This window comes from Crinia signifera, chromosome 2 (genome assembly GCF_055691185.1).
Source record: "Crinia signifera chromosome 2, ASM5569118v1, whole genome shotgun sequence".
NCBI lineage: Eukaryota > Metazoa > Chordata > Amphibia > Anura > Myobatrachidae > Crinia > Crinia signifera.
In genome coordinates, this window is record NC_139218.1 from 402,774,634 (window position 1) to 402,896,529 (window position 121,896).

Consider the following 121,896-nt stretch of genomic DNA (forward strand, 5'->3'; position numbering starts at 1 on the left):
GCAGGGTGGTGATGGTAGGGGAAGGTAGGTGCAGGGTGGTGAAGGTAGGTGCCGGGTGGTGATGGTAGGGGAAGGTAGGTGGTAGATTATATTACACACAGCTGATCTGCTAGACAACAAGTTTGAACAGTGAGTCAGCAATAGTAAATTTAATGACAAATCTCTTTATTACATATTTTATAGCTGTTCCGGATATTGTGACTTACTGTATTTCAGTTGTGTTTCATTTGTACAGATATTAAACCTTTACCTCAGGATAACTTTTTATACTTGCCTTAACTTCATTCACCCCACGGTGCCCAATTTGTATCTGCTCTAGCCCATTCCCTTGCACCATAGTCCATGTTGTCCACCTTTTCCTTTAACCCGTTACCATACCCTATAGTCTACTATTGTAAAGCGCAACGGAATCTGCTGCGCTATATAAGAAACTGTAAATAAATAAATAATAAATACAGTCCACCCTTTTCTCCAGCCCGTTCCTTTACCCCAGAGTCCACACAGTCCACCTTCTCCTCCAGCCTGTTCCCTTACCCCATAGTCCATCCAGTCTACCTACTCCTCCAGCCTTTTCCCATACCCCATAGTTCATACAGTCCACCTGCTCCTCCAGCTCGTTCCCATACCCCATAGTCCATGTGGTCCATCTTCTCCACCAGCCTGTTCCCTTACCCCATAGTCCATATGGTCTACCTTCTGCTCCAGCCCATTCCCATACCATATAGTCCATCTACTCCACCAGTTTTTTTCCTTTACCCCATAGTCCATATAGCAGGGCTGGGCAATTGCGGCCCTCCAGATGTTGATGAACTACACATCCCAGCATGCCTTGCATCAGTTTCAGCATGGTCACATAGCAAAACTAATGCAAAGCATCCTGGGATGTGTAGTTCATCAACATCTGGAGGGCCGCAATTGCCCAGCCCTGCCATATAGTCTACCTACTCCAGCCCGTTCCCTTACCCCATAGTCCATATGGTCTACCTATTACTCCAGCCCTTTCCCTTACTCCATAGTCCATACTGTCCACCTTCTCCTCGAGACCATTTTCATACCCCATAGTCCATATCGTCACCTCATCTTCCAGACCATTCCTTTACCCCATGGTCCAGGCAGTCCATTATCTGCTTCAGCCCATTCCCTTACCCCACAGTCCATATGGTCTACTGTACTTACTCCTTCAGTGCATTCCCTTACCCCATAGTCTATACGGTCCACCTTCTCCACCAGCCTGTTTCCTTACTCCATAGTCCATATGGTATACCTACTCCTCCAGCCCATTTCCTTACCCCATATTCTATGTGGTCCACCTTCTCCTCCAGCCTGTTCCCTTACCCCATAGTCCATATGGTCCACCTCCTCCATTCCTTTACCATACCATATAGTCCATACAGCCCACCTTCTCCATCAGCTTGTTCCCTTACCCCATAGTCCATATGGTCTACCTAATCCTCCAGCCAGTTCCCCTACCCCATAGTCCATATGGTCTACCTACTTCTCCAGCCCTTTCCCTTACTCCATAGTCCATACAGTCCACCTTCTCCTCGATACCATTCCCATACCCCATAGTCCATATGGTCCACTTCCTCTTCCAGCCCATTCCTTTACCCCATGGTCCATGCAGTCCACTATATGCTTCAGCCCATTCCCTTACCCCCCAGTCCATATGGTCTACCTATTTCTTCAGTGCATTCCCTTACCCCATAGTCCATACAGTCTACCTTCTCTTTTTTAAATTCATTAATCTTTATTTTAATTTCCATTTCATACAAAAGACAATTACTTTTTACAGACATAACACACTTAAGACAATACAATACAATACAATTACAATTTCAGGTCACCGTTTTATATAATGTTCACTTTTGTACTTAAAATCAGTTCTAATTTGACTATGTGGTATCGTGTCCGTTTCGGACCAGTGCAATCGACCCGAGTCCATTCCATCACTTGCAAAATGATATATATTTAAAATTTATAATGATATTATTAATATATCTACAAATTTCATCCACTAATACACGTCTTATGTCATAGTTCAAACTTCCTATTTTTATTATATGTATTTTTTTTTTTTGTGAAAAGGAGGCACAAATTTTTTTTTTTTTTTTTTTTTTTTCCCCTCCCCCCCTCCCCTTTTTTGAATTCAATCCAATTATTAAGGTGTCTTATTTAGTGTTACATAGTGTGTTTATATCTTAGAGTGTGTATATATTTATAATAATTTTGTTATACTTTATTCGTTCTTTGTGACATTTTTAATTGTCCATATCAACTAATTGTGTTTATGTATATTAGTGCTCTATGTTCCTCACCATAACCATTTCAATACTCCTCCCGCCCTCTCCTTTTGGAATTCAATGCAATTATTAAGGTGTCTTATTTAGTGTTACATAATGTGTTTATATCTTAATATTAATTTTGTTATACTTTATTCGCTCTTTGTGACGTTTTAATTGTCCATAACAACTAATTGTGTTTATGTGTATTAGTGCTCTGTGTTCCTCATCATAACCATTTCAATACTTAAGACCTATCACATATCATTTTCCATTGTTTTTATATATCCGCCCGACTGCACTGTTCCTGGCCTAGATCTTCTTCAGTTTCACTTGTTCTATACATACTGGAGTCACTCCACCTATCCCATTTACTATGGAATTTAGGCATTGCGTTTCTTGTGTAGAACATGTGTTTCTCATGTTTAATCACATCTTTCACTAAAGCTCTCCATTTCGCTATTTCTGGTTGCGCTGTTGATAGCCATGTGCGTGCTATCATTACTTTTGCTAAGGTAATCAGGCTTATAATATATGAATATAGCTGTGGTAAATTACCTTCCTCCATCCCTAATCCAAATAGACATATCCTGGGGCCCAGCCGGGCAATATTGGGCACTGTGGCCCTAACGTCGCTCCATACCTCCTCCCAGAATAACTGAATCTTAGAGCATCCCCATATCAAATGCCAGAAGTCTGCCCCTTCTTCTGCACACTTAGGGCATCTTGTATTATCCCTTAAGCCTGCTCTATATAGCATCATCGGAGTACGATATACTCTATGCAGAGTGAAGAAGTGTACCTGTTGGTATCTGACACATGATGTAGCATTTCTTAATAGCCCCATTACTCTTTTCCAATTTTCTGCTGTTAAAGGTCCTATATCATCTTCCCATTTAGTTTTTAATTGGTCTAATAATTGAGGATTTTGATTTGCGTTAATATTCGCATATAATTGTGCTACCTGCCCTTTCTTACTCATTTTACCCAACAGCATTTTAACAGGTGATGTGGAGATTTCTAGAGTTTGCCCTCCAAATTGCCTCTCTATGGCATGCCTCAATTGCAGATATCTGAAAAAGTAGCTGTTTGATATCTTAAATTCATTCTGCAATTGATTGAATGATTTAAATTGGCCGTTATTATATAGGTGTCCTAACTCTATTACGCCTTTTTTCTGCCAGATATTATTCGTAGATAGCTTGTTTAGTTCTATATATAATTTATTAAACCATATGGGGGATTCTACCTCTAGTCCTGTCCACTCATACAGTGTATGCACATATCGCCATACCAATGCCAATTGCCGGAATGTTGGGGCGATTCCTCTTAGAGAATGCCCTGACAGTAAAAAGTGTATTGGAGATTTCCATATTCCCAGCTGTTCCCCTACAAGAGCTCTTATTGTTGGTTCTAGTTCGTTAGTCACCCAGGCTTTCATAGCCGCCATTTGTGACGCTACATAATAATTCCTCAGGTTCGGAAGGGCTAGTCCTCCTTTTTCCTTGGATTTATATAAGGTTTTAATTGCCACTCGGGCCTGCTTATCCTTCCAGATAAAAGATGATAATATTCTTTCTATTGCTGTAAATATCGACTTAGGGATATATACAGGCGAATTCTGCCATACATATAAGTATTTTGGTTGCATAATCATTTTAAACATGTTTATGCGTCCGGTTACAGTTATTGGCAGTTTCCTCCATGTATGTATCCTTTCCTTAAAACCAGCTGTAATTGGGTCGACATTCAATTCTATATATTCCTGGACATCTGGAGTTATCCATATTCCCAGGTATTTGAATTTAAGTGTCCACCTCAATGGATATAGATCTCGATGTTCTTCTGGTATTCTACCTGATACTGGAAGTATGCTTGACTTTTCCCAGTTGATTCGTAGTCCTGAGACTGCGCCAAAGCTGTTCACCAAGCCAAGCATAGCCTGTATATTATTTTCTGGCTCTTGTAAAAATACCAGCATGTCGTCAGCATATAGTGCTATGACATCTACAATTTCTCCAATCCTTATTCCCTTTATTTGTGGGTCTAGACGGATTCTGCAAGCTAATGGCTCTATTGCCATAGCAAATAATGCTGGTGACAGAGGGCATCCCTGTCGGGTTCCTCTTTTTAATTCAAAGGTATCTGACACATATCCGTTTATGGATACCATAGCGGACGGGGAGGTATATAACATTTGGACCCATTTAATAAACCGTGATCCGAACCCCAGCTTTCGGAGCACTGCCCACAGGTAGCTCCAATTAACAGTGTCGAAGGCCTTGGCGGCATCCAAAGATACCACCAAGGCCCCCGACTCCGCACTCTGGTCTCTCTGTAGGTGGCAAAACAGACGTCTTAGGTTTTGAGTGGTGGTTCTTCCTGGTATGAAACCAGATTGGTCTGGGTGAATTATAGACTCCATAACCCTATTTAACCTTGTGGCAACAACCTTAGCCAGAATTTTAACGTCTGTATTCAACAGTGAAATGGGTCTGTATGAGTCTGGGGAGAGTGGATCCTTTTCCTTCTTTAATATTAGAATAATTACTGCCTCCAGCATTGTGGGTGGAAGGGAACCCCATTCGAGTAGCGTATTAAATAGCTCCGTTAGATATGGAATGAAGAAATCTCCATACTTCTTATATACTTCTGTGGGTATCCCGTCCCTCCCAGGTGCTTTATTAGCTGGTAGGGAAGAGATAGCCTCTGCTATTTCTTCTTTAGTATATGGGGCTTCCAGCGTATTTGCTTCTTCAGCCGTTAGAGATGGCATGGGAATTTGCTGCAAGTATTCATGTAATTCTTTTTCAGTACATCTCTCCCCAGACCCATACAGCTCTGCATAATACACACGGAAGACCTCTGTTATATCTCTCCCGGAATAGCACATTTCACCTGCTGAATTTTTTATATTTGATATCAAATTACAGCTATTTTCATCCTTGGCTATAAATGCCAACTGGCTACCCCCTATCTCTGCCTGAAAGTATTGGCGATGTCTGCTGAACTGTGTTCTCCGTTTAGATTTGTCATATAGGTATTCTACCCATTCCTCTTTTGCATCTATCATGTTCATCTTATTTCTTAATGAGCCGGAGTTGATGTATTCCTCCTCTAGTTGGCGAAGCTTATTTTCTAATTCATTTTCCTTACTTCTACTCTCTTTTTTAGCTTCTGATATCTTTTTTATGAAGGCTCCTCTTATTACAGCTTTCATAGCATCGTGTCTTATTGCCGGGTTTTGATATGCGCTGTTGTCTGCTACATAGTTTTCCCAGTTTACTTTCATTTCTGCGTTCGTATCCACCACCTCCAGCCAAAATGGGTTTAATTTCCATCCTGTTTTCCCCCTATCCTGGTTTAGGTCGATTTTTAAATATATTGGTGAGTGATCTGAGATCCCTTTAGACAGGTATTCTACTTTAATTACTGCAGGGGATACAGTCTACCTTCTCCACCAGCCTGTTTCCTTACTCCATAGTCCATATGGTATACCTACTCCTACAGCCCATTCCCATACCCCATATTCTATGTGGTCCACCTTCTCCTCCAGCCTGTTCCCTTACCGCATAGTCCATAAAGGTCCACCTTCTCCTCCAGCCCATTCCCATACCATATAGTCCATACAGTCCACCTTCTCCATCAGCTTGTTCCCTTACCCCATAGTCCATATGGTCTACCTAACCCTCCAGCCCGTTCCCTTACCCCATAGCCCATATGGTCTACCTACTCCTCCAGCCCTTTCACTTACCCCATAGTCCATACAGTTCACCTTCTCCTCGAGACCATTCCCTTACTCAACAGTCCATATGGTCTACCTATTTCTTCAGTGCATTCCCTTACCTCACAGTCCATACAGTCCACCCTCTCCACCAGCCTGTTTCCTTACTCCATAGTCCATATGGTCTACCTACTCCTCCAGCCCTTTCCCTTACTCCATAGTCCATACAGTCCACCTTCTCCTCGATACCATTCCCATACCCCATATGGTCCACCTCCTCTTCCAGCCCATTCCTTTACCCCATGGTCCATGCAGTCCACTATATGCTTCAGCCCATTCCCTTACCCCCCAGTCCAAATGGTCTACCTACTCCTTCAGTGCATTCCCTTACCCCATAGTCCATACAGTCTACCTTCTCCACCAGCCTGTTTCCTTACTCCATAGTCCATATGGTATACCTACTCCTCCAGCCCATTCCCATACCCCATATTCTATGTCGTCCACCTTCTCCTCCAGCCTGTTCCCTTACCCCATAGTCCATAAAGGTCCACCTTCTCCTCCAGCCCATTCCCATACCATATAGTCCATACAGTCCACCTTCTCCACCAGTTTGTTCCCTTACCCCATAGTCCATATGGTCTACCTAATCCTCCAGCCCGTTCCCTTACCCCATAGCCCATATGGTCTACCTATTCCTCCAGCCCTTTCACTTACCCCATAGTCCATACAGTTCACCTTCTCCTCGAGACCATTCCCTTACTCAACAGTCCATATGGTCTACCTACTCCTTCAGTGCATTCCCTTACCTCATAGTCCATACAGTCCACCCTCTCCACCAGCCTGTTTTCTTACTCCATAGTCCATATGGTATACCTACTCCTCCAGCCCATTGCCTTACCCCATATTCTATGTGGTCCACCTTCTCCTCCAGCCTGTTCCCTTACCCCATAGTCCACATGGTCCACCTTCTCCTCCATTCCATTACCATACCATATAGTCCATACAGCCCACCTTCTCCACCAGCTTGTTCCCTTACCCCATAGTCCATATGGTCTACCTAATCCTCGAGCCCATTCCCTTACCCCATAGCCCATATGGTCTACCTACTCCTCCAGCCCTTTCCCTTACCCCATAGTCCATACAGTTCACCTTCTCCTCGAGACCATTCCCTTACCCAACAGTCCATATGGTCTACCTACTCCTTCAGTGCATTCCCTTACCTCATAGTCCATACAGTCCACCCTCTCTACCAGCCTGTTTCCTTACTCCATAGTCCATATGGTCTACCTACTCCTCCAGCCCATTCCCTTACCCCATATTCTATGTGGTCCAGCTTCTCCTCCAACCTGTTCCCTTACCCCTTAGTCCATGTGGTCCACCTTCTCTAGCCCAATATCTTACCCTACAGTCCATAACATTTGCATGCTCCTCTAGCCCATTCCTTCCCACTATAGTCCATATGGTCCACTTTCACCTCAAGCCTGCTCCGTTACCCCATAGTCCAAACTCCACTCCACCATCAAGTACAATCCTGCCACCTATTAAATACACCCTGTTGCTTATAATAATGAGTTGGACAAAGTTACATGGAGTAAATGCCCCTACACCAGTAGTTCCCATCCCTGGTCCTCAAGTACCTCAAACAGTTCACGTTTTCCAGGTCACCCAGCAGGTGCACTCATTGTTCTGACACATTTAATTAGATCCACAGGTGGAGCTAATTATTTCACTTGTTACTCTGTGTGGAGACCTGAAAGATGTGCAGTGTTGGGGGTACTTGAAGACCGTGGGCCAAATGTAATAGGGTGAGAGTTTGAGAAAGTGAGAGATTTTTCCCATGTTTTTTAAAGCAGCAATCAATTACTCTGCAAAACCAGGTTGATTTTGCCATGTAATTGATTGCTGCTTTAAAAAACATGGGAGAACTCTCCCAAAATCTCTCACTTTCTCAAACTCTCACCCTATTACATTTGGCCCCAGGATGGGGAACCACTGCCCTGCACCCATATATAACTCTGATCTCTCCAGTCCTACTAATACCTCGGACTATAACTCAGCGCACAGCGTTGTAAACGACGTTAGTTGGATCTCCACCTTCCACACCCTGCTGAATGTGGTTATTATTTGTAGGATGGCACCCAGGTACCCAGCATGTAATGGGGTAAAATCAGCCATACAATTATTCTCTGGTGACTGTTTATGTAATGTGATTGGACAATGCGCCTCGCTGTGTCAGTGGATGTATTACACAAATAACAAATTGCATCAACTCTGACTCAGTATTTGTTCCGCACAGTAATCAATTCACAACTAATAACATTGTTACTCCATATCGTCCGTGAAATGTTGATTCACTAATCCGTACAGTTATTACTCATCTGTAGCTTGTCATATATTGCATTTAATGTCAGTTTCAGAAAGAAACTGTTCCAATTAAATTCAGGAGCAGCTGCTGATAATGAGAGCCTAATTAATTCTCTAATGAATTAATCATACATGGGGAATGCATTGCATCACAACATGGATGCACAGGTATTCCACCGACGTACGTTTCGCTGAAGTTTCTTCTGGGAGTGTCGTGTTTCCTCCTGATCTAGTTGTCCTACACTTCTGCACAGGAGATCTTGCTGCCTGTCGCACACTGTGGGACAGGCAGCCCTGCCTGCACTCTTGGGTTCCCTTTTCTGCTTTTGAGTCTACCAGGGTTGTTCTGTAAAGTCACCTGGCACGTTACCACTACCAATTGCCATTTCTTCAGGTCTTAAGTAACGGTCCAATTCATCATTGGAATCCCAATGGTCATCAAACTCCAAAGACTAAGGGGGTATTCCATCTGTCGATATTTTTAACAGTGGAAATATCGATAGTTCGGTATTCAATCCCGGCTGGGACTCACCTGCTACAGACTCGCCGCCCTATGTAGATGAGTCTGTATTGACGGAAACGGAAGTGGATTATCGAAAATGGCGCCATCTTCCCCAATTCACGAACTTTGTCAGAACGTTCCCCCTTAGAGTGTTCAGAGACTGAATGCGGGAATTGATGAGATGGCATTAGTTCTCGCTCTCTCCTATTGGAGGGAGTTCTGGATCCAATCAGATGTCTCCTCCTTTTCCCTTCTGTTCGCAGTGCAGTCTAGACTTAGTGCTGCGATGGCCGTGGGATGAAGAAGGCAGCTGATGACGTGAGAGGACTTCCATCCCAATGCTCCCAAACAGCCGCAGGGTGTCAATCACCCTGCGTACGGATACTGAAGGCTAGACTTCGCTATATCCTTCTGTACAGATGTACTGTGAGCATGCGCTGTTATCCAATAATTGATCGAGCTGCGTATTCACAGGTGAATGTGCAGGTCTGAATCAGTGCTGAGTGTTTGATGTCCCTTCCCGCCATGGGAAACATTTAAACCTCTCTATGGTAACACTGACCTTTCCGTATTGTATAGTACATATGTAGCTATGTCCAGCTATGCCACATGGCGCACAGCCATATAGTATAATACATATGTAACCATGTCCAGCTATGGCATGCCACATGGTGCACACCCCTGTAGTTTAGTACGTACATACAGATGGGTCTTGTCCCATCCTTGCTGGCGGGTCCCATGGCGTCTGCGCTGGCGACCCGCCAGCAGCCACGCCAGCGAGGAGACTGAGACGCGCGTGCGTCTCACGCGCACGCGCGTCTCAGTCTCCGTCGCTAGCGCGACGGAAACCCTGTCCGTCTCCGCCTCAGGGAGACGGACAGGGTTAGGGGGGGTGCGGGCAGTCGGCGGGGACCCCGGGTTACCGCTGGCAAGCCGGTGGGGACCCGGGGAAACGTATGGAAGCGCCGTCGGAAGGGGACGCGCGCGCCTCTCGTGCGCGCGCGTCCCCTTCTCACGATCGCCATGGCGCTGGCGGGGGATGGCGGCTGGCGACGCCAGCGCCATCCCCTGCCAAGATGGGAAAAGACCCATCTGTATGTAGCTATGTCCCGCTATGGCATGCCACATGGCGCACACTCATAAAGTACATATGTAGCCATGTCCAGCTATGATATGCCACATGGCGCACACCCATATAGTATAATACATATGTAGCTATGTCCAGCTATGGCATGCCACATGGTGCACACCCTTATAGTATAGTACAGGGGTCCTCAAACTATTTTGCTCTGGGACCTCATCAGATAATATAAATAATGGCAGGACCCCAGCAAGTTACTGCAAAAGTTCATCATATCACATGTGTAGTCAGCAGACAGCACATACATGGCAGCATTCTGGAGGTACAAAGTGATGGGAGTAGTCTGATATACCATAACCCATCACATCTCATGTGTAGTCAGCAGACAGCACATACATGGCAGCATTGTGGAGGCACAGAGTGATGAGAGGAGTCTGATATACCATAACCCATCAGATCACATGTGTAGTCAGCAGACAGCACATACATGGCAGCACTGTGGAGGCACAGAGTGATGGGAGGAGTCTGATATACCATAGCCCATCACATCACACATGCAGTCAGCAGACAGCACATACATGGCAGCACTGTGGAGGCACAGAGTGATGGGAGGAGTCTGATATACCATAACCCATCACATCACACGTGTAGTCAGCAGACAGCACATACATGGCAGCATTGTGGAGGCACAGAGTGATGGGAGGAGTCTAATATACCATAACCCATCACATCACATGTGTAGTCAGCAGACAGCACATACATGGCAGCATTGTGGAGGCACAGAGTGATGGGAGGAGTCTAATATACCATAACCCATCACATCACACGTGTAGTCAGCAGAGGCACAGCATTGTCAGCATTGTGGAGGCACAGACTGATGGGAGGAGTCTGATATACCATAACACATCACACGTGTAGTCAGCAGAGGCACAGCATTGTCAGCATTGTCAGAGGCACAGCATTGTCAGCATTGTGGAGGCACAGACTGATGGGAGGAGTCTAACATAACAAACAATTCAATAGATTTTTCAGACTCCTTGAATCTCTGACTGAGATTAGAAAAGTCATCAGCCTTATGGTCAGCAACTTGGAGTCGCTGTCCCATGCCGAGAAGGTCGGGACCCACTTTGGGGTCAGGACCCACAGTTTGAGAACCGATGGTATAGTACATATGTAATTATGTCCAGCTATGGTATGCCACATGACGCACACCCGTATAGTATAGTACATATGTAGCTATGTCCAGCTATGGCATGGCACACACCTGTATAGTATAGTACATACTGTATGTAACCATGTCCAGCTATGGCATGCCACATGGCGCACACCCGTATAGTATAGTACTTACTGTATGTAGCCACATCCAGCTATGGCATGCCACATGGCGCTAACCCGTGTAGTATAGTACATATGTAGCCACGTCCAGCTATAGCATGCAACATGGCGCACACCTGTATAGTATAGTACATATGTAGCCATGTCCAGCTATGGCGTGCCACATGGCCCACACCCGTATAGTACATGTGTAGCCACGTCCAGCTTTGGCGTGCCACATGGCACACACCTGTATAGTATATTACATATGTAGCCACATCCAGCTATGGCATGCCACATGGTGCACACCCGTATAATATAATACATATGTAGCCATGTCCACCTATAGCATGCCACATGGCGCTTATCCGTATAGTATAGTATAGTACATATGTAGCTCTGTCCACCTATAGCATGTCACATGGCGCACATCCATATAGTACATATTGTATGTAGCTATGTCCAGCTATGGCATGCCACATGGTGCTCAACACATATAGTATAGTACATATGTAGCTCTATCCAGCTATGGTGTGCCACACAGCCCATACCTGTATAGTATAGTACATATGTAGCCATATCAAGCTATGGCATTCCACATGGCGTCACCCTGTATAGTATAGTACATATGTAGCCACGTCCAGCTATGGCGTGCCACATGGTGCACACCCAAATAGTACATATGTAGCAATGTCCAGCTATGGCGTGCCACATGGCACACACCCGTATAGTATAGTACAGATGTAGCCACACTATGGCATGCCACATGGCGCAAACCCGTGTAGTATAGTACATATGTAGCCATGTCCAGCTAAGGCATGCCACATGGCCCACACCCGTATAGTACAGTACATATGTAGCCATGTCCAGCTATGGCGTGCCACATGGCGCACACCCGTATACTATAGTACATATGTGGCCATGTACAGCTATGGCATGCCACATAGCCCACACCCGTATAGTATAGTACATATGTAGCCATATCCAGCTATGGCATGCCACATGGCCCACACCCGTATTGGTTAATACATATGTAGCTATGTCCAGCTATGGCATGCCACATAGCCCACACCCATATAGTATAATACATATGTAGTTCTGTCCACCTATAGCATACCACATGGCGCACATCCATATAGTACATACTGTATGTAGCTATGTCCAGCTATGACATGCCACATGGCGCACACCCGTATTGTATAGTACATATATAGCCACATCCAGCTATGGCATGCCACATGGCGCACACCTGTATAGTATAGTACATATGTAGCCATGTCCAGCTATGGCGTGCTACATAGCCCACACCCGTAGAGCATAGTACATATGTAGCAACGTCCAGCTATGGTGTGCCACATGGCAGGCACTCGTATAGTATAGTACATATGTAGCCACGTCCAGCTATGGCATGCCAAATGGCGCAAACTGTATAGTATAGTACATATGTAGCCACGTCCAGCTATGGCATGCCACATGGTGCACACCCATATAGTATAACACATATGTAGCCATGTCCAGCTATGGCATGGTACATAGCCCACACCCGTAGAGTATAGTACATATGTAGCCACGTCCAGCTATGGCGTGTCATATGGCGCACACCAGTATAGTATAGTACATATGTAGACATGTCCAGCTATGGCATGCCACATGGCACACACCCATATAGTATAACACATATGTAGCCATGCCCAGCTATGGCATGGTACATAGCCCACACCTGTAGAGTATAGTACATATGTAGCCACGTCCAGCTATGGCATGTCACATGGCGCACACCAGTATAGTATAATACATATGTAGCCATGTCCAGCTATGCCATGTCACATGGTGCACCCGTATGGTATAATACATATGTAGCCACATCCAGCTATGGCATGCCACATGGCGCACACGCGTATAATATAATACATATGTAACCACGTCCAGCTATGGCATGCCACATGGCGCACACCGGTATAGTAAAATACATATGTAGTCACGTCCAGGTATGGCATGCCACATGGCGCTCACCTGTATAGTATAATACATATGTAGCCACATCCAGCTATGGCATGCCACATGGCGCAATCTGTATATTATAATATATATGTAGCCAAGTCCAGCTATGGCATGCCACATGGTGTTTCCCTGATAGATAGGAATTCACAGGATTAACTCTTTTATAACTGGAATTGTCCTGGGTCATAATATAGTAACTGAGTGCGCCGGGTACATTATAGCTACAGAATCCACCAAATACACTGTATAACCACTGTGACCTACAGATCCGGTAACACGGCACTACCAGTACCGGAGAACTGCGCTAATACCCCCACCCCTGATGAAGTCTAGTATTCCTATACCGGTCACATACGCACACTTACATGCATTGTATGACTATAAGCACCTGTCTGGTCACTATTACCGGGTACAGAGGAGCAGCAGCATTCCACATTTCTATAAAAACACTCAGGACTTTTCTACAGCAAATCCTGCATGACATGCTGTGGTGTGTACTGTATGACTTATTGTGTACTGTATGACATATAGTGTACTGTATGACTTATTGGGCGGTATTCAATGTGAATACCGGCGACGTACAGCGAATCCTGTTTAGGATTCGCTGCACATTCGCCACTGGTCGCCGCGTTCCGGAGCCTCGCCGGCTCCGGTATTGAACGAGTCAGGGGCTCGCTGCCCCTGACCGGCGAATATGAGCTCCTGCGGCGAACGCCGCAGGGAGCCTGAGAACGGTGGCAGGCAGGGAGATGGAAGTCTCCCTGCCTGCCCCAGAACGTTTGTGGGTGGGAGGTGGGCTCCCCGGGTGCCAGGCAGCACAGGCTGCCCCCCGGGGGTGCCAGCAGGGGACCGGGTATATTCACTACACCCGATCATGCATATGTAATGATCGGGTGAAGTGAATATATGAATATGTAATGAGCGGCTCGGCTCCGGCCCCCTGCTGGCTGGTCTGTGTAAAAAAAAAAAAAAAAAATTTCAATTAAATATATATTCATTTGCTTACAACACATGAATAAAAATAGCATGCCCCTCCTCAGAATAAAATTCCTGATTTTTTGACACCAAATGTAAAAAACAAAACACTTTATTTTAAAAGTTCACATTCCACTTCTCCATAAAAAGATAGCGATTGCTACTCGGTGAATCATGGCGAAAAAAACCTTGAAATGTATTCGCCATCTGCTCATTGAATAGGGTGATTCACCGGTTTAGTTAGAAATTCGCCTTACAGCACAAAATCGCCATAAAAACATGGCGAATCAGCCTCATTGAATACCGCCCATAGTGTACTGTAAGACAGACCTGGTACTTACAAACCCCACCACCACCACTATACCCCATCCTGAGGAGCACAGACCTGGTATATACACAGCCCCCGCCACCTCTATACCCCATCCTGAGGAGCACAGACCTGGTATATACACAGCCCCCACCACCACTATACCCCATCCTGAGGAGCACAGACCTGGTACATACACAGCCCCCCACCACCACTATACCCCATCCTGAGGAGCACGGACCTGGTACATACACAGCCCCCGCCACCTCTATACCCCATCCTGAGGAGCACAGACCTGGTATATATACAGCCCCCACCACCACTATACCCCATCCTGAGGAGCACAGACCTGGTACATACACAGCCCCCCACCACCACTATACCCCATCCTGAGGAGCACAGACCTGGTACATACACAGCCCCCCATCACCACTATACCCCATCCTGAGGAGCACAGACCTGGTACATACACAGCCCCCCACCACCACTATACCCCATCCTGAGGAGCACAGACCTGGTATATACACAGCCCCCGCCACCTCTATACCCCATCCTGAGGAGCACAGACCTGGTATATACACAGCCCCCACCACCACTATACCCCATCCTGAGAAACACAGACCTGGTACATACACAGCCCCCCACCACCACTATACCCCATCCTGAGGAGCACAGACCTGGTACACACACGGCCCCCAACCACCACTATACCCCATCCTGAGGAGCACAGACCTGGAACATACACAACCCCCCATCACCACTATACCCCATCCTGAGGAGCACAGACCTGGTACATACACAGCCCCCCACCACCACTATACCCCATCCTGAGGAGCACAGACCTGGTACATACACAACCCCCCATCACCACTATACCCCATCCTGAGGAGCACAGACCTGGTATATACACAGCCCCCACCACCACAATACCCCATCCTGAGGAGCACAGACCTGGTACATACACAGCCCCCATCACTACTATACCCCATCCTGAGAAGCACAGACCTGGTATATACACAGCTCCCATCACCACTATATCCCACCCTGAGGAGCACAGACCTAGTACATACACAGCCCCCCATCACCACCGTACCCCATCCTGAGGATCACAGACCTGGTATATACACAGCCCCCCATCACCACTATACCCCATCCTGAAGAGCACAGACCTGGTATATACACAGCTCCCATCACCACTATATCCCACCTTGAGGAGCACAGACCTGGTACATACACAGCCCCCCATCACCACCATACCCCATCCTGAGGATCACAGACCTGGTGCATACACAGCCCCCCATCACCAATATACCCCATCCTGAGGAGCACAGACCTGGTACATACACAAACCCCCATCACCACTATACCCCATCCTGAGGAGCAAAGCCCTGGTACATACACAAGCACCCATCACTACTATACCCCATCCTGAGGAGCACAGACCTGGTATATACACGTACTCCATCACGAGGAGCACAGACCTGTTATATACACCGCCCCCATTCACCAAAATACCCCACCCTGAGGAGCACGGACCTGTTACATACACAGCCCCCCATCACCACTATACCCATCCTGAGGATCACAGACTTGGTACATACACAGCGCCCCCCACCACCACTATACCCCATCCTGAGGGAGGATCACAGATCTGGTACATACACAGCCCCCCATCACCAAAATACCCCATACTGAGGAGCATAGACCTGGTATATACACAGCCCCCATCACCACTATACCCCATCCTGAGGAGCACAGACCTTGTATATACACAGCCCCCATCACCACTATACCCCATCCTGAGGATCACAGACCTGGTACATACACAGCCCCCCACCACCTCTATACCCCATCCTGAGGAGCACAGACCTGGTACATACACATCCCCCCATCACCACCTTCTATACCCCATCATGAGGAGCACAGACCTGGTACATACACAACCGCCCATCACCACTATACCCTATCCTGAGGAGCACGGACCTGGTATATACACAGCCCCATCACCACTATACCCCATCCTGAGGAGCACAGACCTGGTACATACAAAGCCCCCGATCACCAGTATACCCCATCCTGAGGAGCACAGACCTGGTATATACACAGCCCCCCACCACCTCTATACCCCATCCTGAGGAGAACGGACCTGGTATACTGTATACACAGCCCCCCATAAACCACTATACACCATCCTGAGGAGCACAAACCTAGTACATACACAGCCCCCCATCACCACAATACCCCATCCTGAGGAGCACGGACCTGGTACATAGACAGCCCCCCATCACCACTATACCCCATCCTGAGGAGCACAGACCTGGTACATACACAACCCCCCATCACCACCTCTATACCCCATCCTGAGGAGCACAGACCTGGTACATACACAGCCCCCATCACCACTATACCCCATCCTGTGGAGCACAGACCTGGTACATACACAGCCCCCCCATCATCACTATACCCTATCCTGAGGGGCATGGACCTGGTATACACAGCCCCCCTTCACCACTATACCCCATCCTGAGAAACACGGACCTGGTACATACACAGCCCCCCATCACCACCATACCCCATCCTGAGGAGCACAGACCTGGTATATACACAGCCCCTCACCACCTCTATGCCCCATCATGAGGAGCACAGACCTGGTACATACACAGCCCACATCACTACTATACCCCATCCTGAGGAGCACAGACCTGGTACATACACAGCCCCCCACCACCACTATACCCCATCCTGAGAAACACAGATCTGGTACATACACAGCCCCCCTTCACCACTATACCCCATCCTGAGGAGCACAGACCTGGTACATACACAGCTGCCCACCACCTCTATACCCCATCCTGAGGAGCACATACCTGGTACATACACAGCCCCCATCACAACTATACCCCATCCTGAGGAGCACGGACCTGGTATATACACAGCCCCCCATCACCACCATACCCCATACTGAGGAGCACAGACCTGGTACATACACAGCCCCCCATCACCACTATACCCCATCCTGAGGAGCACAGACCTGGTACATACACAGCCCCCCATCACCACTATACCCCATCCTGAGGAGCACAGACCTGGTACATACACAGCCCCCCCCATCACCACCATACCCCATCCTGAGGAGCACAGACCTGGTACATACACAGCCCCCCATCACCACTATACCCCATCCTGAGGAGCACAGACCTGGTACATACACAGCCCCCCCCATCACCACTATACCCCATCCTGAGGAGCACAGACCTGGTACATACACAGCCCCCATCACCACTATACCCCATGCTGAGGAGCACAGACCTGGTATATAGACAGCCCCCCATCACCACTATACCCCATCCTGAGGAGCATGGACCTGGTATACTATATACACAGACCCCCATCACCACTACACCCCATCCTGAGGAGCACAGACCTGGTACATAAAAAGCCCCCCATCACCACCATACCCCATCCTGAGGAGCACAGACTTGGTACATACACAGCCCCCCATCACCACTATACCCCATCCTGAGGAGCACAGACCTCGTATATACACAGCCCCCCATCACCAACATACCGCATCCTGAGGAGCACAGACCTGGTACATACACAGCCCCCATTACCACCTCTATACCCCATCCTGAGGAGCAAGGACCTGTTATATACACAGCCCCCCATCAGCACTATACCCCATCCTGAGGAGCACAGCCCTGGTACATACACAGCCCCCCATCACTACTATACCTCATCCTGAGGAGCACAGACCTGGTACATACACAGCCCCCCACCACCTCTATACCCCATCCTGAGGAGCACGGACCTGGTATACTGTATACAGCCCCCCATCACCACTATACCCCATCCTGAGGAGCACAGACCTGGTATATACACAGCCCCCCATCACCAACATACACCATCCTGAGGAGCACAGACCTGGTATATACACAGCCCCCACCACCACAATACCCCATCCTGAGGAGCACAGACCTGGTACATACACAGCCCCCATCACTACTATACCCCATCCTGAGAAGCACAGACCTGGTATATACACAGCCCCCATCACCACTATACCCCATCCTGAGGAGCACAGACCTCGTACATACACAGCCCCCCACCACCTCTATACCCTATCCTGAGGACCACAGACCTGGTACATACACCGGTACCCATCACCACTATACCCTCATCCCGAGGAGTACAGACCTGGAACATACACAGCACCCGATCACCACCGTACCCCATTCTGAGGAGCACGGACCTGGTACATACACAGCCCCCCATCACCACTATACCCCATCCTGAGGAGCACAGACCTGGTACATGCACAGCCCCCCATCACCACTATACCCCAGCCTGAGGAGCACAGACCTGGTATATACACGGCCCCCCATCACCATTATACCCCATCCTGAGGAGCACAGACCTGGTATATACACAGCCCCATCACCACCATACCCCATCCTGAGGATCACGGACCTGGTATATACACAGCCCCCATCACAACTAAACCCCATCCTGAGGAGCACAGACCTGGTACATACACAGCCCACCCATCACCACTATACCCCATCCTGAGGAGAACAGACCTGGTACATACACAGCCCCCCATCACCACTATACCCCATCCCGAGGAGCACAGACCTGGTATAGACACAACCCCCCATCACTACTATACCCCATCCTGAGAAGCACAGACCTGGAACGTGCATAGCCCCCCATCACCACCATACCCCATCCTGAGGAGCACATACCTGGTACATACACAGCCCCCCATCACCACCATACCCCATCCTGAGGAGAACAGACCTGGTACATACTGTACACAGCCCCCCACCACCACCATACCCCATCCTGAGGAGCACAGACCTGGTATATACACAACCCCCCACCACCTCTATACCCCATCCTCAGGAGCACAGACCTGGAACGTACATAGCCCCCCATCACCACCGTACCCCATCCTGAGGAGCACAGACCTGGTATATACACAGTCCCCCATCACCACCGTACCCCATCCTGAGGAGCACAGACCTGGTACATACACAGCCCCCATCACCACTATAACCCATCCTGAGGAGCACGGACCTGGTACATAGACAGCCCCCCATCACCACTATACCCCATCCTGAGGAGCACAGACCTGGTATATACACAACCCCCCACCACCTCTATACTTCATCCAGAGGAGCACAGATCTGGTACATACACAGCCCCCCCATCACCACTATACCCTATCCTGAGGGGCATGGACCTGGTATACACAGCCCCCCATCACCACTATACCGCATCCTGAGGAACACGGACCTGGAACATACACAGCCCCCCATCACCACCATACCCCATCCTGAGGAGCACAGACCTGGTATATACACAGCCCCCCATCACCACTATACCCCATCATGAGGAGCACAGACCTGGTACATACACAGCCCACATCACTACTATACCCCATCCTGAGGAGCACAGATCTGGTACATACAAAGCCCCCCTTCACCACTATACCCCATCCTGAGGAGCACAGATCTGGTACATACACAACCCCCCACCACCTCTATACCCCATCCTGAGGAGCACAGACCTGGTACATACACAGCCCCCCATCACCACTATACCACATCCTGAGGAGCACAGACCTGGTACATACACAGCCCCCATCACAACTATACCTCATCCTGAGGAGCCTGGACCTGGTATATACACAGCCCCCCATCACCACCATACCCCATCCTGAGGAGCACAGACCTGGTACATACACAGCCCCCCATCACCACTATACCCCATCCTGAGGAGCACAGACCTGGTACATACACATCCCCCATCACCACTATACCCCATCCTGAGGAGCACAAACCTGGTACATACACAGCCCCCCATCACCACTATACCCCATCCTGAGGAGCACAGACCTGGTACATACACAGCCCCCATCACCCCTAAACCCTATCCTGAGGGACACGGACCTGGTATACACAGCCCCCCATCACCACTATACCCCATCCTGAGGAGCACAGACCTGGTACATACACATCCCCCATCACCACCATACCCCATCCTGAGGAACACAGACCTGGTATATACACAGCCCCTATCACCACTATACCCCATCCTGAGGAGAACCGACCTGGTACATACACAGCCCCCCACCACTTCTATACCCCATCCTGAGGTGCACAGACCTGGTACATACACAGCCCCCCATCACCACCATACCCCATCCTGAGGAGCACCGACCTGGTACATACACAGCCCCTATCACCACTATACCCCATCCTGAGAAGCACAGACCTGGTACATACACAGCCCCCATCACTACTATACCCTATCCTGAGAAGCACAGATCTGGTATATACACAGCTCCCATCACCACTATATCCCACCCTGAGGAGCACAGACCTGGTACATACACAACCCCCCACCACCTCTATACCCCATCCTGAGGAGCACAGACCTGGTACATACACAGCCCCCCATCACCACTATACCACATCCTGAGGAGCACAGACCTGGTACATACACAGCCCCCATCACAACTATACCTCATCCTGAGGAGCCTGGACCTGGTATATACACAGCCCCCCATCACCACCATACCCCATCCTGAGGAGCACAGACCTGGTACATACATAGCCCCCCATCACCACTATACCCCATCCTGAGGAGCACAGACCTGGTACATACACAGCCCCCATCACCCCTAAACCCTATCCTGAGGGACACGGACCTGGTATACACAGCCCCCCATCACCACTATACCCCATCCTGAGGAGCACAGACCTGGTACATACACATCCCCCATCACCACCATACCCCATCCTGAGGAACACAGACCTGGTATATACACAGCCCCTATCACCACTATACCCCATCCTGAGGAGAACCGACCTGGTACATACACAGCCCCCCACCACTTCTATACCCCATCCTGAGGTGCACAGACCTGGTACATACACAGCCCCCCATCACCACCATACCCCATCCTGAGGAGCACAGACCTGGTACATACACAGCCCCTATCACCACTATACCCCATCCTGAGAAGCACAGACCTGGTACATACACAGCCCCCATCACTACTATACCCTATCCTGAGAAGCACAGATCTGGTATATACACAGCTCCCATCACCACTATATCCCACCCTGAGGAGCACAGAACTGGTACATACACAGCCCCCCATCACCACCATACCCCATCCTGAGGAGAACAGACCTAGTACATACACAGCCCCCCATCACCACCATACCCCATCCTGAGGAGCACAGACCTGGTACATACACAGCCCCCATCGCTACTATATCCCATCCTGAGAAGCACAGACCTGGTATATACACAGCTTCCATCACCACTATATCCCACCCTGAGGAGCACAGACCTGGTACATACACAGCCCCCCACCACCTCTATACCCCATCCTGAGGAGCACAGACCTGGTATATACACAACCCCCCATCACCACTATACCCCATCCTGAGGAGCACAGACCTGGTACATACACAGCCCCCCACCACCTCTATACCCCATCCTCAGGAGCACAAACCTGGAACGTACACAACCCCCCATCACCACTATACCCCATCCTGAGGAGCACAGACCTGGTACATACACAGCCCCCCACCACCTCTATACCCCATCCTCAGGAGCACAGACCTGGAACGTACATAGCCCCCCATCACCACCGTACCCCATCCTGAGGAGCACAGACCTGGTATATACACAGTCCCCCATCACCACCGTACCCCATCCTGAGGAGCACAGACCTGGTACATACACAGCCCCCATCACCACTATAACCCATCCTGAGGAGCACGGACCTGGTACATAGACAGCCCCCCATCACCACTATACCCCATCCTGAAGAGCACAGACCTGCTACATACACAGCCCCCCATCACTACGATACCCCATCCGGAGGAGCACAGACCTGGTAAATACACAACCCCCCACCACCTCTATACTTCATCCTGAGGAGCACAGATCTGGTACATACACAGCCCCCCCATCACCACTATACCCTATCCTGAGGGGCATGGACCTGGTATACACAGCCCCCCATCACCACTATACCGCATCCTGAGGAACACGGACCTGGTACATACACAGCCCCCCATCACCACCATATCCCATCCTGAGGAGCACAGATCTGGTACATACACAGCCCCCCCATCACCACTATACCCTATCCTGAGGGGCATGGACCTGGTATACACAGCCCCCCATCACCACTATACCGCATCCTGAGGAACACGGACCTGGTACATACACAGCCCCCCATCACCACCATACCCCATCCTGAGGAGCACAGACCTGGTACATACACAGCCCATCACCACTATACCCCATCATGAGGAGCACAGACCTGGTACATACACAGCCCACATCACTACTATACCCCATCCTGAGGAGCACAGATCTGGTACATACAAAGCCCCCCTTCACCACTATACCCCATCCTGAGGAGCACAGACCTGGTACATACACAACCCCCCACCACCTCTATACCCCATCCTGAGGAGCACAGACCTGGTACATACACAGCCCCCCATCACCACTATACCACATCCTGAGGAGCACAGACCTGGTACATACACAGCCCCCATCACAACTATACCCCATCCTAAGGAGCACTGACCTGGTATATACACAGCCCCCCATCACCACCATACCCCATCCTGAGGAGCACAGACCTGGTACATACACAGCCCCCCATCACCACTATACCCCATCCTGAGGAGCACAGACCTGGTACATACACATCCCCCATCACCACTATACCCCATCCTGAGGAGCACAAACCTGGTACATACACAGCCCCCCATCACCACTATACCCCATCCTGAGGAGCACAGACCTGGTACATACACAGCCCCCATCACCCCTAAACCCTATCCTGAGGGACACGGACCTGGTATACACAGCCCCCCATCACCACTATACCCCATCCTGAGGAGCACAGACCTGGTACATACACATCCCCCATCACCACCATACCCCATCCTGAGGAACACAGACCTGGTATATACACAGCCCCCCATCACCACTATACCCCATCCTGAGGAGCACCGACCTGGTACATACACAGCCCCCCACCACTTCTATACCCCATCCTGAGGAGCACAGACCTGGTACATACACAGCACCCCATCACCACCATACCCCATCCTGAGGAGCACAGACCTGGTACATACACAACCCCTATCACCACTATACCCCATCCTGAGAAGCACAGACCTGGTACATACACAGCCCCCATCACTACTATACCCTATCCTAAGAAGCACAGATCTGGTATATACACAGCTCCCATCACCACTATATCCCACCCTGAGGAGCACAGAACTGGTACATACACAACCCCCCATCACCACCATACCCCATCCTGAGGAGAACAGACCTAGTACATACACAGCCCCCCATCACCACCATACCCCATCCTGAGGAGCACAGACCTGGTACATACACAGCCCCCATCGCTACTATATCCCATCCTGAGAAGCACAGACCTGGTATATACACAGCTCCCATCACCACTATATCCCACCCTGAGGAGCACAGACCTGGTACATACACAGCCCCCCATCACCACCTTACCCCATCCTGAGGATCACAGACCTTGTATATACACAGCCTCCCATCACCACTATACCCCATCCTGAGAAGCACAAACCTGGAACATACACAGCCCCCCATCACCACCGTACCCTATCCTGAGGATCACAGACCTGGTGCATACACAGCCCTCCATCACCATTATACCCCATCCTGAGGAGCAAAGACCTGGTATATACATATCCCCCATCACCACTATACCCCATCCTGAGGAGCACAGACCTGGTACATACACAGCCCCCATCACCACTATACCCCATCCTGAGGAGCACAGACCTGGTACATACACAGCCCCCATCACCACTGTACCCCATCCTGAGGAGCACAGACCTGGTACATACACAGCCCCCATCACCACTATACCCCATCCTGAGGAGCACAGACCTGGTACATACACAGCCCCCCATCACCACTATACCCATCCTGAGGAGCACAGACCTGGTACATACACAACCCCCCGTCACCACTATACCCCATCCTGAGGAGCACAGACCTGGTATATACACAGCCCCCCATCACAACTATACCCCATCCTGAGGTGCACAGACCTGGTACATACACAGCCCCCCATCACCACTATACCCCATCCTGAGGATCACGGACCTGGTACATACATAGCCCCCCATCACCACTGTACCCCATCCTGAGGTGCACAGACCTGGTACATACACAGCCTCCCACCACCTCTATACCCCATCCTGAGGAGCACAGACCTGGTACATACACAGCCCCCCATCACCACTATACCCCATCCTGAGGAGCACAGACCTGGTATATACACAGCCCCCCATCACCACTATACCCCATCCTGAGGAGCACAGACCTGGTACATACACAGCCACCCATCACCACTATACCCCATCCTGAAGAGCACAGACCTGGTACATACACAGCACCCATCATCACTATACCCCATCCTGAGGAGCACAGACCTGGTATATACACAGCCCCCCATCACCACTGTACCCCATCCTGAGGTGCACAGACCTGGTATATACACAGCCCCCCATCACCACTATACCCCATCCTGAGGAGCACAGACCTGGTACATACACAGCCCCCCATCACCACTATACCCCATCCTGAGGAGCACAGACCTCGTACATACACAGCCCCCCATCACCTCTGTACCCCATCCTGAGGAGCACGGACCTGGTATATACACAGCCCCCCATCCCCACTATACCCCATCCTGTGGTGCACAGACCTGGTATATACACAGCCCCCCATCACCATTATACCCCATCCTGAGGAGCACAGACCTGGTACATACACAGCCTCCCATCACCACTATACCCCATCCTGAGGAGCACAGACCTCGTACATACACAGCCCCCCACCACCTCTATACCCCATCCTGAGGAGCACGGATCTGGTACATACACAGCCCCCATCACCACCATACCCCATCCTGAGGAGCACAGACCTGGTACATACACAGCCCCCCATCACCACTATACCCCATCCTGAAGAGCACAGACCTGGTACATACACAGCCCCCCATCATCACTATACCCCATCCTGAGGAGCACGGACCTGGTACATACACAGCCCCCCACCACCTCTATACCCCATCCTGAGGAGCACAGACCTGGTACATACACAGCCCCCTACCACCTCTATACCCCATCCTGAGGAGGACGGATCTAGTACATACACAGCCCCCTTCACCACCATACCCCATCCTGAGGAGCACAGACCTGGTACATACACAGCCCCCCATCACAACAATACCCCATCCTGAGTAGCACAGACCAGGTAGATATACATCACCCATCACCACTATACCCCATCCTGAGGAGCACAGACCTGGTACATACACAGCCCCACACCACCTCTATACCCCATCCTGAGGAGCACAGACCTGGTACATACACAGCCCCCCACCACCTCTATACCCCATCCTGAGGAGCACGGACCTGGTACATACAAAGCCCCCATCACCACTATACCCCATCCTGAGGAGCACAGACCTGGTACATACACAGCCCCCCATCACCACTATACCCCACCCTGAGGATCACAGACCTGGTATATACACAGCGCCCCATCACCACTGTACCCCATCCTGAGGCGCACAGACCTGTTATATACACAGCCCCCCATCACCACTATACCCCATCTTGAGGAGCACAGACCTGGTACATACACAGCCCCCCATCACCACCGTACCCCATCACGAGGAGCACAGACCTGGTATATACACAACCCCCCACCACCTCTATACCCCATCCTGAGGAGCACGGACCTGGTATATACACAACCCCCCATCACCACTATACCCCATCCTGAAGAGCACAGACCTGGTATATACACAGCACCCCATCACCACTATACCCCATCCTGAGGAGCACAGACCTCGTATATACACAGCCCCCATCACCACTATACCCCATCCTGAGGAGCACAGACCTCGTATATACACAGTCCCCCATCACCACTATACCCCATCCTGAGGAGCACAGACCTCATATATACACAGCCCCCCATCACCACTATACCCCATCCTTAGGAGCACAGACCTGGTACATACACAGCCCCCCATCACCACTATACCCCATCCTGAGGAGCACAGACCTGGTACATACACAACCCCCCACCACCACTATACCCCATCCTGAAGAGCACAAACCTGGTACATACACAGCCCCCCATCACCACTATACCCCATCCTGAGGATCACAGACCTGGTATATACACAGCCCACATCACCTCTATACCCCATCCTGAGGAGAACAGACCTGGTACATACACAACCCCCAACCACCACTATACCCCATCCTGAAGAGCACAAACCTGGTACATACACAACCCCCCATCAACACTATACCCCATCCTGAAGAGCACAAACCTGATAAATAAACAGCCACCCATCACCACTATACCCCATCCTGAGGAGCACAGACCTTGTATATACACAGCCCCCATCACCACTATACCCCATCCTGAGGAGCACAGACCTGGTACATACACAGTCCCCCATCACCACTATACCCCATCCTGAGGAGCACAGACCTCGTACATACACAGCCCCCTATCACCACCTTACCCCATCACGAGGAGCACAGACCTGGTATATACACATCCCCCCACCACCTCTATACCCCATCCTGAGGAGCACGGACCTTGTATATACACAGCCCCCCATCACCACTATACCCCATCCTGAGGAGCACAGACATGGTACATACACAGCCCCCCACCACCTCTATACCCCATCCTGAGGAGCACAGACCTGGTACATACACAGCCCCCATCACCACTATACCCCATCCTGAGGAGCACAGACCTCGTACATACACAGCCCCCACCACCTCTATACCCCATCCTGAGGAACACAGACCTCGTACATACACAGCCCCCCATCACCACTATACCCCATCCTGAGGAGCACAGACCTGGTATATACACAGCCCCCCACCACCTCTATACCCCATCCTGAGGAGCACGGACCTTGTATATACACAGCCCCCCATCACCACTATACCCCATCCTGAGGAGCACAGACATGGTATATACACAGCCCCCATCACCACTATACCCCATCCTGAGGAGCACAGACCTCGTACATACACAGCCCCCCATCACCTATGTACCCCATCCTGAGGAGCACAGACCTGGTACATACACAACCCCCCACCACCACTATACCCCATCCTGAGGAGCACAGACCTGGTATATACACAGCCCCCCATCACCACTATACCCCATCCTGAGGAGCACAGACATAGTATATACACAGCCCCACACCACCACTATACCCCATCCTGAGGAGCACAGACCTGGTATAGACACAGCCCCCCGTCACCACTATACCCCATCCTGAGGAGCACAGACCTGGTATAGACACAGCCCCCCGTCACCACTATACCCCATCCTGAGGAGCACAGACCTGGTACATACACAGCCCCCCGTCACCACTATACCCCATCCTGAGGAGCACAGACCTGGTATAGACACAGCCCCCCGTCACCACTATACCCCATCCTGAGGAGCACGGATCTGGTACATACACAACCACCCATCACCACAGTACCCCATCACGAGGAGCACAGACCTTTTACATATAGTACACACCTACAGTATATACAGTATATTGGACTGACACTCAGAGACCATCAGGTATGAGACCGCATGATACAGGATGGGACTAATACCCATGGGAAATAACACTCACCCATTGATGTGTATATGTCTCCTGCCCAATGTGTCTGGACTCCTTGTGGTCTAGTTAGTCCCTTTGATTGCCCAGGTCTGCGGCTACCTTACAGGACTGGGCTCCCATTGGTCAGTGGCATTGTAGCTCCTGTGTAGACTGTCTCGTGGTAGGTGCGCCCCCAATTAATGACCTCTCAGCAGTTGTCAGAAGGTCTCATGTCCTGCAGGTGAGGATGTATCTCCAAGGTGTCACTCACTGGATGTTCCTCTGTGAGTTCCTCTCAGTAGACAGAGGGATGTCTCTACTACACGCTGCATCAAAGCTGTGTTTGTTAAATTAGCTGTCTCTCTGGGGTGTATATAAGCAGTCTCTTTCTCTGGGGTGTCTAATAAGCAGTCTCTGGGGTGTATTATTAGCTGTCTCTCTGGGGTGTCTAATAAGCAGACTCTGGGGTGTATTATTAGCTGTTTCTCTGGGGTGTATAATAAGCAGTCTCTCTGGGGTGTCTAATAAGCAGACTCTGGGGTGTATTATTAGCTGTCTCTCTGGGGTGTATAATAAGCAGTCTCTCTGGGGTGTCTAATAAGCAGACTCTGGGGTGTATTATTAGCTGTCTCTCTGGGGTGTCTAATCAGCTGTCTCTCTGGGGTGTCTAATAAGCAGACTTTGGGGTGTATTATTAGCTGTCTCTCTGGGGTGTCTAATAAGCTGTCTCTCTGGGATGAATAATAAGCAGTATCTGTATAGTGGGTACACAGTAGGAGGCTGTGTCTCTGACAGACTGTCTCACAGGGAAGATGTTCCTCTCACAGGCTGTCTCGCTGGGAAGATGTTCCTCTCACAGGCTGTCTCACAGGGAAGATGTTCCTCTCACAGGCTGTCTCACTGGGAAGAGGTTTATTTCACAGGCTCTCTCACTGCTAAGAGATTTATCTCACAGGCTGTCTCACTAGGAAGATGTTCTTCTCACAGGCTGTCTCACTGGGAAGAGGTTTATTTCACAGGCTGTCTCACTGGGAAGATGTTCCTCTCACAGGCTGTCTCACTGGGAAGAGGTTTATTTCACAGGCTGTCTCACTGGGAAGAGGTTCATTTCACAGGCTCTCTCACTGCTAAGAGATTTATCTCACAGGCTGTCTCACTAGGAAGATGTTGACCTGCAGGCTATCTCGCTGGGAAGATGTGCACCTGACAGACTGTCTCGCTAGGAAGATGTTGAACTGCAGGCTATCTCGCTAGGAAGATGTGCACCTGCAGGCTGTCTCACTGGGAAGATGTGCGCCTGACAGACTGTCTCACTGGGAAGATGTGCTCCTGACAGACTGTCTCGCTGGGAAGATGTTCCCCTCACAGGCTGTCTCGCTGGGAAGATGTGCACCTGACAGACTGTCTCACTGGGAAGATGTGCACCTGACAGACTGTCTCACTGGGAAGATGTGCTCCTGACAGACTGTCTCACTGGGAAGATGTTGACCTGCAGGCTGTCTCACTGGGAAGATGTGCTCCTGACAGACTGTCTCACAGGGAAGATGTTCCTCTCACAGGCTGTCTCGCTGGGAAGATGTTCCTCTCACAGGCTGTCTCACAGGGAAGATGTTCCTCTCACAGGCTGTCTCACTGGGAAGAGGTTTATTTCACAGGCTGTCTCACTGGGAAGAGGTTCATTTCACAGGCTCTCTCACTGCTAAGAGATTTATCTCACAGGCTGTCTCACTAGGAAGATGTTGACCTGCAGGCTATCTCGCTGGGAAGATGTGCACCTGACAGACTGTCTCGCTAGGAAGATGTTGAACTGCAGGCTATCTCGCTAGGAAGATGTGCACCTGCAGGCTGTCTCACTGGGAAGATGTGCGCCTGACAGACTGTCTCACTGGGAAGATGTGCTCCTGACAGACTGTCTCGCTGGGAAGATGTTCCCCTCACAGGCTGTCTCGCTGGGAAGATGTGCACCTGACAGACTGTCTCACTGGGAAGATGTGCACCTGACAGACTGTCTCACTGGGAAGATGTGCTCCTGACAGACTGTCTCACTGGGAAGATCTTGACCTGCAGGCTGTCTCACTGGGAAGATGTGCTCCTGACAGACTGTCTCACAGGGAAGATGTTCCTCTCACAGGCTGTCTCGCTGGGAAGATGTTCCTCTCACAGGCTGTCTCACAGGGAAGATGTTCCTCTCACAGGCTGTCTCACTGGGAAGAGGTTTATTTCACAGGCTGTCTCACTGGGAAGAGGTTCATTTCACAGGCTCTCTCACTGCTAAGAGATTTATCTCACAGGCTGTCTCACTAGGAAGATGTTCTTCTCACAGGCTGTCTCGCTGGGAAGATGTTGACCTGCAGGCTATCTCGCTGGGAAGATGTGCACCTGACAGACTGTCTCGCTAGGAAGATGTGCACCTGCAGGCTGTCTCACTGGGAAGATGTGCGCCTGACAGACTGTCTCACTGGGAAGATGTGCGCCTGACAGACTGTCTCGCTGGGAAGATGTTCCCCTCACAGGCTGTCTCGCTGGGAAGATGTGCACCTGACAGACTGTCTCACAGGGAAGATGTGCACCTGACAGACTGTCTCACAGGGAAGATGTGCTCCTGACAGACTGTCTCGCTGGGAAGATGTTCCCCTCACAGGCTGTCTCGCTGGGAAGATGTGCACCTGACAGACTGTCTCACTGGGAAGATGTGCACCTGACAGACTGTCTCACTGGGAAGATGTGCTCCTGACAGACTGTCTCACTGGGAAGATGTTGACCTGCAGGCTGTCTCACTGGGAAGATGTGCTCCTGACAGACTGTCTCACTGGGAAGATGTGCTCCTGCAGGCTGTCTCACTGGGAAGAGGTTTATTTCACAGGCTGTCTCACTGGGAAGAGGTTCATTTCACAGGCTCTCTCACTGCTAAGAGATTTATCTCACAGGCTGTCTCACTAGGAAGATGTTCTTCTCACAGGCTGTCTCGCTGGGAAGATGTTGACCTGCAGGCTATCTCGCTGGGAAGATGTGCACCTGACAGACTGTCTCGCTAGGAAGATGTTGAACTGCAGGCTATCTCGCTAGGAAGATGTGCACCTGCAGGCTGTCTCACTGGGAAGATGTGCACCTGACAGACTGTCTCACTGGGAAGATGTGCTCCTGACAGACTGTCTCGCTGGGAAGATGTTCCCCTCACAGGCTGTCTCGCTGGGAAGATGTGCACCTGACAGACTGTCTCACTGGGAAGATGTGCTCCTGACAGACTGTCTCACTGGGAAGATGTTCCCCTCACAGGCTGTCTCACTGGGAAGATGTTGACCTGCAGGCTGTCTCGCTGGGAAGATGTTGACCTGCAGGCTGTCTCACTGGGAAGATGTGCTCCTGACAGACTGTCTCACTGGGAAGATGTTGACCTGCAGGCTGTCTCGCAGGGCCAGCGTACAGGAGTCTGTTGGACCGGTCGCTCTTGTAGCAGTGGGAGGGGCCCCATAGTATATAATCTATAGTTATATGCCGTGTTAATCCTGTCACAGAGACCTCTCCTCCCTGTTACCTGTCTCGCATACATTATCTGTCCCCCACCCCAAACCTCTCTCTTATCCTGCTTAATATGTCTCTGTGGGTGTCTCTCGTATTCATTGTAATTATCTCTCTGTGCGACAAGTTCTGCCAGTATTACACAACTATAAACGGCAGTGTGAGGGACGGGTCACAGAGACTATAGGTGGCACCAGCAGCACAGAGTATGTCAGGAGGAGACAGGCCCGCAGCAGCACAGAGTATTTCAGGAAGAGCCATGCCCGCAGCCGCACAAAGTATATCAGGAGATGAGTGAAGTGAATGAGGGGAATGGGGGCAGCAGGAGGCCACAGACTGAGTTATATAGTGGGAGGAGCAGGGTCCCCAGCAGCACAGAGTATATCAGGAGATGAGGGATGTGTCAGTGAGGACAGGGCTGCATGTGACAGGGGGCAGTGACATGATGTGAGGAGGGGAATGGGGGCAGCAGGACGCCACAGACTGAGAATTATATAGTGGGAGGAGCAGGGTCCCCAGCAGCACAGAGTATATCAGGAGATGGGTGATGTGTCAGTGAGGACAGGGCTGCATGTGACGGGCAGTGACATGATGTGAGGAGGGGAATGGAGGCAGCAGGAAGCCACAGACTGAGAGTTATATAGTGGGAGCAGCAGGGTCCCCAGCAGCACAGAGTATATCAGGAGATGAGTGATGTGTCAGTGAGGACAGGGCTTCATGTGACAGGGACAGTGACATGATGTGATGAGGGGAATGGAGGCAGCAGGAAGCCACAGACTGAGAGTTATATAGTGGGAGGAGCAGGGTCCCCAGCAGCACAGAGTATATCAGGAGATGGGTGATGTGTCAGTGAGGACAGGGCTGCATGTGACAGGGGCAGTGACATGATGTGAGGAGGGGAATGGAGGCAGCAGGAAGCCACAGACTGAGAGTTATATAGTAGGAGGAGCAGGTCCCCAGCAGCACAGAGTATATCAGGAGATGAGGGATGTGTCAGTGAGGACAGGGCTGCATGTGACAGGGGCAGTGACATGATGTGAGGAGGGGAATAGAGGCAGCAGGAAGCCACAGACTGAGAGTTATATAGTGGGAGGAGCAGGGTCCCCAGCAGCACAGAGTATATCAGGAGATAAGGGATGTGTCAGTGAGGACAGGGCTGCATGTGACAGGGACAGTGACATGATGTGAGGAGGGGAATGGAGGCAGCAGGACGCCACAGACTGAGAATTATATAGTGGGAGGAGCAGGGTCCCCAGCAGCACAGAGTATATCAGGAGATGAGTGATGTGTCAGTGAGGACAGGGCTGCATGTGACAGGGGCAGTGACATGATGTGAGGAGGGGAATGGAGGCAGCAGGAAGCCACAGACTGAGAGTTATATAGTGGGAGAAGCAGGATCCTCAGCAGCACAGAGTATATCAGGAGATGAGTGATGTGTCAGTGAGGACAGGGCTGCATGTAACAGGGGCAGTGACATGATGTGAGGAGGGGAATGGAGGCAGCAGGAAGCCACAGACTGAGAGTTATATAGTGGGAGGAGCAGGGTCCCCAGCAGCACAGAGTATATCAGGATATGAGTGATGTGTCAGTGAGGACAGGGCTGCATGTGACAGGGGCAGTGACATGATGTGAGGAGTGGAATGGAGGCAGGAGGAAGCCACAGACTGACAGTTATATAGTGGGAGAAGCAGGATCCTCAGCAGCACAGAGTATATCAGGAGATGAGTGATGTGTCAGTGAGGACAGGGCTGCATGTGACAGGGGCAGTGACATGATGTGAGGAGTAGAATGGAGGCAGCAGGAAGCCACAGACTGAGAGTTATATAGTGGGAGGAGCAGGGTCCCCAGCAGCACAGAGTATATCAGGATATGAGTGATGTGTCAGTGAGGACAGGGCTGCATGTGACAGGGGCAGTGACATGATGTGAGGAGGGGAATGGGGGCAGCAGGAAGCCACAGACTGAGAGTTATGTAGTGGGAGAAGCAGGATCCTCAGCAGCACAGAGTATATCAGGAGATGAGTGATGTGTCAGTGAGGACAGGGCTGCATGTGACAGGGGCAGTGACATGATGTGAGGAGGGGAATGGGGCAGCAGGAAGCCACAGACTGAGAGTTATATAGTGGGAGGAGCAGGGTCCCCAGCAGCACAGAGTATATCAGGAGATGAGTGATGTATCAGTGAGGACAGGGCTGCATGTGACAGGGGCAGTGACATGATGTGAGGAGGGGAATGGAGGCAGGAGGAAGCCACAGACTGAGAGTTATATAGTGGGAGGAGCAGGTTCCCCAGCAGCACAGAGTATATCAGGAGATGAGGGATGTGTCAGTGAGGACAGGGCTGCATGTGACAGGGGCAGTAACATGATGTGAGGAGGGGAATGGGGGCAGCAGGAAGCTACAGACTGAGAGTTATATAGTGGGAGGAGCAGGGTCCCCAGCAGCACAGAGTATATCAGGAGATGAGTGATGTGTCAGTGAGGACAGGGCTGCATGTGACAGGGGCAGTGACATGATGTGAGGAGGGGAATGGGGGCAGCAGGAAGCCACAGACTGAGAGTTATATAGTGGGAGGAGCAGGGTCCCCAGCAGCACAGAGTATATCAGGAGACGAGTGATGTGTCAGTGAGGACAGGGCGGCATCTACTGGTTCACCCTGATAGATTCCTACAGCACCAGCTTTGGCCTCATCATCATCACTCTCTTCATGTGCCTGGGTATAGCCTTCTTCTATGGTGAGTACATGGACGGACTGGTCCCAGTGTTATCTACAGCAGCCTTCTATGTACAGTGCAGATGGCATCCATTCCCTGAGTGATGAGGGTAGAACCAGGTGGAGATATACTGACAGGAGGGGAATGGGGGCCGCAGGGAGCCGCAGACTGACAGTTATATAGTGGGAGGAGCAGGTTCCCCAGCAGCACAGAGTATATCAGGAGAGGAGGGATGTGTCAGTGAGGACAGGGCTGCATGTGACAGGGGCAGTGACATGATGTGAGGAGGGGAATGGAGGCAGCAGGAAGCCACAGGCTGAGAGTTATATAGTGGGAGAAGCAGGATCCTCAGCAGCACAGAGTATATCAGGAGATGAGTGATGTGTCAGTGAGGACAGGGCTGCATGTGACAGGGGCATTGACATGTGAGGAGGGGAATGGAGGCAGCAGGAAGCCACAGACTGAGAGTTATATAGTGGGAGGAGCAGGGTCTCCAGCAGCACAGAGTATATCAGGAGATGAGTGATGTGTCAGTGAGGACAGGGCTGCATGTGACAGGGGCAGTGACATGATGTGAGGAGGGGAATGGGGGCAGCAGGAAGCCACAGACTAAGAGTTATATAGTGGGAGGAGCAGGGTCTCCAGCAGCACAGAGTATATCAGGAGATGAGGGATGTGTCAGTGAGGACAGGGCTGCATGTGACAGGGACAGTGACTTGATGTGAGGAGGGGAATGGAGGGAGCAGGAAGACACAGACTGAGAGTTATATAGTGGGAGGAGCAGGGTCCCCAGCAGCACAGAGTATATCAGGAGATGAGTGATGTGTCAGTGAGGACAGGGCTGTATGTGACAGGGGCAGTGACATGATGTGAGGAGGGGAATGGAGGCAGCAGGAAGCCATAGACTGATAGTTATATAGTGGGAGGAGCAGGGTCCCCAGCAGCACAGAGTATAGCAGGAGATGAGTGATATGTCAGTGAGGACAGGGCTGTATGTGACAGGGGCAGTGACATGATGTGAGGAGGGGAATGGAGGCAGCAGGAAGCCACAGACTGAGTTATATAGTGGGAGGAGCAGGATCCCCAGCAGCACAGAGTATATCAGGAGATGAGTGATGTGTCAGTGAGGACAGGGCTGCATGTCGTGTCTGTGTGGGCGCCGGCACCCGCTGGATGCCCTGATATGCTGCTGCCTGCCGCTGCCCACTGACTGAGCACTGGAGGCGAGTCAGCCACAGCGCGGGTGCGGCCATGGCAGAGATGACAATTCCCCCCACTGATTCAATTGACTGTACACAGAGCCAGCTATTGGCTACTGTGTACAGGATGGGCGGGCGGATGGGCGTGCTAGGGCGGCCTAGGATGTGTCGGAGCCAAGGGAAGCAGCAATGTCTGCCGGTCTCTCTTCCTCTCTCCTGCTTCAGCTTCTCCTTTATGCGTGGGACGTCATCACGTCACACGCTAGGGAAACACACTAGAAAGGAGCCCGGGGGGGGGGGGGGGGGGGGGGGGGCACAAACTTTTTGGCAGGGGAGAGCAAAATTTATAGATACGCCACTACTAGCAGCCCTAAGCTCAGCTCCTGCCCTGTAACCCTCCACTCCTTCTGCCCTGAGTGAGGCTGACTGTGACCCTCCAGTGACTTCTGTAGCTGCCCCTGGCCTGGCTCCTGAAACCTCCCCTCCAACCTGCCATCTTCTTCTGCTGACTGCCTTCCTGCCCTCCTGGACCTGGCCTGGCTGCTTCATCATTCACAGGGTGAGTCTGTCACGTTACAGTGGAACACAAAGCACGCACATACACACACACTGTAATATGGGGAAAACACATGCCAGAATCAGAATCAGCTTTATTGGTCAGGTATACAGTACTTGCATATACTAGGGATTTGTTTACAGTTTGCTGTGCAGCAGCCGGGTGGGTAACAAGTAAACAGCGTACAGTATAAACAATATAACCAGGTGGGGAACATGTACAGTCCTACAGGAAGTTATTCTGAGAGGACACCGTGTTAGATGAGATAGATATTCAGTGAGGTGTTCATGAGTTCACGTGTCAGCAGGTGAACCGCTTGAGGGAAGAAACTTTTTAGGCTTCTGGTGGACCTGGTGGGAACAGCCCTGTAGCGTCTGCCTGATGGCAGCAGGTTAAACAAGCCATGGCCAGGATGTAGTTGGTCCTTGGCTACCTTCGTTGCCCGCTTTTTTGCTCTGGACTGGTACAGGTCCTGGACATAGGGAAGGTCCGTCCTGATCATATTCTCTGCAGTCCTGTCCACCTTTTGGAGTCTGCATTTGTCTCTCTCGCTGGCGGAGCTGTACCAGACCAGTATTGAGGAGCACAGTAGACTCCACAATTGCGGAGTAGAAGAGGAGCAGAAGCTTCTGTGGGATGTTGAACTTCCTCGGCTGCCTAAGGAAGAATAGCCTCTGCTGTGCTTTTCAACAATAGTATCAGTGTTGGGCCCCCATTTAAGGTCCCAGGAGATTGTGGTTCCTAGGAACTTAAAGTAGTCCACTAGCGACACCACACTGTCAGCAATTGTTAGCAGAGGAACACCAACAGCCTTCTTCCTAAAGTCCACCACCATCTCAACTGTTTTGAGTGGGTTGAGCTCTAGATGGTCACTGCTGCACCACCGGGCCAATCGGTCCACTTCTTGTCTGTAGGCCGATTCGTCCCCGTCCTTGATAAGGCCAATGACGGTAGTGTCATCTGCAAATTTGATTAACTTTACTGATTGCGCCTCTGAGGTGCAGTCGTTGGTGTACAGGGAGAAGAGCAGGGGTGCAGGAAGGGAGGGTTAAGGGGCAGGGAGGTTAGGTTGTAGGGAAGGTTAGGTGGCGGGGAGACTTAGGTGCGGGGACGTTAAAGGCTGCGGGGACGTAGGGTTGGGCTGCGGGTAGGGGAGGGTTAGGCGGCAGGGAGGGATGGGCTGTGGGGAGGTTAGGTGGCGTGGAGGAGAGGGTTAAGCTGCATGGAGTTTAGGCTGTGGGGAGGTAAGGTGGCTGGAGGGAGGGTTAGACTGAGGTGGTGGGCAAGGTTAGGCTGCAGGGAGGGCGGGGTTAGGTAGATAGGAGGTTAAGAAGCAGGGAGGGTTAAGCTGTGGGAACAGAGGGTTGAGGAGCAGGGAGGTTTGGTGGCGGGGAGGGTTAGGCAGTGGAGAGGGAGCATTAGGCAGCGGGCAGGTTAGGCTTAGGCAGTGGGCAGGTTAGGCTGCATGGAGAAAGGCTGTGGGGAAGAAGGGGTAAGGCTGTAGGGAGGGAGGGGTTAGGCAGCAGGGAGGTTAGGTGGCAGGAGGGTTAAGCTGCGGGGACCTAAGGTTGGCCTGCGAGTAGTGTTAGGCTGCATGCAGGTTAGGCTGTGGGGAGGAAGGGGTTGGGAGGTGGGGAGGAAGGGTTGGACTGTGTGGAGGCATATAGTCACCAGCCGGTGACACAGTGGGGAGCTCTCACCAACCACTCCTGTGGTTCTGATGGAAAGATAGCGATTCCCTCAAGCAGACCTCAGTGTAGACGGTCCTCCTGATAAAGGACCCAATGGTCTGAAATGCATTGAGCAGCTGTACCCGTGGCTGGAGAACAGAATCGCTTTTTATCTGGGAGGACCATCCACACTGAGGTCTGCTTGAGGGAATCGCTATCTTTCCATCAGAACCAAAAGAGTGGTTGGTGAGAGCTCCCCACCTTGTCGCCGGCTGGTGACTATATGCCTGTTTTTATTCTACCTTTGTGAGTGTAACGTGTGAATAAATGATTCCCCCCATCCACAAAGGTGTTGCACTATTACTTCTCTTTTTCTAGAAACAAAGGAAAGTGGGAGGTGTATGGACTGTGTATGGACTGTGTATGGACTGTGTTCCAATTTGGATGCAGAATATCTCGCTATCATAATAAGACTTTATTATGCCTGTGTAAGTTTTACTTATACATTCCAACTTTAGCGCCCAGGACACTGACTTTCTTTTTTCTGTCTACAAGATCAGAAGTTTTTTTGGTGCAACTTCCTGTCAGTGTTCAAGCTGCTTTAGTGTGTCTTGCGCAAGTGTACAATTGTGTTTCCAATTTATTGGACTGTGTGGAGGTTAGGCTGCAGGGAGGTTAGGCGGTGGGATAGAGGGTTAAGCTGTGGGGAGGTTAGGCTTTGGCGGTGGTCAGGGTTAGGCTGCAGGAAGGTTAGGTGGCGGGAGGGTTAAGCTGCGGGGAGGATAGGTGGCGGGAGGGAGGGTTAAGCTGCAAGGAGGTTAGGCTTAGGCGGTGGGCAGGGTTAGGCTGCATGGAGGTTAGGCAGTGGGGAGGAAGGGGTTGGGAGGTGGGGAGGAAGGGGTTGGCTGTATGGAGGTTAGGCTGCTGGGAGATTAGGCGGTGGGATGGAGGGTTAATCTGCGGGGAGGTTAGGCATAGGCGGGGGTTAGGCTGTATGGAGGTTAGGTGTCAGGAGGGAGGGTTAGGCTGCATAGAACACAGACAGATATGCCATCGCACCCATCCTAAGCTACGCGCAGAACACAGACACCGTATTGTGTCTGTCACGATCCGATCACATGATGGATCGAATAAAGCATGCCTCCTGTTATTATTATTTCTGGTATTGTTTGTAAAATCATGTCTGCTATTATGTGTGAGATCAGGGCTTGTCTTGTATTGTGCATGTAAACTTAATGTGAGCTAAAAGGGGGGGCTGCCTGCAGAATGTAAGCAGGGTGAACATTCCCTCAGAGTGACCATATGTATAGTTCTCTGAAGTTAGGATCAGAGACCCCTCATAAATCAGATTGGGGGTTAGATCAGCATGGTCCAAAGCAGGCCAAAGGTGCTCCGCCCCCTCCACTAAAGATCTATCAGACTTGGCTGTTGCATTCCACGGGTAAGGAATTTGTACAAATCACTTCAAAGCAGTGGACCAATCCTTCATGTAAGAGGATCAATTATTTAGGGACATTCATTAGTGTCCATCAGGGAAATGGTCAAAAACGGTGGGGGGAGGAATCTGCAGGTATAACTAAAGACGTCTCCCTACAGCTGATGTTACTTCTTAGGGGATCAGCAAGCTGCTGGAAGCTACCCGGATGCTTCATGTGAAATCCCCTCACTACAGAATCAGTACTTGCGTATAAGATACAGTTCTGTCATTCTTTAATTCCCTTTTATTTCTGAGTTGTATTTCTTCTGTGTGCACTTTTAAAATCTTTGTTAATCATCTTTGTAACCATTTTTATCACTAAAGCTCTGAAGTATTTTCTTGGAACAAATCAAAATAATTCCAGTTCTGAATTTGTGTTCTGAGGACTTAAACCAGAAGAGAGCAGTTAATATTAACTTTTTTATATTGTATTGTGTGGTCAGGTGCAGGCAAGGTGTACCTTGCGCAACTTCAAAGCGCTAAGTCAGGCTTTGCTGGTGACAGCGTCCTCATAGAGGGGACTCGTGTGTCCAAAGTGAACCCCAGTCACGGCTGGAGCTGCTCAGATTGACGTATCTGAAGGAGCGATTTCTTGGGTCCGTGACATTTGGTGGCAAGCGGTGGGATTGAGAATTAATTTTCTTTTTAAGAACTTAAGTGAGTGTGGGTAGAATTTTGTGAGAAATACCCACATCACCAGAATCAGAACTCAGAGCTTTACTATAGTTTTAGGAGTCACACAGTGAGTGCAATCTGTTCCCTCCCTTTTCGTTTTTTCTTTCCTATCTTTTTATTTGACAAGTGTGAGACTCCAGATGGCTGATTACCAGCAGATGAGGAGAGATGACCTGGCGGTCGTGTGTTTTCAGAGGAATATCCCTTGGTCTGGCCAGAGTAGAAAACGTTTGATTCAGGCACTAGTGGATGCTGATCGGACTCTAGCTGCTGGAGGAAACCAGTCCATGGACAATCCTACCCCAGGTTCTCAGTCAGCACCAGACATTACAACTGATGCCCTGCCAGGGTCAGATACTTCTGCTGGACCCAGAAAGTCTACACTGCAGAGCGACCTTCTAGCTGCTATCAGGCAAATGAAGGATGTGAACCCAGCACATTGCAGCTGATGCAGCACTACCAAGAAATTGTTGACAGAGAAGCTGCAGAGCGCAAGGCCGAACGTGAGTACCAGCTGGAGCTGGTGAGGCTCGGAGGGCTGATCGCTGTTGGTAAACCAGTGGAGGATGATACAGGGCATCATGATGGCGAACCTTTACGTGAGACTTTATCTGCCGTGGCTACTGAGTTAGCAGGAGATGGGCTTCGTACTGAACTTTTACTGTCTGCGGAAGTAAATAATGTGTTGGATCACGATGTGGACTCTGTTATCAGTCATGGGGAGCCTAACAAGGGACAGAGGTCCCAAATGACCGCTGACGCGAATTTCACCGGACCGCGTCATGCACAGTTCCCTGTCTTGGAAGCAGACAGAGGAAGCCAAGTGAGTGTCAGCTTGGTTGTGAGTAATGAGCTGGCCCTGGACACTACAACCGATGCTCAGAGAGGTGACATCTCTGCTAGCACCAGGGAGACTGTAGGATGTGTGGCAGTCAGGGAAACTGCAGAGTACAAATCCCCTACAGCAGAAGAGCCCAGTGAGTATTCTGACCCATATGGTGATGATTATCCGTTTAGGCTTATGAGCCCAGAAGAACTCACTACAGAATGTCAGCTGCAAGGTATCTCCTGCCCCAACAATTCCCGCAGGGAGATGATCAAGCGGCTCACCCATGCACGAGACGATGAGAGCAATGTTTTCAGCATGTATCGCGCTGAGTTTCTCAGCTGGGGTCCGGGTACGAGTCCTGGCCTACTGCTGCGAGAACTGACGGACTGTTTAGAAATAGCGCAGCAATATGCCTATGATTGTAAAAAGCTTGATTCCCCATGGTGGAAAAAGCAGAGCCGCTGGGTAGATGCTGAATGGCAGCACCTGGAACAGCTTCTATCACCGGCTCTGGAACCAACGACCCAGCCTACCGGGGTTTCCCTCATGGACATGGTACCCCGGCCTGCTACAATCGGTGTGGAACCTGTTCCAGAGACATCACATCACAATACCCAGTTTAAACTGCTGGGAGTAGCCACAAATGTGAGCAGCATGCTCCCACCAGTGGCCCCAGATTTGTTGCCAGAAGGGATTGACTGTGAAACGGAAATGATCTTTGAGGAGCCCATGTCTGTTGGGAGGGTGGGAGAACAACCTGTTTTGGCAACTGGCCGCAGGTGTTTTAATTATGACAAAGAGGGGCACATCAGTACACATTGCCCCGAGAAGGAGGAATCATCACTTGTTCCTGTGACAGGTCACGCAGGGAATTCAGTGCCCGCTGTTCTGGGTGCGGAAGGACCCCAGGAACAGCCCCCAGATAACCTGCAATCGGATACGGTAGGAACTCAAGTAGCAGTCGGTCTACTAGACTCTGGTGCTGACGTGACTCTTGAGCATTTAGCCCTAGGGCAGGGCTGGACAATTGCGGCCCTCCAGATGTTGATAAACTACACATCCCAGCATGCCTTGCATCAGTTTCAGCATGGCCACATAGCAAAACTAATGCAAAGCATCCTGGGATGTGTAGTTCATCAACATCTGGAGGGCCGCAATTGCCCAGCCTTGCCCTAGGGAGTCCCGAGAACTTTATTCCTGAGACTGTGGCTGAGAGATGTGGGGGTGGGGTAAACTCTTCAGATTCACAGGGATTAGGGGTATCTGGACTGGGGAGGTGGAAAAAGCCCCAGGGATGTCAGAATCATGGACAATGTACATGATACAGTTTTGTGGGACACTGAGTTGGGGAGGAGGCATGCTGCATTTCAGATTGATAATGATGTCATTAATACTGCAATGCTATTCCCTAATCCTGTTTTTCCCCAGGTGATCCCTGCTGACCAACCCAGCAGCAATACAAATGCATGTGGTTGCAATTTCACAGGGCAGAAGTGGGTCACAATGTCTGTAACAAGGTAGAGTCATGTGATGTATCATTGCCAGATATGGTTTTAAATGTGCCATTAGCAGTGGCGGATTTAAGGGGGGGCGAATGGGGCGGTCGCCCCCCCTAGGCCAGTGGAATCACTATGCTGATAGCTGAGGATCCCCTTTTTCCAGCGATACCAGAATTCCCAGTCATATTTCTCAGGTTCTCTCTCACATAGAGTTTTTCTGAGAGTATATTCCAAAAGCTGGGACTCTCCCCTTTCTGCCGACACTAGCGGCTTGTCTCTATCATGCCCAGAACCAGATATATCAGCCTTCCAGCAGCCAGTCCCTGCTCCAGCTCCATACGTCTGGTGTACAGTGTTATATTTTTGTCAATGGATTGCTCTGGCTCCTGATCTTTGATCCCCAAGTCCCCAGCACCTCCTGAAAGATGGGACTCTAGGTTTTTATACTATTGAAGGCTAAGAAATCTATTTCCAGATAATGGCGATATCTGCAGTCAAACAAGCTGCGTATAAAACACCCCCTACCTCTCTGGAAGTCATTTACAAGGGACCCTTCATACAGCTCAGTGCCCCCTTCCACACGTTAGTGTTCACCCTCCCACCACCTGTGCAGTAAAGGAGTAATTAGCAGAAGTTACTGCTCCAGGTCCTACATGTTGAATGGGAGATAGAGCATCCCCTGCCACCCGTGGGACATCAAAGCTGCTGCTGATAGCACCCCACCCCTAGGAGGGGAGAATGGGTAAGGGCCCCAGTGCATTGCTTTACCCAAGGGCCCACACTGCTTATAAGACGGCCCTGGGCGAGGGGTATACTCCTCACTGCCGCATCTGCACCCGCCCCTACTAAGTAATGATTGTAGTGATGATGGGGAGGTGATGACGCCGCCTCTCACCCAGTAGCTAATGTAGCTGGGCTTTCTCTCCCCATCCTGCTGTCCTATTGGCTGGTGGGCTGTAAATTAGGTGGTTTGCCACCCTGACTGCTCACAGTGTGGGCTGTGTCTGCAGCACTGCCCGGTGGGCACACGGTGGGTGTGTGCCTGGTTTCAGGATGAAGTCACCTGATGAGCGGAGCAGCCACAGCCTGGAGCTCCCTTGTGTGTGCACTGTCCGGCTGCTGGTGTGTGCGGCTGCACTTACAGTGTGTTTGTATGTGTGATATACTATGTTTGTATTTCGGGTGAGCTGTGTGTGATGTGAAATGTACATGTGTGTTTGTGGTGTGCTATCTATATGTGTGCAATGCAATTTTTTTTTTATTATTATTATTTGGGGGGGGGGGGGGTTATTTGCAGTCTTACAGTTTATTTGCAGTCTTACAATGGGAGGAGTCAGGAATGGGAAGGGGAGGAGTCAGGACTGGAGGGGGAGGGTTAAGTTTTAACAGTAAACTGCCCTCCCCCCCTAGAAGAGAAGTCTAGATCCGCCACTGGCCATTAGCATGGGCTGTAGGGAATGCTTAGGCAACCCCTATCTTAGAAGTCCAGACAAGGAGGGCTGCAGCCCAGAACAGCTGTGAGTTAATCTCTGCCTGTGTGGAAGGGGACTCACTAGCAAAAGATCCCCCTCCACCCCCCTCCCCTCCTGTAGAAGTCACCAGCTCAGACACTGTCCTGGGGGAGGGCAGGCCATTATTACCTGCCTGGTATCCCCACACTGATCAGCTGGTCAGAAGCGAGGCAGTCCAGGCAGAACAGCAGACAGATCCCAGTTTGGACTCTTTCAGAGAGCGAGGCGAGGAGGTCACTCTGGGAAATAGCTCAGACAGGATTTTTTGTGGAAAATGGGCTGTTATATCGTGAGCCCAATACCTCAGAGGTCCATGAGGATGAGGAACCTGGCAGACAGCTGATCCAGCTGGTGTTCCCTCAGGGAGAATCTAAATGTGAGAAGGTTGATAGCACTGTGCCTGATGTGATCAATGAACTGTTGTCCACAGGCTCAGATCTAGGTATAGACGATGTAAAGGTATTGTTGTGTGTCAATGTGGGAAAAGTTGTAAGTGGCATAAGGAATGGCCAAGTGGGTCCCGTAGGCATAGCGGACATGCCAGTTAAGCTGGAGGAAAGGTCTGGATTGGTAGCTGCTGTGTAAGGCGGAGGGTGGGCAGGACCCAGTGGAAGACAAGGAATGGTTAAACTCAGCTCCTTTAACCTCTGAACGACTGGGCTATGATGTGTCCAAGACAGGGGACAATGACCTGCTGGTATTCCCCCTGGCAGAAACATGCCCCCCTTCACAATTCACACACACAGACACAGAGAGCCAATCTCCTCACACAAGCATAGCGATGAGGTGTGAGGTGTCAGTCAGCGCAGGACAAGAGGTTCTGGGAGGACATGTGTAAATCTGTATGCAGTGCTGGGAGAATGCCCCACACCTGTGGTATAGTTACACATGCAGAGTTACGAGTCCCAGGGGGCGAGGGTTACAATGTTAGGCCCATGGCTGAAATGATGTCCATCATAGTTATAGGTTACCTTATGTTGTCTCAAGGAACATTACAATCCCTGCTAGCATTGGCCCGAAGTCACCTTATGGCTGCTGAAGCTAAGCAGAGGTTCTGGAATGTCTACACCACAGGGGGATGGCCGTTTGGGGTGTGGCAGAAGGGGCTGGTACTGATCTCAGTGAGTCAAGCCAAACTGCCAGCTGCAGGGGAGAATCCGTGCCCAGGAGTCCGACGCACAGCTGGGGTGGGCTGTGTCAATGCCAGCCAGGGGACACAGCTTCCACTATATCAGTGTGCTCACAGACTACAGTGGCAGGGACGCCTATGTACCTATAGTTTGCCATCTCCTGGGGGAGGGACAGGAACCAGGCCCTTTGCCCACCCTAGCCACGGCTATGGCATCAGGTGGTGCCATGACAGAGGCCAGGTATAGGTAAGTGTTCGCAGAGATTCAGCAGAATCAGTGGCCCTGCACCCATACCAAACCTGCTTCACAGGGAGGACGGGGAAAATGCACCTAGGTACCCACCGGGGAGGTACAGGTCACGTAACACCCCTGAGACGGCCAGCATGCAGTGGCACACGGGGGGTAGTACAGGTAACCAGGTGGGAGGTGGGTGAGATACAGAGCCTAGAGGTGGTACATGAGTTCTGGAGTTCGTGGGTCACACCTGTAGTGCTTATCCTAACATGGGAACTGTGGCAGTCTGTCTCAGTAGGGAGACCACTGCTACCCATCCAGGCGATGTAGTGAATAGCGCACTGATGAGACGGTGATGTTAGTCACCACCCTTGTGCGCCATTTTAAAGGGGGAGGTGTCACGATCCGATCACATGATGGATCGAATAAAGCATGCCTCCTGTTATTATTATGTGTGAGATTAATGTATTTCTGGTATTATTTGTAAAATCATGTCTTCTACTATTATTATGTGTAAGATCAGGGCTTGTCTTGTATTGTGCATGTAAACTTAATGTGAGCTAAAAGGGGGGGCTGCCTGCAGAATGTAAGCAGGGTGAACATTCCCTAAGAGTGACCATCTGTATAGTTCTCTGAAGTTAGGCTCAGAGACCCCTCATAAATCAGATTGGGGGTTAGATCAGCATGGTCCAAAGCAGGCCAAAGGTGCTCCGCCCCCTCCACTAAAGATCTCTTATCCGACTTGGCGCTGCATTCCACGGGTAAGGAATTTGTACAAATCACTTCAAAGCAGTGGACCAATCCTTCATGTAAGAGGATCAATTATTTATTTAGGGACATTCACTAGTGTCCAGCAGGGAAATGGTCAAAAACGGTGGGGGGAGGAATCTGCAGGTATAACTAAACACGTCTCTATAGCTGATGTTACTTCTTAGGGGATCAGCAAGCTGGCTGGAAGCTACCCGGATGCTTCATGTGAAATCCCCTCACTACAGAATCAGTACTTGAGTATAAGATACAGTTCTGTCATTCTTTAATTCCCTTTTATTTCTGAGTTGTATTTCTTCTGTGTGCACTTTTAAAATCTTTGTAATCATCTTTGTAACCATTTTTATCACTAAAGATCTGAAGTATTTTCTTGGAATAAATCATACATAATTCCAGTTCTGAATCTGTGTTCTGAGGACTTAAACCAGAAGTGTGCGGTTAACGTTACCTTTTTTATATTATATTGTATTGTATTGTGTGGTCAGGTGCGGGCAAGGCGTACATTGCGCAACTTCAAAGTGCTAAGTCAGGCTTTGCTGGTGGCGGCGTACCTCAGAGGGGACTCGTGCGTCCAAAGTGAACCCCAGTCACGGCTGGAGCTGCTCAGATCGTATCTGAACAGGCGACCGGTGAGTCCGTGACAGCGCTCATCCTATGCTGCATGCAGAACACAGACACAGACATGGCATCACGCCCATCCTACGCTGCACGCAGAACACAGACACAGCATCGCACCCATCCCATGCTGCACACAGACATGGCATCGCGCCCATCCCATGCTGCGCACAGAACACAGACATGGCATCATGCCCATCCTACGCTGCACGCAGAACACAGACACGGCATCACGCCCATCCTACGCTGCACGCAGAACACAGACACGGCATCGCACCCATTTTACGCTGCACGCAGAACACAGACATGGCATCGCGCCCATCCCACGCTGCGCACAGAACACAGACATGGCATCGCGCCCATCCTACGCTGCACGCAGAACACAGACACAGCATCGCACCCATCCCATGCTGCACACAGACATGGCATCGCGCCCATCCCATGCTGCGCACAGAACACAGACACGGCATCACGCCCATCCTACGCTGCACGCAGAACACAGACACGGCATCGCACCCATTTTACGCTGCACGCAGAACACAGACATGGCATCGCGCCCATCCCACGCTGCGCACAGAACACAGACACGGCATCGCGCCCATCCCACGCTGCGCACAGAACACAGACACGGCATCACGCCCATCCTACGCTGCACGCAGAACACAGACACGGCATCGCGCCCATCCCACGCTGCGCACAGAACACAGACACGGCATCGCGCCCATCCCACGCTGCGCACAGAACACAGACACGGCATCGCCCCCATTTTACGCTGCACGCAGAACACAGACACGGCATCGCGCCCATCCCACGCTGCGCACAGAACACAGACACGGCATCGCGCCCATCCCACGCTGCGCACAGAACACAGACACGGCATCGCACCCATCCCACGCTGCGCACTGAACAGAGACACGGCATCGCACCCATCCCACGCTGCGCACTGAACACAGACACGGCATCGCACCCATCCCACGCTGCGCACAGAACACAGACACGGCATCGCACCCATCCCACGCTGCGCACAGAACACAGACACGGCATCGCACCCATCCCACGCTGCGCACTGAACACAGACACGGCATCGCACCCATCCCACGCTGCGCACTGAACACAGACACGGCATAGCACCCATCCCACGCTGTGCACTGAACACAGACACGGCATCGCACCCATCCCACGCTGCGCACAGAACACAGACACGGCATCGCACCCATCCCACGCTGCGCACAGAACACAGACACGGCATCGCACCCATCCCACGCTGCGCACTGAACACAGACACGGCATCGCACCCATCCCACGCTGCGCACTGAACACAGACACGGCATCGCGCCCATCCCACGCTGCGCACTGAACACAGACACGGCATCTCTAGTTTCTTCATTAGTTTTATTCCGATTAAAGAAATGTTCCCATAACCTGATGCTCGGTAACATCCAGACATGAGAGGACCCCTCGGAGAGTCGGCATGGCCACCTGTGCAGGGAATAAATACAGGGCCGGTGGCACATCGCAGGGTGGCATCGGGTTAGTGGTGTTCCAGCAATGCCCGCCAGACTCTCAGAGTTACCTGCAGGCAACACGCACAGACTCCGACACCTAGAAACACACATGAGCCTGACATGAAGTGTTACACACATCCACACCGACACACTCATCTCACGCTCACATGTAGTGTGACTTAATGGTGGGTAAATGTAACAGACACACACAGGCAGTGCCATGCACACAGCATATTACGCACCTGGGCACCAGCCTCCCCATAATAGCATCTGTATAACAGTACCTGGCGCGCAGAGCTCGGCCTCTGGGACAGGAAGTGACGTGGAACATACGTGTAATTTCCTGGTGCTGTATCACCTCTACCCACCGATCCCCGGGGCACCTCACAACTACACCCCAACATATCACTAGTACATTAGTCATTATTGCAAGCTGCTCTTGTGATTCATCATCACTGTACCTACAGCCCCCGTCACCAGTGAGCGATTGCCAGCGCGCCCCCGTCACCAGTGAGCGATCGCCAGCACACCCCGTCACCAGTGAGCAATCGCCAGTGCGCCCCCGTCACCAGTGAGCAATCGCCAGTGCGCCCCCGTCACCAGTGAGCAATCGCCAGCGCGCCCCCGTCACCAGTGAGCAATCGCCAGCGCACCCATCACCAGAGCATAGGGCAGGTGAGGCATTAGCAGGATGGAGTGTAGGGCAGGGGGGGGGGGGCAGTAGGAGGATGGAGCGTAGGGCAGGTGAGGCAGTAGGAGGATGGAGCGTAGGGCGGGGGAGGCAGTAGGAGGATGGAGTGTAGGGCGGGGGGGGGGGGGGAGGCAGTAGGAGGATGGAGTGTAGGGCGGGGGGGGGGGGGGGGCAGTAGGAGGATGGAGTGTAGGGCGGGGGGGGCAGTAGGAGGATGGAGCGTAGGGCGGGTGAGGCAGTAGGAGGATGGAGCGTAGGGCGGGGGAGGCAGTAAGAGGATGGAGTGTAGGGCGGGTGAGGCAGTGGGAGGATGGAGCGTAGGGCGGGGGGGGGGGGGCAGTAGGAGGATGGAGTGTAGGGCGGGGGGGCAGTAGGAGGATGGAGCGTAGGGCGGGTGAGGCAGTAGGAGGATGGAGCGTAGGGGGGGGGGCAGTAGGAGGATGGAGTGTAGGGCGGGGAGGCAGTAGGAGGATGGAGCGTAGGGCGGGGGAGGCAGTAGGAGGATGGAGCGTAGGGCAGGTGAGGCAGTAGGAGGATGGAGCGTAGGGCGGGGGAGGCAGTAGGAGGATGGAGTGTAGGGCGGGTGAGGCAGTAGGAGGATGGAGTGTAGGGCAGGTGAGGCAGTAGGATGATGCAGTGTAGGGCAGGTGAGGCAGTAGGAGGATGGAGTGTAGGGCAGGTGAGGCAGTAGGAGGATGGAGTGTAGGGGGGGGGGGCAGTAGGAGGATGGAGCGTAGGGGGGGGGCAGTAGGAGGATGGAGCGTAGGGCGGGTGAGGCAGTAGGAGGATGGAGTGTAGGGCAGGTGAGGCAGTAGGAGGATGGAGTGTAGGGGGGGGGGGGCAGTAGGAGGATGGAGCGTAGGGGGGGGGGCAGTAGGAGGATGGAGCGTAGGGCGGGTGAGGCAGTAGGAGGATGGAGTGTAGGGGGGGGGGCAGTAGGAGGATGGAGCGTAGGGCGGGTGAGGCAGTAGGAGGATGGAGCGTAGGGCGGGTGAGGCAGTAGGAGGATGGAGCGTAGGGCGGGGGAGGCAGTAGGAGGATGGAGCGTAGGGCGGGGGAGGCAGTAGGAGGATGGAGTGTAGGGCGGGTGAGGCAGTAGGAGGATGGAGTGTAGGGGGGGGGGCAGTAGGAGGATGGAGTGTAGGGCGGGGAGGCAGTAGGAGGATGGAGTGTAGGGCAGGTGAGGCAGTAGGAGGATGGAGCGTAGGGCGGGGGAGGCAGTAGGAGGATGGAGCGTAGGGCAGGTGAGGCAGTAGGAGGATGGAGCGTAGGGCGGGGGAGGCAGTAGGAGGATGGAGCGTAGGGCGGGGGAGGCAGTAGGAGGATGGAGTGTAGGGCGGGTGAGGCAGTAGGAGGATGGAGTGTAGGGCGGGGAGGCAGTAGGAGGATGGAGTGTAGGGCAGGTGAGGCAGTAGGAGGATGGAGCGTAGGGCGGGGGAGGCAGTAGGAGGATGGAGCGTAGGGCAGGTGAGGCAGTAGGAGGATGGAGCGTAGGGCGGGGGAGGCAGTAGGAGGATGGAGTGTAGGGCGGGTGAGGCAGTAGGAGGATGGAGTGTAGGGCGGGTGAGGCAGTAGGAGGATGGAGTGTAGGGCGGGTGAGGCAGTAGGAGGATGGAGTGTAGGGCGGGTGAGGCAGTAGGAGGATGGAGTGTAGGACGGGTGAGGCAGTAGGATGATGGAGCGTAGGGCGGGTGAGGCAGTAGGAGGATGGAGTGTAGGGCGGGGAGGCAGTAGGAGGATGGAGCGTAGGGCGTGGAGGCAGTAGGAGGATGGAGCGTAGGGCGGGGGAGGCAGTAGGAGGATGGAGCGTAGGGCGGGTATGGCAGTAGGAGGATGGAGTGTAGGGCGGGTGAGGCAGTAGGAGGATGGAGCGTAGGGCGGGTGAGGCAGTAGGAGGATGGAGCGTAGGGCGGGTGAGGCAGTAGGAGGATGGAGCGTAGGGCAGGTGAGGCAGTAGGATGATGCAGTGTAGGGCAGGTGAGGCAGTAGGAGGATGGAGGGTGGGGTGGGGGGAGGCAGTAGGAGGATGGAGTGTAGGGCGGGGGAGGCAGTACCATCCCTGGCCGGGGGTCTCCCTTTCCTATCATTACCTGGAGGATGGAGTGTAGGGTGGGGAGGCAGTAGGAAGTTGGAGGGTAGGGTGGGTGAGTGGTGCACAGAAAGCGTCTGTACCATAGGGAGGTCTATAGAACAATGATGAAGCATGGGCATAGCAGTGGCAATAATCGGGCGACATGGAGCTATGCGGCGCGATGGCCGTCGTTACTGGTGAATAGGGAATAGGCTGCTGTGCAGAAGTCGGAGGCGACACGTCGGTACCAGCACTGGCCCCGGTTACTCTATATAGCAGCAGAAAGGTTTGGAATGGACTGGATACTGGGTTTGAAAATTTGGTGACCTGCATCTCTCACACACACACACTGACCTCTTCCTACATGAACAATGTCTACACATTCATCTGTACATACACACCGTCATGCACACAACACATACATGAACATAGCACGCCATCACATACAGACAAGAGCGCGGAGCAGTCACTGCTCCTCCAGCCAGGAGGGTTTGTCACTGGCTGCGCTGCTCAGCTTGATGTTAAACTGCTGCAGTGACGCTTCCAGCTGCTGCTGATTCCCAGCGAAGTAGGAGGAGATGGCGTTATGGAAGAGGAGCAGCTGCTTGTGCATTACCTTCACCTGCAAGAGACAGAGACATGGCGATGGGTGAGGGAATGCCGCCATACATTGGGTACAGTAACATCCTCATGGTAATGGCAGATAAGCTGGTAGAGTAACTGGTTGCTAATGGTACAGTCGGTAGATTAACCAGTTGCTAAGGGTACAGTCGGTAGAGTAACCAGTTGCTAAGGGTACAGTCGGTAGAGTAACCAGTTGCTAAGGGTACAGTCGGTAGAGTAACCAGTTGCTAAGGGTACAGTCGGTAGAGTAACCAGTTGCTACGGGTAGTGTCAGTAGAGTAACCAGTTGCTAAGGGTAGTGTCAGTAGAGTAACCAGTTGCTAAGGGTACAGTCGGTAGAGTAACCAGTTGCTAAGGGTACAGTCGGTAGAGTAATCAGTTGCTAAGGGTACAGTCGGTAGGGTAACCAGTTGCTAAGGGTACTGTCAGTAGAGTAACAGGTTGGTAAGGGTACAGTCGGTAGTGTAACCAGTTGCTAAGGGTACAGTCGGTAGAGTAACCAGTTGCTAATGGTACAGTCGGTAGAGTAACCAGTTGGTAAGGGTACAGTCGGTAGAGTAACCAGTTGCTAATGGTACAGTCGGTAGATTAACCAGTTGCTAAGGGTACAGTCGGTAGAGTAACCAGTTGCTAAGGGTACAGTCAGTAGAGTAACCAGTTGCTAATCGTACAGTGTGTGGAGTAACCAGTTGCTATTGGTTAAGTCGGTAATGGTACAGGTGGCAGAGTAACCAGTTAGTCCGGTACAGTCAGTACACTATCCGGTTACTAAGGGTACAGCCGGTAGTGGGTTTAGCAGGTAGAGTAACCAGTCGCTAATGGCACAGATGATAATGGCACAGCCGGTACAGTATCCGGTTACTAAGAATACAGCCGGTAGTGGGTTTTGCAGGTAGAGTAACCAGTCGCTAATGGTACAGATGATAATGGCACAGCCGGTACAGTATCCGGTTACTTAGGGTACAGCCGGTAGTGGGTTTAGCAGGTGGAGCAACCAGTCGCTAATGGTACAGATGATAATGGCACAGCCGGTACAGTATCCGGTTACGAAGGGTGCAGCCGGTAGTGGGTTTAGCAAGTAGAGTAACCAGTCGCTAATGGTACATATGATAATGGCAAAGCCGGTACAGTATCCGGTTACTAATGGTACAGATGGTAATGGCACAGCCGGTACAGTATCCGGTTACTAATGGTACAGATGGTAATGGCACAGCCGGTACAGTATCCGGTTACTAATGGTACAGATGGTAATGGCACCGCCGGTACAGTATCCGGTTACTAATGGTACAGATGGTAATGGCACCGCCGGTACAGTATCTGGTTACTAATGGTACAGATGGTAATGGCACCGCCGGTACAGTATCCGGTTACTAATGTTACAGATGGTAATGGCACAGCCGGTACAGTATCCGGTTACTAAGGGTACAGTCGATAGTGGGTTTAGCAGGTAGAGTAACCAGTCGCTAATGGTACAGCTGGTAATGGCACAGCCGGTACAGTATCCGGTTACTAAGGGTACAGCCGGTAGTGGGTTTAGCAGGTAGAGTAACCAGTCGCTAATGGTACAGCTGGTAATGTCACAGCCGGTACAGTATCCAGTTACTAAGGGTACAGCCGGTAGTGGCACAGCCGGTACAGTATCCGGTTACTAATGGTACATCCGGTAGTGGGTTTAGCAGGTAGAGTAACCAGTCGCTAATGGTACAGATGGTAATGGCACAGCCGGTACAGTATCCGGTTACTAATGGTACAGATGGTAATGGCACAGCCGGTACAGTATCCGGTTACTGATGGTACAGATGATAATGGCACAGCCGGTACAGTATCCGGTTACTAAGGGTACAGCCGGTAGTGGGTTTAGCAGGTAGAGTAACCAGTCGCTAATGGTACAGCTGGTAATGGCACAGCCGGTACAGTATCCGGTTACTAATGGTACATCCGGTAGTGGGTTTAGCAGGTAGAGTAACCAGTCGCTAATGGTACAGATGATAATGGCACAGCCGGTACAGTATCCGGTTACTGATGGTACAGATGATAATGGCACAGCCGGTACAGTATCCGGTTACTAAGGGTACAGCCGGTAGTGGGTTTAGCAGGTAGAGTAACCAGTCGCTAATGGTACAGCTGGTAATGGCACAGCCGGTACAGTATCCGGTTACTAATGGTACATCCGGTAGTGGGTTTAGCAGGTAGAGTAACCAGTCGCTAATGGTACAGATGATAATGGCACAGCCGGTACAGTATCCGGTTACTTAGGGTACAGCCGGTAGTGGGTTTAGCAGGTGGAGCAACCAGTCGCTAATGGTACAGATGATAATGGCACAGCCGGTACAGTATCCGGTTACGAAGGGTGCATCCGGTAGTGGGTTTAGCAGGTAGAGTAACCAGTCGCTAATGGTACATATGATAATGGCAAAGCCGGTACAGTATCCGGTTACTAATGGTACAGATGGTAATGGCACAGCCGGTACAGTATCCGGTTACTAATGGTACAGATGGTAATGGCACAGCCGGTACAGTATCCGGTTACTAATGGTACAGATGGTAATGGCACCGCCGGTACAGTATCCGGTTACTAATGGTACAGATGGTAATGGCACCGCCGGTACAGTATCTGGTTACTAATGGTACAGATGGTAATGGCACCGCCGGTACAGTATCCGGTTACTAATGTTACAGATGGTAATGGCACAGCCGGTACAGTATCCGGTTACTAAGGGTACAGTCGATAGTGGGTTTAGCAGGTAGAGTAACCAGTCGCTAATGGTACAGCTGGTAATGGCACAGCCGGTACAGTATCCGGTTACTAAGGGTACAGCCGGTAGTGGGTTTAGCAGGTAGAGTAACCAGTCGCTAATGGTACAGCTGGTAATGTCACAGCCGGTACAGTATCCGGTTACTAAGGGTACAGCCGGTAGTGGCACAGCCGGTACAGTATCCGGTTACTAATGGTACATCCGGTAGTGAGTTTAGCAGGTAGAGTAACCAGTCGCTAATGGTACAGATGGTAATGGCACAGCCGGTACAGTATCCGGTTACTAATGGTACAGATGGTAATGGCAGTGCCGGTACAGTATCCGGTTACTGATGGTACAGATGATAATGGCACAGCCGGTACAGTATCTGGTTACTAAGGGTACAGCCGGTAGTGGGTTTAGCAGGTAGAGTAACCAGTCGCTAATGGTACAGCTGGTAATGGCACAGCCGGTACAGTATCCGGTTACTAATGGTACATCCGGTAGTGGGTTTAGCAGGTAGAGTAACCAGTCGCTAATGGTACAGATGATAATGGCACAGCCGGTACAGTATCCGGTTACTAATGGTACAGCTGGTAATGGCACAGCCGGTACAGTATCCGGTTACTGATGGTACAGCTGGTAATGGCACAGCCGGTACAGTATCCGGTTACTAAGGGTACAGCCAGTAATGGTTTAGTAGCAACTGGTTACTAATAGTGAAGTCGGTAAAGTAAAGGACGTCCGGGTAGGGCAGGGGCCAGTGTCATACATTACATATAACGGGATTACCTTGTTTTCTTGCAGGAAACGCAGTTTGATGGTTACGTCTCCGCGTAATTTTTCATACTTGATGCGATGTGACTGGAAGTTCTGCTGCGCAATCTCTATGCGACACAAAGTAGCCGCATCTCGTGGCCCCAGGCTCAGCTCCTCCAGGTCAGCGCGGTAAGCGTCGTACTCCAATCTGCAAGGCAACACTACCGTTACGGTCAGCGCGGCACCATCTCTCGCCAAGCAGCCCCCTTATAGTCCCACAATGCACCAGACGTCAGACCGCCAGCCTCGGATATGTGCATCTATCTGTATGTAAGGGAGATGGACACGGAATATGGCAGCACGCGTGTAGATGTATCGGCAGAGAGGATAGCAGTCCAGGCCGCAGGCCGGTGTAGTCAGAGTGCAGCCCCACACTTCTATTCTCTGAGCCTCAGGACACAATGTTGGGGTAAGAGCCATTGGTGGCCCTTCCCAGGAGGGGCCTAGGAGCCCATGTCCCTGTACATTACATCTGCCTGGTACAAGAGGGGGAGCCAGGGTAATTACCATATTACAGCTTGCCCAGCACTGTGGTTACTGCAGTCCTCCTGGGCACTACTGATACAGGTGGTATACCACGGGGCACTACCGCTGGCATCTCATGAGGGCTCATCGATACTGGGCACTACTTGTATGATAGTACAGCTAATGTTTGCCTGCATTGTTACTGTGGACACAGTAATGGGCATTACTACTACAGTGCTATTACTGCTGCATTATCAGATGGCTCACAAGTGCCCCCTAGTGTGCAGCCTGTGTATGACCAGGAATAGTGTCCTAAATCTAGCTGGCTTCCACCACTGCTCTATGGTGCTGCTGTGCTGGCTATTATATGCCAGATGCCATCACTACTAACCTATGCCACACTAACCTCATCTCCCTACACCACAGGTACCACACTTACCTCATCTCCCTACACCACATATACCTAACTAACCTCATCTCCTTACACCACATACACCTCACTAACCTCATCTCCCTACAATACATGTACCTCACTAACCTCATCTCCTTATACCGCATGTACCACACTAACCTCATCTCCTTATACCGCATGTACCACACTAACCTCATCTCCTTAAACCACATGCACCTCATTAACCTCATCTCCCTACAATACATGCACCTCACTAACCTCATATCCCTACGCCACATATACCGCACTAACCTCATCTCCCTACACCACAGGTACCACACTAACCTCATCTCCCTACACCACATATACCTCACTAACCTCATCTCCTTACACCACATATACCGCACTAACCTCATCTCCCTACACCACATATACGGCACTAACCTCATCTCCCTACACCACATATACGGCACTAACCTTATCTCCCTACACCACATATACCGCACTAAACTCATCTCTCTACACCACATATACCGCACTAACCTCATCTCTCTACACCACATATACCTCACTAACCTCATCCCCTTATACCACATGTACCTCTCTAACCTCATCTCCCTACACCACATATACCGCACTACCCTCATCTCCCTACACCACATATACTGCACTAACCTCATCTCCCTACACCACATATACCGCACTAACATCATCTCCTTACACCACATATACCGCACTAACCTCATCTCCCTACACCACATATACCGCACTAACATCATCTCCTTACACCACATATACCGCACTAACCTCATCTCCCTACAATACATATACCTCACTAACCTCATCCCCTTATACCACATGTACATCTCTAACCTCATCTCCTTATACCACATGTACCTCACTAACCTCATCTCCCTACACCACATATACAGCACTAACCTCATCTCCCTACACAACATATACAGCACTAACCTCATCCCCTTATACCACATGTACTTCTCTAACCTCATCTCCCTACAATACATGTACCTCACTAACCTCATCTCCCTACACCACATATACCTCACTAGCCTCATCTCCCTACACCACATGTACCTCACTAACCTCATCTCCTTATACCATATACCACACTATCCTCATCTCCCTACAATACATACAGTATACCGCACTAACCTCATCTCCCTACAATACATACAGTATACCGCACTAACCTCATCTCCCTACACCACATATACCGCACTAACCTCATCTCCCTACACCACATATACCGCACTAACCTCATCTCCCTACACTACATATACCTCACTAACCTCATCTCCCTACAATACATGCACCTCACTAACCTCATCTCCCTACACCACACGTAGCACATTAACCTCATCTCCCTACACCACATATACCTCACTAACCTCATCTCCCTACACCACATATACAGCACTAACCTCATCTCCCTACAATACATGCACCTCACTAACCTCATCTCCTTACACCACATGTACCTCACTAACCTCATCTCCCTACACCACATATACCGCACTAACCTCATCTCCCTACAATACATGTACCTCACTAACCTCATCTCCCTACACCACATATACCGCACTAAACTCATCTCTCTACACCACATATACCGCACTAACCTCATCTCTCTACACCACATATACCTCACTAACCTCATCCCCTTATACCACATGTACCTCTCTAACCTCATCTCCCTACACCACATATACCGCACTACCCTCATCTCCCTACACCACATATACTGCACTAACCTCATCTCCCTACACCACATATACCGCACTAACATAATCTCCTTACACCACATATACCGCACTAACCTCATCTCCCTACACCACATATACCGCACTAACATCATCTCCTTACACCACATATACCGCACTAACCTCATCTCCCTACAATACATATACCTCACTAACCTCATCCCCTTATACCACATGTACATCTCTAACCTCATCTCCTTATACCACATGTACCTCACTAACCTCATCTCCCTACACCACATATACAGCACTAACCTCATCTCCCTACACCACATATACAGCACTAACCTCATCCCCTTATACCACATGTACTTCTCTAACCTCATCTCCCTACAATACATGTACCTCACTAACCTCATCTCCCTACAATACATATACCTCACTAACCTCATCCCCTTATACCACATGTACATCTCTAACCTCATCTCCTTATACCACATGTACCTCACTAACCTCATCTCCCTACACCACATATACCTCACTAGCCTCATCTCCCTACACCACATGTACCTCACTAACCTCATCTCCTTATACCATATATCACACTATCCTCATCTCCCTACAATACATACAGTATACCGCACTAACCTCATCTCCCTACAATACATACAGTATACCGCACTAACCTCATCTCCCTACACCACATATACCGCACTAACCTCATCTCCCTACACTACATATACCTCACTAACCTCATCTCCCTACAATACATGCACCTCACTAACCTCATCTCCCTACACCACACGTAGCACATTAACCTCATCTCCCTACACCACATATACCTCACTAACCTCATCTCCCTACACCACACATACCGCTCTAACCTCATCTCCCTACAATACATGCACCTCACTAACCTCATCTCCTTACACCACATGTACCTCACTAACCTCATCTCCCTACACCACATATACAGCACTAACCTCATCTCCCTACAATACATGCACCTCACTAACCTTATCTCCCTACACCACATATACCGCACTAACCTCATCTCCCTACACCACATATACCGCACTAACCTCATCTCCCTACAATACATGTACCTCACTAACCTCATCTCCCTACACCACATATACTGCACTAACCTCATCTCCTTTCACCACATATACCGCACTAACCTCATCTCCTTACACCACATATACCGCACTAACCTCATCTCCTTACACCACATATACCGCACTAACCTCATCTCCCTACAATACATATACCTCACTAATCTCATCTCCCTACACCACACGTAGCACATTAACCTCATCTCCCTACACCACATATACCGCACTAACCTCATCTCCCTACACCACATATACCACACTAACCTCATCTCCTTACACCACATATACCGCACTTACATCATCTCCTTACACCACATATACCGCACTAACCTCATCTCCTTATACCATATACCACACTATCCTCATCTCCCTACAATACATACAGTATACCGCACTAACCTCATCTCCCTACAATACATACAGTATACCGCACTAACCTCATCTCCCTACACCACATATACCGCACTAACCTCATCTCCCTACACCACATATACCGCACTAACCTCATCTCCCTACACTACATATACCTCACTAACCTCATCTCCCTACAATACATGCACCTCACTAACCTCATCTCCCTACACCACACGTAGCACATTAACCTCATCTCCCTACACCACATATACCTCACTAACCTCATCTCCCTACACCACACATACCGCTCTAACCTCATCTCCCTACAATACATGCACCTCACTAACCTCATCTCCTTACACCACATGTACCTCACTAACCTCATCTCCCTACACCACATATACAGCACTAACCTCATCTCCCTACAATACATGCACCTCACTAACCTCATCTCCTTACACCACATATACCGCACTAACCTCATCTCCCTACACCACATATACCTCACTAACCTCATCTCCCTACACCACATATACCGCACTAACCTCATCTCCCTGCAATACATGTACCTCACTAACCTCATCTCCCTACACCACATATACTGCACTAACCTCATCTCCTTTCACCACATATACCGCACTAACCTCATCTCCTTACACCACATATACCGCACTTACATCATCTCCTTACACCACATATACCGCACTAACCTCATCTCCCTACAAAACATATACCTCACTAATCTCATCTCCCTACACCACACGTAGCACATTAACCTCATCTCCCTACACCACATATACCGCACTAACCTCATCTCCCTACACCACACTAACCTCATCTCCTTACACCACATATACCGCACTTACATCATCTCCTTACACCACATATACCGCACTAACCTCATCTCCCTACACCACATATACCTCACTAACCTCATCTCCCTACACCACATATACCGCACTAACCTCATCTCCCTACAATACATGTACCTCACTAACCTCATCTCCCTACACCACATATACCGCACTAAACTCATCTCTCTACACCACATATACCGCACTAACCTCATCTCTCTACACCACATATACCTCACTAACCTCATCTCCCTACACCACATATACCGCACTACCCTCATCTCCCTACACCACATATACTGCACTAACCTCATCTCCCTACACCACATATACCGCACTAACATCATCTCCTTACACCACATATACCGCACTAACCTCATCTCCCTACACCACATATACCGCACTAACATCATCTCCTTACACCACATATACCGCACTAACCTCATCTCCCTACAATACATATACCTCACTAACCTCATCCCCTTATACCACATGTACATCTCTAACCTCATCTCCTTATACCACATGTACCTCACTAACCTCATCTCCCTACACCACATATACAGCACTAACCTCATCTCCCTACACCACATATACAGCACTAACCTCATCCCCTTATACCACATGTACTTCTCTAACCTCATCTCCCTACAATACATGTACCTCACTAACCTCATCTCCCTACAATACATGTACCTCACTAACCTCATCTCCCTACACCACATATACCTCACTAGCCTCATCTCCCTACACCACATGTACCTCACTAACCTCATCTCCTTATACCATATACCACACTATCCTCATCTCCCTACAATACATACAGTATACTGCACTAACCTCATCTCCCTACAATACATACAGTATACCGCACTAACCTCATCTCCCTACACCACATATACCGCACTAACCTCATCTCCCTACACTACATATACCTCACTAACCTCATCTCCCTACAATACATGCACCTCACTAACCTCATCTCCCTACACCACACGTAGCACATTAACCTCATCTCCCTACACCACATATACCTCACTAACCTCATCTCCCTACACCACACATACCGCTCTAACCTCATCTCCCTACAATACATGCACCTCACTAACCTCATCTCCTTACACCACATGTACCTCACTAACCTCATCTCCCTACACCACATATACAGCACTAACCTCATCTCCCTACAATACATGCACCTCACTAACCTCATCTCCTTACACCACATATACCGCACTAACCTCATCTCCCTACACCACATATACCTCACTAACCTCATCTCCCTACACCACATATACCGCACTAACCTCATCTCCCTACACCACATATACCGCACTAACCTCATCTCCCTGCAATACATGTACCTCACTAACCTCATCTCCCTACACCACATATACTGCACTAACCTCATCTCCTTTCACCACATATACCGCACTAACCTCATCTCCTTACACCACATATACCGCACTTACATCATCTCCTTACACCACATATACCGCACTAACCTCATCTCCCTACAATACATATACCTCACTAATCTCATCTCCCTACACCACACGTAGCACATTAACCTCATCTCCCTACACCACATATACCGCACTAACCTCATCTCCCTACACCACATATACCACACTAACCTCATCTCCTTACACCACATATACCGCACTAACCTCATCTCCTTATACCATATACCACACTATCCTCATCTCCCTACAATACATACAGTATACCGCACTAACCTCATCTCCCTACAATACATACAGTATACCGCACTAACCTCATCTCCCTACACCACATATACCGCACTAACCTCATCTCCCTACACCACATATACCGCACTAACCTCATCTCCCTACACTACATATACCTCACTAACCTCATCTCCCTACAATACATGCACCTCACTAACCTCATCTCCCTACACCACACGTAGCACATTAACCTCATCTACCTACACCACATATACCTCATCTCCCTACACCACACATACCGCTCTAACCTCATCTCCCTACAATACATGCACCTCACTAACCTCATCTCCTTACACCACATGTACCTCACTAACCTCATCTCCCTACACCACATATACAGCACTAACCTCATCTCCCTACAATACATGCACCTCACTAACCTCATCTCCTTACACCACATATACTGCACTAACCTCATCTCCCTACACCACATATACCTCACTAACCTCATCTCCCTACACCACATATACCGCACTAACCTCATCTCCCTACACCACATATACCGCACTAACCTCATCTCCCTGCAATACATGTACCTCACTAACCTCATCTCCCTACACCACATATACTGCACTAACCTCATCTCCTTTCACCACATATACCGCACTAACCTCATCTCCTTACACCACATATACCGCACTAACCTCATCTCCTTACACCACATATACCGCACTAACCTCATCTCCCTACAAAACATATACCTCACTAATCTCATCTCCCTACACCACACGTAGCACATTAACCTCATCTCCCTACACCACATATACCGCACTAACCTCATCTCCCTACACCACACTAACCTCATCTCCTTACACCACATATACTGCACTTACATCATCTCCTTACACCACATATACCGCACTAACCTCATCTCCCTACAATACATATACCTCACTAATCTCATCTCCCTACACCACACGTAGCACATTAACCTCATCTCCCTACACCACATATACCGCACTAACCTCATCTCCCTACACCACATATACCACACTAACCTCATCTCCTTACACCACATATTCCGCACTAACCTCATCTCCTTACAATACATATATCTCACTAACCTCATCTCGTTACAGCACATAAACCTCACTAACCTCATCTCCCTACACCACATGTACCTCACTAACCTTATCTCCCTACACCACATGTACCTCACTAACCTCATCTCCCTACACCACATGTACCACACTAACCTCATCTCCCTGGACCACACGTACCACACTAACCTCATCTCCCTACAACACACTAACCTCATATACCTACACCACAGGTACCACAATAACCTCATCTCCCTTCATCACACATACCGCACTAACCTCATCTTCCTTCATCACACATACCGCACTAACCTCATCTCCCTACAACACACGTACCACACTAATCTCATATCCTTACACCACATATACCACACTAACCTCATCTCCCTACAAAACATGCACCTCACTAACTAACCTCATCTCCTTACACCACATATACCGCACTAACCTCATCTCCCTATAATACATGCACCTCACTTATCTCATCTCCCTACACCACATATACTGCACTAACCTCATCTCCTTACACCACATATACCGCACTAACCTCATCTCCTTACACCACATGTACCTCATCTCCCTACAATACATATACCTCACTAACCTCATCTCCCTACACCACACGTAGCACATTAACCTCATCTCCCTACACCACATATACTGCACTAACCTCATCTCCCTACAATACATGTACCTCACTAACCTCATCTCCTTACACCACATATACCGCACTAACCTCATCTCCTTACACCACATATACCGCACTAACCTCATCTCCCTACAAAACATGCACCTCACTAACCTCATCTCCTTACACCACATATACTGCATTAACCTCCTCTCCCTACAACACACTACCCTCATCTCCCTACAACACATATACTGCACTAACCTCATCTCCCTACAATACATGTACCTCACTAACCTCATCTCCTTACAATACATACACTCCACTAACCTCATCTCATTATACCACATATACCGCACTAACCTCATCTCCTTATACCACATGTACCTCACTAACCTCATCTCCTTATACCACATGTACCTCACTAACCTCATTTCCCTACAATACATGTACCTCACTAACCTCATCTCCCTACACCACATATACCTCACTAACCTCATTTCCCTACAATACATGTACCACACTAACCTCATCTCCCTACACCACATATACCGCACTAACATCATCTCCCTACAATACATGTACCTCACTAACCTCATCTCCTTACACCACATATACCGCACTAACCTCATCTCCTTACACCACATATACCGCACTAACCTCATCTCCCTACAAAACATGCACCTCACTAACCTCATCTCCTTACACCACATATACTGCATTAACCTCCTCTCCCTACAACACACTACCCTCATCTCCCTACAACACATGTACCACACTAACCTCATCTCCCTACATCACATATACCGCACTAACCTCATCTTCCTTCATCACATATACCGCACTAACCTCATCTCCCTACAACACACGTATCACACTAACCTCATCTCCTTACACCACATGTACCACATTAACCTTATCTACCTTCATCAGATATACCGCACTAACCTCATCTCCCTACAACACATGTACCTCACTAACCTCATCTCCCTACACCACATATACAGCACTAACCTCATCTCCCTATACCACATGTACCTCACTAACCTCATCTCCCTACACCACACTAACTTCAACTCCCTACAACACATGTACTGCACTAACCTTATCTCCCTACATCACATGTACCTCACTAACCTTATCTCCCTACACCACACTAACCTCATCTCCCTACACCACATGTACTGCACTAACCTTATCTCCCTACACCACATGTACCTCACTAACCTCATCTCCCTACACCACATGTACTGCACTAACCTTATCTCCCTACACCACACTAACCTTATCTCCCTACATCACATGTACCTCACTAACCTCATCTCCCTACACCACACTAACTTCAACTCCCTACATAACATGTACCTCACTAACCTTATCTCCCTACACCACACTAACCTCATCTCCCTACACCACATGTACTGCACTAACCTTATCTCCCTACACCACATGTACCTCACTAACCTTATCTCCCTACACCACACTAACCTCATCTCCCTACACCACATGTACTGCACTAACCTTATCTCCCTACACCACACTAACCTTATCTCCCTACATCACATGTACCTCACTAACCTCATCTCCTTACATCACCAGGGATACAGGGGACCATGTGTATTACAGCTGGTTACCTGGCTGTCCCATATAAGAGGACCCTGGTGATAGGGCCGTGGTGTCACCAGGGATACAGGGGACCATGTGTATTACAGCTGGTTACCTGGCTGTCCCATATAAGCGGACCCTGGTGATAGGGCCGTGGTGTCACCAGGGATACAGGGGACCATGGGTATTACAGCTGGTTACCTGGCTGTCCCATATAAGCGGACCCTGGTGATAGGGCCGTGGTGTCACCAGGGATACAGGGGACCATGTGTATTACAGCTGGTTACCTGGCTGTCCCATATAAGCGGACCCTGGTGATAGGGCCGTGGTGTCACCAGGGATACAGGGGACCATGTGTATTACAGCTGGTTACCTGGCTGTCCCATATAAGCGGACCCTGGTGATAGGGCCGTGGTGTCACCAGGGATACAGGGGACCATGGGTATTACAGCTGGTTACCTGGCTGTCTCATATAAGCGGACCCTGGTGATAGGGCCGTGGTGTCACCAGGGATACAGGGGACCATGGGTATTACAGCTGGTTACCTGGCTGTCCCATATAAGCGGACCCTGGTGATAGGGCCGTGGTGTCACCAGGGATACAGGGGACCATGTGTATTACAGCTGGTTACCTGGCTGTCCCATATAAGCGGACCCTGGTGATAGGGCCGTGGTGTCACCAGGGATACAGGGGACCATGTGTATTACAGCTGGTTACCTGGCTGTCCCATATAAGCGGACCCTGGTGATAGGGCCGTGGTGTCACCAGGGATACAGGGGACCATGTGTATTACAGCTGGTTACCTGGCTGTCTAATATAAGAGGATCCTGGTGATAGGGCCGTGGTGTCACCATGGATACAGGGGACCATGTGTATTACAGCTGGTTACCTGGCTGTCTCATACTGTTTCACCGTCATCAGAGTGTCCTCCATTGTCTTATTAATCAGAGTGTTGATACTGGACACAAAGAAGTTCACAGCTCCCAGGAGAGTCTCCCCGTTCTTACACAACAGCTTCTGGGTCTCTGCATTGTACCCAAATTCTTCCTGTAATGTGAGGAAAGGTGTTATTAATGGGGAATCGGCCAGAGACCCCTCACCGTACGCAGGGGTCCGGTACAGATCTCTAGTGATGCTGCACACAAAATACTCCTTGTGTTCCCAAACTGCAGAACATTGGGTGCTATGTGAGTGAGGGATGGGTGGCCTACAGGAGTAGCTCTGGGAGGGGGGGGGGGGGGGGGGGTGGTGGACTGCTCACAGTACATGTCCATTCCTCCCAACATGACCCATGACCCATTCCAGGAGGTACAAGATGTGCAATTAGGTCCAGAGCTCATGTGACCAGGAAATGGCTGCGGGTGTAAATGTGCCTTTAAGTGTGGAGGTCACGTGACCAGGAAATGGCTGCGGGTGTAAATGTGCCGTTAAGTCTGGAGGTCACATGACCAGGAAATGGCTGCGGGTGTAAACGTTCAGTTAGATCTGGAGGTTAAGGAAATATTTGGAACCTCTGGAGGCTGTTTGTGGGATAGTGGACACCATGATACATGTGTATGGTGGGATATGTAAGGATCTCTGCTAGGGCAGACACAACTATACCACACACCTGTAATTCTGGCGACTTCTGGCTCAGGTCTGAGAATGCATCTCCCAGCGCCCTCTGTGTCTGAACCAGACTATAGAAGTGAGCAGTCAAAGCACGCGCTAGCTGCAGGACTCCTTCATATTTACGTTTCGTGTCCCTTAAAAGTTCAATCTGAGTCTCCAGCTCCAAATCCACCGTACGGGAACCTCGGCCAAAGCGCTCCGAGATTAACTGTTTTGTGCACTACATGGACAAGAACAGGGCTAAGAGGTCAGTAATGGGTTAAGAACATAACCAAGACAACAGACAATGTGAGGGGAATGGTCAATGAGGAGTCAGAGGGAGAAGTTGGTTGGACACAGGTCAGAGGGAGAAGGGGAGGAGTAGGATCAGTGAGGGATCAGATGGAGAAGGGGAGGAGTAGGATCAGTGAGGGATTAGATGGAGAAGGGGAGGAGTAGGATCAGTGAGGGATCAGATGGAGAAGGGGAGCAGTAGGATCAGTGAGGGACCAGGTGGAAAAGGGGAGGAGTAGGATCAGTGAGGGATCAGGTGGAGAAGGGGAGGAGAAGGATCAGTGAGGGATCAGGTGGAGAAGGGGAGGAGAAGGATCAGTGAGGGATCAGGTGGAGAAGGGGAGAAGAAGGATCAGTGAGGGATCAGGTGGAGAAGGGGAAGAGTAGGATCAGTGAGGCATCAGATGGAGAAGGGGAGGAGTAGGATCAGTGAGGGATCAGATGGAGAAGGGGAGCAGTAGGATCAGTGAGGGATCAGGTGGAGAAGGGGAGGAGTAGGATCAGTGAGGGATCAGGTGGAGAAGGGGAGCAGTAGGATCAGTGAGGGATCAGATGGAGTAGGGGAGGAGTAGGATCAGGTGGAGAAGGGGAGGAGTAGGATCAGTGAGGGATCAGGTGGAGAAGGGGAGGAGTAGGATCAGTGAGGGATCAGGTGGAGAAGGGGAGGAGTAGGATCAGTGAGGGATCAGGTGGAGAAGGGGAGGAGTAGGATCAGTGAGGGATCAGGTGGAGAAGGGGAGGAGTAGGATCAGTGAGGGATCAGGTGGAGAAGGGGAGGAGTAGGATCAGTGAGGGATCAGGTGGAGAAGGGGAGGAGTAGGATCAGTGAGGGATCAGGTGGAGAAGGGGAGGAGTAGGATCAGTGAGGGATCAGGTGGAGAAGGGGAGGAGTAGGATCAGTGAGGCATCAGATGGAGAAGGGGAGGAGTAGGATCAGTGAGGGATCAGGTGGAGAAGTAGGATCAGTGAGGGATCAGGTGGAGAAGGGGAGGAGTAGGATCAGTGAGGGTTCAGGTGGAGAAGGGGAGGAGTAGGATCAGTGAGGGATCAGGTGGAGAAGGGGAGGAGTAGGATCAGTGAGGGATCAGGTGGAAAAGGGGAGGAGTAGGATCAGTGAGGCATCAGATGGAGAAGGGGAGGAGTAGGATCAGTGAGGGATCAGATGGAGAAGGGGAGGAGTAGGATCAGTGAGGGATCAGGTGGAGTAGCGGAGGAGTAGGATCAGTGAAGGATCAGATGGAGAAGGGGAGGAGTAGGATCAGTGAGGGATCAGGTGGAAAAGGGGAGGAGTAGGATCAGTGAGGGATCAGATGGAGTAGCAGAGGAGTAGGATCAGATGGAGTAGCGGAGGAGTAGGATCAGTGAGGGATCAGATGGAGAAGGGGAGGAGTAGGATCAGGTGGAGAAGGGGAGGAGTAGGATCAGTGAGGCATCAGATGGAGAAGGGGAGGAGTAGGATCAGTGAGGGATCAGATGGAGAAGGGGAGGAGTAGGATCAGTGAGGGATCAGGTGGAGTAGCGGAGGAGTAGGATCAGTGAAGGATCAGATGGAGAAGGGGAGGAGTAGGATCAGTGAGGGATCAGGTGGAAAAGGGGAGGAGTAGGATCAGTGAGGGATCAGATGGAGTAGCGGAGGAGTAGGATCAGATGGAGTAGCGGAGGAGTAGGATCAGTGAGGGATCAGATGGAGAAGGGGAGGAGTAGGATCAGTGATGGATCAGGTGGAGAAGGGGAGGAGTAGGATCAGTTAGGGATCAGATGGAGAAGAGGAGGAGTAGGATCAGTGAGGGATCAGATGGAGAAGAGGAGGAGTAGGATCAGTGAGGGATCAGATGGAGAAGGGGAGGAGTAGGATCAGTGAGGGATCAGATGGAGTAGCGGAGGAGTAGGATCAGATGGAGTAGCGGAGGAGTAGGATCAGATGGAGAATGGGAGGAGTAGGATCAGTGAGGGATCAGGTGGAGAAGGGGAGGAGTAGGATCAGTGAGGGATCAGGTGGAGAAGGGGAGGAGTAGGATCAGTGAGGCATACAGATGGAGAAGGGGAGGAGTATGATCAGTGAGGGATCAGGTGGAGAAGGGGAGGAGTAGGATCAGTGAGGGATCAGGTGGAGAAGGGGAGGAGTAGGATCAGTGAGGCATACAGATGGAGAAGGGGAGGAGTATGATCAGTGAGGGATCAGGTGGAGAAGGGGAGGGAGGAGTAGGATCAGTGAGGGATCAGATGGAGAAGGTGAGGGGTGGAGAGGGATCAGATGGAGAAGGTGAGGGGTGGAATCAATGAGCGGTCAGAGAGGGAAAATGAGGGGTGAAGAGGGAAGGGGATGGAAATGGTGAGGGGTGGAGTGGAATAAGAGGGAGAAGGTAAAGGGAGGAGAGGGATCAGAAGGAGAAGCGAGGGGTGGAGAGGGATCACAGGGTGAAGGGGAGGTGTGGAGAGGGATCAGTGGGTGAAGGCGAGGGGTGGAGGGATCAGAGGGTGAAGGCGAGGGATCAGAGGGTGAAGGCGAGGGGTGGTGAGGGATCAGAGGGTGAAGGCGAGGGGTGGTGAGGGATCAGAGGGTGAAGGCGAGGGGTGGTGAGGGATCAAATGGAGAAGTCGAGGGATCAGAGGGAGAAGGCGAGGGGTGGAGAGGGATCAGAGGGAGAAGGCGAGGGATCAGAGGGAGAAGGCAAGGGATCAGAGGGATCAGAGGGAGAAGGCGAGGGATCAGAGGGAGAAGGCGAGGGGTGGAGAGGGATCAGTGGGTGAAGGCGAGGGGTGGAGCGGGATAAGAGGGAAAACGCAAAGTGTGAGGGATCAGATGGAGAAAGTGAGGGGTGAAGAGGCATCAGATGGAGAAGGTTAGGGGTGGAGAGGGATCAGATGGGGAAGGTGAGGAGTGGAGAGGGATCACATGGAGAAGGTGAGGAATCACATGGAGAAGGTGAGCAGTGTAGAGGGATCACATAGAGGAGAGCAGTGGAGAGGGATCACATGGAGAAGGTGAGGGATCACATGGGGAAGGTGAGCAGTGGAGAGGGATCACATAGAGAAGGTGAGGGATGGGGAGGGATCACATGGGGAAGGTGAGCAGTGAAGAGGGATCACATGGAGAAGGAGAGCAGTGAATAGGGATCACATGGGGAAGGTGAGCAGTGAATAGGGATCACATGGAGAAGGTGAGGGATGGGGAGGGATCACATGGAGAAGGGGAGCAGTGGAGAGGGATCACATAGAGAAGGTGAGCAGTGGAGAGGGATCACATAGAGAAGGTGAGGAGTGGAGAGGGATCACATGGGGAAGGTGAGCTGTGAATAGGGATCACATGGAGACGGTTAGCAGTGGATAGGGATCACATGGAGAAGGTGAGGGATGGGGAAGGATCACATGGAGAAGGTGAGGAGTGGAGAGGGATCACATGGAGATGGTTAGCAGTGGAGAGGGATCACATGGAGAAGGTGAGGGATGGGGAAGGATGAGAGGGAGAAGGTGAGAGGTGGAGACACTGATGGCAAGGAGGTAAAAGGCTCTCAGTGAAGAGACGAGAGCACGGAACATAGAATGGTATGGGAAACAGAGTTGCAGCCTACACAGCAATAAAACACAAATAGTAGAAAATGGATAAAGAAGTGTAAAATTAAATATGGAGCACAATAAAATAATATAGAGGTGGTAATATATGTCAGACAAATTGGAATACTGGGAAGACATATACTGATTTTGGAAGAAAGCTTCTGTACTGTATATAATGTTTCATACTTCACTAAATGTAAGAAAGATGATCAGCCAAACAAGTTATACATTGTGAGACTGTCATGTGAGGCTAACGTACCGGGGCTATCTTCCCACCACCTGGGAACCCCCCCAATATCAGGAGCAGAGGCTATCCTCCCACCACCTGGGAACTCCCTGATATCAGGAGCAGAGGCTATCCTCCCACCACCTGGGAACCCCTCCAATATCAGGAGCCACTACCTGGGAACTCCTTAATATCAGGAGCAGATGCCATCCTCTCACTATCTGGGAACTCCCCGATATCAGGAGCAGAGGCTATCCTCCCACTACCTGGGAACTCCCCGATATCAGGAGCAGAGGCTATCCTCCCACTACCTGGGAACTCCCCGATATCAGGAGCAGATGCTATCCTCCCACCACCTGGGAACCCCTCCAATATCAGGAACCACTACCTGGGAACTCCTTAATATCAGGAGCAGATGCCATCCTCTCACTATCTGGGAACTCCCCGATATCAGGAGCAGAGGCTATCCTCCCACTACCTGGGAACTCCCCGATATCAGGAGCAGAGGCTATCCTCCCACCACCTGGGAACTCCCTGATATCAGGAGCAGAGGCTATCCTCCCACCACCTGGGAACCCCTCCAATATCAGGAACCACTACCTGGGAACTCCTTAATATCAGGAGCAGATGCCATCCTCTCACTATCTGGGAACTCCCCGATATCAGGAGCAGAGGCTATCCTCCCACTACCTGGGAACTCCCCGATATCAGGAGCAGAGGCTATCCTCCCACTACCTGGGAACTCCCCGATATCAGGAGCAGATGCTATCCTCCCATCAACTGGGAACTCCCCGATATCAGCAGCAGAGGCTATGCTCCCATCACTGGGAACTCCCCGATATCAGGAGGAGAGGATAGCTGCCATCACTAGGAACCCCCCAATATCAAGAGCAGAGGCTAGCCTCTCATCACTGGGGACTCCCCAATATCAGGAGCAGAGGTTATCCTCTCATCATCAGGGACCTCCCCAATATCAAGAGCAGAGGCTATCCTCCCATCACTGGGATCTCCCTAATATCAGGAGCAGAGACTATCCTCCCATCACCTGGAAATCCCCCAATATCAGGAGCAGAGGCTATCCTCCCATCACCTGGGAAGGCCCCAATATCAGGAGCAGATGCTATCCTCCCATCCTCCCCGATATTAGGAACCTCAGCAATTAAGTACACATCACAAGGGGTTTAGTGCGCCCTATGGGGTACAGATTCCTTTTCTTTCACCGTGTACAGAAATCTTGTTCTTCCAGTACAGTTATCTACATTGGCAATCAGGAACTTGTACTCACCACATCGTGTATGATTTGCTGCCATTTGTATCTAATCCCCGTAAATCTCTGCCCTTCATACCCACACAATGAAGAAACTTGGCTGGGTATTAGTAACTAGAGAGGAATGTGTATTGATGCCATTACTGATACGTAGCAGCGCTGGCACCATCCTCCATAACATATCACTGTACCCAGACACTGTAGGCCCGAAGCATGAAGTCTCTTGCAACAATATCCATACAAGAAGGTCCAACCCTGGGCCGGAACTAGCAGATAATCCTATACTTATGGCAAGCACGGACAGAGATGTGGGATATAGGGGGCACACCATGGACTTATCGGAGTCAGGAGAAGACTTGGTTCCACATTAGGTCACGCTACAACTATCTACAGCAATACTGGTCACCAGTGCGTCAAACTGAGCCGTAATCCCAGCGCTGTTGGCTGTGCAAACATAAACAGATCGGGTGCCATATAGTGGCCATCTACACGTAAAACATTTGAATTCCCCCATAGAGGTGAGGAGCAGTCGGAGTATACAGCAGTAGAATACAGTAGGTATATATACGGCGGTAGGTTACATAACTAAAGTCACATCTTACTTTATATGTATTAATTCCCCATTTCTTCACCAAGTCAAACTTTTCCACAGCTAATCCACGGGACAGCTCTTCGGAGGTGAGGGACGGGTGTGAGGATTGCTGAGACATGGAGCCTGCAAGAGAAACAGCACAACACTGCCAATTACCCGCTGGGCGTCAGAGAGACAGGCCTCGTACAGTAAGTACCCAAGTAACGGGCCTGCTGAGTGTCAGAGAGACAGGCCTCGTACAGTAAGTACCTGAGGGACAGGCCACTAAGTGTCAGACAGACAGGCCATGTACAGTAAGTACCTAAGTGCCGGGCCCGCTGAGTGTCATACAGACAGGCTATGTACAGTAAGTACCCAAGTGCCGCGCCCGTTGAGTGCCAGACAGACAGGCCTTGTACAGTAAGTAGCCAAGTGATGGGCCCGCTGAGTGTCAGACAGACAGGCCATGTACAGTAAGTAGCCAAGTGACAGGCCCGCTGAGTACCCGAGTGACAGGCCATGTACAGTAAGTACCCAAGTGACAGGCCACCGAGTGTCAGACAGACAGGCCATGTACAGTAAGTAGCCGAGTCATGTACAGTAAGTACCCAAGTGACAGGCCACTGAGTGTCAGACAGACAGGCCATGTACAGTAAGTAGCCGAGTGACGGGCCCGCTGAGTGTCACAGAGACGGACCTGCTGAGTGTCACAGAGACTGGCCCGCTGAGTGTCCGAGTAACAGGCCATGTAAGTAGCAGGCTGCCGGGCCCCATAGACTGCTATAAGGAACCTATAGTGTGGAGGGAGCAGGTTAGTAACTATATACTACTATTAGCGCTGCCGGAGTCACTGCCCATTACAGGTACATCGCTACAACTACATCACAGGGTCAGGACCGTGGGGAACTACATATGCGCTACTACACTAATACAGGCCATTTACCTGAGTCTCTCTCATGATTGGCTATCCTGCTCGCAGCTGATTGGCTGGGGGAAATGACCGGCATTCTGGGGGTGCCGCTACCATGGGGTAGAGGCTCTGCAGTAACAGTGCGGCACAGGATGGGAGACAGAGAGATGGAAGGATGAGGGAAGGACGGTGACGCGAAGGAGAGAGATGGAAGGAGGATGAGGGAAGGACAGTGAGGCGAATGAGGGGGGTGGAAGGAGTATGAGGGAAGGAGTATGAGGGAAGGAGTATGAGGGAAGGAGTATGAGGGAAAGACGATGGGGTGAAGTAGAGAGATAGAAGGAGGATGAGGGAAAGAAGGTGAGGTGAAGGAGGGGGATGGAAGGAGGATGAGGGAAGGACGATGGGGCAAAGGAGGGGGATGGAAGGAGGATGAGGGAAGGACAATGGGACGAAGGAGGGGGGTGGAAGGAGGATGAGGGAAGGACAATGGGACGAAGGAGGGTGAGGCAAGGAGGGTAAGGGAAGGACGGCAAGGAGAAGGAGGGTGAGGGAAGGATGGCGAGGAGAAGGAGGGTGAGGGAAGGACGGTGGGGCGAAGGAGAGAGATGGAAGGAGGATGAGGGAAGGATGGTGAGGCGAAGGAGGGGGATGGAAGGAGGATGACGGAAGGAGGATGAGGGAAGGATGGTGAGGCAAAGGAGAGCGATGGAAGGAGGATGAGAGGACAGTGGGGTGGAGGGTGAGGCAAGGAGGGTAAGGGAAGGAGGGTGAGGGAAGGATGGCGAGGAGAAGGAGAGAGATGGACGGTGAGGCGAATGAGGGGGATGGAAGGAGGATGAGGGAAGGACGGTGAGGCGAAGGAGGGGGATGGAAGGAGGATGAGGGAAGGAGGATGAGGGAAGGAGGATGAGGCAAAGGAGAGAGATGGAAGGAGGATGAGAGAAGGACAGTGGGGTGAAGGAGACAGATGGAAGGAGGATGAGGGAAGGAGGGTGAGGCGAAGGAGAAGGATGGAAGTAAGATGAGGGAAGGAGGGTGAGGCGAAGGAGAAGGATGGAAGTAAGATGAGGGAAGGACGGTGGGGCGAAGGAGAGAGATGGAAGGAGGATGACGGAAGGATGGTGGGGCGAAGTAGAGAGGTGGAAGGAGGATGAGAAAAGGACGAAGGACGGTGGGGCGAAGGAATAAGATGCAAGGAGGATGAGGGAAGGATGGGGGGTGAAGGAGAGAGATGGAAGGAGGATGAGGGAAGGACGGTGGGGCGCAGGAGAGGGATCGAAGGAGGATGAGGGAAGGACGGTGGGGCGCAGGAGAGGGAAGGACGGTGTGGCGCAGGAGAGGGATGGAAGGAGGATGAGGGAAGGACGGTGGGGTGAAGGAGAGGGATGGAAGGAGGATGAGGAAAGGACGGTGGGGTGAAGGAGAGAGGTGGAAGGAGGGTGAGGGAAGGAGGATGAGGGAAGGACAATGAGGTGAAGGAGGGGGATGGAAGGAGGATTAGGGAAGGAAGATGAGGGAACGATGGTGAGGCGAAGGAGAAGGATGTAGGGGGATGAGGGAAGGACGGTGGGGCGAAGGAGGATGAGGGAAAGGAGGATGAGGGAAAGGAGGGTGAGGGAAAGGAGGGTGAGGGAAAGGAGGGTGAGGGAAAGGAGGAAGGACGGTGAGGGGGGGGAAGGACGGTGAGGGGGGGAAGGACGGTGAGGGGGAAGGACGGTGAGGGGAAGGAGAGGGATGGAAGGAGGAGGAGGGAAGGACGGTGGGGCGAAGGAGAGAGATGGAAGCAAAGAATAAGAACATGGAAAAAGCAGAATGGAAGAAAAAAACAATAATCAGATGTGTTATGGAGACAGAAATAAGGAGATGAGTGATCGGACTCCTCAGCTGCAGACACCTGGGGACACGGTAACGTGCAATCTTCTACCACGTGCTGTCCGTGTCCCTGTGCAGGGCAGCACACAGGTGTGTGTAGCTGCACATCCACTCAAGAACGCCCACACCGATGGTTACTTACTCCTCTTCCCGGTGCTCACAGCCACCACGAGACCCAGGAGTGACTTAGCGGCGGCTTGAATGGAAACAAAATCAAGGCAGGTGCCAACGTCATGTGCCCATCTCGAGCAGGCAATGGTACGAAGGCAAACGGGCTCACCCAGCGTTTCTATGGGCGCACCCACCAGGGGGACCATCCCGCCACACTCCCCTGTCTGTCAGTCAGGCTCCGAGCGCCATGTCAAAGGAGAAATTGTCCGAAAGTGGTGGCAGTCGGGCCTGCACCTGCCCATTACGGACAATGCACCGGAATCGGCCCCTATGTGTACAGTCACCTGCACTGTGGGGCCGATTCAGATCTGATCGCACAGAGGCGAATTTGCACAGCCAGTGTTCAGTTGAGACACAGCCACGCTAGCCACAGCATATCCGGCCTGGTGCTGACGTCACACACCCTCCCCTAATACAGGTATATCTGGCCTGGTGCTGACGTCACACACCCTCCCCTAATACAGGTATATCCGGCCTGGTGCTGACGTCACACACCTCCCCTAATACAGGTATATCCTGCCTGGTGCTGACATCACACACCCTCCCATAATACAGGTATATCCGGCCTGGTGCTGACATCACACACCTCCCCTAATACAGGTATATCCGGCCTGGTGCTGACGTCACACACCCTCCTCTAATACAGGTATATCCGGCCTGGTGCTGACGTCACACATCCTCCCCTAATACAGGTATATCCGGCCTGGTGCTGACGTCACACACCCTCCACTAATACAGGTATATCCGGCCTGGTGCTGACGTCACACACCCTCCACTAATACAGGTATATCCGGCCTGGTGCTGACGTCACTTCTCTGAGAGCAGCATGGCAGCAACAATCCCATTCAAACTCTCACACAGTCCATTGGCTTATGGATAGTATGCAGTGGTCAGACCCGACTTTCCCCTTAGAATCTGTGTAACCCAACACAGAAATTAGGACCCTGGCTAAAGAAAACATATGTTACCACAAGGGCTTGTGCCACATGCTCCACATTTATGATTGACAAAGTTGCAGCATCTGGATTGTGGATGGCATGATCTAGGAGGCTCCTTTTCCCTTTTTGACTGGGTTGGGTGAGGGTTCAAGGATATCAGAGGGTACATGTTAGATACAGGTTTGACCTTAAGCTTGAGTGGTGGTTGGCAAGACTCTGGTATCTTACCACATCCTGGATAACCATCCAGTTTCCCTCCACACTGCAGGTGGATCACAGTTATTACAGTGGAAGGGATGAAGCTCCAGTGATTGTTATCCTGTTAGGTGCACTCTTGGATTTCGGGAGCTAGCTTTAAGACTCCACCACCATCAACGCTTCCTCACCCTCCAGGATAGTGGCTTGCTTTGCTGTCAGCAAGCTACCATATTCAGTGTGGTAATGACTGCTCTCACTCTTAGCCCACTATGTTTAAGGGGTGAATGCAAAGCTGTCCAGCAGTGTAGGCTTACAAAACCCACGGCACCAGACTGGGCATCAAGGTCATGTCCATATACATACCTTCATTGCCTCGCTGAAGGTAGGGATGTCCCTGTATCCAAGTGCTGGATTGGCACTTAAATGACTGACTCTGTGGCACAGACTTTATTGCACTTTGAGGCATTAAGACCCAGCACCCATCTGAGAGTAACCAAACTATTGCAGCCCCCACTCCCCACCCATTCCCTCTAGACTCCCCTGGCATAGAAGGGCTGGCATGTCTCCCTCATCCCTGCGGAGTACTCTTGGTTCCAATCTGTGAAGTCAACGTACAAGCCTTACGGGTGTTTTCGAGGAAAATTCTATATCTTCCATTTGGTCCTGCTTTGGAATATGTTACCACTATTTTCATTAGATATAAATACAGTACAGCACATGGCAGTACAGCAAATATTAGCCGGGTACATTTGTTCCTGTTGGAACTTTCCTGCAAACTCATCACAGATGGCCCTAAACTGGAAACAAGCTCTTAGTTCTGACACTGTGACAATGCCAACCATTGTGCCACCTTGCTCACCGGTTGTCCCGCATACATCAGCGTGTATTTCCTGTGTACCTGTGCAAGGACTTTGCAGAACATTTGTGCACAGGTCAATAATGCAACTAAAACGTTATCTATGAGCTTGTCCTTAAACAGGAGGTCTACAGTGCCCTGAGGATTCCCTCCTAGAACCGGTTTAAGATTACACACAGGAACTGGGCATTTGTTTAAGCAGCATCTGCTACTGGAATGTGCTTCCTTTTGGTTAACTATTAAACAAACGCATCCAGAAAACACTGTGCCTGATAATCTCCAGAATATCGAGTAAAGTTCTGGATCCTGATCCTCAAACCCTTCAGAGAACATATCATGGAATAAGCCTGGCAATACAATAGAGGGGTATAAGATGGCAAGGAAGTTCCACGAGCAGAAATCAATACCAATCATTGACCATGAATGGAAAAAATACTCAGAATCTTTGGGCCAGAGTACTGAAGGGAGACAGCTAAGGCTTCACAGCGTCATAGAGAACATATGACCCCCTAGAAAGCTGAGGCTGCTGACACTCAGGCACATCAGAACCTGCTAGGACATACTTCCTCAACCACAATACTTCCTCACCCCAAAGAGACCAACAGTGACACTGATGAGCTCTTAATGGAAGGGGTGATGGAACAATCGTTCCCCATCCAATGTATCTTGCACTTACTTCCCATGCTGCTTGATGATTTTTACCAATTTATGAAACGCCTACCCATCCGCCAAATACCACAGACATGGACCAACCTACCCTTCTACCACATACCAGAGACACTGGCCAACCCTGTTGAGCTCCCCGTGACTGTTTGGCGAAGTGTTGGCTGAATGTACTCTAATACACCGATGTAGCAGGGAAGAGAGTGGAAACAGGAGAGGCAGGACAGGTTAGTATATAGCATACCACAAAACAAGAACCACAGAGCCCCCATAAACAGTTGGTTATGCCATGGGAATACCACCGGAATGGTTCATGACATTCCTTGTGGTGATAGTATGGTGTCGGACACATAACGGTTGACCTGGCCTGGTCCATACACACTCAGCTGGTACAGACATTGGTGTATACTGGAATGGGGGGGGGGATTATGTTCTTAAATGTCACTGTCAGGTGGGCAAATAGAATCACCATCACATTCCCTGAAAGAGCTATGGTCATGCAGGCTCAATGTAGAACCCAGTAACTTCAAGGGGCACCTGTGGCACCAGCTGCTTTCCAGAAGTCCCTATGCTAGATATCCCAATGATAGGCCAGTGGTGCTGTAATGGTTCATTCTTGAACGGAGCAAGGAAATTATAATTTATGGTTAACAAACCCTTTCTGCCAACTTAAGCCAGATTCCTGTGAGCTCTGCTCGGCAGGGTGAGAGGTTGGGGTCGCAGTAACCCCCCCACGTTACCACCAGCAGGTACCACCAAAGGCCTGTCCCACTGAAGGCACACCACCGTGGGGACTGGAGATTGGATATGAAGCTACCTGGGACCTGTACTACATTCACTAAGAGTCACCCTCTGTATATAAAGAGATGTCTAGGTCTTATATAACATAAAGGTTTGTTAGCAACTCTACAAATCTCTGTGTCTGTGAGAAACCATTACCACCTCCCCCCCAGCACCATATCGGAGTCTGACACCCACACCTGTTGGTGCCATCATCCCGTACCTCGCATTCAGGCCACAGAACAGCAGAGCGTGGTTCACAGGCCTCAGGATTACTGTATATGTGCCACAGAGAATTCATAGCAGAAGCAGAGAAAGCCAACCAAAGTACCAGAGAGCAGAAACTCATACCGACAGATTAGTGGGGCAATTAGGGACGCACCAGGTCCAGAGCGTGTGGCAATTAGGGACGCACCGGGTCCAGAGCGTGGGGCAATTAGGGACGCACCCAGACCAGAGCGTGGGGCAATTAGGGACGCACCAGGTCCAGAGCGTGGGGCAATTAGGGACGCACCAGGTCCAGAGCGTGGGGCAATTAGGGACGCACCAGGAGCAGTGTGGGGCAATTAGGGACGCACCAGGACCAGTGTGGGGCAATTAGGGACGCACCAGGACCAGTGTGGGGCAATTAGGGACACACCAGGACCAGTGTGGGGCAATTAGGGACGCACCAGGACCAGTGTGGGGCAATTAGGGACGCACCAGGACCAGTGTGGGGAAATTAGGGACACACCAGGACCAGTGTGGGGCAATTAGGGACACACCAGGACCAGTGTTGGGCAATTAGGGACACACCAGGACCAGTGTGGGGCAATTAGGGACGCACCAGGTCCAGAGCGTGAGGCAATTAGGGACGCACCAGGACCAGTGTGGGGCAATTAGGGACGCACAAGGTCCATACTGTAGGATTCGGCCAAATGCGGAAGTACCCCAATCTCATCTATGGACCATAATAAAGCTCTGGCAGTACTTACTGAGCCCCAAACTTACCCCATGAGACCAAATCCCAGAGCGAGTCCTGGAATTGGGGCATCCCTAGGAGGTCATACCAGCAATCAGTGATTAATGCCACCAGAGTGAAAGGGTTAATACTGGCCCAGGTAAGAGGCAAAGGAGAAGAGCGCAGAAGAGTCGGTGCATTCAGCTACACAGACGTAAGAGACATGCCGACATGGGAGACATGCCAGGGTTACTATACACATAGGAAAAGACGGAGACCTTGTCCCTCAGCATTCACGAACCGCAGTCCAATGTAGTTGGGATTAATCTGCACCGCGGGTCCTAAACAAAACCACAGACAGCAGAACGGTGAGCTGGCAGCGAGGGAGCAAACATGAATACACGTAACGCGCCACCATACTGCTGGTACATCCATGGCGTGCCTATACTATGCCACCGGCAGCTGCCATGAGTACACGTAACGCGCCACCATACTGCTGGTACATCCATGGCGTGCCTATACTATGCCACCGGCAGCGGCCATGAATACACGTAACGCGCCACCATACTGCTGGTACATCCATGGCGTGCCTATACTATGCCACCGGCAGCGGCCATGAGTACACGTAACGCGCCACCATACTGCTGGTACATCCATGGCGTGCCTATACTATGCCACCGGCAGCGGCCATGAATACACGTAACGCGCCACCATACTGCTGGTACATCCATGGCGTGCCTATACTATGCCACCGGCAGCGGCCATGAATACACGTAACGCGCCACCATACTGCTGGTACATCCATGGCGTGCCTATACTATGCCACCGGCAGCGGCCATGAATACACGTAACGCGCCACCATACTGCTGGTACATCCATGGCGTGCCTATACTATGCCACCGGCAGCAGCCATGAGTACACGTAACGCGCCACCATACTGCTGGTACATCCATGGCGTGCCTATACTATGCCACCGGCAGCGGCCATGAGTACACGTAACGCGCCACCATACTGCTGGTACATCCATGGCGTGCCTATACTATGCCACCGGCAGCGGCCATGAGTACACGTAACGCGCCACCATACTGCTGGTACATCCATGGCGTGCCTATACTATGCCACCGGCAGCGGCCATGAATACACGTAACGCGCCACCATACTGCTGGTACATCCATGGCGTGCCTATACTATGCCACCGGCAGCGGCCATGAGTAAACGTAACGTGCCACCATACTGCTGGTACATCCATGGCGTGCCTATACTATGCCACCGGCAGCGGCCATGAGTACACGTAACGCGCCACCATACTGCTGGTACATCCATGGCATGCCTATACTATGCCACCGGCAGCGGCCATGAGTACACGTAACGCGCCACCATACTGCTGGTACATCCATGGCGTGCCTATACTATGCCACCGGCAGCGGCCATGAATACACGTAACGCGCCACCATACTGCTGGTACATCCATGGCGTGCCTATACTATGCCACCGGCAGCGGCCATGAATACACGTAACGCGCCACCATACTGCTGGTACATCCATGGCATGCCTATACTATGCCACCGGCAGCGGCCATGAGTACACGTAACGCGCCACCATACTGCTGGTACATCCATGGCATGCCTATACTATGCCACCGGCAGCGGCCATGAGTACACGTAACGCGCCACCATACTGCTGGTACATCCATGGCGTGCCTATACTATGCCACCGGCAGCGGCCATGAGTACACGCCACCATACTGCTGGTACATCCATGGCGTGCCTATACTATGCCACCGGCAGCGGCCATGAGTACACATCCCATCAGCGTGAGCTATGGAGGACAGGGTCCTGCCAGTGATCCTCTGTCATGCCATCACTATGGGATAAGGTTAGAGGCATCTGCTGGCATCATAACTGAGCAATTGGCACGTTGGTCCTCGGGCATGGGGCAGGTGGAAGCAGCTGGCTGGCTGTACAATGATCCGATCCCAACCTCCTGGGACCCCAGTGTAACATCAGTGCCACGATCTCCCCATCCCGGGTACGGCATGCATTAGGACACAAGCAATAAAGATCTTCATGGCACAGACCATATCTGACATCACCACTGGGGGCAGCGTGGGTCAGACCTTCACAGCTGGACCGCTATGTCTCTCTCTCCCTGGCTCATGCATCCGCGTGGACCCATCTCCATCCGAACTCCTCTACAGGGAGCCACCATGTCACTACTTGAGTATATATGTATAATGTATATGTACACATATATGTGAGGGCAATGCTGCCGCCGGCTCACTAATAATAATAGTGAGAGGTATGTACACATGCCCAGGCTATACAGGTCTCAACCGGGACAATCTGTAAGACAATACAGGCTTGAAGTAAGCGTCCCTATAAGCGTGCATTGTTGTTACAGTCCTGCGGGCATGCAGTAAGCGTGTCCCTATAAGCGTGCATTCCTGATACTGTCCTGCGGGCATGCAGTAAGCGTGTCCCTATAAGCGTGCATTCCTGATACGGTCTTGCGGGCATGCAGTAAGCGTGTCCCTATAAGCGTGCATTGCTGTTCCTGTCCTGCGAGCATGCAGTAAGCGTGTCCCTATAAGCGTGCATTGCTGATACTGTCTTGCGGGCATGCAGTAAGCGTGTCCCTATAAGCGTGCATTGCTGTTCCTGTCCTGCGGGCATGCAGTAAGCGTGTCCCTATAAGCGTGCATTGCTGTTCCTGTCCTGCGGGCATGAAGTAAGCGTGTCCCTATAAGCGTGCATTGCCGATACTGTCCTGCGGGCATGCAGTAAGAGTGTCCCTATAAGCGTGCATTGCTGTTACAGTCCTGCGAGCATGCAGTAAGAGTGTCCCTATAAGCGTGCATTGCCGTTACAGTCCTGCGAGCATGAAGTAAGCGTGTCCCTATAAGCGTGCATTGCTGTTCCTGTCCTCCGGGCATGCAGTAAGCGTGTCCCTATAAGCGTGCATTGCTGTTCCTGTCCTGGGGGCATGCAGTAAGTGTGTCCCTATAAGCGTGCATTGCTGTTACAGTCCTGCGGGCATGCAGTAAGCGTGTCCCTATAAGCGTGCATTCCTGATACTGTCATGCGGGCATGCAGTAAGCGTGTCCCTATAAGCGTGCATTCCTGATACTGTCCTGCGGGCATGCAGTAAGCTTGTCCCTATAAGCGTGCATTGCTGTTCCTGTCCTGCGAGCATGCAGTAAGCGTGTCCCTATAAGCGTGCATTGCTGTTCCTGTCCTGCGGGCATGCAGTAAGCGTGTCCCTATAAGCGTGCATTGTTGTTACTGTCCTGCGGGCATGCAGTAAGTGTGTCCCTATAAGCGTGCATTGCTGTTCCTGTCCTGCGGGCATGCAGTAAGCGTGTCCCTATAAGCGTGCATTGCTGTTCCTGTCCTGCGGGCATGCAGTAAGCGTGTCCCTATAAGCGTGCATTGCTGTTACAGTCCTCCGGGCATGCAGTAAGCGTGTCCCTATAAGCGTGCATTGTTGTTCCTGTCCTACGGGCATGCAGCAAGCGTGTCCCTATAAGCGTGCATTGCTGTTACAGTCCTCCGGGCATGCAGTAAGCATGTCCCTATAACAGAGCACACTTGAGTAAATCCCAACCACAGACATTAGCAGGATAAATCTGACACCTCGTAGCAGGAGCCAATATAACAGCAGAGCAGTCTGACGGTCACACCACACGCAGGACACTAAGTTACCTTTCAGGCTGCTTGTGGGAATGATCCCTTCCGTGGTTCCACCATATCCGCCAGATACAATACTCGTCTCATTTAAGTTGGGCCCGGACACCATGACTTGCTGCAAATCCTAAAGGAAAACATCAAACAGGTGAAGAGTGGACAGGGGAATTGTGGCACCTGCTCTGGCTGACATGAGCTACGTCGTAATGACCATAAGGGGAAGCGGTGGTACCTGCTCTGGCTGACATGAGGCACGGTGTAATGGCCATAAGGGGAAAGCGGTGGTACCTGCTCTGGCTGACATGAGCTGTGGTGTAATGGCCATGAGGGGAAGCGGTGGCACCAGCTCTGGCTGACATGAGGCACGGTGTAATGGCCATGAGGGGAATTGTGGCACCTGCTCTGGCTGACATGAGCTGTGGTATAATGGCCATGAGGGGAAGCGGTGGTACCTGCTCTGGCTGACATGAGCTGTGGTGTAATGGCCATGAGGGGAATTGTGGCACCTGCTCTGGCTGACATGAGCTACGTCGTAATGGCCATAAGGGGAAGCGGTGGTACCTGCTCTGGCTGACATGAGGCACGTCGTAATGGCCATAAGGGGAAGCCGTGGTACCTCCTCTGGCTGACATGAGGCGTGGTGTAATGGCCGTGAGGGGAAGCGGTGGTACCTGCTCTGGATGACATGAGCTGTGGTGTAATGGCCATGAGGGGAAGCGGTGGTACAGAACCTGTTCTGGCTGACATGAGGCAAGGTGTAATGGCTGTGAGGGGAAGCGGTGGTGCCTGGTCTGGCTGACATGAGGCATGGTGTAATGGCTGTGAGGGGAAGCGGTGGTACCTGCTCTGGCTGACATGAGGCGTGGTGTAATGGCTGTGAGGGGAAGCGGTGGTACCTGCTCTGGCTGACATGAGGCGTGGTATAATGGCCATGATGGGAAGCGGTGGTACCTGCTCTGGCTGACATGAGGTGTGGTGTAATGGCCATGAGGGGAAGCGGTGGTCCCTGCTCGGGCTTACATGAGGCGCGGTATAATGGCCATGGGGAGATGCAGTGGTGCCTGCTCTGGCTGACATGAGGCGTGGTATAATGGTCATGAGGGGTTGCAGTGGTACTTGCTGTGGCTGATATGAGGCGCGGTGTAATGGTGTACCCAGCAATACGACTGACACATTTTTGCTACCATATTCGCCAGCAACACACAAACCGCGCCATCACACACACACAATGTTGTAGGGGCGGCACTCCTAGCTTCTGGTAGATGGTAATGGGGTATGCAACAATGAAGTGGTGCCCTCCGGTAAGTGTCAGAATCCTCTGCTACCAATATGAAAGTTTGGGGGGGCGGCGGCACTCGCACAAATAACGAGTGCCGCCGCCCCCCAAAACGATAGATAGATAATGATATTTATGTCTTACCTGTTAAATATCTTTCTTCGAGGACGTCAGGGGCCACAGGGATAACATTGGGTCTAGGAGTGACGTCACGACCAATCCAGCACCAGAAAGGTTAAACTTCTGGGCTGCTCAGAGACAGCCCCCTGGGCTCTCACCTCCTATACCCCGCCTCCCAGGCTAGTCAGTTTTTTTCCAAGCCAGGCAGGAGACAAGATAGAAGGAAGAGAAACCCATACAGAAACACACTCAACAAATATATGTGTATGTGTGGTTGCTCAATAGAGAAACCATAACTTGTAACAAGTGTAAACACCCTCAACCGAGGAAATTTTAACTAAGTTGACTCAACGGAGTAACTCTTAATGTTAATATCATGAAGTAGGCGCGCCAGGGAGGGATCCCTGTGGCCCCTGACGTCCTCGAAGAAAGATATTTAACAGGTAAGACATAAATATCATTTTCTTCAGCGGTAGACGTCAGGGGCCCCAGGGATAACATTGGGATGTCCTAAAGCAGCCACCTATGGGTGGGGGCGCGCCTGGGCCGCAGCCAATACACTCCGGCCGAATGCCGAGTCTTGTGAGGTAAATGTATCAAACGCATAGAAGCGTAAGAATGTATGAGGAGACGACCACGTCGCCGCCTTGCAAAGTTGCTCTGCTGTCGCACCACCCCTAACAGCCCAAGACGCACCCACAGATCTCGTGGAATGAGCCCGGACGCCCGTTGGAACCGGAAGGGCGGCACCCAAGTAAGCTTGTTTGATGACAGACCTTAGCCACCGGGCAATAGTCTGCTTCGTAGCAGGCCAACCTCTTTTCTGAAATCCATATAGGACAAAGAGAGAGTTAGATTTCCTAAGTGCTTTAGTACGGCGCACATAGATACGTAACGCTCGCACTACATCTAGGAATCGCTGTTCAGGAGAAGCCTCTGGCCCCCGAAAGGCTGGGACCACTATCTCCTGATTAACGTGAAATTTGGACACCACCTTGGGAAGGTGTGAAGGGACTGTTCGAAGGACCGCCCTGTCAGGGTGGAAAACCAGAAGAGGAGACTGACAGGACAGAGCCGATAAATCTGAAACCCTCCTGGCCGAAGCAATGGCCAGCAGAAAAACAGTTTTCCATGTAAGCCAAGATAGATCCACTGATCGCAATGGTTCAAAAGGGGGACCCTGTAGAGCCTTAAGAACCAGAGAAAGATCCCATGGAGCAACCGGTGGGACAAACGGAGGTTGAATTCGCAAAACCCCCTGCAAGAAAGTGCGGATGTCCTGCAACAACGCCAGCCTCCTTCGAAATAGAATAGACAAGGCCGATACCTGTACCTTTAGTGATGACAGTCTAAGGCCGGCCTCTAAACCCTTTTGCAGAAAGGACAGAATTCGAGACAACCGATAGGTTTTTGGGTTAAACTGGCGTGAGCTACACCAGGCGAAGTAAGCTCGCCAGATGCGATGATAAGCACCGGCCGAAGAAGGCCTACGAGCTCTGAGCATAGTCGAAATCACCCGTGAATTAAAGCCTTTAGCTTTTAACAAGGCGGTCTCAACAGCCACCCCGTTAAAGATAACCGCTGCAGATCGGGATGGAGGCACGGCCCTTGCGATAGCAGATCCGGCCACAGAGGTAGCCGGATTGGAGGGGCCACTGACAGGGCCTGCAGGTCTGAGAACCAGATCCTCCGAGGCCAATGAGGGGCCACCAAGATCATCGTGCCCCCTTCTGCCTTCAATTTGCGAAGAACTCGGAGAAGGAGTGAAAATGGGGGAAAGGCATACATGAGAGCGAACGGCCACTGGGCTGACAGAGCGTCTACCATGCAAGCGTTCGGATCTCGAGACCTGGAACCGTACAGGGTGACCTGGTGATTGTGGCGAGATGCCATCAGATCCACCTCCGGTCTGCCCCACCGGTCTACCAACATCTGAAATGCTTTCGGATGTAGGGTCCATTCTCCGGCATCCAGAGTCTGCCGACTCAAGAAGTCCGCCTCCCAATTGAGAAGTCCCGGGATGAAGATTGCCGATAATGCCGGGATCTTGTTCTCCGCCCACTGGAAGATACAAGAGGCCTCCGCCATAGCTGCTCGACTCCGAGTGCCACCCTGGTGGTTGATATAAGCCACCGTCGTCGCATTGTCCGACTGTACCTGCACCGGGTGACCTTGAAGCCAAGGCTCTGCCTGGCGGAGAGCTAGTAAGACAGCTCTTAGTTCGAGAGTGTTGATGGATAGCAAGGATTCCTGTGGAGTCCAAAGCCCCTGAAAGGATTTCTGACATGTGACTGCTCCCCAACCACGAAGACTGGCATCCGTGGTGAGGAGAGTCCACTTTTGGATCCAAAAAGGCCTCCCTTCCATGAGGTTCTGATCTAGAAGCCACCATGACAGGGAACTCCGAGCTGCCGGTGATAAGACAATCAGGTGTGACCTTATGTTGGAGTATGACCCCGACCATTTCCTCAGAATTTCCCGTTGTAATGGTCGAGAGTGGAACTGAGCGTACTCCGCCATGTCGAAGGTCGAGACCATGGAGCCCAGCACCCTCATGCAGGCATGTATTGAGACACACCTGAGTGAGAGAAGATGTTGAACTCTGGATTGCAGGGCCTTGCGGCGTATCTCCGGCAAGTAAATCCGCTGATTTACTGTGTCCAACAGGGCCCCTAGGTGAATCATAGATTGAGTAGGGACTATGGATGACTTTGGCCAATTGATTATCCAGCCGTGGCGTTCCAAGACTGCCACGACCTTGGTCAAGTGTGCCTGGAGAACCTGGGGCGACTGAGTCAGGATCAACAGATCGTCCAGGTATGGGAGAATCCGAACACCCTGGTGGCGAAGAGCACTGCACATCACTGCCATGACCTTCGTAAATACGCGGGGAGCTGTGGCCAGGCCGAAAGGTAGTGCCTGAAATTGAAAGTGACGGTCCTGCAGCGCGAACCTGAGGAACCGCCAGTGTTCTTGTTTGATGGGTACATGTAGATACGCATCTTGTATGTCGAGGGATGCCATGTAGTCCCCTGGTTGCAATGCCAGCACAATGGACCGCAAGGTCTCCATTTTGAACTTCGGGACCCGAAGGAATTTGTTTAGTCTTTTTAGATTTAAAATGGGACGGAAGGTCCCATTGGGCTTCCGTACCAAGAAAAGACTGGCGTAGAAACCTGTGCCTTGTTGCGACACTGGAACGGGAGCAATGACACCTGCTGAAAGTAGTTTTTGTATGGCCTGTTCCAGGGCTACGCGCTTTTCCAAGTGTTTGGGAGAACTTGTTGAAAAGAACGAGCTTGGTGGTCGACGGCGAAAGGTTATAGAATAGCCTTTGAAGACTAAGTCTCGAACCCAAGCATCTGTCGTGGACTCCAGCCACATGTGTGAAAACCGAAGCAGGCGACCCCCCACCCTGGGATCCCCCAGGTGGAGCGCCGGCCCATCATGCCGAGGGCTTAACCTCGGGTTTATGTTCAGCACGTCTAGTGGGCCAGGGACGTTTTCCTCTGGCCCTAGAGGGCTTTGCGGGTTGGGCCTGAGTCTTTGTGAACGACTGTCCCCTACCCCTGCCCTGGAAACGAAAGGACTGGAACGCCGGTCGAGGACGTGGAGCAGGAGTGGATGGCAGGAAAGCCGCCTTTGAGGCAGCCACCGTGGCCACTATTTTGTCCAGCTCTGATCCAAACAATAGAGAACCCGCAAAGGGTAATGCCTCTAGAGTTTGTTTGGACTCAGTATCCACTTTCCAAGAGCGAAGCCACAGGGATCGTCGTGCCGCCACTGCTGAGGCAGATGCTCTTGAAGTAAGAGTGGCTGCATCTAATGCAGCCTCTCCCAAATATAGTGCAGCCTGATGCATGATGTCAAGAATAGGAAACATGTCATCTACACTATCTCCCTCAGTAATAATATTAGTGAGGAGAGAAATCCATTTGACCATGGCCTTTGCCACCCAGGCAGATGCCAGGGTAGGTCGTGCAACCGCCCCAGTTGTTGTAAAAATCAGCTTAAGAAAGTTCTCTAACTTTCTGTCAGCGGCATCTTTAAGAGAGGCGGTTGGAATGGGCAAAGTATTGGAACGCACAATCTTAGCGATATGTGCATCCACCTTGGGAGGAGTCTCCCAGCGAACTCTATCCTCTGGAGGGAGCGGGTACAGGGAATTAAACCGCTTAGGGAGCGGAAACTTCCTATTTGGTAACACCCAGGCCTCCCCAAGGACATCCTCTAGCTCCGAAGAGTTAGGGAACACTGTCCGCGTCTGCTTGTGACGCTTAAAAGATGGGCCCACAGACTGTACGGGTTCAGAGACCTCCTGTAAATGTAACACGTCTCTAACCGCAATTACCAGGGCTTCTACATCGACTTTTGCTGTTATGTCGCCCCTAGAGGTGTCGTCAGCATCTGCGTCGACTGTGTCGTCAACCAGCTGATCCTCCTCATCATCAGTATCTACATCCGTATCCTGATGGGTGAGGGTAGAAGGAATCTCCCCACCCCGGGGCTTACGGGATTTACCCTTTAAAGAGGCACGGATGCCCTGAACTGAGTCTGCCAAAGCACGCGCCCATGCTGGCTCCTCGGGGGGGGCACATGGCCGAGACACGGACGGTCCCGGCTGCAGGGATGGTGCAGCAGAGAGCTTGTCTATTAACTGCGACATGACCTGGGTAAGCTGGGCCCAAGCAGGTTCCCACGAGGGTGATGCCACAGGGGGCTGCGCATGTGTTTTTATACATTGTAGGCATAACCCCTCTACAAGCTGGGGTACGCCCGCTCTGCAACGCGTGCAGGACACCAATATAGGGGCCCATGTGTCGTCACCGCTTTCCTCTGACATTGTACAAGAGGCAGCTGACTGTAACAATTAACACAATATACTTTCTGACAGGCAGTGATAGTGTTAAGACAATATGAGACACAGCACACAAACAGAGCATACAATGCAAAATAAAAAACCTGGCACTGAGCTCCGCAAAGCACTAAGGCCGGCAGGAGCATAAATTACTGTAACCTGGTATCCTTGAAGGAGAGGTACAGGGGGGATTTGCCCAGATGGCCCGGCCGTGAAGAGATGGAACTCCAGACTGGCAGAAAGCTCTCTGTGTCCTTCCAACACGTGCAGCAGGCAGGCAGGAAGAGATCAGGGCTGGAAACCCCGTGGGTACATCCTAGCTCCTGTCTCCGGGGGAGGGGCTGTGTGAGGAGAGGCTCCCTCCCCCTGCTAGCAAATGGCCACTGGGAATAAATGACTCATGTGGCGCCGGTAAAATGGCGGGGATCCGGTGCTTGCCGAGCGGCCCCGCGTACCGACGCCACTGCCCACACTCAACATCTCCCTGGTGGTCCAGCGGGACAGAGCGCTCAACACTTTTGAAAAGGCGGCGGTTCTGCCGCTTGCTAGTGCAGCCCGGCGATCCCCCTTCGCCGGGCTGCTCAGCCGCCATTAAACATGCGCGCGCGCGCTCCCAGCGGGGAGCGCGTTACCTGTAAGCGGCTCACCGCTGTCGTCCCGGTCCCCGTTGCGGCTGTGCTCTCCAGTGCTATAGAGCCAGCCGAACACCTCCGCTTGTGTAAACCACGTGGGTGGTGTTGGGCTGCCGGGTCCCGGGTGATGGAGCGCAGTGCAGGGGTCTAATAGACCCCCGGCGCTGCTGCTCTGTCACTGACTCCGGTCAGTGTAAAAATAAGAATTAAAAAAAAAAAAAAATTAAAAGTTTTATGCTGCTATTATAGCAGCACCTTTCTAATGCGTGTTGGCTCCTGCCAGCACGATAAAAACTGACTAGCCTGGGAGGCGGGGTATAGGAGGTGAGAGCCCAGGGGGCTGTCTCTGAGCAGCCCAGAAGTTTAACCTTTCTGGTGCTGGATTGGTCGTGACGTCACTCCTAGACCCAATGTTATCCCTGGGGCCCCTGACGTCTACCGCTGAAGAAAGATAGATATAGATATATATATTTATTACACACACACACACACACACACACACACATATATACATACACAAAAAAGTGACCTAGATCTACACAGGTGTATACACAGCAGGGTGACACAGATATATACAGGTGTACACACAGCAGGGTGACCCGTATATACAGGTGTACACACAGCAGGGTGACCCGTATACACAGGTGTACACACAGCAGGATGACCCGTATATACAGGTGTACACACAGCAGGGTGACCCATATATACAGGTGTACACACAGCAGGGTGACCCGTATATACAGGTGTACACACAGCAGGATGATCCATATATACAGGTGTACACACAGCAGGGTGACCCATATATACAGGTGTACACACAGCAGGGTGACACAGATATATACAGGTGTACACACAGCAGGGTGACCCATATATACAGGTGTACACACAGCAGGGTGACCCATATATACAGGTGTACACACAGCAGGGTGACCCATATATACAGGTGTACACACAGCAGGGTGACCCATATATACAGGTGTACACACAGCTGGGTGACCCATATTGTGTACACACAGCTGGGTGACCCATATATACAGGTGTACACACAGCAGGGTGACACAGATATATACACAGGTGTACACACAGCAGGATGACCCGTATATACAGGTGTACACACAGCAGGATGACCCATATATACAGGTGTACACACAGCAGGATGACCCATATATACAGGTGTACACACGCCTGGGTGACCCGTATATACAGGTGTACACACAGCAGGATGACCCATATATACACAGGTGTACACACAGCACGGCGACACAGATATATACAGGGGTATACACAGCTGGATGACCCATATATACAGGTGTACACACAGCAGGGTGACCCATATATACAGGGGTATACACAGCTGGGCGACACAGATATATACAGGTGTACACACAGCAGGATGACCCATATATACAGGTGTACACACGCCTGGGTGACCCGTATATACAGGTGTACACACAGCAGGGTGACCCATATATACAGGTGTACACACAGCAGGATGACCCATATATACAGGGGTATACACAGCTGGATGACCCATATATACAGGTGTACACACGCCTGAGTGACCCGTATATACAGGTGTACACACAGCAGGGTGACACACGGGGGAATTACCTGCTCCAGACTCTCGTCCTCATTCAGGGTCCCAGAGACCCCATTGCTGCTAATAGGAATCTCCATGGTTGCCGCCTTACTCATCATCCCGTCAGACATAGTGACCCTGCAGTGATGACAGTCAGACATTAACATTACAGACTAATGATGACATATAGACCACAGCGCACCACAGGAAGTCACTGGTTACACAGAGCCTGCGGGAGATCCCGGCAACCAGAGACTGGCCTGAGAAGGAGGGAGAGGGGGAGAGAACGAGGCCTACCAGGGAGATCCCGGCAACCAGAGACTGGCTTGAGAAAGAGGGAGAGGGGGAGAGAACGAGGCCTACCAGGGATATCCCAGCAACCAGAGACTGGCCTGAGAAGGAGGGAGAGGGGGAGAGAACGGGGCTTACCAGGGAGATCCCGGCAACCAGATACTGGCCTGAGAAGGAGGGAGAGAACGCGGCCTACCAGGGAGATCCCGGCAACTAGAGACTGGCCTGAGAAGGAGGGAGAGGGGGAGAGAACGAGGCCTACCAGGGAGATCCCGCCAACCAGAGACTGGCCTGAGAAGGAGGGAGAGGGGGAGAGAACGGGGCCTACCAGGGAGATCCCGCCAACCAGAGACTGGCCTGAGAAGGAGGGAGAGGGGGAGAGAACAGGGCCTACCAGGGAGATCCCAGCAACCAGAGACTGGCCTGAGAAGGAGGGAGAGGGGGAGAGAACGAGGCCTACCAGGGAGATCCCGCCAACCAGAGACTGGCCTGAGAAGGAGGGAGAGGGGGAGAGAACAGGGCCTACCAGGGAGATCCCAGCAACCAGAGACTGGCCTGAGAAGGAGGGAGAGGGGGAGAAAACGAGGCCTACCAGGGAGATCCCGCCAACCAGAGACTGGCCTGAGAAGGAGGGAGAGGGGGAGAGAACGAGGCCTACCAGGGAGATCCCGCCAACCAGAGACTGGCCTGAGAAGGAGGGAGAGGGGGAGAGAACGAGGCTTACCGGGGAGATCCCGTCAATCAGAGACTGGCCTGAGAAGGAGGGAGAGAGAACGAGGCCTACCAGGGAGATCCCAGCAACCAGAGACTGGCCTGAGAAGGAGGGAGAGGGGGAGAGAACGGGGCTTACCAGGGAGATCCCGGCAACCAGATATTGGCCTGAGAAGGAGGGAAAGGGGTAGAGAACAGGGCCTACCAGGGAGATCCCGCCAATCAGAGACTGGTCTGAGAAGGAGGGAGAGGGGGAGAGAACGGGGCTTACCGGGGAGATCCCGCCAACCAGAGACTGGCCTGAGAATGAGGGAGAGGGGGAGAGAACGAGGCCTACCAGGGAGATCCTGGCAACCAGAGACTGGCCTGAGAATGAGGGAGAGGGGGAGAGAACGAGGCCTACCAGGGAGATCCCGTCAATCAGAGACTGGCCTGAGAAGGGGGGAGAGAACGAGGCTTACCGGGAAGATCCCACCAATCAGAGACTGGCCTGAGAAGGAGGGAGAGAGAACAAGGCCTACCAGGGAGATCGCAGCAACCAGAGACTGGCCTGAGAAGGAGGGAGAGGGGGAGAGAACGGGGCTTACCGGGGAGATCCCGCCAATCAGAGACTGGCCTGAGAAGGAGGGAGAGAGAACAAGGCCTACCAGGGAGATCGCAGCAACCAGAGACTGGCCTGAGAAGGAGGGAGAGGCGGAGAGAACGGGGCTTACCAGGGAGATCCCGGCAACCAGATACTGGCCTGAGAAGGAGGGAGAGAACGCGGCCTACCAGGGAGATCCCGGCAACTAGAGACTGGCCTGAGAAGGAGGGAGAGGGGGAGAGAACGAGGCCTACCAGGGATATCCCGGCAACCAGAGACTGGCCTGAGAAGGAGGGAGAGGGGGAGAGAACGAGGCCTACCGGGGATATCCCGGCAACCAGAGACTGGCCTGAGAAGGAGGGAGAGGGGGAGAGAACGAGGCCTACCAGGGAGATCCCGCCAACCAGAGACTGGCCTGAGAAGGAGGGAGAGGGGGAGAGAACGAGGCTTACCGGGAAAATCCCGCCAATCAGAGACTGGCCTGAGAAGGAGGGAGAGAGAACGAGGCCTACCAGGGAGATCCCAGCAACCAGAGACTGGCCTGAGAAGGAGGGAGAGGGGGAGAGAACGGGGCTTACCAGGGAGATCCCGCCAATCAGAGACTGGCCTGAGAAGGAGGGAGAGGGGGAGAGAACGGGGCTTACCGGGGAGATCCCGGCAACCAGATACTGGCCTGAGAAGGAGGGAGAGAATGTGGCCTATCAGGGAGATCCCGGCAACTAGAGACTGGCCTGAGAAGGAGGGAGAGGGGGAGAGAACGGGGCTTACCAGGGAGATCCCGGCAACCAGATACTGGCCTGAGAAGGAGGGAGAGAACGCGGCCTACCAGGGAGATCCCGGCAACTAGAGACTGGCCTGAGAAGGAGGGAGAGGGGGAGAGAACGAGGCCTACCAGGGATATCCCGGCAACCAGAGACTGGCCTGAGAAGGAGGGAGAGGGGGAGAGAACGAGGCCTACCGGGGATATCCCGGCAACCAGAGACTGGCCTGAGAAGGAGGGAGAGGGGGAGAGAACGAGGCCTACCAGGGAGATCCCGCCAACCAGAGACTGGCCTGAGAAGGAGGGAGAGGGGGAGAGAAGGAGGCTTACCGGGGAGATCCCGCCAATCAGAGACTGGCCTGAGAAGGAGGGAGAGAGAACGAGGCCTACCAGGGAGATCCCAGCAACCAGAGACTGGCCTGAGAAGGAGGGAGAGGGGGAGAGAACGGGGCTTACCAGGGAGATCCCGGCAACCAGATATTGGCCTGAGAAGGAGGGAAAGGGGTAGAGAACAGGTCCTACCAGGGAGATCCCGCCAATCAGAGACTGGCCTGAGAAGGAGGGAGAGGGGGAGAGAACGGGGCTTACCGGGGAGATCCCGCCAACCAGAGACTAGCCTGAGAATGAGGGAGAGGGGGAGAGAACGAGGCCTACCAGGGAGATCCTGGCAACCAGAGACTGGCCTGAGAATGAGGGAGAGGGGGAGAGAACGAGGCCTACCAGGGAGATCCCGTCAATCAGAGACTGGCCTGAGAAGGGGGGAGAGAACGAGGCCTACCAGGGAGATCCCAGCAACCAGAGACTGGCCTGAGAAAGAGGGAGAGGGGTGAGATCGGTGCTACCAGGGAGATCCCGCCAATCAGAGACTGACCTGAGAAGGAGGGAGAGAACGAGGCCTATCAGGGAGATCCCGCCAATCAGAGACTGGCCTGAGAAGGAGGGAGAGGGGGAGAGAACGGGGCTTACCGGGGAGATCCCGCCAATCAGAGACTGGCCTGAGAATGAGGGGGAGGGGGAGAGAACGAGGCCTACCAGGGAGATCCTGGCAACCAGAGACTGGCCTGAGAATGAGGGAGAGGGGGAGAGGGGGAGAGAACGAGGCCTACCAGGGAGATCCCGCCAATCAGAGACTGGCCTGAGAAAGGGGGGAGAGAACGAGGCCTACCGGGGAGATCCCAGCAACCAGAGACTGGCCTGAGAAAGAGGGAGAGGGGTGAGATCGGTGCTACCAGGGAGATCCCGCCAATCAGAGACTGACCTGAGAAGGAGGGAGAGAACGAGGCCTACCAGGGAGATCCCGCCAATCAGAGGCTGGCCTGAGAAGGAGGGAGAGGGGGAGAGAACGAGGCCTACCAGGGAGATCCCGCCAATCAGAGAATGGCCTGAGAAGGAGGGAGAGGAGGAGAGAATGGGGCTACCGGGGAGATCCCGCCAATCAGAGACTGGCCTGAGGAGAGAACGAGGCCTACCAGGGAGATCCCGCCAATCAGAGACTGGCCTGAGGAGGAGGGAGAGAACGAGGCTTACCGGGAAGATCCCGCCAATCAGAGACTGGCCTGAGAAGGAGGGTGAGGGGGAGAGAACGAGGCCCACCAAGGAGATCCCGCCAATCAGGGACTGGCCTGAGAAGGAGGGAGAGGGGGTGAGATCGGTGCTACCAGGGAGATCCCCCCAATCAGAGACTGGCCTGAGAAGGAGAGAACGGGGCTACCGGGGAGATCCCAGCAACCAGAGACTGGCCTGAGAAGGAGGGAGAGGGGGAGAGAACGAGGCTTACCAGAGAGATGCCCCCAATCAGAGACTGGACTGAGAAGGAGGGAGAGGAGGAGAGAACGGGGCCTACCAGGGAGATCCCCACAATCAGAGACTGGACTGAGAAGGAGGGAGAGGAAGAGAGAGCGCGGCCTACCGGGAAGATTCTCCTCCAACTTAGGCCAGTCTCTGGTTGGCGGGATCTACCTGTTAGGTCCCTCTCTCTACCCCTTCCCTCCTTCTCAGGCCAGTGTTTGTTAGCGGGACCTCTCCGGTGAGCCCCGTTCTCTCCCCCCTCCATCTAAGGACAGTCTCTGATTGATGGGGAGAGAACGGGGCTTACCAGAGAGATCCCGTTAACCAGAGACTTTCCTGAGAAGAGAGAAGAACGGGGCTTACTGGGGAGTGCAGCCTATTGGGGAGAGAACGGCACGTACGGGGGGGGGGCTTGATGGGGGGAATACAGCATGTAGAGATGGGTGAGGAGGCTGCCAGATGATGAGCACTAGTTACACCTTTATATTATGCAAAGTATGCAGCACACAGCACCCAAGCACTAGTCCCTGTACATTTGGTACATTAGTCTCTGCAGACTATAAGTGTGCGGAGCATGCAGCACACAGGGCTGAGGAGGATGGTGGATCCTGAAGGCTCTACAAAGCGTAACATGTGCAAAGTGTGCAGCACACAGGTTGGGGGAAAGGCTCTGCAGAGTATAAGTGTGCATAGAGTGCAGCACACAGGGCAGAGCAAGCTGGCAGATCCTGAAGGCTCTGCAGAGTGTAAGTGTGCAGAGCATACAGCACACAGGGCGGGGGAGGCTGCCAGATCCTGAGTACAGCACACAGGCGGGGGAGACTGGCAGATCCTGTAGGCTCTGCAGGGTGTAAGTGTGCAGAACGTGCAGCACACAGGCGGGGGAGACTGGCAGATCCTGTAGGGTCTGCAGAGTGTAGGTGTGCAGAGCCTGCAGCACACAGGGCGGGGGAGACTGGCAGATCCTGTAGGCTCTGCAGGGTGTAAGTGTGCAGAGCGCACAGCACACAGGCGGGGGAGACTGGCAGATCCTGTAGGCTCTGCAGAGTGTAGGTGTGCAGCACACAGGCGGGGGAGACTGGCAGATCCTGTAGGCTCTGCAGAGTGTAGGTGTGCAGCACACAGGCGGGGGAGACTGGCAGATCCTGTAGGCTCTGCAGAGTGTAGGTGTGCAGCACACAGGCGGGGGAGACTGGCAGATCCTGTAGGCTCTGCAGAGTGTAGGTGTGCAGCACACAGGCGGGGGAGACTGGCAGATCCTGAGTACTATTTTCCAGGATACAGAAGTGGCAGAACAGGTTTTCCGGTAAACAGAGCAGGAACACGCAGGGGCTACAGGTGTGCGCACATGTATGATACAGGTGGAATTCTCAGGTGGTACTGTAATCACCAAGCTCCCTGACTTCATGTATACAGGTACACACACGTGTAGAGAACATATTAATATACATGCACACGCTCACAGGCACAGGCACGCACACACACACACACACACACACGAGAATACAGAGTGCAGTGAGGACACATTACCTGGTGCAGAGTCATCACAGGAGACAGCAGCACAGAATACCTGCACTCAATACAGAGTCAGCAGTAACCTGAGCACCACCCCCAGACACGCCCAAACCCCGCCCACTCAGATTACCTGCACTCAATACAGAGTCAGCAGTAACCTGAGCACCGCCCCTAGACACGCCCAAACCCCGCCCACTCAGATTACCTGCACTCAATACAGAGTCAGCAGTAACCTGAGCACCAACCCCAGACACGCCCAAACCCCGCCCACTCAGAGATTACCTGCACTCACAACGGAATCAGCAGTAACCTGAGCACCAACCCCAGACACGCCCCATACACTGCCCCACTCAGAGATTACCTGCCGGTACCAAGACTGACTCACCTGTACAAATCCCATAACATGGTCTCCGTATACGGGGAGTGACGCGGTCTGTATTACAGGTGGTATATAGGGATCTCCGTATACGGGGAGTGACGCGGACTGTATTCCAGGTGGTATATTGGGATCTCCGTATACGGGAAATGACGCAGTCTGTAATACAGGTGGTATATAGGGATCTCCGTATACGGGGAGTGACGGGGTCTATATGACAGGTGGTATATAGGGATCTCCGTATACGGGGAGTGACACGTTCTGTATTACAGGTGGTATATAGTGATCTCCGTATACGGGTCTGTATTACAGGTGGTATATAGGGATCTCCGTATACGGGGAGTGACGCCGTCTGTATTACAGGTGGTATATAGTGATCTCCGTATAGGGGGTCTATATTACAGGTGGTATATAGGGATCTCCGTATACGGGGAGTGACGCGGTCTGTATTACAGGTGGTATATAGGGATCTCCATATACAGGGAGTGACGGGGTCTGTATTACAGGTGGTATATAGGGATCTCCGTATAAGCGGTCTGTATTACCGGTGGTATATAGTGATCTCCGTATACGGGTCTGTATTACAGGTGGTATATAGGGATCTCCGTATACGTGCAGTGACGCGGTCCGTATTACAGGTGGTATATAGGGATCTCCGTATACGGGTCTGTATTACAGGTGGTATATAGGGATCTCCGTATAAGCGATCTGTATTACCGGTGGTATATAGTGATCTCCGTATACAGGTCTGTATTACAGGTGGTATATAGGGATCTCCGTATACGTGCAGTGACGCGGTCCGTATTACATGTGGTATATAGGGATCTCCGTATACGGGTCTGTATTACAGGTGGTATATAGGGATCTCCGTATACGGGGAGTGACGGGGTCTGTATTACAGGTGGTATATAGGGATCTCCGTATACGGGGAGTGACGGGGTCTGTATTACATGTGGTATATAGGGATCTCCGTATACGGGGAGTGACGGGGTCTGTATTACATGTGGTATATAGGGATCTCCGTATACGGGGAGTGACGGGGTCTGTATTACAGGTGGTATATAGGGATCTCCGTATAAGGGTCTATATTACAGGTGGTATATAGGGATCTCCGTATACAGGGAGTGACGCGGTCTGTATTACATGTGGTATATAGGGATCTCAGTATACGGGCAGTGACGGGGTCTGTATTACAGGTGGTATATAGGGATCTCTGTATAAGGGGGTATGACACACGCTGTATTACAGGTGGTATATAGGGATCTCTGTATAAGGGGGTGTGACACGCTGTATTACAGGTGGTATATCGGGATCTCTGTATAAGGGGGTGACACACGCTGTATTACAGGTGGTATATAGGGGTCTCTGTATAAGGGGGTGTGACACACGGTGTATTAGAGGTGGTTTATCGGGATCTCTGTATAAGGGGATGTGACACACACTGTATTACAGGTGGTATATAGGGAACTCTGTATAAGGAGGTGTGACACACGATATATTACAGGTGGTATATAGGGATCTCTGTATAAGGAGGTGTGACACACGGTGTATTACAGGTGGTATTTAGGGATCTCTGTATAAGGAGTTGTGACACACGCTGTATTACAGGTGGTATATAGGGATCTCTGTATAAGGGGATGTGACACGCTGTATTGCAGGTGGTATATAGGGATCTCTGTATAAGGGGGTGTGACACACGCTGTATTACAGGTGGTATATAGGGATCTCTGTATAAAGGGGTGTGACACACGCTGTATTACAGGTGGTATATAGGGGTCTCTGTATAAGGGGGTGTGACACACGCTGTATTACAGGTGGTATATAGGGTCTCTGTATAAGGGGGTGTGACACGCTTTCTTACAGGTGGTATATATGGATCTCTGTATAAGGGGGTGTGACACACAGTGTATTACAGGTAGTATATAGGAATCTCTGTATAAGGGGATGTGACACGCTGTATTACAGGTGGTATATCGGGATCTCTGTATAAGGGGATGTGACACACGCTGTATTACAGGTGGTATATAGGGGTCTCTGTATAAGGAGGTGTGACACACGCTGTATTACAGGTGGTATATAGGGATCTCTGTATAAGGAGGTGTGACACACGGTGTATTACAGGTGGTATATAGAGATCTCTGTATAAGGGAGTGTGACACACGCTGTATTAAAGGTGGTATATAGGGATCTCTGTATAAGGGGGTATGACACGCTGTATTACAGGTGGTATATAGGGAACTCTGTATAAGGGGGTATGACACACGCTGTATTACAGGTGGTATATAGGGGTCTCTGTATAAGGGGGTGTGACACACAGTGTATTACAGGTGGTATTTAGGGATCTCTGTATAAGGAGGTGTGACATACGCTGTATTACAGGTGGTATATAGGGAACTCTGTATAAGGAGGTGTGACACGCTGTATTACAGGTGGTATATAGGGAACTCTGTATAAGGGGGTATGACACACGCTGTATTACAGGTGGTATATAGGGATCTCTGTATAAGGGGGTATGACACACGCTGTATTACAGGTGGTATATAGGGGTCTCTGTATAAGGGGGTATGACACACGCTGTATTACAGGTGGTATATAGGGATCTCTGTATAAGGGGGTATGACACACGGTGTATTACAGGTGGTATATAGGGATCTCTGTATAAGGGGGTATGACACACGGTGTATTACAGGTGGTATATAGGGATCTCTGTATAAGGGGGTATGACACACGGTGAATTACAGGTGGTATATAGGGATCTCCGTATACGGGTCTGTATTATAGGTGGTATATAGGGATCTCCGTATACGGGGAGTGACGCGGTCTGTATTACAGGTGGTATATAGGGATCTCCGTATACGGGGAGTGACACGGTCTGTATTACAGGTGGTATATAGGGATCTCCGTATACGGGGAGTGACGCGGTCTGTATTACAGGTGGTATATAGGGATCTCCGTATACGAGGAGTGACACACGCTGTATTACAGGTGGTATATCGGGATCTCTGTATAAGGAGGTGTGACACACAGTGTATTACAGGTGGTATATCGGGATCTCTGTATAAGGGGATGTGACACGCTGTATTACAGGTAGTATATAGGGATCTCTGTATAAGGGGGTGTGACACACAGTGTATTACAGGTGGTATATCGGGATCTCTGTATAAGGGGATGTGACACGCTGTATTGCAGGTGGTATATAGGGATCTCTGTATAAGGGGGTGTGACACGCTGTATTACAGGTGGTATATAGGGATCTCTGTATAAGGGGATGTGACACGCAGTATTACAGGTGGTATATAGGGGTCTCTGTATAAGGGGATGTGACACGCTGTATTACAGGTGGTATATAGGGATCTCTGTATAAGGGGGTGTGACACACGCTGTATTACAGGTGGTATATAGGGATCTCTGTATAAGGGGGTGTGACACACGCTGTATTACAGGTGGTATATAGGGGTCTCTGTATAAGGGGGTGTGACACGCTTTCTTACAGGTGGTATATATGGATCTCTGTATAAGGGGGTGTGAAAGGCTGTATTACAGGTGGTATATAGGGATCTCTGTATAAGGGGGTGTGACAGACGCTGTATTACAGGTGGTATATAGGGATCTCTGTATAAGGGGGTGTGACACACGCTGTATTACAGGTGGTATATCGGGATCTCTGTATAAGGGGGTATGACATACGCTGTATTACAGGTGGTATATAGGGATCTCTGTATAAGGGGGTGTGACACACGCTGTATTACAGGTGGTATATAGGGATCTCTGTATAAGGGGGTGTGACACACGCTGTATTACAGGTGGTATATCGGGATCTCTATATAAGGGGGTATGACACACGCTGTATTACAGGTGGTATATAGGGATCTCTGTATAAGGGGGTGTGACACAAGCTGTATTACAGGTGGTATATAGGGATCTCTGTATAAGGGGGTGACACACACTGTATTACAGGTGGTATATAGGGATCTCTGTATAAGGGGGTGTGACACACGCTGTATTACAGGTGGTATATAGGGATCTCTGTATAAGGGGGTGTGACACACGCTGTATTACAGGTGGTATATAGGGGTCTCTGTATAAGGGGGTGTGACACACGCTGTATTACAGGTGGTATATAGGGTCTCTGTATAAGGGGGTGTGACACGCTTTCTTACAGGTAGTATATAGGGAACTCTGTATAAGGGGGTGTGACACACAGTGTATTACAGGTGGTATATAGGGATCTCTGTATAAGGGGATGCGACACGCTGTATTACAGGTGGTATATCGGGATCTCTGTATAAGGGGATGTGACACACGCTGTATTACAGGTAGTATATAGGGATCTCTGTATAAGGAGGTGTGACACACGGTGTATTACAGGTGGTATTTAGGGATCTCTGTATAAGGAGATGTGACATACGCTGTATTACAGGTGGTATATAGGGAACTCTGTATAAGGAGGTGTGACACGCTGTATTACAGGTGGTATATAGGGATCTCTGTATAAGGGGGTGTGACACACAGTGTATTACAGGTGGTATATAGGGATCTCTGTATAAGGGGGTGTGACACACGCTGTATTACAGGTGGTATATCGGGATCTCTGTATAAGGGGGTGTGACACACAGTGTATTACAGGTGGTATATAGGGATCTCTGTATAAGGGGGTGTGACATACGCTGTATTACAGGTGGTATATAGGGATCTCTGTATAAGGGGGTGTGACACACGCTGTATTACAGGTGGTACATAGGGGTCTCTGTATAAGGGGGTGTGACACACGCTGTATTACAGGTGGTATATAGGGTCTCTGTATAAGGGGGTGTGACACGCTTTCTTACAGGTAGTATATAGGGAACTCTGTATAAGGGGGTGTGACACACAGTGTATTACAGGTGGTATATAGGGATCTCTGTATAAGGGGATGTGACACGCTGTATTACAGGTGGTATATCGGGATCTCTTATATATTTAGCCAGATCTGTCACTCAACCCCTGTGGAGAACGTTCCTGTGTAAAACAGTTTCACTTTCATGTGTCTGACGTTCCACCCCCTTGACATCACCTCCCCCCGCCCAGCCAGGGCTACAGTACACGCCCACCATCCACCATTACTCCACAGCCACCATCCACCATTACTCCTGCACATCCCTACCCTCTGCCAGGACCCCCGCGACCCCCCCTCCCGCGATTTGCGGGACCCCCGTGACCCCCCCTCCCGCCATTTGCGGAACCCCCGTGACCCCCCCCTCCCGCCATTCGCGGGACCCCGCACCCCCCCTCCCGCGATTCGCGGGACCCCCGCTTTCCACCCTCCCGCGAGTCGCGGGACCCCCGCGAACCCCCCCTCCCGCGATTCACGGGACCCCCGCGACCCCCCTCCCGCGATTCGCGGGACCCCCGCGACCACCCCGGTATCCGGACTATTGATAGACAGCACTTACATCGACAGCCATTACATCAACACCTTTAGTTCAACAGCTCAATAGGTCGACATGGTTTTAGGTCGACATACCATTAGGTCGACAGCTCATTAGGTCGACAGCTCATTAGGTCGACATGTTTTTAGGTCGACACTGCCATTAGGTCGACAGTGTCTATGTCGACAGTCAAAAGGTCAACATGGGTTTTTTCACTGTTTATTGAGCCGACATGTGCCGACAGGTGGTATTTCATTCCCTACTATCCACTAGGGCGTGGTGGGAGAATAAAATAGTGTGCCGAGCGCAGCGAGGCACCGTGCCCGAAGCATAGCGAGCGGCTGCGGTACACTTCAAACTGTGTTCATGTCGACTGTGTCGACATTTCGCCCAAAAAAACAGTGACAAAACCCATGTCGACCTTTTGACTGTCGACATAGACTCTGTCGACCTAATGGCAGTGTCGACCTAAAAACATGTCGACCTAATGAGCTGTCGACCTAATGAGCTGTCGACATAATGACATGTCGACCTAATGGTTTGTCGACCTAAAACCATGTCGACCTATTGAGCTGTCGAACTAATGGTGTCGATGTAATGGCTGTCGATGTAAGTGCTGTCTAATATCCGTCCCAGACCCGACCACCCCCTCCCGCGATTCGCTGGACCTCCGCGACCACCCCCTCCCGCGAAACGCGGGACCCCCGCGACCCTCCCGCAAATCGTGGGACCCCAGCGACCCCTCCCTCCCGCCAGACCCCTCCCGCGATTCGCAGGACCCGTGCATCCTCCCCTCCCGCGATTCGCGGGACCCCTGCGACCCCCCCTCCCGGCATTAAAAGGGCCCATGCCCCCCTCACGCAATTCACGGCACCCCCCATACCCCCCTTCCTGCGATTCGGAACCCCCCACGACCCCCCCTCCCGCGATTCATGCCCCCTCCCGCGATTCACGGACCCCCGCACCACCCCCTGCGCCCACCCTCCCTTGATTCACGCCCCCCTCATGCAATTCACGGCAACCCCCCACACCCCCCCCTCCTGCGATTCGCAGCCCCCCCACGACCCCCCCCTCCTGCGATTCATGACCCCTCCCGTGATTCACGGACCCCCGCACCACCCCCCCTTGACTCACGGCACCCCACGCGCCCCTCCCGCAATTCACGGACCTCCGCAACCCCCCCTCCCGCAATTCACTAACCCCGACAACCCCCCTCCCGCAATTTGCGGACCCCCCTTCCCACTATTCAAGCCCCCCCGCGCCCCCGCCCACGATTTGCGGACCCCCGCCCCCTCCCGCTAACCGTGGATCCCCACACACCACCCCCCCTCCCGCAATTTGCAGACCCCCCAGACCCCCTTCCGGCAATTCCACCCCCCAGCGGACCACCGCGGCCCCCGCTCCCGCATTTCACGTAACCCCGTGACAATGGGGGATCCTGTACCACCACAAGCAGGTACCGCCCCTAGGTGGGAAATCCGGCCCTGTCTGCCGCACTGCAGGTTTCCCCACTGCCCTCTGCACCAGCGCCACAACTTTTATCAATGTCTTGCCCACATACCACTATTATACAGCCTCCTGCTCTCATGCACGCTCACTCCCTCCCAGTGGGAGGAGACGCTCACCCACTGCCGGGAGCTGCATACTGTCCCCCACCCTCCTCCAGTTCTAGGGATGCCCATCGACCATCAATGATTTTCAAATAATCGATGGTTTATGGCCGATGGTAAATACTTTTGCCATCAATGTGGGAGGACACTGCCCTGCCTCCTGTTCTCCTGCCCCGTAACTTCCGCCAGTGGAGACCCGCTCACCCTGTGTTGCCCACATTCCCCTATCATGCTTTACCGCCCAGCCTCCTGCTCTCATGCACCCTAACTCCCACCCAGTCAGAGGAGACACTGACTCCTGTATTTCTGTGCTGCCACGCTGGACCCTCACCCACTGGCAGAAGCTGCACAGTGTCCACCACCCTCTTTAGTCCCCCGTATGCCCACACACCCCTATCACTACCCAGCTTCCTGCTCTCCTGAACCGTAACTTCCACCACTGGGGAGTCGCTGACGCTGTGTTGCCCACATTCCCCTATCATGCCTCATATCCCAGCCTCCTGCTCTCATGCACCCTAACTCCCACCCAGTAGGAGGAGACACTGACTCAGGGCCACCGTCCGGTACTCCTGTGCTGCCACGCTGGACCCTCACCCACTGCCAGAAGCTGCAATACAGGGCATCTTTCATACAATTCTAACCATATTTCTCACAATACAAATGTTCACAAATTAAGGGGCGTAGCCCCTTACGCCGGTGTGAAGAGCGCCCGTAGGGCGCGATGAATCACCTAGTCTCTGTATAAGGGGGTATGACACACGCTGTATTACAGGTGGTATATAGGGAACTCTGTATAAGGGGGTGTGACACACGCTGTATTACAGGTGGTATATAGGGATCTCTGTATAAGGGGGTGTGACACGCTGTATTACAGGTGGTATATAGGGGTCTCTGTATAAGGGGGGTGACACGCTGTATTGCAGGTGGTATATAGGGAACTCTGTATAAGGAGGTGTGACACGCTGTATTACAGGTGGTATATAGGGATCTCTGTATAAGGGGGTATGACACACGCTGTATTACAGGTGGTATATAGGGGTCTCTGTATAAGGGGGTATGACACACGCTGTATTACAGGTGGTATATAGGGATCTCTGTATAAGGGGGTATGACACACGGTGTATTACAGGTGGTATATAGGGATCTCTGTATAAGGGGGTATGACACACGGTGTATTACAGGTGGTATATAGGGATCTCCGTATAAGGAGGTGTGACACACAGTGTATTACAGGTGGTATATAGGGATCTCTGTATAAGGGGGTATGACACACGCTGTATTACAGGTGGTATATAGGGATCTCTGTATAAGGAGGTGTGACACACGCTGTATTACAGGTGGTATATAGGGATCTCTGTATAAGGGGGTATGACACACGCTGTATTACAGGTGGTATATAAGGAACTCTGTATAAGGAGGTGTGACACGCTGTATTACAGGTGGTATATAGGGATATGACACACGCTGTATTACAGGTGGTATATAGGGGTCTCTGTGGTATATAAGGACAGGTATAATTGCCCACATTAGACACGCCAGCTTGGTATATTTAGCTGAGGTCCGTTACCCTGTAATTATGGGATTTGTACACAGGTGTATAGCGGCAGGTCACGCGCACACTGAGGCAGTCTCACCTGAAGCTCAGATCTCAGACTGTCTCATTGGGTGGTCACTTCTCCTGCAGACAGTCTTTTCAGGACATAGATCTCCTGGGAATAATCTCTAACAGCAGTCTCTCATACACTCTTGTAGACCTCCCGTATGTCTCTCTGTGTCAGAGGACTAGGAGGAGCAGTCTGTCAGTTTCTGTCTCACACTATATTATATACTCTCTCCCATAGACAGGCTGTCTATGGGTGCACTCTCCTCTCTAAGGTCCAGGATGTCTGTGGGTGCACTCTCTCAGATGCAGGGTGTCTCTCTCTCACATGCAGGTTTTCTCTGGCTGTCTCTCTCAGATGCAGGGTGTCTCTGGACGGCTATCAGATGCTGGAGGTCTCTCTCAGATGCAGTGTGTCTCTGGACATCTCTCAGATGCTGGGTGTCTCTCTCAGATGCAGGGTGTCTCTGGACGGCTATCAGATGCTGGAGGTCTCTCTCAGATGCAGTGTGTCTCTGGACATCTCTTAGATGCTGGGTGTCTCTCTCAGATGCTGGGTGTCTCTCTCAGATGCTGGGTGTCTCTGGACGGCTACCAGATGCAGGTGGTCTCTCTCTCTGTTGCAGGGTGTCTCTCTCAGATGCAGGGTGTCTCTCTGTTGCAGGGTGTCTCTCTCAGATGCAGGGTGTCTCTCTCTCTGTTGCAGGGTGTCTCTCTCAGATGCAGGTGGTCTCTCTCTCTCTGTTGCAGGGTGTCTCTCTCAGATGCAGGGTGTCTCTCTCAGACTGGATGTCGCTCCCTCCGTTGCAGGGTGTCTCTCTCAGATGCTGGATGTCTCTCTCAGATGCAGGGTGTCTCTCTCAGATGCAGGGTGTCTCTCTCAGATGCTGGATGTCTCTCTCAGATGCAGGGTGTCTCTCTCAGATGCAGGGTGTCTCTCAGTTGTAGGGTGTCTCTCTCAGATTCAGGGTGTCTCTCAGATGCCTGTCTGTCTCTGGGACCCTCAGTGCTGGCTCTGGCTGCAGTCTTTTAAGCCATACAAAACGGTCTCTCTCTAATTCCCTGTCTCTGGTGGGAGGAGTCTCCCTGACAGCCGGAAGTGTCGCCGCCATGTGTTGGTTGGCGGATTGTGATTACTTCCGGTCTGACGTCACGTGATGATGACAGCAGTAATGGCGGCGCCCTGAGCGGTCACATGAGAGAAACGACCCCGGAGGCAGCAGCGACATGGAGGGGGATCAGCTGCGCAATGTGAGGGCAAATCTATCGCTATATACCCCGGGGAGTGCAACTATATCTCTATATACTCCGGGGAGGGCAACTATATCCCTATATACCCCGGGGAGGGCAACTATATCCCTATATACTCCGGGGAGGTGCAACTATATCCCTATATACCCCGGGGAGTGCAACTATATCTCTATATACTCCGGGGAGGGCAACTATATCCCTATATACCCCGGGGAGGGCAACTATATCCCTATATACTCCGGGGAGGTGCAACTATATCCCTATATACCCCGGGGAGGTGCGACTATATCCCTATATACCCCGGGGAAGGCAACTTTATCCCTATATACCCCGGGGAGGTGTAACTATATCACTATATACCCCGGGGAGGTGTAACTATATCACTATATACCCCGGGGAGGTGTAACTATATCCCTATATACCCCGGGGAGGTGCGACTATATCCCTATATACCCCGGGGAGGTGCGACTATATCCCTATATACCCCGGGAAGGTGCGACTATATCCCTATATACCCCGGGGAGGTGCGACTATATCCCTATATACCCCGGGGAGGTGCGTCTATATCCCTATATACCCCGGGGAGGTGCGTCTATATCCCTATATACCCCGGGGAGGTGCGACTATATCCCTGTATACCCCGGGGAGGTGCGACTATATCCCTGTATACCCCGGGGAGGTGCGACTATATCCCTGTATACCCCGGGGAGGTGCGACTATATCCCTGTATACCCCGGGGAGGTGCGACTATATCCCTGTATACCCCGGGGAGGTGCGACTATATCCCTGTATACCCCGGGGAGGTGCGACTATATCCCTGTATACCCCGGGGAGGTGCGACTATATCCCTGTATACCCCGGGGAGGTGCGACTATATCCCTGTATACCCCGGGGAGGTGCGACTATATCCCTGTATACCCCGGGGAGGTGCGACTATATCCCTGTATACCCCGGGGAGGTGCGACTATATCCCTGTATACCCCGGGGAGGTGCGACTATATCCCTGTATACCCCGGGGAGGTGCGACTATATCCCTGTATACCCAGAGGAGGCATCCCTCATACACACCAGTGAGGTTTCATTCCCATTATACAGCTGTGCCCATAAGGTTACATACTCTAGTAGAATTACTGATTTCTGGCCATTTGTCAGAGAATATAAATGATAACTCACAAACGTTTCTGTCACTCATGGTCAGTGGTTGGGTGACGCCATTTATTGTCAGACAACTGTGTTTACTCTTTTTACATCATAATGACAACAGAAACTGCCCAAGTGACCCTCATCAAAAGTTTACATACCCCAGTTCTTAATACCGTGTATTACCCCCTTTAACATCAATGACAGCTTGAAGTGTTTTGTGGTAGTTGTGGATGAGGCTCTGTATTTTCTCAGATGGTGAAGCTGCGCATTCTTCTTGGCAAAAAGTAGATTCTTGGACTGTGTTGCATGAGCTGCACGTTTGAGATCTCCCCAGAGTGGCTCAATGATATTAGTAGGGATGCCAATCCCGGGATTGGCATCCCTAGTTTTGTTAGGCATGTCCCATACACATCCCTATACCAGCTGACCCGCACATTTATTTACATTAGCGGGCGGGCGGGCTGGCGGCTGGGAGTCGGTTCGGAGGTGCACGGTGCCTCCAGGCAAGTGCACCTCCTCCTTAGTAGACAGCAACCGGAGAAGAGGCGGACGGCCACGGAGGAGAGTGGAAGGGGGCAGGCGTAGGAGAGTGGAATGGGGCGGGCACAGGAGCAGAGGCTGCATCAGAGGTGGGCGGTGTGGCCTGCGCAGCGTGACTTCTACTGTCACGCTACGCACGCCGGGGTCGGGATTCGGGAAGAGCTGGGCAGCGTCTGAGTGGGTGCTAATGCGCAGTTTAATCCCAAAATCCCGGGAATGGCCACCCTAGTCAGGAGCCTGAGATGGCCACTCCAGAACCCTCACTTTATTCTGCTGTAGCCAATGACAGGTCAACTTGGCCTTGTGTATTGGATCATTGTCATGTTGGAACGTCATCATTCATCTTGCCATCAATTTTGACCCAGTTTCCAGTGCCTTTGTAGCTCACACATCCCCAAAACATCAGCAATCCACCTCCGTGTTTCACAGTAGGAATGGTGTACCTTTCATCATAGGCCTTGTTGACTCCTCTCCAAGTGTAACGTTTATGGTTGTGGCCAAAAAGATCAATTATGGTCTCATTGCTCCAAATGACTGTTCCAGAAGTGTTGAGGCCTGTCTCTGTGCTGTTTGGAGTATTGTAAGTGGGATGCTTTGTGGCATTTGCGTAGTTATGGCTTTCTTCTTGTGACTCGACCATGCAGCCATTTTTCTTCTAATGCCTCCTTATTGTGCATCTTGAAACACCCGCACCACTTTATTTCAGAGTCCTGTATTTCAGCTGAAGTTATTTGTGGATTTTTCTTTGCATCCCAAACAATTTTCCTGGCAGTTGTGGCTAAAAATGTTGTTGTTGTACCTGACCGTGATTTGGTTTCCACAGAATCCCTCATTATCCACTTCTTAATTAGAGCATGAAAACTGCTGATCGGCATTCTCAATTGCTTGGATATCTTTTTATATCCCTTTCCTGTTTTAAACAGTTCTATTACCTTTTCCTGCAGATCCTTTGACAATTCTTTTTGCTTTCCCCATAACTCAGAATCCAGACATGTCAGTGCAACACTGGATGACAGATGCAAGGGTCTTTCAGGAGACCACAAACTCACTGGCCTTTTATACACACACTGATTACAAGCAAACAGATCACAGGTGAGGATGGTGATCTTTAGTAGCCATTCAAACCCGTTTGTGTCAACTTGTGTGCATGTTATCAGGCCAAAATCTCCAGGGTATGTAAACTATTGATCGGGGTCATTTGGGCAGTTTCTGTTGTCATTATGATTTATAAAGAGTAAACACAGTTGTATGACAATAAATGGCGTCACCCAACCACTGACCATGGGTGACAGAAAAGTGTGTGAGTTATCATTCATATTCTCTGACAAAGGGCCAGAAGATCACGCATTTCTGCCGCTAGGGTATGTAAACTTATGAGCACAACTGTACCCCAGGGTGGGCAGCATTTCTCATAGACCCTGGGGAGGTGACAATCCCCTGTACACCCCGGGGAGGGGCAGCATTCCCCATATATGCCGGTGAGGGCAGCTTCCGTTATATATACCCCAGGCAGGGGCAGGATGCAGACTGTTACCCTGGTCATCGCTGCAGGGTAGAAGCTTTCCCTCCGGTGCAGTTATTGGATTGTTATCTCAGTGTCTCACAGTGTGATTGGTCAGTAACCAGTTTCTTGTTTCCTCTCCAGCTGCGGGATTTCCTGCTGGTGTATAACAAGATGACTGAGCTCTGCTTCAGCCGCTGCGCCAAGAACCTCAACTACCGATCTCTTACCATGGACGAGGTATGAGGCACCAGTGCTGAACCTGTCTCATATACCCCTGTACTGTATAGCACAATCACATGGGGTACCAGGCCTGGGGCTGTATGTGTCACATTGTATCATATACCCCAACATATCACATGGGGTACCAGGCCTGGGGCTGTATGTGTCACATCGTATCATATACCCCAACATATCACATGGGGTACCAGGCCTGGGGCTGTATGTGTCACATCGTATCACACACCCCAACATATCACATGGGGTACCAGGCCTGGGGCTGTACGTGTCACATTGTATCATACACCCCAACATATCACATGGGGTACCAGGCCTGGGGCTGTACGTGTCACATCGTATCATACACCCCAACATATCACATGGGGTACCAGGCCTGGGGCTGTACGTGTCACATTGTATCATACACCCCAACATATCACATGGGGTACCAGGCCTGGGGCTGTACGTGTCACATTGTATCATACACCCCAACATATCACATGGGGTACCAGGCCTGGGGCTGTATGTGTCACATTGTATAACACACCCCAACATATCACATGGGGTACCAGGCCTGGGGCTGTATGTGTCACATTGTATCATACACCCCAACATATCACATGGGGTACCAGGCCTGGGGCTGTACGTGTCACATTGTATCATACACCCCAACATATCACATGGGGTACCAGGCCTGGGGCTGTACGTGTCACGTTGTATCACACACCCCAACATATCACATGGGGTATCAGGCCTGGGGCTGTACGTGTCACGTTGTATCACACACCCCAACATATCACATGGGGTACCAGGCCTGGGGCTGTACGTGTCACGTTGTATCACACACCCCAACATATAACATGGGGTACCAGGCCTGGGGCTGTATGTGTCACATTGTATCACACACCCCAACATATCACATGGGGTACCAGGCCTGGGGCTGTACGTGTCACGTTGTATCATACACCCCAACATATCACATGGGGTACCAGGCCTGGGGCTGTACGTGTCACATCGTATCATACACCCCAACATATCACATGGGGTACCAGGCCTGGGGCTGTATGTGTCACATTGTATCCCACACCCCAACATATCACATGGGGTACCAGGCCTGGGGCTGTACGTGTCACATTGTATCATACACCCCAACATATCACATGGGGTACCAGGCCTGGGGCTGTACGTGTCACATTGTATCCCACACCCCAACATATCACATGGGGTACCAGGCCTGGGGCTGTACGTGTCACATTGTATCCCACACCCCAACATATCACATGGGGTACAAGGCCTGGGGCTGTACGTGTCACATTGTATCATACACCCCAACATATCACATGGGGTACCAGGCCTGGGGCTGTACGTGTCACATTGTATCATACACCCCAACATATCACATGGGGTACCAGGCCTGAGGCTGTACGTGTCACATTGTATCCCACACCCCAACATATCACATGGGGTACCAGGCCTGGGGCTGTACGTGTCACATTGTATCCCACACCCCAACATATCACATGGGGTACCAGGCCTGGGGCTGTATGTGTCACATTGTATCATACACCCCAACATATCACATGGGGTACCAGGCCTGGGGCTGTATGTGTCACATTGTATCCCACACCCCAACATATCGCATGGGGTACCAGGCCTGGGGCTGTACGTGTCACATTGTATCATACACCCCAACATATCGCATGGGGTACCAGGCCTGGGGCTGTACGTGTCACATTGTATCATACACCCCAACATATCGCATGGGGTACCAGGCCTGGGGCTGTACGTGTCACATTGTATCACACACCCCAACATATCGCATGGGGTACCAGGCCTGGGGCTGTATGTGTCACATTGTATCATACACCCCAACATATCACATGGGGTACCAGGCCTGGGGCTGTACGTGTCACATTGTATCATACACCCCAACATATCGCATGGGGTACCAGGCCTGGGGCTGTACGTGTCACATTGTATCATACACCCCAACATATCGCATGGGGTACCAGGCCTGGGGCTGTACGTGTCACATTGTATCATACACCCCAACATATCGCATGGGGTACCAGGCCAGGGGCTGTACGTGTCACATTGTATCATACACCCCAACATATCGCATGGGGTACCAGGCCTGGGGCTGTATGTGTCACATTGTATCATACACCCCATCATATCGCATGGGGTACCAGGCCTGGGGCTGTACGTGTCACATTGTATCATACACCCCAACATATCACATGGGGTACCAGGCCTGGGGCTGTATGTGTCACATCGTATCATACACCCCAACATATCACATGGGGTACCAGGCCTGGGGCTGTATGTGTCACATTGTATCATACACCCCAACATATCACATGGGGTACCAGGCCTGGGGCTGTACGTGTCACATTGTATCATACACCCCAACATATCACATGGGGTACCAGGCCTGGGGCTGTACGTGTCACATTGTATCATACACCCCAACATATCACATGGGGTACCAGGCCTGGGGCTGTACGTGTCACATTGTATCATAGACCCCAACATATCACATGGGGTACCAGGCCTGGGGCTGTACGTGTCACATTGTATCCCACACCCCAACATATCACATGGGGTACCAGGCCTGGGGCTGTATGTGTCACATTGTATCATACACCCCAACATATCGCATGGGGTACCAGGCCTGGGGCTGAACGTGTCACATCGTATCATACACCCCAACATATCGCATGGGGTACCAGGCCTGGGGCTGTATGTGTCACATTGTATCCCACACCCCAACATATCACATGGGGTACCAGGCCTGGGGCTGTACGTGTCACATCGTATCATACACCCCAACATATCACATGGGGTACCAGGCCTGGGGCTGTATGTGTCACATTGTATCCCACACCCCAACATATCACATGGGGTACCAGGCCTGGGGCTGTACGTGTCACATTGTATCATACACCCCAACATATCACATGGGGTACCAGGCCTGGGGCTGTACGTGTCACATTGTATCCCACACCCCAACATATCACATGGGGTACCAGGCCTGGGGCTGTATGTGTCACATTGTATCATACACCCCAACATATCACATGGGGTACCAGGCCTGGGGCTGTACGTGTCACATTGTATCATACACCCCAACATATCACATGGGGTACCAGGCCTGGGGCTGAACGTGTCACATTGTATCATACACCCCAACATATCGCATGGGGTACCAGGCCTGGGGCTGTATGTGTCACATTGTATCATAGACCCCAACATATCACATGGGGTACCAGGCCTGGGGCTGTATGTGTCACATTGTATCATAGACCCCAACATATCACATGGGGTACCAGGCCTGGGGCTGTATGTGTCACATTGTATCCCACACCCCAATATATCACATGGGGTACCAGGCCTGGGGCTGTACGTGTCACATCGTATCATACACCCCAACATATCACATGGGGTACCAGGCCTGGGGCTGTACGTGTCACATCTCTTATATATTTGGCTACATCTGTCACTCAAAGTGTGTCTGGAGCTGTAACGCTGGGTTGTGGACTTCCATCTTAATTTATGATTGTCATCACCTGTTTTAAACAGGGTAATTGATAAGAAAGGTGTTTAAGCACAGGTGATGGTAATCCATAAATTAAGAAGAAAGTCCAGAAACAGAGCAATGTGTCCCTCCTGGAGAGGGTAATGTTGGGAGGTATGCACCTCCCTCCCCCCCCATTCACGGCATCCCCACGATTAAATGGCACATGCAAAACACTGACATGGCTATGGTCGACAATGAAAAAGGTTGACAAGATTTATTTTTCACTTTTTCTATGTTTTCATATTCATTCTCATGTGTCGACATGGACACCAATGAAGTGCCACACTTATGTCAACATTTACATGTGTTGACCTTTCTGTGTTGATTTTTTCTTGTGGCGATTCGCGGCGACCCCCCTCCCGCGATTTGCAGCATACCCCCCGCAATTCGCGGCACCCCCGGTGACTCCCGGGATTCGCGGCCCCACCCCGTGACACACCCCCCCCTCCTGCGATTCGCGGCACCCCGCGACCCCCCCTCCCACGATTCACGCCAACCCCCCGGGCCCCCCTCCTGCGGTTCACGGTGCCCCCCACGACCCCCCCTACCCCGATTCCCCACCCCTGACCCCCCCCCCCCCCTCCTGTCATTGCGGCAACCCCCTGCCCCCGCGACCCACCCTCCCGCGATTCACTGCGACCCCCCGCGCCCCCCCCCCTCCCACAATTCGCGGCACCCACACCCCCCCCCCCGCGACCCCCCCTCCTGCAATTCACGGCATCCACCCACGACCCCTCCTCCCGTGATTCGCGGACACCCCTCACCTCCTCCCTCCCCCCCCCACCCCCGCGCGCGATTCACGGCAACCCCAGGATTAAATGGCACATGCAAAACACTGGCACGCCTATGGTCGACAATGAAAAAGGTTGACATGAGTTTTTGAAGATTTATTTTTCTTTTTTTGAATGTTTTCATATTCATTCTCATGTGTCGACATGGACACCGATGAAGTGCCACACTTATGTCAACATTTACATGTGTTGAACTTTCTGTGTTGATTTTGTAGCAATTTTTTTTCCAGTGACAACTATGAACTATGTGCACGCCAACCTACACATCATCAACCAATTCTTTGTATAATATATAACACCTGTTCTGTTTTACTGTAGGTGTTTTATGTCAGACCTTTTACTGCTACTATTACTGTTTATGTAAATGCATTCTGAATGACAGCAACATCCTACCATCCTTCTACAAGAATATATAACCAACTAGGTGATTCATCGCGCCCCGTGCCCCCCCCCCCCCCCCCCCGCAATTCACGGACCCCCCGCGATTCGCAACCCCCCCTCGCGCAATTCACGCCCCCTCCCATGCTTTGCGGACCCCCGCCCTCTCCCGTGATTCGTCGACACCTGCGCCCCCCCTCCCTTGATTCACGGCACCCCCCGCGCCCCTCCCGCAATTCACGGCACCCCTAAGCCCCTCTTTAGTCCCCCGTATACTCACACACCCCTATCACTACCCAGCTTCCTGCTCTCCTGAACCGTAACTTCCACCACTGGGGAGTCGCTGACGCTGTTTTGCCCACATGCCCCTATCATGCCTCATAGCCCAGCCTCCTGCTCTCATGCACCCGAACTCCCACCAAGTAGGAGGAGACACTGACTAAGGGCCACCATCCTGTACTCCTGTACTGCCACGCTGGACCCTCACCCACTGGCAGAAGCTGCACAGTATCTCCCACCCTCCTCTTTAGTCCCCCTTATGCCCACACACCCCTATCACTACCCAGCCTTCTGTTTTCCTGTGTCGTGACCTCCGCCAGTGGGGAGCCGCTGACTCAAAAACACCCTACTTTACTATTGCACACACACACCTAAACAACATGCACACACAGCCCCCCCCCACACACCCACAAATGTCACTGTACCATCCACACTATCAATGTACATCTTACTCTGTAACCGCTTTTTAATTAAACAAAACAATACACCCCCCTTCCAAATCATATGCTCTCTATTTAACACATTTCACCTATAACTCAAGTTGCAATACAGGCATCTTTCATACAATTCTAACCATCTTTCTCATATGCAAATGTTCACAAATTAAGGGGGCGCAGCCCCTTACGACGGTGTGAAGAGCGCCCGTAGGGCGCGATGAATCACCTAGTTGTATCATACACCCCAACATATCACATGGGGTACCAGGCCTGGGCTGTGTATGTCGCACCACACGAAATACTAGGTGACTGGCAGGAGGTCCTCCTGTGGGTATGGGGCATACACTGTCTGACCGTGGCATGTGTACCTGGCACCATGCAGAATACTAGGTGACTGGCAGGAGGTCCTCCTGTGGGTATGGGGCTACACTATGTCTGACTGTGGCGTGTGTACCTGGCCCCACACGGAATACTAGGTGACTGGCAGGAGGTCCTCCTGTGGGTATGGGGCTACACTATGTCTGACAGTGGCGTGTGTACCTGGCACCACACGGAATACTAGGTGACTGCCAGGAGGTCCTCCTGTGGGTATGTGGCTACATTATGTCTGACCGTGGCGTGTGTACCTGGCACCACACGGAATACTAGGTGACTGCCAGGAGGTCCTCCTGTGGGATTTGGCTACATTATGTCTGACCGTGGCGTGTGTACCTGGCACCACACGGAATACTAGGTGACTGGCAGGAGGTCCTCCTGTGGGTATGGGGCTACACTATGTCTGACAGTGGCGTGTGTACCTGGCACCACACGGAATACTAGGTGACTGGCATGAGGTCCTCCTGTGGGTATGGGGGCTACATTATGTCTGACCAAGGCGTGTGTACCTGGCACCACGCAAAATACTAGGTGACTGGCAGGAGGTCCTCCTGTGGGTATGGGGCTACACTATGTCTGACAGTGGCGTGTGTACCTGGCACCACGCGTAATACTAGGTGACTGGCAGGAGGTCCTCCTGTGGGTATGGGGGCTACACTATGTCTGACTGTGGCGTGTGTACCTGGCCCCACACGGAATACTAGGTGACTGGCAGGAGGTCCTCCTGTGGGTATGGGGCTACACTATGTCTGACAGTGGCGTGTGTACCTGGCACCACGCGGAATACTAGGTGACTGCCAGGAGGTCCTCCTGTGGGTATGTGGCTACATTATGTCTGACCGTGGCGTGTGTACCTGGTACCACACGGAATACTAGGTGACTGGCACTAGGTCCTCCTGTGGGTATGTGGCTTCATTATGTCTGACCGTGGTGTGTGTACCTGGCACCACACGGAATACTAGGTGACTGGTAGGAGGTCCTCCTGTGGGTATGGGGCTACACTATGTCTGACCGTGGTGTGTGTACCTGGCACCACGCGGAATACTAGGTGACTGCCAGGAGGTCCTCCTGTGGGTATGTGGCTACATTATGTCTGACCGTGGTGTGTGTACCTGGCACCACACAGAATACTAGGTGACTGGCAGGAGGTCCTCCTGTGGGTATGTGGCTACACTATGTCTGACCGTGGTGTGTGTACCTGGCACCACGCGGAATACTAGGTGACTGGCACTAGGTCCTCCTGTGGGTATGTGGCTACATTATGTCTGACCGTGGTGTGTGTACCTGGCACCACACAGAATACTAGGTGACTGGCAGGAGGTCCTCCTGTGGGTATGTGGCTACACTATGTCTGACCGTGGTGTGTGTACCTGGCACCACACAGAATACTAGGTGACTGGCAGGAGGTCCTCCTGTGGGTATGGGGCTACACTATGTCTGACCGTGGTGTGTGTACCTGGCACCACACGGAATACTAGGTGACTGGCAGGAGGTCCTCCTGTGGGTATGGGGCTACACTATGTCTGACAGTGGCGTGTGTACCTGGCACCACACGGAATACTAGGTGACTGGCAGGAGGTCCTCCTGTGGGTATGTGGCTACATTATGTCTGACCGTGGTGTGTGTACCTGCCACCACACAGAATACTAGGTGACTGGCAGGAGGTCCTCCTGTGGGTATGTGGCTACACTATGTCTGACCGTGGTGTGTGTACCTGGCACCACGTGGAATACTAGGTGACTGGCAGGAGGTCCTCCTGTGGGTATGGGGCTACACTATGTCTGACAGTGGCGTGTGTACCTGGCACCACACGGAATACTAGGTGACTGGCAGGAGGTCCTCCTGTGGGTATGGGGCTACACTATGTCTGACCGTGGCGTGTGTACCTGGCACCACACGGAATACTAGGTGACTGGCAGGAGGTCCTCCTGTGGGTATGGGGCTACACTATGTCTGACAGTGGCGTGTGTACCTGGCACCACACGGAATACTAGGTGACTGGCAGGAGGTCCTCCTGTGGGTATGGGGCTACACTATGTCTGACCGTGGCGTGTGTACCTGGCACCACACGGAATACTAGGTGACTGGCAGGAGGTCCTCCTGTGGGTATGGGGCTACACTATGTCTGACCGTGGCGTGTGTACCTGGCACCACACGGAATACTAGGTGACTGGCAGGAGGTCCTCCTGTGGGTATGGGGCTACACTATGTCTGACCGTGGCGTGTGTACCTGGCACCACACGGAATACTAGGTGACTGGCAGGAGGTCCTCCTGTGGGTATGGGGCTACACTATGTCTGACCGTGGCGTGTGTACCTGGCACCACACGGAATACTAGGTGACTGGCAGGAGGTCCTCCTGTGGGTATGGGGCTACACTATGTCTGACCGTGGCGTGTGTACCTGGCACCCCACACAATATTGTTATATATGTGCCAATAATTTTAATGCACCACGGTTGTATTCACCTGCACAAATGCACCAGTACAATAGGAATATATAACAAAACTTGAGGTGGCCACCTAGAAAAATATTTTACACAGATGTGCAATCCTATAGTTATTAAAATAACAACAATATTTAAAATACTATGTCACGTGACACATTTATAACTACATCGAATCTAAGCCATCACATTGATAAATGATTATATATGCACAATCTGATCTGGATCCAGTCCGTATTCCTGCTTACTCACAGTCAATGAAAAGCTGGATCACTACAGTTAGTAGTATGGGTGATAATATCAATTGCTCAGTCTGCTGTGAGGCACCCACAGCAAAGAGTCCCGATAGCGCAGATAGAATTAAAGTGGGAATAAGGTTATATATGTATGCGCTATATAAGAAACTGTTCATAAGATCTACCTCACGGCCAATGTGCCTCTCACCCGTTAGTCCGTATACTCCTGTTACAAGCACGTTGATTTGGAAAGGTAACTCCAACCTGCGATGTAATTGTAGCGGGGAGTCAGATGCCGGTCATATCAATCCGGAAAGCCGGTTATCAGATGTTGCAAAGTCGGCTCAACCCGTGATTCAATATTATTATTGGGGAGCCAGACACGGACGTGTCAGGCGGGCTGTTTGCCGGGAGATGTGAACGTTCCAAGTGGGTATCAGGTCTCTCACCCACGCTGTTTAAATGACAAGTGGCCAGACGCTGACTGGCTGGGTGGGCTGGATGTAGGTGTTCTGGACAGGTAGCGTGTCTCTCACCCACGCTGTTTAAATGACAAGTGGCCAGACACTGACTGGCTGGGTGGGCTGTATGTAGGTGTTCTGGACAGGTAGCGTGTCTCTCACCCATGCTGTTTAAATGACAAGTGGCCAGACGCTGACTGGCTGGGTGGGCTGGATGTAGGTGTTCTGGACAGGTAGCGGGTCTTTCACCCACGCTGTTTAAATGACAAGTGGCCAGACGCTGACTGGCTGGGTGGGCTGGATGTAGGTGTTCTGGACAGGTAGCGTGTCTCTCACCCACGCTGTTTAAATGACAAGTGGCCAGACGCTGACTGGGTGGGCTGGATGTAGGTGTTCTGGACAGGTAGCGTGTCTCTCACCCACGCTGTTTAAATGACAAGTGGCCAGACGCTGACTGGCTGGATGTAGGTGTTCTGGACAGGTAGCGTGTCTCTTACCCATGCTACCAGATGTACCTGTCCCACTCTCCTGGGATCAATCTGTTCAGCAGTCAGAGAATAACCTGGAGCGGGTACTGCCGTCCTAATAGAGCGGTGAGGACAGAAGTCTAGCAAGCTGGTAACGGGACCGTATTCTGAGCGGACAAATAAAAGTAAATGAATCCTCTGGTCCTCTAACACGTTTCTCCTCTCTCTCCCGCAGGAGCAGTGTCTGGACAGCTGTGCCTCCAAGCTCATCCGCTCCAACCACCGTTTGATGGCGGCCTATGTGGGACTAATGCCGGCGGTTGTGCAGCGCAGGATGGCAGATTATGAAAGCCTAAACAAAGAGGTGTCAATTAGCGCTGCACCGAACACAGAGACGTCATTGGAGGTCAGTCCGGAGAGCAGCTCAGGCCTCCCCGATGGCGAGAGTAAGATGGACGTGTCTCCTGCAGAGTCTGTTCAGTCACCTCAATAAAGAATGTACAGAACCGATTCTACGTGTCCCGGAGACCATCTGCTGACATTACCAGCCTGTGGCCAGTACCTTCCGGGCCTAGATCTGCAGGGGGAGACTCCTCTGTCCCTGGGCTAGCGCAGGAGAGACGCGAACCCGCTGCAGGGCTGGAACAGACCGCTGTGTGCTAGAGACTATGTGGGCGATACATAGAGGCCAGGTGGAGACATATTGTAAGGCGTGTTTGTGAAGATCTACTCTGATTGGGTGATGAATCGCCCTATTGGAGTCCTTTCTGGGACAATGTCAGTATTACAGCAGCCACAAGGATGTTCTGGGCAATTACTGAATGATCACAATGATTAATGGCTGAGTCCTGGCCATATATCTGTTACCTGCAGAGTCCCTGTATGTAGACCGGTGTCACTGGGACGTTATCTCCTCCAAACAGCTCCTTTACTCAATGTGTTCTCCAGTCATTCTGGGCCTCCCCGTATCACCCTGGTCTGCATCTCTCCAAACCCGCGCAGTTCCTCTCCCTGCCTGGGGGGTCGCTGCCTGCTGTGGTGCTTCAGGCGGTCTGCATATCAGTCCTTCCTCAGTTATCCTGTCAGTCTCTGTCCCCTATAGTCTCAGTTATACT

The 121,896-nt window shown here is 51.6% G+C and overlaps 2 protein-coding genes across 3 annotated transcripts; one reads left to right on the plus strand and one right to left on the minus strand.

Annotated features, from left to right (window-relative positions):
- Window positions 1–50,942: 50,942 nt before the first annotated feature.
- Window positions 50,943–107,788, minus strand: ARFIP2 (ARF interacting protein 2). The gene is made up of 8 exons (XM_083170619.1): window positions 106,713–107,788; window positions 92,069–92,174; window positions 83,590–83,698; window positions 72,589–72,701; window positions 66,664–66,885; window positions 65,944–66,101; window positions 55,104–55,278; window positions 50,943–51,574 (listed from the first exon to the last, which is right to left on the minus strand). Exons 2-8 carry the CDS (start codon window positions 92,165–92,167, stop codon window positions 51,419–51,421), a joined length of 1,032 nt encoding a protein of 343 aa, XP_083026745.1. The 5' UTR covers window positions 92,168–92,174; window positions 106,713–107,788; the 3' UTR covers window positions 50,943–51,418.
- Window positions 107,789–107,802: 14 nt separating this feature from the next.
- On the plus strand, window positions 107,803–121,291 carry TIMM10B (translocase of inner mitochondrial membrane 10B). Of its 2 annotated transcripts, XM_083170621.1 has the most exons (4): window positions 107,824–107,929; window positions 110,595–110,704; window positions 111,258–111,353; window positions 121,017–121,291. In XM_083170621.1, exons 3-4 carry the CDS (start codon window positions 111,288–111,290, stop codon window positions 121,272–121,274), a joined length of 324 nt encoding a protein of 107 aa, XP_083026747.1. In that variant the 5' UTR covers window positions 107,824–107,929; window positions 110,595–110,704; window positions 111,258–111,287; the 3' UTR covers window positions 121,275–121,291. The 2 variants fall into 2 exon arrangements, with proteins under 2 accessions (XP_083026746.1, XP_083026747.1); XM_083170620.1 differs by lacking the exon at window positions 110,595–110,704 and having other exon boundaries at window positions 107,803–107,929.
- Window positions 121,292–121,896: the final 605 nt, after the last annotated feature.

Excerpts from the sequence above, each read along its gene's own strand:
- ARFIP2 (XM_083170619.1), bottom strand. The coding sequence starts at position 92,167 with ATGTCTGACGGGATGATGAGTAAGGCGGCAACCATGGAGATTCCTATT. Across the intron at positions 66,886-72,588 it reads GGGGAATTAATACATATAAA|TGCACAAAACAGTTAATCTC; the intron begins GTAAGATGTGAC and ends TTGTCCATGTAG. Across the intron at positions 51,575-55,103 it reads GTTTCCTGCAAGAAAACAAG|GTGAAGGTAATGCACAAGCA; the intron begins GTAATCCCGTTA and ends TGTCTCTTGCAG.
- TIMM10B (XM_083170620.1), top strand. The coding sequence starts at position 107,906 with ATGGAGGGGGATCAGCTGCGCAAT. Across the intron at positions 107,930-111,257 it reads AGGGGGATCAGCTGCGCAAT|CTGCGGGATTTCCTGCTGGT; the intron begins GTGAGGGCAAAT and ends TTTCCTCTCCAG. Across the intron at positions 111,354-121,016 it reads GATCTCTTACCATGGACGAG|GAGCAGTGTCTGGACAGCTG; the intron begins GTATGAGGCACC and ends TCTCTCCCGCAG.